General features: G+C 43.4%; 9 protein-coding genes across 25 annotated transcripts in view; 5 read left to right on the top strand and 4 right to left on the bottom strand.

Moving 5' to 3' along the window:
* Positions 1-16187, top strand: part of Syt7 (Synaptotagmin 7) — a 146840-nt gene extending 130653 nt beyond the window's left edge. For 4 of the 12 annotated variants that reach the window (XM_011149106.3, XM_011149109.3, XM_025298158.1 and 1 more), the window contains 8 exons: positions 823-834; positions 6722-6905; positions 7516-7656; positions 10704-10851; positions 12698-12807; positions 14832-15000; positions 15227-15439; positions 15980-16186. In XM_011149106.3, coding sequence (XP_011147408.1) covers positions 823-834; positions 6722-6905; positions 7516-7656; positions 10704-10851; positions 12698-12807; positions 14832-15000; positions 15227-15439; positions 15980-16080 — 1078 coding nt within the window. In that variant the 3' untranslated portion in view covers positions 16081-16186. Of the gene's footprint in view, positions 1-822; positions 835-6721; positions 6906-7515; positions 7657-10703; positions 10852-12697; positions 12808-14831; positions 15001-15226; positions 15440-15979 lie in introns of all 12 variants that reach the window. The other 8 variants (XM_011149102.3, XM_011149112.3, XM_025298157.1 and 5 more) reach the window with 5 other exon arrangements.
* Positions 16188-28158: 11971 nt separating this feature from the next.
* Positions 28159-34762, bottom strand: LOC105187951 (axonemal 84 kDa protein). Its single transcript, XM_025298162.1, has 14 exons — positions 33912-34762; positions 33522-33708; positions 33197-33337; positions 32918-32992; positions 32617-32816; positions 32308-32486; positions 31394-31657; positions 31081-31242; positions 30833-30986; positions 30419-30704; positions 29793-29888; positions 29335-29556; positions 29092-29199; positions 28159-28357 (listed from the first exon to the last, which is right to left on the bottom strand). Exons 1-14 carry the CDS (start codon positions 33989-33991, stop codon positions 28217-28219), a joined length of 2295 nt encoding a protein of 764 aa, XP_025153947.1. The 5' UTR covers positions 33992-34762; the 3' UTR covers positions 28159-28216.
* Positions 34763-38563: 3801 nt separating this feature from the next.
* On the top strand, positions 38564-41529 carry LOC105187952 (fatty acyl-CoA reductase 1). Of its 2 annotated transcripts, none has more exons than XM_025298161.1 (7): positions 38564-38921; positions 38999-39228; positions 39334-39582; positions 39794-39939; positions 40190-40299; positions 40912-41140; positions 41277-41333. In XM_025298161.1, exons 2-6 carry the CDS (start codon positions 39031-39033, stop codon positions 41136-41138), a joined length of 930 nt encoding a protein of 309 aa, XP_025153946.1. In that variant the 5' UTR covers positions 38564-38921; positions 38999-39030; the 3' UTR covers positions 41139-41140; positions 41277-41333. The 2 variants fall into 2 exon arrangements, with proteins under 2 accessions (XP_025153946.1, XP_025153945.1); XM_025298160.1 differs by having other exon boundaries at positions 38569-38921; positions 40912-41107; positions 41277-41529.
* Positions 41530-43431: 1902 nt separating this feature from the next.
* On the top strand, positions 43432-51955 carry LOC105187953 (fatty acyl-CoA reductase 1). 4 transcript variants are annotated; one of them, XM_011149120.3, is made up of 9 exons: positions 43432-43447; positions 44770-45005; positions 46970-47218; positions 47577-47722; positions 47789-48091; positions 48303-48551; positions 48647-48823; positions 48908-48982; positions 51578-51952. In XM_011149120.3, exons 2-9 carry the CDS (start codon positions 44808-44810, stop codon positions 51681-51683), a joined length of 1503 nt encoding a protein of 500 aa, XP_011147422.1. In that variant the 5' UTR covers positions 43432-43447; positions 44770-44807; the 3' UTR covers positions 51684-51952. The 4 variants fall into 4 exon arrangements, with proteins under 4 accessions (XP_011147422.1, XP_011147424.1, XP_011147423.1 ...); XM_011149121.3 differs by lacking the exon at positions 43432-43447 and having other exon boundaries at positions 44611-45005; positions 47789-47929; positions 51578-51955; XM_025298153.1 differs by lacking the exons at positions 43432-43447; positions 44770-45005 and adding an exon at positions 45673-45799.
* Positions 51956-59112: 7157 nt separating this feature from the next.
* LOC105187954 (uncharacterized) lies at positions 59113-76124 on the top strand. The gene is made up of 9 exons (XM_011149123.3): positions 59113-60920; positions 64112-65149; positions 65608-65895; positions 66805-67625; positions 69798-69965; positions 70240-70477; positions 71422-71548; positions 71664-71845; positions 73664-76124. The coding sequence occupies exons 2-9, from the start codon at positions 64187-64189 to the stop codon at positions 73907-73909; spliced, it is 3033 nt and encodes a 1010-aa protein (XP_011147425.1). The 5' UTR covers positions 59113-60920; positions 64112-64186; the 3' UTR covers positions 73910-76124.
* A 2049-nt stretch (positions 76125-78173) lies between these two features.
* On the top strand, positions 78174-82215 carry LOC105187955 (uncharacterized). 2 transcript variants are annotated; one of them, XM_011149124.3, is made up of 3 exons: positions 78174-79084; positions 80369-80547; positions 80787-82215. In XM_011149124.3, exons 2-3 carry the CDS (start codon positions 80425-80427, stop codon positions 81660-81662), a joined length of 999 nt encoding a protein of 332 aa, XP_011147426.1. In that variant the 5' UTR covers positions 78174-79084; positions 80369-80424; the 3' UTR covers positions 81663-82215. The 2 variants fall into 2 exon arrangements, with proteins under 2 accessions (XP_011147426.1, XP_025153952.1); XM_025298167.1 differs by having other exon boundaries at positions 80369-82215.
* A 1111-nt stretch (positions 82216-83326) lies between these two features.
* LOC105187956 (afadin- and alpha-actinin-binding protein) lies at positions 83327-85861 on the bottom strand. The gene is made up of 6 exons (XM_011149125.3): positions 85727-85861; positions 84577-84720; positions 84315-84509; positions 84033-84164; positions 83834-83945; positions 83327-83576 (listed from the first exon to the last, which is right to left on the bottom strand). Exons 2-6 carry the CDS (start codon positions 84712-84714, stop codon positions 83362-83364), a joined length of 792 nt encoding a protein of 263 aa, XP_011147427.1. The 5' UTR covers positions 84715-84720; positions 85727-85861; the 3' UTR covers positions 83327-83361.
* Positions 85862-87489: 1628 nt separating this feature from the next.
* Positions 87490-90603, bottom strand: LOC105187957 (maternal effect protein oskar). Its single transcript, XM_011149126.3, has 8 exons — positions 90330-90603; positions 89982-90184; positions 89733-89889; positions 89545-89624; positions 89351-89456; positions 88906-89036; positions 88364-88659; positions 87490-88162 (listed from the first exon to the last, which is right to left on the bottom strand). Exons 1-8 carry the CDS (start codon positions 90409-90411, stop codon positions 88024-88026), a joined length of 1194 nt encoding a protein of 397 aa, XP_011147428.1. The 5' UTR covers positions 90412-90603; the 3' UTR covers positions 87490-88023.
* A 7671-nt stretch (positions 90604-98274) lies between these two features.
* Positions 98275-138528, bottom strand: nau (myogenic-determination protein nautilus). Its single transcript, XM_011149128.2, has 5 exons — positions 136812-138528; positions 134669-134987; positions 133208-133378; positions 121263-121341; positions 98275-100242 (listed from the first exon to the last, which is right to left on the bottom strand). Exons 1-5 carry the CDS (start codon positions 137084-137086, stop codon positions 100112-100114), a joined length of 975 nt encoding a protein of 324 aa, XP_011147430.1. The 5' UTR covers positions 137087-138528; the 3' UTR covers positions 98275-100111.
* Positions 138529-142993: the final 4465 nt, after the last annotated feature.

Genomic DNA, 142993 nt, shown 5'->3' with positions numbered 1-142993 from the left:
CGTTATTATGTACAGACTGCCGATCCGACGACCAGGCGCTGCTCGCTCTCGTCGGGACGAGAGAGGAAGTTTTACATCTCGTAATTATGAGAATGAGAAACAAAGGTCGGGGGGAACAAACGGCGCGGACGTATCGCCGTTGGTGGGATTATCGCGAATTTTTCATCTTATTAATTAAATTTCCGCCTTAACGACCGACCCGGCAATTAACGCGGCGCGCGCCCCGAGTATTTAAACTTTGTCTCGTTTGGCTTAGCAAGTAATGGAAGATGTTATCACTTCGTTAACAGTAACATATACTATACTACGTAACGACCGCAGCGGTCGCTCCATTATGTTCTCTTGGCAGTCCTTCTTACCGTCGTATTATCTGTCTCTCTCGCTTTCTCTCTCTCTCTCTCTCTCTCTTCCTCTTTTTCTGTAATTAATCTGCAAGCTGTGTCAATTTTTCACGACGCACCCTCGAGCGCGCATATCTACTCTCTTAATCCTTCCGGTTTATGTGTCGATGCACGCATACTTTCTCTCCCTCTTTGTGACTCTCTTCACTCCTAATTGTTGCGACTGCAAATGACGTTCTTTGCGATAAATAAGGTTGCAGTGCTGTGTGTCGTGTTGAATCCTCGACACGGAGGTGAGTTGTTACATAATCGTTGTCTCCGCTGTGACGAAAGCCCGTGTCGTGTACCGTCGTTGCGCGGTGCGCAACCTGTGTGTTCCTTCTTTGCGCGTGCGTACGCGTGTAGGCTACATCTAATTAATTAATTACTGATCTTTTTTTCTGTTTCATGCCCCGTTTCACCGTAACTATCGGAACCACAGAGCGCAATTAGAGTAAGTATGAATGACCGATGCGAATTAAGGCGACACTTTTTTAATGAAAGAGATCCATTGTTCTATATGCTGCTTCATTTAACTTCTCTTCCTATCTTCTCTTCCAATTTCTCTTCCTAACGGATACTGTTCACTGTCCACCGATCGGCGCTACCTTGACTGCCCGTAAGTAATTCTACCTCGTCAAAATTTATCTATCAGTTTTCTGGCCTTGCCCGAGCATTGGTGATTAAACAACGCTCTCCTTCTATCTATCTCTCTCTGTCTCTCTCCCTTTCTCTCTTTCTCTACTTCTCTTTCTCTGTTGTCTCTGTAGTTCACGTTCGTTCGCAACGAATTCTATATCTTTCTCCAACTGTCGTCTGTGCCTGTCCTGCACTGTTGCGTATTGTCGAGTATCTTTCACGAGGTTCTACGAGAGTAGTGGGTAATGCTTTCTGCTGCTAGATTATTCAGACTTCAGAGTTCGGTGCGCCGGTTCTGCCTTATTCTTCAATTCTCGCGCCATACCCTCTGTTGTTGTAACGTAAATACATTAGCAGAGACGCGTTCCGTTTATCACGCGATATCCGAAACGGCTTTTACAGAAGCGCGCGTTGCTAACGATTCTACCCGAGTGCTTTTGCGCCATTCTGCGATAGTTTTGGCTCGTCGATATTCCCACACGTATACATCGCACATTCGTATTTCGTAACGAAACGAAAAGCAAAAAGGAGAAAGAAAAATGGAAGCGAAAAAATGAAAGAGGAAAGCGAGATCAATCTGTAAAGTATTTCGCTCGGAGAACCCGACTATTTGCATGTGTTTTAACTAGTATTCCACAATACGAAAGAAGCTTTCCTTTCTCTCTCTCCTCTCTCTCTCTCTCTCTCTCTCTCTCTCTCTCTCTCTCTCTCGGTGGGAAGAAACGGACCTCGCGCCGAGAGAGCTAAATCCCGCGGGATTCGAGATTCTCCTACCGAGAATTTGATTACCGTTGAAACGATTTCCCGAACGGTTTTACACGATATTTCCCACGACATTGTTCGCGCTTATATCCGAGCGAGCTTGCGGTGCAGCTTGCAAGCGCAGCGTTATGCGATTTGCACGCGACGCGCGCGCTGATAAATACGCGAGTACGGCCCGCCGCGCGCCGATGAAACTTCTGTCGACGTTAAGTTCGTCGCAGACTCGCAAAGCTTCCTCGTTAGTTTCGCGAGTTGAGCGTGGTTTCGCGGCCGCTCGGCGGCTAAGCACAATGGGAGAGTCTCCGGTCGATGTCGACGTCCGCCCCCCGTTGAATTCGCGTCGGACGCGCTGCGCGTATCCTCCTCGGAAGCATCCTTCGCGTCTGGAAACGGTGCCGCGCGGGCGACACATCCATTTCCGTGATCGATCCCGGCTTACGATTCGTGTCCATCCGTATCCTTAAATCTTTCTGAAGCAGACGCGCTTACACGCGCGACACTGTGCGACCGCCGTTCGCGGGCGCAACAACAGCGGCGCGTGTGAAATTGGCGCGTCGGTCGCGCTGCGTTTAACGAGACACGGCGCACAAACGCACAATTTTCTGTTGAAAATAGGCTAAATAGGCAAATAGTGCAAAATAGGTCGTATTTCTTAACCGATTTGCGTAATTCTTTGACAGAAATACTCAGAAATAAATTCTAAAGAGAACTGTGAGAACCGATTTTTGAATTTTTTTATTTATGCAAAAATATTTAAACAAATAAAGTGATAAATTAGCATTTTTCCACTAAATTATTTTTTATTTGGCTACAAACTAGATTTTGTGTTTTGTATTTGGTTTGTATTTATATGTGTGTGTTTTTATATGATATGTGTGGATATGTATGTGTGTGTGTGTGTGTGTGTGTAACGGAGATCAGGACTCTGAGGTTCGTCACTTCCCTAGTATTTTTTTGACTCCAACCCTCTCCGTTACACTTGTGTGTGTGTGTGTGTGTGCGTATTTTATAGATAATTTTATGACTCATTTCCACGAAAAGAAATATATTTTTTTAAATATTTCTATCTTATGTATTCAACAATATAAAATGAAAGCTGACTTGTATCAGTCAGTTTTTATTTGATATTGTTGAATACATAAGATAGAAATATTTAAAGAAACATTTCTTTCCGTGGAAATGAGTTATAAAATTATTTATAAAACACACACGCACACACACAAGTGTAACGGAGAGGGTTTGGAGTCAAAAAATACTGGGGAAATGACGAACCCCAGAGTCCTGATCTCCGTTACATACACATACACACACACACACATACACACACACATAAATACAAACCAAATACAAAACACAAAATCTGGTTTGTAGCCAGATAAAAAATAATTTTGTGGAAAAATGCTAATTTATCACTTTATTTATTTAAATATTTTTGCATAAACAAAGAAATTAAAAAATCGGTTCTCACAGTTCTCTTTAGAATTTATTTCTGAGTATTTCTGTCAAAGAATTATGCAAATCAGTTAAGAAATACGACCTATTTTGCACTATTTGCCTATTTAGCATATTTTCAACAGAAAATTGTGCGTTTGGACCATTGTGCGGCGTGATACTTCAGCTGCGAGTGACTCGACCAGCCACTGTTGATGATTGACTACTCCTCTTCCTGTTCGCGTCTTGCTGCCTACGTTTCTTCTGCGTAGGCCATGAGCCTTATTTATCGACGCGAGTCTCGTGGACGTCACTTTCCGCCCGGAGGCATCATTAAGCGAACGATGTTATTAACGCGATACTACTTGGTGCGAGATGCATTCGCGGAACGAATATCGCCGGTGAATATTCGCACGGCGCGTCGAATAGTCGTCGATGAGCACTTGATTAATTCGGCGGTACCGCGGAGATGAAGCCGAAGAAATGAAAAGCGACAAGTCTCGTTGTTCCTCCTCGCAATACTCATCCTCTTCCATTCCTGCTTATGTGTTCAGATTTCGTCTCATTACATCCAAACGACGGATTCTGCGGCGATCTACAGAAGCGACTATTTTCTATTTTCCTTCGATGAAACCGCCGGCGGAAAATCATTGTTCGCTGCGGCTGATCCTACGGCGGCTGCTCGCGGATTCTTTGATATCTTTTCTGTAAAATCGAGAATGATATCTGCGAAATTTAATTACGGAATTAATCTATCGCTCACCGTAGGTCGCACGATACCGCGAATATGTCGGTCGGAATTGTTTCCACGGAATTGTTTCCGCGGTGTTGATGTAAACGCAGCCACGTAAACACGTAATTCACACATAGTGTTTGCTAATAAAGGAAACAAGAAAAAAAGAAGAAGAGAGAAATAGAAAAAAAGGTTGGGTCCGACTGTTCCGTGCGATTTTTCAGAGAAAATTGCTTGTCGCGAAAATACACGTGTCGTTCACTAGAAACAATGCTATACATTGGAAGTGTACTTCGTGTACTGCGTGTGTACACGCAGGTGCACTAATCGTCGTAGCAGTTGATTAACATTAACAACGCGCAGTACGGAGCAGTTGAATCGTCGCGCATTCTGTTTGTCGATATCTCGGCGGGTTTCTGTTGCTCGTTCAAATGCGCAAGTCGGTACGCCGTCACCGACGAGTCGTCGTGTAAAGTGTGCCGTTTACGTTTACGGGCAACGACGTTCAAGCTCAAGCAAATGCGAAACCAACGTATCCGTCCTTCGCAAAGCGGCGTCTTCATAATGAATCGTTTTTGTACGCTACGTGACGAGAGACGGTCGTCTAAATTTATGCAGGTCGCTGGGCGCGCGTATCCTGTGGCTCTCGTACTTTTCTCTTCGAAAGTGGCGAAGATCTCCGCATATGCGCGGGTTCACTCCTAGTCTTATTTATGAGCGATGAATAGCGGATCGTTTGGGTAAATAAATAAAAGTGAGATCGCGATTCGGCCGTACGCCCGGCGTGATGTCCTCTTTCAATCGGTCGTGAATGAATTCGTGTATAAAGTGATTGTTGTAATACACTGAGACCCGTAACTGACTCTGGATATTTTTATCATCTTGGTCGTTAAATATGAATATTTAAACTTTTAACAGAATATACACATGTATATATATACACACATATATTTAATACATGCATTTACATTTTTTGTTGGAAGCTTAGATACTTGAATTTAAAGATTAGAACGATAAAAATGTCTAATGTTAGGTACGTGTTTCGACACTTGTATTTTTAACTTACTCCTCTGCAAAACGGTTTTTACACTTGGTTTTTTATGAAAAAGGAGCGGGAATAAATGGTCACAGTTGCAAACTACTGTTTACGGATTTGCGTGATAAAATCGGATACGATAGGAATTAATGTGACAAGTCATGACGTAAATATTTTGGCTCTTTATTATACTCTTATCTAATACAGGTAAAAATAAAATGAAGATAATTATGTTCCTCTTGAATCCTCCGTTGAAGCCCCTGACGTCGAGAGTCTCAACTCATATTGTCATTTCGACTCCTGCCATGACCGATTATTACGCTTCTATCTCCGTCGGAAAAAAACGTGAGAAACAGTTGGGCGAACTTTGGCTCACCTTCGCGCGCGAATTATTCGTCTACGAGGTCGCCCGCATGTTCGCCTGCGGTGTCTCCGCGAGATATGGATGCGAGTCTCGAGCGTGTGGAATTCTCCTGGAGATTTTCGCGGACGTATACAACACCGAGTACCATGAGATTTCGCGCGTCACTTCTGCCGGCAACGAAGTGAAGCCACTGATTACGCAGATACACATGTCCGCAAGTCGCAGTTCGCCGGCGAACAAACTACAAAAACGTGTGACTGGCAGAAACATTCAGACATGCAGACACAAAATAACGCGGTCAGTAAATGCGTCGCGCCGCGTCGCGTCGCGTTAAACCGTCGATCGAACAGGTCGCATTCGCAGGGCTGAGAGTGTTCAGTTTAACGCAAGTCGCAAGTACCAAACGCATCTTCCCTCAGCTCGCATGCTCCGTATCGATTTCGCTTTGAGTCGCGCGCGTACGTACGTAATTACACGTACGTACATACATGCGTTTGTTTTTCTCTCGCCGTCGCGTCGTGGCCGTGGCTGCCAGCCGTTTCTGTGCAATTATGCACGCTCCGCACAGTCGCGACAGTCGCGCGTCTCCGTCGCTGATAAACAGCAACTATTAATAAGCCGTTGACGCGACAGAGGCGTATCGGTTTGCGTGCCCGGCTGAACATTGTCTCGATTAGCGGGCGCAGCACGTGGCGTGATGCGACACGATAAATCGCGCGATAAGATTTACCTGGATCTCTCGCGGCTGCTAGTGTCTCTAACACGCGTTACAGAAGTGTATCACGCCGGAATCAGCACGTCGCCGTCGTTGATAAGCCGGTGCATAAATGCGCGGGGACGAGTTGGCGGCTCCGGCGAGTCTCTCAATCGGCCAACGCGAATCGCGCTCCGCCGTGATCAGGCGAAACGCTGAATCTCGGCAGCGCCGGAAGAGACAAGGGAACAGAGTAGACTGAGCTTCTCACCGGCGTTACGATCGTTTCTCTTCGACGGGGAAACTTGACAACAGACATCATGAAGCAAAATTACCGTCGAGAAAGCTTGGCCCTTCCGACGTAGAGAAAAATCGTACGCCAAGGACTGCTTACTTGGGGCTACGAGCCTCGTTTACGACGGTGATCATTAGAGTTGAAATGGTAATAGAATGAGGAAACTTAGTTGAGCACGCACTGTACCTTAGCATTCCCCCCCCCCCCCCATTAGCGTCTTAAGCGCCGTTACAGCACGCGTAGCGTTGCCTTCCTCGACACGAGGAAGAGGACAAAGGGTAACAAAGACGGACAAGCGAGCTTTCATCAGGGAGGAGGACGGAGGGCGGGCGGGGGCGTGAAAAGCGGAAGGGACGTAACGCGACGAATTCTACATCTATTTTTCAGGACGACCGGCAGTCCGGCCAGCAAGTCCCCGGCAAGTAGCAGCGGCGGTCCTGCGAGCGGCGGAGCAGGTGCGACCGCGGCCCCGGGTGGCGGTGCCAGCAATGCCGGAAGCGCGGAGCCCCGTACGCCCACCGCCGGACCGCAAAATAAACAATTGCAGAACGTCAAAGGTGAACATCCCTCGGTAAGTCTCTCTCGACGAGCCCTCGTGCGGATTTATTAACGCGGCCCGGTCGAGCGGGAGAATCACGAGGAAATCGCGACGTGAATCGCGGATTTCGCACCGTCGGCGTCGTCGCGGGGCGTTTCGTCGGGGAATTAATTCTTCGAGGATTAACGTCGCAACTTCGAATCGGACAGCAGTCGCAACGGCGCGAAGCACCAAGGACGACGGTATAAAGTCCTCTCGACAAAGCGTCATAATTAACGACATCACGTTATCATCAGCGACGTTAATTGTTCATTGTAGAGCTCCGGGAGATGTAACGGAGCGTTGCTTCCTCTTTTTACCGTCCCACTTCACTTTTCCGTCTTTTTCGTCAATTTGGAAGAGCATCGGGAATAATGGCGTTAAGAGGCGAAGTTGAGACGCGCGCTCGCGTAACAACGCGCGCGAATAACGGATACCGCTTGTAATGCGATTTTGAGGGGATCCTTTTAGACCGGACTCCCTAATCGCATTTCCTTCCGGAGTGTAACGTCCCGGGAAGCGAGAGGAAGATGGATCGCTCTCTCCGGAACAAGGAGAGACGATTGTAACGATCGCGTCGCCGACGCGTGTGTGTATGTTGCAGAAAGCGTTTCTACAAAGTAGGTCCATCTCCCTGGTCGACATGTATATCGATAATTCGGAGCCGAGCGAGAACGTCGGCCAGATCCACTTCAGCCTCGAGTACGACTTCCAGAACAGCACGCTCATTCTGCGCATCATACAGGTCAGTCTGGGAATTTCCGGGAGTGCGCGTCGCGCCCGTTGAAGACAAAGAGAGAGAGAGGGAGAGAGAGAGACTTGGTCTTTGCGAAACTTGCAATTGTCGGACACACTCGCGGACGTCGACATCGCGCGGTTATTTGTGCACGGCAATGCAGCACATCGATCGCAATACCGACGTGCATATTCCCGTGCGACGAGGTCGGGGATCATAATAATAACGCGGGACACACATTATACACATACGCGATACCGAATTGCGTTTGAATTGTGTCCGATGTGTACGCGGGTGTAGCAATGCTTAATTGAATGATAAATGAAATCGAAATTGGATCGCCGTTGTCATAATAAAAAAAGGAGATTCGGGACCGACGACGGTTACGCATTAATTAATTGACGATTGCGCGCCGTTGGGTGGACGGAGGAGGAAAATGAGATTTATTTTTACGATTCCCCTGATCCGACGCGCGTTACTTTGGCGTTACGCCGCGGGCCATTTAGCGCGAAGTGTCGCGAATAACGACAGATATCTTGTAGATCTATAGCGTTAGATGTTTTCTTTTTAACAGAAAATTCGACTGAACGACACTTTTTCTCCCCCCCTCTCTCTCTCTCTCTCTCTCTCTCTCTCTATTTTTCTCGCGGTTGTTAAATATATATTCCTCGTGTCATATTTATCTCTCTATGCACAAAGTAAAGAGAAAAGGGGAGAAGAGAGATATGGGTGAGAATCTATGCGGACCTATTAGTAGATTTCTTATCTCATCGACGCGCGAACGATAAGAGGCGCCATAAATCGCCGACGAGACGCACGTTGCACCCCGCAGAAAACTGGGACGTCATACATTACTCCTCGGTTACATCGGCGTCTCCCTCGGAACTCTCATAGCGCGACCGTCCTGCAGAAAAATAAAACCCGTTTCCGTCGGGCGGAGACTTTTGTTGTAAACAAACGCATAAATTCTCGAACGTTGGATTCCGCCGCACACAATTTAATTCGACGTTAAGTGAAACGCGGTGGTAACATTCACTGTGCTCTTTGCGCGACGAAGATTACCGCGTGCCAAGAGTCACGTAGCAGTTGGGCGACGTTTAAGTACACCACTTACATAACTGTCAGAATAGAAATACGCATGCGTGTGCGTGATTGTATGTACGCGCAGCAGCTAAAATTACGTCATATTATTCGACGTCTCGATGTTTATGATCTTGCGTAATTATAGAAAAAAAAAAAGAAAATGTTTGACTTGTACGTGCAATCATATAATTACTATACTATATTACATACTCTTTCGTATTATTAACTTCCTATTATTAACTTGTTTTTTTCTTTTTAACTCGTCTTCCTTTTCTGTACGTCAGATTGGAAATTGTGTGTTATGCTACAAAGAGAGATGATATTTTCCCGTAAATATGTAAACAAACGAAAATAAATCAGTATTATTTTGAACGGAAAATTATATCGGAGAAAGAGAGAGAGAGAGAGAGAGAGAAATTGATAAGATATTTAAAAATATTTTGTTATTCAACTCGAAAGAGAGAAGTATGCCGATAAAAATTTAATTTCTCACTCACAGTGAAGGAGAATATTTAATCGGTTCATTGTGTTGAATTTCTTAGTGGAGAATTTCGATGAGTCGAGAATTTGTAGAGAAAAGAAAAAGTCTTCCCTTTCTACTTAGTTCGCAGTGAACTCGAGGTGCATGCGAAATATCCGCGTCCGCGGATAAAGTCCAAATTTTACATGGCAAAGAATCACGGAACACAAAATAAAAGAGAGATTAATTACGTTTCTGCTTTGTGTTGCGTTTTCAGTACGATAGATCGGACCCTGTAAAAATACGCGGAGCGCAACATGTTCCCGCCTATCTCGTTATCCTGTTGATTTTCGTGAAATTTCATAATACGCGCATTACACCAACTACCTCTGCAAAGCGTATCACCGTTGCTCAGGAAATACAGTTAATTTTTATACGCGAAATATGGATGTGTTTTCCGCAGTTAGCGTGTATTCTAAATGGCCCGGAATGTATCTCTCGACGAGAGCGGAACTGCGCTCTCAACCTAAAAATTCCTGCTTTTATGAATTCCCATCGCGCGTCTTTTGTGGCGCGAAAATTTGTTGGCGTTTCGAAACGTTCAACTGAGCATCACGAAAGATATCGCGTTTGTTCCATTTCTATTCGATATTTTTATAACTGAAATTGGGAAGTGGGAATAACTGAAGTTTGAAATTGCCCGCGTACAGAAAGCGCGCTTGCCGCAAAATTTTGCGGAATTATACGCGCAATTTATGTCCCCGCGAGCTTTACTTGAGGACATTTCAACTATGTAATTTGTATTTATGGAAATTTCCTTTTACTTCCTTACTCCATAAGAAGATGAAAATCTTTTGAATTCTCACACAGCAATTTCAAAGTACATCCGCCGAGCCCTCGCGATATTCCATTTATAAATAACGACGCGCACACATGTACACAAAGTAATTTCCCCCGAAGAACTTAAGTGGGCAAAGTGACATTATGAAGTTCGCAGAAACGGCACGACAGGCCAATGAAAAATGATCGTCCAACGTCGAGCGTAAACGCCTTCACGGCCACGCTGTGCAATTTTTTAACCGGTCAGGCGGTTATAGAAAGTTACGGACCGTGGCGAACTCCGGAGCAGACTTATTTTGCCAAATACGAGAGGCCATCAAGGCCGTTACGAGCAGTTATCGATTTCGTTTGTCGTCCACGAAACTTCCATTAACGACATCGAGTGCGCTCTTGGCCACAAAGGGCGCGCTTATACGCTCGAAATCTGTTTAACGTAACGAAGGCGCTAGCTACATCAGCCAGAGGCTGTTGCACGTCGTACGCTCACCGAATTGTCTTATCTATGTATCCGAAAGGCCACGGCACTCTCGCGAGATGTACCGCACAATGGGCAACACGCGAAGAGCCCTCTCTCTGATGAACAACTACAACGTCCCGCGCGCTACTTACAGATAACGAGAGCTTAAGAAATTCCCATGCGACTCCTCACGTGACATACGACGATTTATTTCAGGGTAAAGACCTGCCGGCGAAGGACCTGTCGGGCACCTCCGATCCGTACGTACGCGTCACGCTACTCCCGGACAAGAAGCACCGGCTTGAGACGAAAATCAAAAGGCGCACGTTGAATCCGCGATGGAACGAGACGTTTTACTTCGAAGGTGAGTGTTCCCGACCGACTCTTTTGCATCTTTCGTCCCGGCGTTCACCCCACCGTTGTGAGTGTTTATTAAATTAAATTAAATTAAATTAATTCCCCATTCAAAGAGTTAAGGTTAGTTTGATCAAGGGGTTATTGTATTTTGAGAGAAAAGAAAAAGTACATTTTTCTCGCTTTCGCTTTCTGAGAGATAGATCTCCGAGAAAGAATAAAAGTCACGAAACAAATCTTTGCAAGTAGTTAAGACCAAGCGCGAGAGAAGGAAGCTCAAAGAGTAAAATGACTTGAAGTAAAACTCGATGATATGTCGAAGGTTGATGGGGAGTTTAATATAAACGTGAATTAATATAAATGTTCAAACGTTCTTCCGAGCCGATCAACGGGAGATAAATGTAAAGTAATTTTTGCGGCAACACAATTAATAAAAGTCTTCGTATTTGAATGGATCAACCCTTCACACTTTGGAACTGAACTTTCTCCCTTTCTGCGAGCTTATGATAGCGATCGCTGTGCGGAAAAGGAATATTTCTCAGCCTGCTTTCTTAAAGTGTACTAGTAAATGTGTTTCTGATTTAATGAATAAAAAAGGTATTTCGATAAACAGCGTGTGTTCGAAAGTTTTCACTGATATTCAGTGAACACAGCCTCCCGACTTATCGCTCCGTCATATATCTTATTGGTTTTGACCAGTGGGAGCAAAATTTCATTACGGAATCTATAATGCAAATTAGCAAGTCTCGCTTTGCAGCGATGGAATTGACGGCTTCTCTCTGTGCGCCGTGCGATAACACCGTCTACGATTGCAAACATTGCATTGATAATTGGGACAGCCGTTGTTGTTAATTTATCCTTTCAGTGAGACTTTACTGATTATGTAAAGCTGTACTTATAATTGCATACCATCAGTTGTAAGTATAGAATTTCAGTAAAGTATACACTGATACTTTAGAGAGTACCGTAATGTACATCAAGATACAATCAATACAGGAAAGTTTCAATTCTATACTTTGATGAATTTCGGAAGGCATACCTAAATACCTAATAAGAAAATTTATCTTTCGAGTATCCCGCTTCCCTTGAAGAAAAACAACTTTTTCTGTTGCAAATCAGATGATATTTCGGAATAACAATCGATATAATAATAATAATAATAATCAATAACAACGAGTCGATGATAATGATTAATTAAAGTGCAAAAAAATGTGGGACAAGCGCTCATCACTTATCGTTTCTTATGTCCTGTGTGTTAGAAGTGTTATTATTGTTGGGCAAATTTTACAATCATGCATAATAGTTCCAAAAATATATCTAAAAGAACTAAATAAATAACCGAATAAGAAAGATAAAAAAAATTCGTGCGTTGAAATGAAGGTCATCACGGACGCACAGACGAATTTCAAAAGCAGATGCTCTTATGCTTATGCTTTAAGAACGTCTCTATAGCAATATAAAATTCTTCGCACTTAACATTTTGACTCAGAATGGTCACTTTCGAAAAAATCACCTCCATTTTGCCTTGAAAGTATAAATATGTTGCGACCTTGACCGGTTTCCTCCCACTGATCGTACCGATCGGTGTGTAATCAGATCGCCACGCTTCGATCTCTCACTTAAGCCGAAGCAGATCGAATGTTTTCGCTTTCTTCAAGCTCGCATCCGTCGAGCGCGTATACGCCATTATTAGAGGAATTAAATCAATCGAGATGGCGTGGGACACGTGGGGAGAGGAGGAGGGGGGGGGGGGCGACAGCGTTGTTCGGAAAGGACGGTGCGTCGGGACGAAATTTCCTTCGCAGGATTGTGCGATAATTTAATAAAATGTACGTGTGTTTATATGAATCACTCAGGTTTCCCCATACAGAAGCTGCAGAGCAGGGTGTTACATCTGCATGTCTTCGACTACGATCGATTCTCGCGGGATGACTCCATAGGGGAAATGTTTCTGCCGCTTTGCCAGGTAATTTGACGGGATGTGTTTGCCCGTAATTTGTGCGGTTCAATTATTACGTGCAGTAGACGCGGATTAAGGGATTCGTGCGAGGGCGCACGATAACGGTGGGGATTCACGGGGCGGATAAGTGGAAACTGACGTGCCGTGTATCTCGGCATTTCGCGCCTTACGTTTGTTCCGCATAGGTTTCCGCACAGCTTCTCCGTCGCCTAATTATTTACTGCCGTCGTGGCATCGCGGTCTGAAGGGCGAGCTGTTTAATTAGTCAATCCACCGCGTCGCGAGAACGTCGGGAAGCGTCGGGAAGTCACGCTCGTTGTAAAAATCGCTTTAGTTCGGAATAGAAAGAATGACAGGTCATAATTCATATCGTAAATACCTGCAGCGAGCTTATAATTCACTGTTGGATCGGTGATATTATCGATATGACCTTAATTCCAGGACTTTTCCATGTCGAAACGTCTCGCCTCGTTCACTTGCATGTGGAAATAATTTCTCTCCAATATAATAATATATGTATACATTTAAAAAAAGTACCATATTAATTTGTCCGATTAAGATACACTAATATTATTTAAAATATTCAAAAGGGTAATATGGGAAATTATTTTGCGTAGAACAAATATTGTAAAGTTAACAAGATCCGAGCAATAAAATATTCGAGCTATCAACTATTAGTTAATTGTTGTAACGTATAAGTTTGTGTACTTCGGTATGAATATTATATTCTCGTGTATTTCCAAGTTTATCTTTCTGCTCTTTTTTTCACGTGCATCAAAGAGTACTAAGTCTGTAAATAAATAAATGAGAAAAAAATATCCTAATTACGCGCGATATAATGTGATTATATTATTCGATAAGAATGTGTGCATTCGCGCGCGTTTAAACGGGACAAGCTTAGAAAGCTTGGACTTTACCGTTGCGCGTTACCTCGGAGAATCGATTGAATTTTCGTCACTTCTTACGTACGCGTGGTGATACGGTAATGGCGAGAGGACGGTGGCAAGTTTTAATTTGTTAATCGTGTCACGAGGCCGCTTAATGAGCCAGCTGTCCGCTCTCCAATATTACCGAACGACTAGTTAATCCACGTGCATAATAACATCGAGATACATGGTTATTATAATTCTGAGCTATGTACAAATTCATTTCCCACGAGCAATTCGTAATACGCGCCGACATTGCGAGTCGGACATTCCCGGCGTCTCTCGTGCGTCTTCTTGTCGTTGCTTATAGGCGGCTTTGGAACGGAAATGTTCTTTATCAATATCATGTCGATTTTGCGTATAAACCGAGCGTATATTAGAATATTAGAATAATACGAATCAAATGCCTACGGCGAGTCGGACGGAATAATCCGTTTCCTTTCGGTCTGAAGAGAGATCGACATAATTACTTGAAATCGGATTGCGCACGAATAATTCGTGTCGTACGGTTTAACTGCTCGATTCCACAGCGTGTTTACCCTGCATATTCCGCGTTCCTAATTCGCAATATACGTAATCAATTAACTATTTCGTCTGGATATGATCGCCTCGGATGGAATACATAATTGGATCGCGTACGCTGCATTTCTCAATAAGAGGCAAACGTGACGGAGGTAATAACGATAACGTGCGGCGAACGTTTCCCGAGAGGCCGTCTAATTTTTGGTGAGGCGTGCAAATACGCTCGTGCACGCACGCACGCACGCACGCACGCACGCACGCACGCATGCACGTATGCACGTAGCTATCTGACAGCTTCTCCGTTTCAGCTTAATTACGTTATTTCTCCAGCGTGTTATCTCTTTCTCGCGACAATTACCCGTTTAATTAACCGAATTACGCCGTTTAATTCAACAAAGTGACGGCCCATAGGAATTAATTAAAACTTTCCTAGCTAACGAAGACGCGAATCGAAAGTACGCCCTTTTTTCTCTCTCTCCTGCGAAAAGTTCCGTCTCCCGAAATTCGATTCATTAATTGTACCGACGGGATATCAATTACGCACGGTGCAGCAATCGGTGATACCTCGCGGACTTGTCGCAGGTTGATCTGTCGGAGAAACCGTCGTTTTGGAAAGCCCTGAAGCCGCCAGCTAAAGACAAATGTGGGGAACTCCTGTGCTCACTGTGCTACCACCCGAGCAACTCTATACTGACGTTGACTCTGCTAAAGGCGAGGAATCTCAAGGCTAAGGATATCAACGGAAAATCAGGTGTGTAGTCTCGATGATCAGTCTGAAGGGATTTATCCTTTCGATCGCGTTGCAAGCTGTTGCAAGAATTATGCCTGCCGAAATACGAGGCACTCTACTTAAGTATGTATATATACAATAGTGTGTTCCACGTTACTTTCGTTTGTTTGTATCATCCTCGAACGACATCCTCTGGTATGGAAAACTCGTCTGGTGATCGTTCGTAATGAAATACTTGCAATTTCAGATCCGTATGTGAAAGTGTGGCTGCAGTTTGGCGATAAGAGGATCGAGAAGCGCAAAACTCCCATTTTCAAATGCACTTTGAATCCGATATTCAACGAGGTATTCTCCTTCAACGTACCCTGGGAGAAAATCAGAGAATGCTCCCTGGACGTGATGGTGATGGACTTTGACAATATCGGACGGAACGAATTGATCGGCCGGATTCAGCTCGCAGGTATTTCGAGAACTTTACGATAAACGTACCCCTCCATTGCGAAATCTCGGAATTGCCCTTTTCTCTCACACTATTATTGTTTCGTCGAAAAGGCATAGAGGCTCCAGCCTCGATACCCAATTTCTCTCGAAGTTGATGGAGTTATATTCTCGATCGGAGACACATAGTTCGCGAAAGTTTCCGAGACTGCTTTCAGTCTCCTCTGAAGAAAATTAATCAATTCGATCGTGTTGAGTGATTAATCCTGTATACTTACGGTTAGGCTGATCGTCACGCGTTCGGGATTAGCTCGACTACCTGACCCGGCATATCCCCAACCGACAGATATTCGATATCTCAGCCGCCCGTGATTGCAAAACAATCGGGAGATCGGAAATTCCCTCGAAATCGGCGCGCGGTAGCTAACATCTCGTTTGTTTCGGCACTCAGCTGAGCGCGCGGCAGCGAGTAGAAAATCTGGCAAATCGAGTCACAAGCAACAAGACGCGGCAAGAAATTGCAGGTACGGTGGTGTGCAGTGTACGCGTAAATTCCTTTCAGGAAAGAATGGCAGTGGCGCGAGCGAAACGAAGCATTGGCAGGACATGATCACAAAGCCAAGGCAGACCATTGTGCAGTGGCATCGCTTGAAGCCCGAGTAAAAAGGACACGCTTTTCTCTTGATCCATGATAAACGATATTCTGTGGAGCGAGTTCCCCTGGAGTCCCCGTTACCATCGTTATCGTCGTTGTCGTCGTCGTCGTCGTCGTCGTCGTCGTCGTCGTCGTTGACGTCGTCGTCGTCGTAGTCGTCGTTGTCGTCGTCGTCGTCGTCGTCGTCGTCGTCGTCGTCGTCGTCGTCGTCGTCGTCGTCGTCGTCGTCGTCGTCGTCGTCGTCGTCGTCGTCGTCGTCGTCGTCGTCGTCGTCGTCGTCGTCGTTGTCGTCGTCGTCATCGTCGTCGTCGTCGTCGTCGTCGTCGTCGTCGGTCGTCCGTCGTCGTCGTCGTCGTCGCGTCGTCGTCGTCGTCGTCGTCGTCGTCGTCGTCGTCGTCGTCGTCGTCGTCGTCGTCGTCGTCGTCGTCGTCATCGTCATTCTCGTCGTCGTCATTGTCATCGTCGTTTTCGATTTTACTTTGACGAGGAAACCCGTTTTTTTTGCTCGATGTCTTCGACAATTGATCTCCGCGCTTCTGACGATTGTATGATATTTCTCCCACAGCCCTATACCACGTAACAGAACACTTCGAACGACGCTGGTCGTCGCGGAGCCATTACCGATTGTTATCGATCTCTCTTGTCGATCGCCCATCGTCGCGCATTAGCGCTCTGTAACGAGTGATAACAATCGAATTAATCGTCTCACTTCCGCGTTACCAAGCGTATAGGTTGGCCCGAGGAAGAAAGAGAAAGAGAGAGAGAGACACGTAATGATGCGCGTCCGAATCGTAAGCGTTTGATACCCCCGAGGTCGATTACGAAAGTTGGTAGCAACGAGAAACTGGAGAAAATATAGCCGGAAACGACTACGCCGCTTCGAAGGCGGCGTTTTTTCGCATCGCGAGAGAGAGAGAGAGAGAGAGAGAGAGAGAGAGAGAGAGAGAGAGAGAGAAATAGAGAGAGGCGGAGAGACAGAGGAAAAAAAGAAAGAGGAAGCAGTCACGGACGAAACTCCTCGGTTTCCAGCCACACAGCGAGATATCGAGAACTCGTTGGCGCCTCGTCGGGTACATCGAAAACGCTACTTTCTGTTTACCTCAGCCTCATTTCTTCTCCATTCTCCCGTGCAGTCATCTCGCAGCCGTCCGGCAGACGCGGCGTTTAGCGATACGGAGACTGCGAAATAATACCGTAGCTAATCAACTCGTTCGCTCAGGACGACACGAGCATCCGTAGTGAGTTTTGAGCTGTCACGGACGTCGCGCGATGACGTCACTTGGAGCTTTCACGGAGCTCTCGTGTCGTTTGAGTTTATGGGCGCTTGTGCAGCGAGATTACGTCGGAATATTGTCACGAGACTCTAAACTTCCAAAAGGGCAGGCGAATGAAGGAGATACGCTCTATTCTTTACGAGAGCGACGTTACTTTTGTGGGTAAATTAGCGTTACAGCACGTGTAATATCAACTTAGCGATGCGATAGTTCTTAGCGAGGTCCGTATTTGCGCCGGGAGATGTGATATGGGTCTACGTAATAGAATATTAAATTTCGCTACTGTGATCATTAACTCGAGATTAAAAGGCGTGACAAAGAGGCGATAATTGTGTAATAATGTATCGCGTTTCTTCACCTGCCCCTTTGATCATGCGATCGGCGAGACGAGACTTTGCAGATCAAAGCCGACGAAATTTGTTGGAGCCACAAGCGTGCTACTTCAGCATGATGTATAACGACGATTTTACACAACTCGTAATATTTATATTTACAATAAATATTATTACAGTTGCGTATCTCTCAAAATTACACGGTATTATATCTTTTAAACATTACGTCGCTCTTTCGCCCTGACGCATTTTATATTTTTATAGTTTTTAAAGTACCGAGACGCAGAACATTTTGAAACTGGAAGTGACAATATCTTTTGATTGTTTACGGTATAATTAAACAAATATCTCATTTTTGACCGACAAATTGTGTGGTTTGACGTTTCGTAATGTTCAACCGTCCGCCACGCGGACGTACATACGTGCGGATGTACGCAACTTTTCCAATTTTTCCCGACAAACGCGAGGAGATCCGAGGAAGATCTCGCGCGGTCATATCCTCGGAGATCGTCGCTTGTTATTATATTCATCTCTCGCGATTTTGCGAATGTATGTAATACGAGTCATTCTCTTCGGTCGCGTTTAAAAACGGTATACATATATCGAAGAGTAGGCGAAGTAACCTTCGCAATTGCATCGAGATTTACATTCAACGTGGCTTTCAGAACTACTCTGCTAACAAAGTTTCGAAACCTGCGCGACCTCATCGGCAACCTTACTTACGGGCTGCAGTTATTTACAGGCGATTTCTCCGTGTACCACTTTTCGGGGTAATCCGGTTTAGAGTGGACTTTAGAAGTTAACTTTGCTCCAAGGTATTTCGGCTTTACATGCAATTTTCTTCGCGTTTTCCGGCGGGAGTACATGTTACTATTAATTTCGACGCAAGCGAAACATGTATACCGACGCGGTCGTTAAGAGATAGCGTTAAGTTTCATAGAAAAAAAGAAAAAATATGTCGGACGTTCGCAGATGTAAAGGATTATTACAAGTAGTAGTTTCCAACGTTGATCTTTGTGATGTAGGACGCTTCGAGACTGCGAGGAAAAAAAGAACAAAACACAACGGGCGAGATAATAAGTAAATAATGTAAAACTGTTATATACACTACCAGAGCGAGTCCTTCCTACGGGCGAACATTTTGGGATAGCCTGTAGGAGACAAGCGACATCCTTGTAGGGATGGGCAATCACGTGAATTATCGGATTTAATTATTGAAGAGAGAGATAAGAAGGAAGAAATATATATGTGAGTAGAGAGAAGTATCGAGGAATCATGTAGACTGGACTGGTAACTAGATTAAACTTGCATGAATTCAAAGCCAGGGCGAGCCAAACATGGCGGCGAATAACCGGAGAAAGCTCTTTCTAATACGTAACGTAAGAGGGGTGTAAAGGCGGTGTAAAATTTACGGACGGTAACGTTCTGGCTAACGTAGGGACTATCTTCGGTCTTACGTCATACTGAAGAGATCTTCCTGATTACACCGGGTTGTTTGCTCGTTTCGTTCTTCGGTAGAGGGATCATACAAGTTTGATTTAGGGGAGAAACAATTAATCGCAGTGAATCGGAATAACTGATACGCGAGATTTCAAGCATATCGCTGAAAAGGCGATAATCATTTGAGCAGTGCAAACTTTTCAGAACTATTTACAAGATAAAGAGATGTAAACAACGAGTATATAATAAAGAAACGGATGGAAATAGATGTTTTCAAAATTTTTATACTTTCATTCGATAGAAACAGTAGTTGCAAGTAATGATCGAATGTAATCGACGTTGTCAAGTTCAACGAGGCGAGTTTGTTTGTTACACCGAGACAGAAAATATCTGAAAAAATATTAAAAACTTATTCAGTAGATGCTAATAACACATAAATTTGAATTTTTTCATTTAACTATAATAAATAATTGTTTTCATGAGAAGATACAATTTTAAGGAAATATATATTTTCTTACTTGAAAAACATGTCTTTTCAATGTAAAAGTATATATGTGTATATTAGTACAAGTAAATATGTTATTAGTACCCATCGAACAAATATTCTTTATCTTTTATATATTCTTTCTTTCAGTGTATTGCGAAATTACTTCTCTCGATATTGTCGATTTACTTTTGCACGATCGGTAGCGATTTAATATCGATGCGTGACCGCGATTATTCGACAAAGAAGAAAAGGACAAAGAGAAGCAGAAAAAGAGACTTAATCTGTCAATGACTGGCTGTTTTTTTAATTAAAACCGACGAATTCATTGTTAAACGGTCGAGTCGCCCATCCCTACTTCTTTGTTAGTTGCGCTTGGCTAGCGTTGATCGTGATTATCGAAGTAACTTACACGAATCCCCTTTGGCGTGATTTTTAATTATTACTAAAAGCCCGATAAAAGGAAAGAAACAGGAAGAATAAAAAAGAAGAAAGAAAAGGAGAGGGAGAGAAAGAGAAGGAACAAAAGAGAGAAAGAGAGAGAGAGAGGGGGGGGGAAGAGAGAGAGAGAGAGAGAGAGAGAGAGAGAGAGAGAGAGAGAGAGAGAGAGAGAGCGAAATTTTTGACAGCATTTTTGTATCGACAAAGTCGGGGCAACTTTTTTGGGATTATTCACACGCTAAAGTACGATTGGTGTACGCTCTTTATATACCGTAAAGAATACGAAGTGGCAGAGGAAAAAGAAAATAATGTTACGTTATACCTGATAGTCTGCTGTTGTTAACAATAATATAGAAACTCGAGTCAAATTCACGCGCGAATTTGCTCGGTACACTCGGAGAGTGTACGCCGTTGATGGAAAATAAAAGGACAAACGATTCATGTTATATCTAAACCAAGTTTAGCGTTAAGCGTCGCTCGCGTCCGGGAAGATTGCTGGCGCAGAAGCGTCTAACGTTAATCTGGCGAACTTCTGGCGGGATAATCAAGGAGACGAATGAAATCGGCCGCTTGCCGAGCTGCGGTGTAGCACGATTTAATGAGGTTCTCGCTGTATGTTTGTTTCTTGAGGAACGTACAAGCTCAAAGAGCGACAAAGCAACATCGCATTCTCACTGACACATATTCCGGGCTCGTATTTGCTCATCGATGGATGAGCAACTACAAAACTCGGAAATTTCGCGCGATTTATCGCGTTTTACGTAAGATTAAAAGTAAGAGCAAGCTTCCCCGGCTGAGATGAGATCCAGGCAGGCGAGATTCACGCGACAAAGAATTCTTCTACTCCGCAATATTCGCTGTGTATTGGGTGTACTCGTATTTTCATTTCTTACTTTGAAACACACATACACACACACACATACGCGCACAGACATACACATATAATGTATATCGATCCAATTTTGCATTGTTACCGTAGCAATAAAGGCAACGGCGGTGCGTGCAAAGGAATGAGCTCTCCCTCGTAGTCGTGGAGTTTACCGTGTAAACTTACAAACGCTTACGTTGTATCGATGACATGGCAATTTCACTGGCGCGACAGACGCTTTCTCCCAGTGAACTTTCCAGACGCAAGTGCGATGCTTTAGTGACATTCCCTCGCGTACAAAACGAGTCACCGGGATATCGCGAGATATTACACAGCCAAGAGCTGACAGGACGTTTCTTTCTTATATGTTCGTTCGGCGTGATGAAAGAGTGAAAGAGAGAGAGAGAGAGAGAGAGAGAGAGAGAGAGAGAGTGAGAGAGAGAGAGAAAAATAGAGAATAGAAATATCTCGTTATTAAACGGTTCACTTACACTTTTCCCGTCTCAACCTCGCTCCCTTTTCCCACACCCCACCCATTTCCCATACGTTTCCTTTTACAATCGCGCGATAAACATATCCCGGAAATATTTTTACATTTAAGCGTTACATTTGGGTCAAAGGTGTTATCGATTTTTCGTAATTACAGCAGCCTTCCGCCGCGTGTACGCGGAAGAGAGATGATACCATAGAGATTAGCGGAAACACGAAAAGAAAGCGAGTAAAAGAATAGTCTATTATATATATATACACATATACATACAACGTGTGAGTAAATGATTATACTGGTATATATATTATACGGAAGTATCGAGTAGCACAAGGATTAGATTAATATTTGTATGTCGTAGCATGTATACATTGTATATATATAAGATACAGAGTGTTTCCCGGTTTACGTATCACGTTAAAATGATGGTATAAACACGAGTACTTCGAAGTTCGTTACCGTGAGAACAGGAAGAAGAAGAAGAAGGGGAAAAAAGAGAGAGAAACTTAGCGAGACCTTTACCGTTAAAGTAGGATCATTCCGCGTGTTATACAGGGTGTTAAAGAAAAAAAGTAAATAAAAAAACATGACCCTCCCTCTCTTAGTCACCTCAGTTCGGTATATGCACTTCGAAGTTATCTTCCCCGTCAGTCCCCCCGCCAATCGTAATTGAGTTACGATCTGGTGGGTTTTACGACGAAACAGATATCTCGATTTGAAAAATCAGTTAGTAGTTTGTTGTAATCATATCTTTTCGTTCTCCTCCCTCCCTACCCCGTCTCCTTCCCCCCCCCCTCTCTCTCTCTCTCTCTCTCTCTCTCCCCCTCCTATTTCTGTATTTTTCTTTTTCTCTTTTTATTTAAATTCGGTTAAGTCTATTCAACCTTCCTATTTCGTCGAGAGCATATATATCGACACGTTTGACGAAAGTGCTTTCGTATCGAAGCGATTCCCCTAGCCGCTTCTCGTACGATCATAACGCGAAAACAATAAGGTGCCAAAAGAATTTAGAAACCGTAAGATCACCCTTCGTTCGCCCGTTCACGTCATGCGAGTCGCGTTATATACGTGCCGATAGCGGTAGAGGAATGAATATGCGCGATGGGAGTTATGGTTGAAAGAATTGAATGTGCTTGCGCGTTTCAGTCTTTTTTTACATGATTCGTGCGTCCGATGTCGTGGATCAGAGGCATCGAGCGTAGGTGAAAATTGTCTTCGCATCGCCGAGATATACGAAAGCGTACGAGCGAATCGAGGACAACGTACGCACGGTGTCTCTACTCTACAGCTCCGCTTTGCCGTTCGGAATTGAAACGTGCAGGTTTACCTTTCCGCTTCGAATTGTTACGTGTAATCACATTGTGCTCTTGATCTCTTCTTTCCGCTCTATCCGTGTGAATCGTGACACGTGTATCATACTCAAAGCGCGAACTCGGCTTTCACATCGATAAATCGCACCCTTGTGTAAAGAAGCCAAGTACAGTGCCGGCAAATTAATCATTGTTTCGAATAAAACTCCGGTTTTTTTTTTCAAGAATGATCCGACTAATGAAAGTTCGTTGGACTGGTGAGAGAGAAACGAGTCAGTTGAACATCTCCGAACATTTATCATCGCAAACCACCCCTCCTCCACACTTCCTGATTGTTTCGACTCGTCCCTCTTCGCGCATTACCTCCCGCAATTACCTCCCGCAACGAGAATTACTCATGCACTCTTCATCTTCCCACTCTATATAGCTCCGATGATGAGTCTCTCGTTTCTTCCCTCAATATCAGTCATACCTCTTTCCTTCATCGATTCTGATCTTTCGATTACCATGGTTTTAACGTTTGTTATAGACTGGGTTGAACGTGTATAACGTTTAAGTACTTAGTGTAATGCGAAATGTCGTGTGTGTTAGGCATACTAATCTGTATCGTGATACATATATGTCGAAGCGTAATCATAGTGTTAACCTAGTTGAGGATAAATCGAGAGAACGAGCAAACGGTGAAGCGATTGCGGCGGCGAGAATGCCACAGAAACGTTCGATGTTCGATGTTCGACTTTATGTTGCGCAGGCTTGCAAAATATATTAATTCTAAATACTTATATAAGGGTGAATGAGGGGAGCGTAGGATGAAGTAACGAGAGAGAGAAGTATCATTTAGCGAGTAGAGCGAGCATGCGATAGTCTGATGCGGAAAGTGACGTGGGCCTTATATCATGGATTACCTCAATTGTAAGCAGCTTAAAGATGCAGTTTCGTGCACGTGACGATGTCAAAACTGATGATTTCAAACGAAAGAAGAAGGAACAAAAAAAAAGATACAGTAGAAAAAGAGGAGCAGGGGAAAGAGGAGGAAGAAGATGATGATGATGTACCGCGATTCGTACTAGATATTAATAAAGGAGCCATCTTAACTTTCGATAGTGGTTTGCTGTTGCACGACGTTTCTTCCGAGATGTAAATATGCATATTTTGCCATGTCGAGTCCGGAAATCTTTGCACTCGGCGAGCTGTTCTTCATCTTCCAATTTAGCGATCCCTTCGCGAAAGGAGCAGATCGGATATGTCAAGTACGTAGAATCAACGCGAAACGGTGCGAGGTGGATTTCTTTTCTTCAGCAAAGAAATGAAAAGCGGTCTTGACACGCCGCGGTTTCTCGATTTTCCACGTTGCACGTTCTCCAAAGCAAATCTCCATGCATAATTTCACCTTGACGTTAAATTATCGAAGCGAAATTAACCGAGAGATGCGATTTTGTTGTTCGTTCGTTTCGTGAAAATTCAGTCCGTCAAATTGGAGACATCCAGTTAAACATTTGAGTTGTCCGAATGACTCGCCGAGTGCCAAGCGTCGAACGCCGCTTAATGGCAGCTCTCGAAAGATTCTTGAAAGATTGTAACACGCCTAAGCGAAATAGTTGTGTCAACCTACAGTGATTCCGGAAGAAAGTGCTCGTTCACATTGATTATACTTTGACGAGCTCGGAGCTCGTTTCTTTTGCATTTCGTTCGAGTTGACTTCCGAATCCTTTCATAGATTCAATTGAAAGTTGAGTTGAAACGTTGATACTGTGCAATCCCCTGTGTCGAACGAGTCGCTCGTCACATTTTGTGTTAATAATCGTAAGCGCAGAGGTGACGGCGCATTCATGTTACTTTGAACGAAAGAACAAAGACAGACACGTGTGGATCAGCACTAACTATTTGTGGCTCCTTTTATTTCTCGTTACACGGTGCATTCTGCGACAGTGAACCAGCAACATATCCCTGCATACATGTACATATTATATATCATAAGTGTTAAGTCGAGATGCACACAGTTATGTAGACACGCCAGCGTGCGTCGAGAAATGGTGCAGCAATCGATTTTCCGGATCAGCAAAAATACGTTGTGAAGCGCGCTAAGCAGCGGAGTCGACACGAAGAGACTCGATATATTGTATTTTAATAGCTTACATGATCCGTCTGTGTTGCTTCAAAAGCGCGCGATGCGAACGAGTCAACGCTGTTTAACGATGCGAAGCAGAGAGAGAGAGAGAGAGAGAGAGAGAGAGAGAGAGAGAGAGAGTGAGAGAAAGTGTGTGTGAGAGAGAGAGAGAAAGAGAGAGAGAGAGAGAGAGAGAGAGAGAGAGAGCAAGAAGAAAAAGAACAGATATAAAGATTCTATTCTTGAAATCCGAGTCGCGTTTTGTGTACATCCTCCTGAGACCTGATCGCTACGCTTTTTAGTGATATGCATGTCGCAGCCGAGTTTAGCGGCCCGAGTAGTAGCGATTGATTTAGCGCGATTACAAGTTAGACATAATTGATTTGTTTTATCGTAGCGAATAGTCGTTATTCCTTTCTTACAACGATTACACGCACGCACGCACACACACACACACACATATATACACACGAGATGCATGTGCCAGTTTAAGATGCATTACGCACAATAGTGACACTATATGATAATATGAATAGACATATTTGAACAACAAGTGTAAAACGAGTTGTTTATAAATTATTGTATATTTTGTACGTTTTTAAAAATATACTTCGTTGCTCGTGTCTTCTTACTCGTGAAAATTCGGTGAGGCCGACATTTTTACGATCATGTCAATACCTTACGATGTATACTTTACGATCATGTCAATCGCAAAGTTGGTTTCTTAAATCTTACCATAAATAAATTATAAGAAAGGCTGTATGATGTGCAATCGAATAATTTATTAAGAATGGGTTTATAAAAGTCGAACGTTAGTTGCATATTTATGCAATAATTGACCTTAATAAGATAAGTGTCACGATTAGACACGATAAAATTATAGTATAATTACAATATAATGAATAATATAACTTTATAATGGCTAATTTATTGTCTTAGTAAGATTAATTATTACATGAGTGTATAACAGACGCACTTGTAATTTGCGCTCGGCTCTTGTGGACCTATCGTTAGTAGCTTACCGTAAACTTTCCTCTTCGCTATTCGCCGCCATCGTCGAAAAGAATAAGGAAATGATTGTTTCGTGACGTGAGTTATGAAACGTTTCGCGAACGTTTTGGGACGAGCGAGTATCTTCCGATTATTACACAATTACATGCATCACGTGTGTATGAAAATAAGTTGCTCCGTGTGCAAGGTCATAAACAAAATGTCCTGTGTTGCCCAAAATACGCAGAGTCTCGGGAGGATCTGTTAGGCTCGCGTGCAGAATTCGCGCGATCGTCGAATTTTTCGCCTGACGGCTGTTGGACACGTAAATCACTTTAGCTACTTTTTTATTGAGCGCGCGTTAATCGAACATTTAGCGTTGCATGTATGCATATTATTGTACGCTGCTTTTCGCGAGGCTGGCTCCTTATGGATGTTGTTTTTGTGAACGCATTGAAGGCCATTACGAGAGATTCTTTGTTATGTTGCGTTTCTCATTGAATTTTATCATATCGGAGAGGAATAAAAAGTTGCCTCACAGACGGAGGGTGAAAATTACGTTCGTAAAGTACTTACAAATTCGAATCATCATCTGGTCGTATAGAAACCCTATAGGAAACCTGCTCTACGAAAGAAAAAAGAGAAGAAGAAGGAAAACAATACGACAAAACGATCTTACTCTACGCTTTCAACGATCTGACTCTAAAAATCGATTGCAGATACATTCCTTACGTGTTTTTATTGTGCAATTATTTATTATAATAATCCGATTGTCAGGTATATCTCTCTCTCAGATGGAAAATAGATGTCTAAAAGCGAATGAAAGTTCACGACGAGAGTGATTATTTTTCTTGACGATCTGTTTCTATACACGTACGAACAATTATATTTTTGATTAAAGTAAGATTCTAGGGAGAAAAAGCAGATATAGAAAGACGATTGAATCAACGCAACGGTATTTATATTCGACAGATAATTTTATTACACGATCACAATATTTTTGCATCTGATTTATATATACAGACTGTATAGTAGAGCGAGGAAAGGAGGCAATGTGATATACAGGGTGTCCCAAAACTGGTGGATTTTTTGTTAAGGGGTGAAAGGGGGTGTAATTTGGAACCGAAAGTTTCTCTACCACTTTTGGATCAGATCATTTTATGAGTTATTAACTAATGAATCTGACCAGTTAAATTATTCGGCAGGCGCGCATACAGTGGAGTAGGATTCAAGTTTTAACCTTAATCTATCAAACTGAAAATTTTCAAATTTAGAGAGGGGGAAAGAGAAAAGGGAAGAGATAGGCCTGGAGGGGGCGGGGGCGGCAGGAAGAGGAGGGGAGAAAGAGAGGTGGCGACGTAAGTGTAAGATCTATTGAAACACAGAAAGCAAAAAACTGTTTTCCACTTAATTATAATTAATAAGTTTTACACTTATGCCGTCCCCTCTCCTTCTTCTCCTCCTGCCTCCTCCTCGCCTTCCTCCGCGCCTATCTCTTCCCCTTTCTCTTTCCTCTCCTCTGAATTTGAAAATTTTCAGTTTGATAGACTAATATTAAGACTTGAATCCTCCTCCACTGTGTGCCGGCCCGCCAAATAATCTGATTGGTCAGATTCATTAGTTAATAAATCATAAACTAATGTTCTGATCTTCTCCAGGAGTGATAAAGGAACTTTCGGTTCCGAATTGCACCCCCTTTCACCCTCTAAGAGGAAATCCGACAGTTCTGGGACACTCTATATATCGTTACTTCGAAATACCCAGCGGCATTACAACATGCGATACTTACATACCTCTCCCAGATAGACGATAGTAGCCCCGGAACAAAGAAAAAAGCGAAACGTAGTTCGACGCGACGGTGTGGATCGAGAAGACGTTATTTTTGCTGCATAAGTGAATTGTTCGCGATGACGATGTGACGATAAAAGGAAAGAAATTAGAAAAAAAGAGAGAAAGAAGAGAGAATTTCACGACCGTATCTCATAAATATATAAACGAAGACTTACGGTGTGTATACATTACATTACCATTTTGATAAACGGTATTGTATCATGTACCATTTAATTATATGTTTGGCCGCGATTGCCCGAATACAGAGTTAAGTCGATTGAGTGACCAGTGACCCAAAAACATGTTAATTCACTGAGGGGTTAATAATAAACGCGATTATGATTACGCAACGATGTTTTCGCGGTGTTTCTTGCGTTTCAGAAGCAAGCAAGCTGTCAATGAAAAATACATTTTGTGATGCAACTATCGGTAGTGATACCGTTTCTTCGTTCACTATTCGATTAACAATTTAGTTTCACCAGAGAGCTAGTTGACAGTCAACCGTAGAGTGATCCCGCGTCGACAGCATCGTGGTAAGACGACGAATTTAGGCTAAGTCTCTTGCTTTTTGATTTAATTTCTCAGGATGACATGTTGATCACGTTAGTGCGGCCGAGAAGTTCGACGACGGTGCTGACCAGCTTGAAGGAGATGTTTTTGATCAAAAGCCGAGTCTTCACGCCGGCGTTTTGTAGCGCCAAGTTGTACAAATCGGCGTAAAACTGTCACAAAAACATTTTTTTAATCTCTCTCTCTCTCTCTCTCTCTCTCTCTCTCTCTCTCTCTCTCTCTCTCTTTCTTTTTCTTTTTCTTTCAGTTAGTTTTTGGTATTTGGATAGTATTGTTTAAAAGACACGAATTTTTTTTCGCACTTTCCTCTAATTAAGTTATGGTACATCATTTTATTCCAATATAAATAATTCTAATATATATATATTTTTTTTTTAATTTTTTAATTTTTTAATTTAAACGTATCAACAGCTCGCATTATTTCAGATGACAAGGTAAGTATGATTAAATTAAACGTTCTAGTCGATTGGTAACTTTTACATTAGAGATTTGCAAAAGTTCGGATCGTCGGGTATTACACTGGTTGTGAGGAAAAGATGAGTCATTTTACAAATATAGAATGGAACAATTATCTCTGGAAGGTGATAAAAAATATTGCATAAAACAATGGCAGAGGTTTCGATATCACATGTGATGTTACGTATTTTGATACTTTAGCTGTGTGAAAATGACGTATTCAGACATACGCCCATCTAATATTTCTATAAATATTACGAGACATGATATTTAATAAATATAATAGCGCAACCGATGACTCATTTGGCATAGGTGACAAATCGTGAAAAATTATCCGCTACTGAAAATGTTAAAAAAAAATTTTAAAAAAAATCCGACGAACTGTTGCAGAACTTCGAATATTTCTCGGCATCAGACAGATGAGATTTACCTTCGAATTTTCACCATCCACGGGCACGTCGGAGAACTCGGAGCTCACTTCAGTGCAAGCTACTACCATTGTTCGCGAGGGGGTCACCAAGAGGGTCGCGTTCGTTTGCTGCAAGAAAGCGAGACGTGTGAGGTATCATAAGAGATACTTCTCACGACGGAATTTTGAAAAAAAAAGAAAAGAAAAGAAAACACATTTATTTGTCGACCGTGAATATTATCCCCGCTGCGAATACAGCAGTACCTCTTTCGCGAGGCATCCGTGGAGCTCCTTGAATTGCACGACGATCTCGCGGCAATTGCGATTGGCGCTCCATCGCGACCAGGAGAACGTGTACGCTGTGCAGAGCAGCGCCATGCATTCCCGCAGGTGCTTCTCCGTCACCGGATGTTTCACCGGAAGAGACTTCACGTAGCTGAAGGCGTCCCGCTCCGGAAATAGATCGCACCCGGCGTCGCGCATCTTCTACGACAGGCAAAACACGTGTCGACTTAGTTAAGCTCGATTGTTACTTTTTCTCTCCTCGGCTCTGTCTCTGAGTCCTGGAAGCGACGACCGCGTTATGTGCGTATGAAATTTAATTCCCACGAACGCAAAAATTCGGGAAGAAAATTTGTCTTCTCGAGAGAGGGTAAAGCTATCTTTATACGTCGCACTTTTCGCGTTATCGCGAGCACTTGCGAAATGTTGAAAGTTTTTACCTCAACCAGGAAGTACAGTTTCATATATTCCCCGAGAATTTCCTTTATTGCCGTCGACATACCACCAGCCAGTGAATTTAAGCACACTAAGTCCTCCTACGAGAACAAGCAACATGATCAAGTTCGCGTCTACGGAAGCTCGTATTTTTCCTTATGTCTTAAGAAGGAAAAGAGGAAACAAGACGACAATACATATGTGTATTTAGAAATACAAGTACTCTCGCGTGGAAAGACGTTGAATAGTTGTGCAGCGTGCAACTTGTATATCGAGTGATCTAATAGTTCGCATCCTTCACGTTTGCATAAAACTCATGTTTTCTGTGTAGAATAAAAGTAATATTGTTCGATATATTCGAAGCTTCAAAACTTCTATATAATTCGACGTCTGAGATTGAGGCTCGAAGTTTCGGATAATTCAACTTCGAAGCTCCTAACAGAACTAACTCTGGGGTTGCGATAAAATTCTGTGCAATTAGTACCGGTCGAATATCTACATTTCGAAATCTTGTTATTCGAGTATAACGCCTAGAAGTTCGAAGCTTCAAATCAATGAAATTTATAGCCCTAATATGGCGTACTCGAGCAATCGATCGTAGGCTGATATTGGAATCAAAATGATCGAATACCCGGACTATGAATTCCGCTTGGACGATTGCGGCAGACACATTGAGCACAACGCCGCCGCGCGCGTTTCTGCCCATTTCGGGCTTAAGTTCCCAGGTTTGGAAGGGAATGTTGATGAACTTGAAAGCAGCGAGCCCGTGAACACCTAGCCTGCCGGTTCTGAAAGTGATGGTCTGCTTTTCCTCGTTGTACTTGATGTCGTGCACGTCCTGCGTGGACCACATATTTTTTTCGGGAATCCAATGTGCCACCAACGGTGGCTCGAACCAGATGATCGAACTGGGAAGTCTGTGAAGGTTGCATTGAATGCGATAAGGATGACTTCCAAATTTTGCTTAAAAATCGGATCGGACACTTTTGGTTTAACTCAATGTATGAATTGTTTAAAAATACGCTCTATTCTTTTTGGGATATACTTCAAAGTTATTAGCGCCAGAGCCTCCATCGCGGTTTCCAGAGCTTTCATTTCCGCCTCGATCACTTCCGGGGTCCTTTCAGAATCAGGTGCTGGAGGCGGCGCCTTGTACGGCTTCGAGAATGGCACAAATTTTAGTTCTTTGGGGATTTGCACTGCAAAAAGATGATTCAGTACACTTGACGAGGAAGCGTGCAACAGATCTTTGTGCGATTAATTGAAAACGATTATTTGTGGGTAGACACTTACAGGTGGTAAGCAAAACGTCTCTCCCCATGTCTTTGGGCTGCGGAGGCTGATAAATTAAATCGATATGTATTACTCCGCCGAGTATCTTGTATTTTCGCAGATTGATCTCCGTCTTCTCGCATCGCATGAACAGCAGCTTTCTAATCTCTTTTTTGGTTTCCTCTAGGATATAATGATTGTGATTAATGTGTTATAATAATAATAATAATATAGTTTATGACGTATTTTCTTTTTTTCTTATCTTTGGCTTATCTTAATAGCACAAATTTATAACTTTGAGAGATACGCCGATCGCGCTTGTCAGAAAACGCACCATCTCTCTGTAGAATGATCTCGTCAGGTACAGGCAGATACGGTAAACGTTCCGGTTCCTGTATCGGTTCTGGTTTCGTCTGCACACCAAGCTTCTTTTGTTGCTTCCCTTTTCTATCGGATTTTGTAGGTTCCGGTTCCGGCGGATGTTCCATTTTCTCGAGTATAGCTTTTTTCTCCTCCAAGCGCAGGCGACGTCCTTCAGCCTGTTCCTCACGTATCTTCAACTTCGAGTCATATTCGCTCTGACAATAGGCGAGAAAGTCTGAAAAATGTACAGGAAAAAGATCCATATCGCATCTCTCTGCGAGATTACAGAGCGAAATTAGAATCTTTTTCTGGGGATGTTTTTGCAAGGCCTACTTGCTGTCCTTACTTTTAGAAGTTTCCATCGATAAATGTTTAATTTTTTTACAAAGTTTTGCATGTTATTATACAAAATCGGTGTTTGAGACACAGAAACTAATTCAAAAAGTGACTCTTTCAAAAACAATGAGTTCGCAGTTCTCGAAGAAAGAATCTCAGCTCGTATAACTGAATGAGGATCACAGGAGAATTCGCTGACAAGAAATGGTACCTCTATTAGCTACAAACAGATTGTCGGCTGATTAAGAACCTCCTACAAAGATCTTTCTATAATCTAATTTTCCAATCGATCTTTATTCTTTCCAGTCAACGGAAAATCTAGTCACATTAACAGAATTGTTTTTTCTATGCAATGTCTAAAGAGACAATGACTAAGCTTGTACTTGATTCAGTTTCTGGATGTTTTAAGTTGTTCCTACTCCTGAAAAAAGAAGTAAACTAGAATGTTCGCAAAACGTTGGAAAAAAATTCACAATAGACGCAGTACCAATCTGGAAACTTGGAAAAGTATTTTTTTGCACTGTGGAAGTCTAAAACATCAAATCTCACTCATAATATGGCCACTTTCATATTCGCGCGGCAACTCCGGCATGACGTAGGAAGTCGCGCGATCCGAATAATGATCATACTTCACCCACAATGCTCGTATTGCCATGCAATAACAATCGATGTCTGTGGGCATTTTAACGGTCAGTTCCATTTCCTCGAAGTGAACCTCGATCGGTATTCTGCCGAGACAACGACAATATTGGCGTTATAAATCGGTATTGTGACGAACCGAGAGATGTATCCACGGTGTACGCCGCGATATTTCTTCGTTACGCATATGTGTGCATGTTTCGTTGAAACGATACGTGCCGATCTTTGTCAGAGGGCTGCTTCAGTTTAATCGGCCATTTTATCAGAGCCCAGATGCAACAACTGACATGTCTCGAGACGTTGCTGTACCTCGTCGTTTTTATGTCTTCACGTACCATGTCCCGTTCTATTTGCCGCAGCAGAGCGTAGCACGCCATGTCTATCCATTTTTGAAGCTTGTCTCGGAATCGTTGGCGGATCTGTTAAACATGACCGTTTCATGAACCTCGAGAATAACATCGATCCCTTTACACTTTTGAGAGAATCATGCTCAACTGTTTAATCGCACGCGATTACTCACCGTTTTGCACTCGAACAGGTAGTCAGGCGGTCTCATCAAAGAAAATCGCACTATCTCGTCGAGTTTTGTTATTAGCTGTGAAGAGAAATCCGATGATAAGAGTTATCCTCATACCACTGACGAGAAGAGTATTTTTCTATTGTATTCCTCTACGCACTAGTGACAGTAATTATTAAAATCGGATATGTATAATCGTTTATTAAGCACACTTTCACAACAATGCTCATGAGAAACGTTAATATCAGCGAGATCAGCACAATTATATAAAGATTTACGCACGTAGATAATAGTGTCGTATTTCTTAGTGAAGTTGCTCATATTAACTTCCTTGTCTTCCATAGACCACAAAAACAAGAAGGTGTTCATGTCCGATAAGCTGCCGGGATTCGGCAATCCATCGCATGTCATGTATCTAGACCACTGAAAATAAATAGCCCGCTACATATATTCCATTCGTCGAATCTCAACATTGTACGTTACACACGGAGGAGCTTGTTTAGTTTACGAGTAGATGTGATAGTTTGCGAAGTTAAAGTCCCACATAAACGCGTTCCTCGAAAGTAAATTCTCGAGAGAAGGAGAGCCAACGGCGATATGTTTTTACATTTTTCTCTTTTTCGGCGTCAGCTACGTACTCCATGAAGGCGCTTTCATGATCCTGAAGCGCGTGCCAAGTCTTCTCCAATTGAACCTTTCGCATTGCAGTCTCTTTTTCATCGAGCAGCACTTGCCTCTCTGCATTATACTTCTCCTGTCGAATCTCCTCGTGCATGTCTTTGATTATTCGCGCCCTTCGAACGAATGTTTAATTAATATGCTGATAAGTGACGTGAGACTTTGAGTTAACACATGCGATTGTAAATGCTTTCGCCAACATCAATTCCTTACGTCATCTACTTGCGTGCTTTAGTGTTTTATTGTATTGTACAATATAATCTCAACACAACTAATATTCTCAGTTTTTTATCTTTTATCGTCATATCTTTTATTTTACCTGATCTCTTCAGCTTCGGCAGCTGCGGCCGCGGATGCCGCTTGCTCCCTCTCCACAGCTTTACGCGATTTCTTCGTCATATTTCTGACTTCCGGAGACTTTGTCTAAATCGAACGAAGTGTAATCGAACGAGGTAGTGATCTTTCACTTTAATGAAATCGTCATGTGAGAAGTATGCTACGACTTGTACCTGCAAAGTATCGAAAATATTCGAAGATAATCGAAGGAGCTTATAGTCGCGACGCGCTATGTCAATATAATAAACATTAGAACAGAACAATATCATCTTTCTTGTGTATTCTCTCGATGGCTTTCTTTTGCAGCGACAAAGTATAATAATAGGACGCAATAATATTTTTAACGTTGAACATTGAAAATATGTCCTAATGTGTGATATTAAGTTATTGAAATAGATTATTAAACTAATAGATTTCGAAGAATAGCGCTAACATATACACTTGTTTTCAATGTATATAATCTGATATATAATATGTATATAATCACTTTTTTTTCGATGTAATTATAGACAACAAGAGAATTTATAACTTCGATAATTTAAAAATAAATTTTCTTATTGGACATCGGCTGTGTTCGAACTACATCAAACAAAAAATCTCGAAGCTTTGAAACCACGTTCATGATATGTAATAACGTAAAGCTAGAAGAGACGTTTGCATAGTAGCGTTGAAAAATATATAACGATGCAAAAATAAAATTACCTGCATCGCAATCCATTCGTGCATCTGAAACAAACCAATACATTACGGTGAGAATGAAATTCTTATTTCACTTATAAAAGATATAATAGTAATAATATCAATATACATAATTGTCGTAACCAAACCTATTGTAATTACTAGACATAATTATATATATATAATTATATATATATATATATATATATATATATATATATATATAATGAACAAGTATAAGAAAGACTTATTAATAAAAGACGTACTAATAACAAGATACGTGACGGCTTTGTTGCTTCCGAAATTCGTAAGTCTTTATCTTCCTCGTATTCATCGTATTCAGTTTCAGGTACAAAAGGAGAGAATGGAGGTCCATCTTCGAAAAACGCCACTTTTGTTGTTCCTTTGATTGCCTCTTCTTTTTCGGCTTCTGTTTCAATTTCTGCCTTAATAGTTACATCTTTCACCACTTCAACATTATTCCAAGCAGAATCTCTAAAAATGAAAAAATTTTGATGTCAGAAGGAGATAGAAAGTATTAAGATAACTTAAACAGGTTAACGGAAGCAGTTAGATCTCTTAAACAAGATGTAATTAAATTTATTGAATTAATAAATTTATTATTTTTAATGGCTGTTATCTAGTGATTATTATCTTTAATAATGACAGTTATTATACGTTTTCATCTTGTATTTCACATCGCGGGTGTCGTTGTTGGAACTTTTGACTTTTTCCGTGGCTTGCATTACATTCACCGTGTGTAGGAATAATGTCTTTTATTTGCGTTTAATTATTAAAAATAACCAATAAAAAAGTTCTAATGAATATCTTGTTGCTGTAAGTGATTTGCTCTTATCAGTAAATAATACAAAATATTTCTGTCAGTTTCAACTGCACTGTTGATGGCTAATTAATTCTATAAGCGAGGTTAAGTAGAAACATGTCAGATCTCGAGTAATCATGAATGTCACAACACTTAAGAATCGATAATCATTAATAAGAAATATAAAAAAAATACGTATGTATACATATATCGATGTGCCGAAGTTTGTGTGAATTATAAGAAATTTTGTATAGGTACAAAACCTTTTGTATAGGTATACATTTTGTATAGATGTAACATGTATGTACATCTGTATGTGTAACATGTGTACAATTTGTATAGATGTAAAACCTTTTGTATAGGTTTTGTATAGGCATTTGTATATGCAAAACATTTCCTGTTTCTAAAATCACTACATTAGGAACTAAATTTTAATAATATAAGAATGACATTTCTTGGACATTCACATTTTACCATCCTCGAAGTCGCGTTGCGGCTAGCTTCGTGTCGTTTGCGGCTGTCATCGCGTGGAATGATAGCTCAATGACAGTTTTTGTATCAGGGGATTTCTTTTAAAAAAGGTGCGTGAGACTTCGATCTCGAATATATTGAAGCGGGTGAAGAGAGATAAGGAAAGAGGAGAGAGGGGCAAGGGAGAGAGGGAGAGGAAGAGAGATAAGGAAAGAGGAGAGAGGGGCAAGGGAGGGAGGAGTGAGGAGGAGGGAGGGAGGAGTCAGCTTCTATATTCTGGACCGTCTTGAATTCATCTTCAAATGTTTTTTAGCCAATAGAACGATGCATATAGCATCTGAAGATGAACTTAAGATGGTTTGAAATAGAAATGTTAAACGTCGAAATTCATTGGTTATACATTACGCGTTACGCGTTAGTATGTATAAAGTATATTATGGAATTTCAAACGCCTAAATCATTGTATATTGGAGTCGGATATTATTAAACTTATATTACACTACAAATATTATTCTTATGATTTATAATATTTATTCTAAACTTTAATATGAATAAGCTAAAATGGCGCGCGCTTGTAGTGTTCTAGTAAGTACATAAAAGTGCATAAAAGAAGATTCGAAGTTTTAAATTTTAACTACAAACGCCGGAGCTTCGAATGTATCGAATAATGCCTATAATATTTATCATTAGTGACTAACATATTAAATTTATATACATATACATAATTTATATACATATTAAAATTAACGAACGTAGAATTTCATGATATTGAAACAATCAAAAGGTTACATTTTGAAATATATATCACATCGTGTTGTATTAAGTTGTGGTTGCAAAAGTTATCTTTTTTTATACAGTGTAATATAATTTTGTATATAATCTTGCGACTCGTTAAATTACGATATCTGGGTTTAGATATCTCGTTAAATTGCGATATCTGATTTCTAAAATTGGTTTAAACAACCAATCGTTACATCAAAATAACTAACTACGAAGTTAATATGTAAGTCAGTTCGTATTGCCTTGTGGATTATGCGATTGCCAGTCATGCCAGTCATGCTTACATTGCATATAACAGCGACAGTGAGAACTGAAACAATAGTCACGATCATTTTAATAGCATGTAAATCGATTACGAATATTTAAACTTCAACTCCGAACGTCTAATTATTAAATTCACCTACGTGTGATTATTAATGAATGTATGTCTAGTGTTGAGCGAGGTTATTCCGATTAATATTAATATAATAATTAATATTACAGCACGAATTTTTTCGGTTAAAACAACGGAAATTGTTACTATTATTGGTACAATTTTTTTCCTTTAAGAGGATGTTTAGGCATAAAAGATGAAAGTAGAAAAAGCAGGTAGATGCAAAGTTCTGCTACATGTCTCTCTCTCTCTCTCTCTCTCTCTTTCTCAGTTCGACTTGTACTCTGATTAACAAATGCATTATTAACAAGATTCTACACTATACGGAAGCGCAGTTGAAGGCGACCAAGTCGACAGCAGTCTAAGGCTATCGACAATGAAGTGTATAATATTACTCGAAGCATTATGTGTATTGTCGCAAGCATTATCAAAGTATACTCGCGACTATTTGCAGGATACATAGAAGCAGGATACATGAAACACATGCATCTTCAAAGCTAGCAGCGATAGCAGCAGGTAATAAACAATTATTCCGAATTATTATTACACTTTTCCGCAGCTCTCGATAGATGATCATATTGTCGTGAGTCGATTTGCTCAGCAATATAGTGCACATTGTATCGACACATTCGGTTGTATGAGTGCCGTTTAATTCCTCGAAAAGCGGGGATTTCTTCGCAATGCGCAGACGTGTCGTTTTTTATTAGCGTTTAATTATTAAAATTCATTTATAAAAGATGTATTTATCATTTTTTTGTAAATTAAGCCCATGGTTATTAAATCAGATGCATAATATGCTGCATTATAAGCAGGCTGAGAAATCGCTGCATATTAATAAATAATAATGCAAAATTATGTAGTTTTCAACCGTCAACAATAATCGTGTCAATAGTTTGTGTCAACTATCACGCAAGCATTTAAGAATTGATAATTAACAATAAGCAACGTGAAATAGATATATGAGTGTGTGAGTGCATAGGATATCCTAAAATCCGTGTGATACCAAGTAAGGAACGCACCTTGTATTAGTATTCTACGAAATAATTTGGTTATCCATATTTAGCGAAATCAAAAAATACTTTTTATTTAACGTTTCTATTACTCTTCCTCTCCTACCCTCCCTCCTGAGAGATGATGTATGCATGTAAAAAGAGTTAATGTCGCAAAATTGTTATTAAAATAGGCTATATATATATATATAAACCGATGCTTTCACGATATCCGATGAATTGAACGAATCAATACAATTGTATTTATCTCGCAGGATAAATAAGATTGCATTAAAGTTAAATAAAATATGTATATGCTTTTTATATGAGCATAATATATTAATATATTAATAAATTAATATATTTCATTAAAATTTTAAACTGTATATACATAGACACACAAATACATGTGCACACAAATTACATGCTAAATATTTCTATCATATTTCTGTATTTTTTATAATGTTTATGATGACGTTGAGTAATATATTTTTTGTAAAACTGCAACTCTACAGAGATCAAACTGTTGTAAAAGTAATGTCATAACAATTCTTGCAATATTTGCATTGAAAAGAATAAATATATAATAACATCGCGAACGGTCTGGAATTAGTCTCAGGAGGAAATTATTATTATAAGGTGAGTGAGAGTAACAATGTAAATTTATGCGAAATGAGCGAAAATTAAAAGTGACCCGCAAATTAACCGATGACCCGCAAGTTGAAACACTGTTTACAAATTTATAAGCTATGTAGGTGTGCGCAAATAAGGTTACAAATAAGAAGTGTTATTATGATCTTGTGATCTATTGGCTCTCGAACTTCGTGCCTGGTCAGTGGCAGTCGTGCTGTGTCTGTGATTTCGCATACGTTTATACGCGTATGATTATCAAGTGATAAAATTTACGTGCTTTTCGCAATCAACGTTAATAAATGATCTCTAATCATCTTTTACAGTTATCGACGTAATTCTAGAAGGTAACAACTCAATGGATCCGGCTTTCTCGATACCGTCGTTTTACAAAGGAAGGAGTGTTTTTGTTACTGGTGCCTCGGGATTCTTGGGGAAAGCGTTAATAGAAAAACTGCTGCGATCATGCCCCGGTATAAGAGAGATATTTCTATTAATGCGCCCAAAGAATCACGCAAGCATAGACGAGAGACTTCGGCAGCTGCTGACGAACTCGGTAATTACCGTAGATATTACTGTAGATAGATTAGATTCGGATTATGTGATCGGCGATCTCTGCCGCGAAATGCCATTTTAATCACGTACACATTCTTTGCTTCAGTTGTTTGACACACTGCGGCACAAGCAACCCCGTTGTTTCGACAAATTGATTCCCGTGGAAGGTGACATTGGCATTGAGGGTTTGGGTTTGTCAGTCGCCGATAGAGACATCCTAATCGAGAAGACATCTGTAATATTTCATGTAGCGGCGAACGTGAGATTCGACGATGCTTTGAGAGACGCTGTGCTCATAAACGTGAGATCCACGAGGGATATTTGCGTTCTAAGTAGCATGATGAAAAATCTGGTGGTAAGTAGTCCGGAATATTTAACACTGCGCTAGTATGTGTACACGTGTATGAGAAATGAAAAAAAAAAAAAGAGAGAGAAAATTGTAATTTCGAGTCTTTTTATCGGAAATTCCTCGCGACGATTTCGACTAGAGAAGAGTATCAGCTGTCAAATTAATAGATATATTATTAATAGATAGATTATGTTGTATTTAACTTTGTCCCTTCAAGGTTCTGGTGCATGTCAGCACGGTTTATTCCCAAGTCGACAAATTGGTTATCGATGAAACTGTGTATCCGACGAAAGTCGATTGGAGAAAAATGATTCAGGTCGTCGAGTCTTTGGATGAAGACATATTGAAGGTGTTTCAGTCAAAGTTAGCATCGAATCTTATCCACGTTATATGCACGTTATGTATCAGATCGAGTCCGTACCTGTTAAAATAATTTATTATGATATGCTCCATCGTTGAAAGAACGGTTTTATAAATATCGCGTGATTTTCACATCGATGCACAAATTAACTTATCGAAGATGAGACTTTTCGTTTCAGCGATCGCCTGTAATTCATTTAAAATATATTTCCGAGGACATATCGACGACACTTCCATGTGGAATTATTTGCAGGTATACAGGCACACTGCCGAATACCTACGCTTTTACCAAAAGACTCGCGGAACAGGTGATAGCCGATTACTCTGGATCGTTGCCGTGTATAATTTGCAGACCATCCATAGGTACATTATTATGAACAAAGATACTGTAATTATACAATATCGTTACAATTACGGCACGAAGAAAAAAAATCTCTATTAACATGGCAGCGAACGAATCAAATAGATTTTTCTTCAAGAAAACAAAATGATCTGTAAATCAAATTCGGCTCTAAGGACCAAAAATTTTGTTTCCTTTAATTAAAACGCGTCCCGGTTAGTCTTTTTTCTTCGTGTGCGGCATGTGTTATCATCATTCTCTAGGCGTTCTCTTTTATCTAAATCTTTAACTCCCACAAAATATAGGTTACTTTTGGTTCTTCATAACGATCGTTTTCCAATGAGAAACAGCAGTTAGGCACGTTACATTCTTATGTATTACAGCAACGGTGTTCGTTTAGAATAAAAGCAAATTTTTTTTAGAAAAGTGAATCATTTTAGAACAAAAGTAAATTAGAAAATTATCAGGTTCCAGTACATACACACGCAGCTCTTAGGACTTCTTCTTAAACGGCATGTTCTCATGAGACATCGGTATTTTTGAAAATTGACTCGTTTTAGCACTCTTAGTCTTCAGTTGTATTAACACATGTTTGTTGTTAAAAATGCTTCTTAAAAAAATTAACATTTTTCTAGTCACAGGAACGCTTAAGGAGCCTGTGAAGGGGTGGCTTGATAATTTCAATGGACCAATAGCACTATTCATCGGACTTGGAAAAGGGGTGACGAGATTGATATATACGAACTCAATCGCGCGCGATAATTATGTGCCGACCGATATCGTCATCAAGGCTCTGATCGTCGCAGCATGGAAGCATGGATCAAGGACTACGTATGATCTTTCATATTCGATTAAACTATAATTGTGTGTACCGTCGTAAGAATCGCTAAGAATGTCAAAATAATGAAATATCAAATAATGAAGTACAATGAGGAGTTTTTATGACGTATTTTTCATCAATCGAGTAACAAATTAACGAGCTATTCCGAATTTTCGTTAGCGTTATGCAAAGTAAGTTCCCACTCGTATATAACTGCACGGATTATCACTCAAAGAGTCCGAGACACAGAATGATGACGAAGATTGGTGAAGTTGCTTTGGAGAAGTATTCCTACGAAGGAATGATCTGGGCCCCCTACATGATTATAATAAATAGTCCGTTCTTTTATAAACTGCTGCTAATACTGCTGCACGTAATGCCAGCTTTGTTTATCGATGGATTGCTACTTCTAGCGGGTAAACGACCAAGGTAAAATTAAAATTCTTACATCTCCGTCGATATTCATCGGTTGACCGATCGACCTCTCACAAGTGGTTCCAAATTGTATTCGTTAATACATTTTGAACCAGGTAGGAAGTAAGGTCTCGTGAATATATAGAAGAGATCAGGTCAAGGTTGACCTGAATTATTCTAATTATGCTTTTTGTTTATCTATTTATTATAAGGGAAATAAATCGCGAAACATTCTTTCTAGAACATACCTTCTGCTCAAAACGCCCGGAATTACTCGTTTGAGTAACGCGTGTTTATATTTCAAAATCCTTTTATGGTTAAGTTAGAACCACTGTACTTAATTTCCATACAGAATTAAAGCATTATCCTCCAATTAGTTTGTTCGTGGCAGCTTCGTGTTTATATCAGTCGACTTCAGGTACCATCTGCGATTTTTTCGCTGTCGAATACTGTGGAGCAAAGAGTTTGCTTTAAATTTTATGTTTTCAACGAAATCTTTTGTGCCGACACATTGAAAATGCTACAAAAAGCATATGGGAATAACTGAATTAAAAAAAAAAACAGGCATATAAGTAGTATAAATTGTTCAAAGAACAATACAGCCGTCAAAGATTTGTCTCGTTTTGGTCGCCCATCTACGTCAAATACCGATGAAAACGTTAAAAGAGTGAAGAAATTAGTGTTTGAAAATTGCTATATGAGTGAAAGAAAGATTGCTGCCGAGCTTAATATATTAAATGGCTCTGTCCACCATTTTGACCGAAAACAACTGATGGATTTTGCATCACAATAATGCACCATCGCATACACCACTTCTTGTACTATTACTCTCGTGACTATTTGGCCAAATACTCGTCTAACATTATTCCGCAGGCACCATATTCGCCAGATGGATATGGCACCCTGTGACTTTTTTCTCTTCGCAAAACTACAATTACCACTTTGTGGTAAGCGTTTTAAGACGACTGAGACAGTAAAAGAGAATTCGCTGAAGAAACTCAAGGCTATACCAAAATCGGCTTATGAAAAGTGCTTTGAAGATTGAATTAAGCGTTGGCATATATGTGTTGCACAGAATGGGAACTATTTTGAAGGCGACAGAATAAATTTATCAAATAAATTTATAAATTTATAAAATGAATAAACCTGAATATTTGAATATTTTGTATTTTATTCCGGGTACTTTTTGAGCAGAAAGTATGAAAAGCAACTATGTTGTAAAAGGAACATTTTATGATTTCTTTGTCACTACTCTTTTCTTTCTTGTAATAAATGTAAGGCAGACTGGAATCAAATTGGCTCAAGAGGCCATGTTATATTATAGTTATGTTATAGTTATATTAATTCATATATTTATTGTAATATATTGTGAAGGAAATAATGGAGAAAGAATCGTAAAATGATATTTTTAAAACGTAAAAAGTGAGAGGATCATTTTATGATTTTCTTTTCAACTATTTCTCTCATAATAAATACATAAACGAAACGTAAAGTTAGTATAATCTTTGGATCAATTTGATCTGGTTTTATCTATTTTTCAGCTTGCTGAAACTGCAGAGGAATATTTTTATAGGCAATCAAGCTCTCGCATACTTCATAATGCACGACTGGGAATTGCGAAATCAAAAAATGTTAAGTTTGTCAGACGAAGTGCCAGCTGATGACCAAGAAACATTTGGATTTGCAAAGGATTTAGCTTATAACTATGACAAATATAAATATTTCGAGTAAGTAAGAAGCTTTCGATGTTTTTCAATTAAAAAATGAGATAGGTGTTAAATCGAGGTCAGATGAAGTCATCTTTCTCATTGCTTATATATATATATATGTGTGTATATATATTATATATATTATAGAAATTGCATAATTGGAAGTAAAATCTATCTTCTAAACGAAAGTATGGATCGACTAGAAGCAACAAAAGCGCATTACAACAGGTGAGATCTAGCAATACATTCAATTTTTGGTTACAAAATATTCTAAATCTCTTATCTTAATGTGTTGAATTTTTTTTTCATTGATTGTTCTCTTACGAGCCAATTTTTTGATAATAATAAAATGACATTTTAACAATTATTAACTGAGAGATATGTAAAAGATGATGTTTATTCAGATGATGATTTTACTTGGTTAGCGATTTAAGGTTATATGATTTTCGATTAGATAAGTACCGACATAATTATTTTCTTTTCCGATGATTTTAGAATGATTTGGGTCGACAGAATCGCGAAAATACTGATCGGTATTTTCTTTATATGGATGATTTACGGATGATTGTAACTATGTAAATTGACTTTCATCGGCGTTTATGGCTCATCTATAATTATATGGTATTCAATATTGGCAATTAATACCAAATTATACAAATTTATTGATTATTGAAATACAGTACTTTACATTAGCATAGAAATTCATGGCGTTAAAAATCAAAAAGGATACATTTTGAAGCATGTATCAATTTTCATTGTTTTATGTTGCAATTATTTAATAAATTGATTCTTATTTAATCAACGAATTGCAAAGATCTTTTTTCTTCCTATATTCAAAATCTTTTTATGTCTATATTGCGTATAATTAAAGAAAACAGTAAAAAATGAAGTTCCTTCACGGTAAAGTTATTTTAACGATATACAAATGTATTTTACATATATTTTGAATAATTATTAATTAGTATCTATAATATATTATTCATATTTATATCCTCAACTTTCAGTACGAATTTGTTCAATTAAAATACCGAAATCTGTTATTGGCGTATTGTGAATGATAATAAATTTATGTTCTATAATGGGATTTAAAAAATAGCCCTTTTGTACGGTGATATGTCATGATTTTATAATATTTACCAAAATATGTTAATAAATCCTTAATACAACACATAAATTAAGTAACGCAAAATTCTTTTGCAATCCTTTACTATTAATATGCATAACAGAAATCCCAACTTATAACTATACTGGTTAACTATAATCTTGTGTACTATATTCTTGTATGTAAATTTCACTTTGATAATAATGTAATATGGTAAGATATGATAATGAATATATTAATATGGAGGAGCTATGCTCTTTGAACCTTATTTGAATTAATTTTAGAATAAATTATCATGTTCAATGTCTGTAACAGAACGAATTCAATCACACACCTTCGTACATCGTTGAGAAAGCAGCAACCTTTGGTTTCCTTCTCGACTTCTGTTCACTGTTTATTTTTATTTGTCGACTCGTGCATCAGTACAATTGTTTATTTCTTTATTGAGGTCTATTCATTACTATTGTTGGTTCGAACCTGAAGACAATGGAATCGTCTATACACATACAGGCTTTCTTCGCTGGTCGTAGTATATTTATAACGGGTGCAACGGGTTTTATGGGAAAAGTGCTTATTGAAAAATTGTTACGATCCTGCCCCGACATTGCCAAATTGTACCTGTTGATGCGGCCGAAGAAAGGAAATGGAATTAACGATAGGCTAAAAAAATTGTTGAATAATGCGGTAAGTTCGGAACAAATCATGTACAGAGAAAAATATCAGCTCACTTCGCTAAGAAAAGTGATTATTTAGTTTATTTTCTTCCTTTTAAATTATGGTTAACTTCGACAAACAATATTTTATTTGATTATAGTTCCAAAATATTTTATCATAAATTCTAGAAAAACTCATTATCATGTACCCAAAAGAAAAATTTATTTTTTGTTCTTTTTTCAATGTCATTGTATAAAACTTATATTTTGCAATGGCAGGAAACCGAATTTTGTTTTTATATTAATGTTAACTTGATATTCTTCTTTTGACTTAAAACTCTTGATTAAAGGTTGGCAACAGTCAGGTTGGCAACAGTCATGTCGTTTTTCACGGATAGATGGTTTTATTTATCATTAAACGCAATCAACTTCACTTCAAATCTTATAATCTTTATATCATTTGACAGCTGACACCTCAAGCTTTTTTTTTTTTAAAAGTACGTCATTCGGTGAAGAATTGTTTGTTTGGCCTTGAGTTAAAAATAAAAAATCAAAATGAGCATTTCCGCCATATTTTTACTTTTTTACTTCCAAAAAGGAAAGAACGCTGTGCAAGCCCGTCAAAAATTATGTGCTGTGTATGGCGAGGAATCCTCAACGGAACACTAGTGTCAGCGTTGGTTTGTTCGTTCTTGTTCAGGAGATTTTTCTGTGAAAGATGCACCACAGTCAGACCGGCCAATTGAGGTCGATGACGACAAAATAAAAGCATTACTTGAATCCAACCGCCATTATACGACACGGGAGATCGCTGAGATGCTAAATGTACGTATCACATACGGGCATTGAAAACCATTTAAGACAACTTGGATATATTAACAAATTCGATATTTGAGTTCCACACGAATTCAAAGAAATTCATCTCATCAAACGCATCAATATCAGCGATTATTTCCGGAAACGTGAACGAAACGATTCATTTTTGGGACGAATGTTAACTGGCTATGAAAAATGGATTGTTTACGACAATGTGGAACGAAAAAGATCGTGGAGCAAACGTGATGAGCAGCCACGAAGCACTTTTGAAGCAGACATTTACCAAAGAAAAATTTTGCTATCTGTTTCGTGGGATTATAAGGGTATTGTGTTTTTTGAACTGCTTAAACGTAATCAAACGATTAATTCGGAATTGTACCGTCATCAATTGAACAAATTATATGAAGCAATCAAGCAGAAGCGCCCAGAACTTGTGAATCGTAAAGATGTTGTCTTTCACCATGACAACGCTAGACTACATATATCGTTGGTCACTCGACAAAAATTGTTGCATCTTAGGTGGGATATGTTATCATACCCACCATTCGCCTGACACCTTGCATCATCAGATTACCATTTATTTCGTTCCTTGTATAATTCTTTAAAGAGAAAAAAATTTGATTCTGATGAGGCTATCAAACAGTACTTGGATCAGTTTTTCGTCGATAAGGACCAGAAGTTTTATAAGGCTGGAATCATGAAACAACCAAACAGATGGCAAAATATCATTGAATTAAATGGACAATGTATGGACAGAATAAAGTTTTTGCTTTGAATAAAAAAATCGCTCTTCATTTACATAGAAAAGAAAACGACATGACTTTCTTGCCAGCCTGGTATTAAACTTATTAGAATTTAGAATGTATCCTGGATAAATTTTATACTTATGATAAGCTTGTGATAAATCGGCAAATTTATATGTTTATATTATAATATTTGAAGCGAATAACATTTATTTGTATGAAATATCAATTTATTTCTATGCATGTAAAAAAAAATCAGAAAACGTTTTACGAATGCGTATGCGTTTGTTTGCGGTAGATTCGCTCAATCTCTCAGGATTTCCAACTTATGATTCTTTTTTTCACTCGAAATTCGGAACTTACCGAAAGAACAACGAGTAATTGCAACAAATAATGAAAAATAATGCCTCTTAATAATTGTTAGTTTCTGTTACAGCTGTTCGATAAACTAAGAACCGAGCGACCATCTACTTTTGACAAACTTGTTCCCGTGATGGGCGACGCAACTTCTGTCGGTTTAGGCTTACTGCCCGCAGATAGACAAATGCTAATCGACAAAGTGTCCGTGATATTCCACATTGCGGCGAGCGTAAGATTCGATGACAGCTTGAAAGACGCGATTTTTGCCAACACCAGGTCAACGAGGGACGTTTGCATCTTGGCTTGCAGTATGAAGAAATTAGCGGTAAGTTCTCGCTTGACGAAATCGAATTTACCGCAGTGTCACAAATTATGCGAGTAATCGTATGCATTAAACATAACTGCTCTACGGTATAAGAAAGTTTTCCGCGCTAGACAAAGAACGATATCATATTCAATTGGCTCGTATTTGAATGTTTGAACGGAAGTGCGTAGCTGCCTATCAGAATAAATCACGTAATTGTGCGTCTGTTTTTCTGTCGAAGGAGATTATACACTTATATAAACTTGGCCACCATTTGCGTCCTTATTAGAGAAGATCTTGAGATACAAAATAGAAAGAAAAATAGAAAAATAAGAACAAATGCGGAGCAACAAGCGCGCTGATTGCTCGAACGTTTAAGGTGCTGCTGCACGTCAGCTCGACGTATGCTCATATCGACAAACCCGTCATCGATGAGGTTCTGTATCCCGCGGAGGTGGATTGGAGGCGAGTGATCGAGATTGCCGAGACTATCGATGAGCATGTCCTGAAAATGCTGACGGCGAAGTAAGTTCCGAGCGCGTTACGTACTCATCGCGCGCGCATCGTCAACACGTCTGGGACTATTTGTAGATACATAGGAGCGATGCCAAACACCTACATCTTCACGAAAAGGCTGGCGGAGCAAGTGATAAGCGATTATGCCGAGTCATTGCCTTGCGTTATCCTGCGGCCTTCAATAGTCATATCGACAGTAGAAGAACCAATAAAAGGGTGGCTAGACAATTTTAATGGCCCTTTTGGGATGTTAATAGGTGCTGCTAAGGGTATCTTGCGTGTGACTTACGCCAATCCTGTCATCAAAAATGACTTCATACCAGTCGATCTAGCCATCAAGATAATGATAATAGCGTCTTGGGTCCGCGGGCTTAAAACGTACGATGAACAAGTGACAAGCGAGTCTGTAGCATACATTTCGTAATTCCGACGATTGACGATGAAATATTAGAAATAATATCACCTCGATTTCTTCTCCCACAAGCTTGATATTTGTCAATCAGAATAACGCAAACACGTAATTTTTACACGACATCGCGATACTTAGCACAAGTATTCATGTACTCATAACATGTGTCTTCTGATTTAGCATCTCCGAGGATAAGACAGTTCATGTTTACAACTGCTCGGCGGACCAAACGAAGGCAATAACTATCATGCAAATGCAGCAAATGGGTCTCGATATTCTGAAAGATATTCCAATGGAGAATACTTTTTGGATTCCAAATACGATGTTAACTAAGAACCGTTTGGTATATTACATTCTGATGCTACTGCTGCATATCTTCCCTGCTATATGCATAGACACTATTATCAAATTGTACGGAGCACGTCCGATGTAAGATTTATTTAGAAAAGTAGCAAACATTACTTTGACCGTTTCGGGAGTGAAGTGTTAAGAGAGATATTCAATGGATTACTCGATTTTTCCAGGCTACTAAGATTGCAAAGGACAGTATACGTGTCGAATAGTGCCCTGTCGCATTTTCTGTTGAATGAATGGTCCTTCAAAAATGATAAATGTCGTGACTTAATCGATAATCTTAACACCGAGAACAAAAAATATTTCGGATATAATTATATGGATATTAACATACGAGAATATTTAAGGTAATAAAATTTATAACGCTAACATATTAATTATGACACTGTAAAATCTAATTTGTCTGCAACGCTTTCGTTTAATATTTTTAGGAATGGACTTATCGGAACGAAACTTTATTTACTACATGAAAATAATCTGGAAGCGGCTAAGTTACATCGAAAGAGGTGAGTAGAAGAGTAGAAGAGTATTCCTGTGGAATAAACAATTGCTTTCTGATACAAAATACTTCTTGACTTACTCAGCTTTCTTGATGAATTATATTTACGATTTTTCTTTTTTTCGGCAAAGCATCGATGTATTGATAGTCTTTGAGTTAAAAGTAAAAGCCTTTTATCATAGCAAGACTCAAGTGAAATGGGTTAATGGGTTAATTTTATTGTCTGAAAAATCGATGTGATATTAGACACACACACACACACACACACATGTCGCACGTGACATGAAAACATTATCCACATTATCCACAGTAAGATTGAGAAAATCAACAACCAAGTAGAACAATCCAGGATAGCACTCTAACGAAAACGTTTTGCGTGGCGTTGCGAGACTACGTGCACTGTTTGATCGATGGTGACACCGTTAGTGAAAAATTAGGTCGTAACGTGGAAACACACTGGCAACTGGTGAAAATTTCGCGCAAATTGTAATGTCGGCCAAACTATTTTCAGCAACTTGTTAATTTTAGCTTTACCCAGAAAAACATACCAGATGTTCTTTGATTTTCTTTCTTGCTACTTAGCGAATACAGCAACGTTATCAGAAATAGTGGATATTTTCTTTAAATTTTCAAATTTTTCCTTTTTCTTCCTAGTTTCTCTTCTAAGTTTTCTCCTCTGCTTTTTTTTATAACTTCATGTTAACGTGTAATAATCGATATAAACGATCGCGTGTGCAAAGCGAAGCATATGTATCTGTAGTTGCTGGTTTTTATATATGAGATTTAATATCACGAACATAAGATTTCAAAGCAAAATTTTTTTCACGAATTTAATTGGTCGATTAATTGCCAAAGTCGTGTATAAATCATCTTAGAGCAAGTCATCTAAAAACGTATGCATAATTTGAAAGCAAAGTGTTGCAACAGATACTTTGCAATAATAAATAAAAGACATAGTTGAAAAAAAAGAAAAGGAATCATATACTACAATAATCACTTCACAATAATAATAAAGAGAAATAAAAAGATATTCAAATTATTATAACAGTTAATATATGAGATAATTAAAGATAATTAAAGTAAAAAACCGAAGTTTCTAAATATCATCTGTTGCGAACTTTTCTCCTTTGCACGCGTATATGACGCATTTACACTTGCTAATTTGCCTATCCTTTTACATATTTTCTGAAAGTAAATTACTTCACTGCAGGTGCGTACGTCATTGCGATGGCATATTTGCATTTTTTGCGTTTACGTAACTTAGATATTTATACGCACACGTGCAAGTTCGTTACGTGAGAGATTCGCACTCTTCTGTTCCGTATTTATAAGCGATCATATAACAGACAATAATATCAGGAATATCAGGAAATTTTACTCGCTTACTGATAAAAGAGACAAAACTTGTGTCACTTGCAAAAGCAGAATTAAAGAATCTATTTTAAGCGGAAATAACTTTCGGGAAATCCAAGCCTAGAGCAAATCGCGCATAACGACATAAACACGGCACTCCTTATCACTGCGTTGGTGAGATCTATCTATTCACTATGCATGACGTTGATTCACTCATTATTATCTTCGTTAATTTTCCTTATAAAATACGGCAGAAATCCACGTCAACTAATTGTAATTGTCGTAAACGTCAACTAATTGTAATTGTCATAAACGTCAACTAATTGTAAGTGTCGTAATCAGTACTCCCTGTTTCGTGCAAATCATCCGTCTAGACTTTTCCTTCGCTTCGGATTTCCGAGTTCAACAAATTCGAGTCAGTATTTTTCACGGAAACGTGATTCTCGTGATTCTCGATACTAGACTAGATGCAATTATATAATGTATGACTATGATCCTGGAGTCTCTTGGAACTTCCAATACATCGTGAAATTTATCCTGATTATATTGAAATTAGTAATCTATACCTGATAGATTAATTTTAAAAACGTATACAAGATAGATTGCGTAACGAGTACGATTATTTTCGATATAACATGTTGAAGTGGAAAATCCACTTGTCTTTTTATGTACTCTACAAAAGTCAATTATTTTACTGCAGTTGCATACGTTTATTGTGATGATGTGTTTACATTTTTTGTGTTTACATAACTTAGAGTTTATTTATATACACACGTGCAAGTTTGTCACGAAAATCTCGGCTGAAAAGTTTTATCGAAAAAGTTTCTAGACCAAATTCTACGTAACTTATTAATTAAACAATCTCTAATTAATTACAAATCCACCCTTAATTCACAAATGTAAAAGTCAGTGTTTTACTCTTTCCTTTTATCGTAATATACAACAATTCTATTTTCTCTTCTTTTTTTATTTTTTCTTTATTTGTATAAAAGGTATAACTCTAATGTCAAACGTGTATCAATGAATATCAGAAAGTACAATTATTTGTCTATTCTTAAAGTTGTATTCTTAAAATTGTAGAACACACTAACAATGACTGTTAAGTTAACAAAGACTTTTCATTTACTACTTAACATTCGATTCTACTGTCCGTCCCAAAAATACAAAACGGGAATTGCTCGCGAAACTTGCGGCATATAGAAAAGAGCACTGGACGATGTTTAATATAACGATATTTTTAATGTTTCAGGATGGTATGGCTTCAAAGAATAATCATGATAATGTTCACAATATTTATTTTGTGGATACTTCAACGTAAAAATATACTGGCCCACATTTTAAACGTATATGTATAATAAATATTTGATATGTTCTAAACTACTCCGAGATTATTCGCAATTATCGATAAACTACAGAATACTTTAAGAATCAAAAATTGATATTCTAACGATAAATACTTAGCCGCTCAAATATGATCATTTTTCCTGTGTCGTTATTGACTATTCATTTCCGATCATAGGTACACAAAAACTTGCGTTTGTTTCAGAACTTTGACCGTTTACATCGCTTACTTATGTTGTCTGTCGAGAACATATTTAATATTTCGTTCTTTGTAACTTGATGAATAAAATTCCGAAAGCTGTAACAGAAATTTATGAAATAAATCGCATTGCGTATTGTATTGATTAGTCACCAGTTTTACTGATATCGCTCCGCTTTCCTACCGAGAAATGATTGTTTAAAGTTGCGCGTGCAGACACCAATTTGATGATTATACTCGAACATATTCTATCATCATAGTCGATCATTATAGTCGATTGATAATCACATTTTATCATCGTGAAAAGGAAAAATGGGAGCAGCATTGAACGCATCAAAGTTCTTAATTGTTTTATCACCGATGTCCACAATCTGCTGTTGCACCGTAAACTTTTATCGGGATACACGTCACGCGTGTTTCCGAGAGCTTTAGCATTATGTCATAATATAAAAATAATAGATTGGAGTACGTGTGTTTCTTTGTTTGCACTTGTGCGACATTGTAACAACGCGCCTCTACGTGTACGCCACTATTTTCGTAGAAAATTACCATCGTTTCAGGTATCAAGAAAATCCGTTTCGCAATGCAGGGAAAAACGCGACCCAGTCTGTTCGGATCGTCGTGGAACTGGTACCTGAATGTGCAACTTCATGCCAACAATTATTTCTCGGTAAAACGGCGGATTACGCGCGTTATCGAATCCATATGATCCTCTCACCGTCTCTTTCACCTCGCACGAATACATGCCGAGCAAAGGTGAATGCTATCAATATATTGTCAGCATCGAAGCACCAAGCCTTTGCGTCGAAAATCAGTAAGTACTGATTTTCAGAGAAGACGTGCTCACTTTGCATGTCTTATATATTTCACTCATCTTCATCCTTGGGAATAAGATTTTGTTGCAAAATCTGTATTATGATATATATCCAAAAATAAAAAAAAATCATTCGGTGGGTACAAATAATATATTTATTTAAATTTCGCGACGTTTAATTAAAATATGCATTATTTTGTTTTACGATGTAAAGTAGTGTCCAGACGACTACACACATTATTATTGTACTATTATATTGTACAATGTTATTGACGCCCTCTGTAGCCAATTCAATATAACTGTCAGTTAAATTATTCGATAACATTCTATAATGTAGATGGCGACTTGTAAATTTCAATACATTGAAGAATAAGTGCCCTTTCCTCAGTTTTATTAGACACTCTCCTCTTGGCCTGCATTTAAATTTTGCATTGAACTGGAACGATTGGCTTTTTTGAAGAATTAGTGTACATTTTTAGAACTTGGGAAGAAAGAGGTGTAGTTGAGACTTGATGAAAAAGAAAGGAAAAGGAAATTAGTGTATATTAATGCAGAAAATTTTTAGAAAAATAAATTTAATATTGCAGAATAATATCAACAAATGAATGTTTCATTAATTGCGCGATATATTTCAAAGATTTGATTAAATATAATTTTGATTAAATATAATAAATTATTTAAACTTCAAAGCTTCAATTTACATATAATCTACATACGATCAATAATATTAAAAAAAATATATATATATATATATATTTATATATATTTAAAAAATTTATTATATTCAATTAAAAGTTCTTTGAAATATATCGTGCAATTAATGGAAGCAAGGTAATGTAAGCAAGGAATGATTTCATGCGATTTTCCACCTGCGCGTTTTTAAGCGTCTTAAAGAAGAAAAAGCGGACTGTTATGTGACTGTTTACGGGCGATTTTCGGTGAAAATTCAACCAACGTGTTATCAAGCCTTTGAAACAAAGAAATATCATCGATGGAACGAGCTTATCAAGGAATGCGTCAGTGATAAAATTACGACAGACATAATTCAGGAAGCAGTTTTCGTGGTGAGGTGCGCCCGAGTGAACGAGGAAATCAGGATACTTTGCGTAACCTGTAAAGTATTATCCGCGTAGTCGACTTTAAAGCCGCGGTCGCTGATTAAATTCGAGTACGTAGTGACGCACATGCATCTGCGTACGAACCTGCTGGTGCTTCGAATCGGGGTTAAACACAACTACGTCATGAAAACTGGTAGTGAACGAGCGTTTCGCAAGGAAACTTTAATGGCAGGTTATCGGCGACCGAGCGCGTCGTAGCTCGGATCTTGCTTATTATTCCGCGCGTGCGACTAAACGTCTTCGCTAAGCGGTTTCTGCGATTCCCAGTAAGTAATATATTGACGTCACACGCACAATGCACCTTTCCCTTGCAAGAATAAGATCATTGTGCAAACTGGCGTTTTTTTTTTAGAATGTAATAAGGCATTTGCGCGCTCGTGGCCACCGCGAGAATCTGCGATTTCGATCGCGAGCTCGTCGAGTAGTCGTCTTCACCGGTCGGACACCGTTTCAGCTCTCGATGACACGCAAGGTATTATGAGAAGCGTCGCAGTGGATTGTACCTTGCATCGTTATTCGAGTCGCGAAAGTATGAAGCTTTCGCAGTTGGATTGGAATGGCTCTCCGATTGAAGAGTCTCTCGGGATATGGAGAGACCTCTCGGAGGGAACTCTCGGGACCTCGAATTTGATTGGAAATCGCGCTCATATGCGTGCATGTGCGTGAGGAACGACCCGCTAATGATGCACGTACGGACTCCGGGCCGTACCATCTCAATCCTTGATTGGGAATTCGACTGATCGGCGCAAACCCGAGCACGTTTCGGTTTGGAGACGTGACCTCGCGAGAACCGCATCGAACACGCTGTAGCGCTCGAATCGTCGCATGAAGACGAAGTCACCGTCTGATTTGCATGCATGTCTCTCCTCCCGTCTCTCTCTCTCTCTCTCTCTCTCTCTCTCTCTCTCTCTCTCTCTCTCTCTCTCCAGTGAATTCCACGCGTGAATGCACCGCTCGGTAGCCTCGTTTATTTGCAATCAGACGATACCCTTATCGCCCGTGTGCCTCGCGCGCAACATGCGTCTGCATGTGCAAATTAAATGCCGCATAAAAAGCCGTCCCTCTGCCCTCCCTCTTCTCTTTCTCTCTGTCTCTTTTTTTCTTATCTCACTCTTCCCCTACTCATTGCTGTTTATCACTCCTCTTTGTCACGCGCGCTCCAGCTTTGTCAATCGCACTTTACGCGCGCGACTTTTGTTTCACGCCGGATTCCGGTAAAAGTCATCGTATTAATAGCCGGGCCTGCTTCCTCTCCTGCGGTTTTCCCAGCGTCACAGTGCGGAATGTCATTAAACTTCATACACAGTACTGCGCATCGCGTACTACACGCGAGTATCTCCCGGTCGTTGCGCGATCGATCGTTGTCGAGCCGTTGTTGGCCCTGAGATATAATAGACGACAATTAACGCGCTGTTTCGCTCCTCGCCATCGTTCTTCCGATCTTCGCTCGGCAGCTGCTACAATCCGGCCCCGAGGTGTTGGCCATTGAGAACTCGCCACGAGCAACGATCTCTTATTCGCGCAAAAATATAATACACCTCGGAAAGCGGTTGTCTCTTTCTGTTGGTCAGTTGGACTCGATTCGCTTGGTCATCGCTTTATCTTCGGCACAAAAGAGAAGGCTCTCCTTATCGAGAAGCACTTTTGCTTTGCAATATTGTATCGCAGCTGGCTATCGGAAATCTGAAATTAAATTCACGTCGAAGTCTACCTTGAATTTAATCTTAGAAACCTGATCTACGCCGTGCGAGGTGGAGTTTCTTGCGTGCATTTCGCGCTCGTGCACGCGACGACTTTACTGTCTGATCGGATCAATACACCGTGTGTGTTTTTAATAATTGATATCACATATTGCGCGTGCGTGTGATTATTTTGCGAATCTCGCGCGGAAGAAATTCGCCGTTCATTATCGCGGGTCACAGCAGTCGGTGACTCCTTAATCTCTAAGTGCACGCTATCTGTTTACATTTATTCAAGCTGATAACAATCGGTTAACCAGCCGACCGACAGACTCGTGACTAATTTAACTTGCGGACATCGTAATCGATTCGATCTCTCAACGCACTTGGAACCGGTCGGCCTTCCTTCGGAAGTGGTTCCGCGGCGATGCGACTCATTCTCATAGCCGCGAGAAACGGAGGAAGCAGGAGACGAAAGGGGGAGAAGAAACGAGGGAACTGTGAAGAGAGGAGAGGAGAGGATGTTTATTTATACACGTGAATTCCGCATACGCGCGTGTCGGGCTTCAACGATCTCGGTGAGTTCGCGAAAGAATAGAACGCTGAAACTATGATAAAAAAGTATAAGAGTCTAGAAGTTATAAAGCGACGCGCCGGACTGCGACATGTCGACTTGCCGGGCGGATTGAATGCTCGGCAGAAATAAACCATTCCTCGGTAAATCAGAGATGCCCCGACATTCGCTCCGGACCCTTTGCGATCTTTATTGCGGAACAGATGCAACACGCCCGGTGCCAATTTCTCGCGGCGGCGAATTGGTTAACGCACCTAACGCACCTAACTCGCTTTCTCGAGCGGCCTTATTATTCGCCTTATTACAAAGCCTGCTCGTGGAAACAAACGTGGGCAAACCTGAGCCGCGTTCGCGCGTAAAATCCTCAAATCGCGATCGTGCAATATTTACCGGTGGTACGAAGTAATGAGCAAACCAAGTCAAATGGCTGATAGCGCGCGCGATAGTCGATATAAATTGTTCGCAAAGCTCTTCGTTTCGAAATATTGCGCTGATAGGAGAAACGAAAACGGTTAATCTCACTGAAATTAGACAGTTTTCAGTGACAAAAATATTCTGTATTCTATTTTTCTTCTGTTAATATATTTTTATTAGTATATTTTTCTCTTGTTCCGACAGAAAGACAACGGCAGCGACACGTGTATAAAATTATTTTTTGCGAACAATATTTGCTGCAAAAATTGTTTTCGCGTGTATAATTATTTCGTTAAGTAATTATAATTATAAATACCGAATATTTATATATATATATATATAATATTTTCGATATATGTATATGGAGTTATAGTTTTATAATTATAAAGTTATGTATAGGATTATATATACCGAATAGTTTTCGCGATTGCTGTGTCAATATTTGCTTTAGCTAGTTGATTCTTACTATTTTATGTGCGTCGATATATTTTTAATATTAATATTGTTTAACGGACTGCATCGTGGGGCGCAACTACAGCCGCGTCTCGTTTCGGAAGAAGCCGATGAAAATAAGTCCTTCGCGATGCTACTAGAGTTTTCAATCCCGGATACAATTTAGGATCCCCAGGATTTCGGGATTTTTTGGATTCCATCTCGAGATCCCGGGACTAGTCCCGGGATTATATATATGTAAAGAAAGAAACAAGGAATATTTACAAATAATAGAATTATTTTATTTATAGAACGTCCATAGACTTTTATGAACATTATGACAAACAAAAAATAAAATTTCAGTAAAAATGAAAACAACTTACATTAATGATTGCACAAAAACCGTTACAATTAAAAATTAAAGTTTTTGTAATAAAAATAAAAATAATTATTTCTTCTTTTTCACATTTGAAAAAGCGACTTTAAAAATAATAAAACATAAATTTTGTTAAGAAATATCTGATCGAGGATCCCGGATTCGAGTCTGTGTTGCGCCAGTTTATCCGCGAAATTTAAATTAGAAAACTCCCTTAATATTTAAAATAAATAAAAATAATACATGGAATTAAATTTAAAATATAAATACACACTTCTCTAGCAAATGCTCTAAAACATCAGTAATAAGTAATAATTATTAAAGTAAAATTTTTATAAAATGTAAATATTATATAGACACTAAGCATTAAATTTTGAAATCCCGAAATCCCGGGATTTGTGATGTTGAATCCCGAGTATTTTCAGGACCAAAAATTTGGCCGGGATCCCGGGATCCGGGATTCCGGGATTGGGAACTCTAGATGCTACACAAGTGCATCCTAATTTGCTTCTCAAAGTATAGAATAACATCGCGACTACGCATGATTGCAAAATCGCGCGAACGAGAGCGTTTTTGATCGCGATTGCGTATACGTATATATGCGCCAGTCGACATTTTTCCTACGATATCTGTGTAAACATTTGCATTATCTGTAAAGTACTGGTACCATTGATATCTTTCGACAGTCTCAACGCGTGTTCTGCACAATTCACGCTTCGCATGCAAATAGGATACTTCTTATGTGCACGGACATGTAGGAGAGAATTTTAGATTCTCATTTAAAGACACATCGGATGTACACACACACACACACACATACACACTTACACACTCTTTCTCTCTCTCTCTCTCTCTCTCTCTCTCTCTCTCTCTCTCTCTCTCTCTCTTTTGTTTTCTGTATTCTTTCGAGTTCTTACATGTTCTTTCGAATTTCAATGCAAACAACTCGGATATTTGCACTGCGAGAGATATCGCGTCTCATTCCCTAGTCGGGATTTATTCGTTGCGCATTTCTCGCAAAGCCTCGAACTCATATTTGACGTCCCGCGGCCGTCGTTCTGTGCGTGTACGAAAAGAAACAAAAAAGGAAAGAAAGAAAACGTTCGTCGATTTCACAGCGGGGCCGAATCATATGCATCCTCAGCACGTGATCTCTTTACAGAGGATGTGGATTGTTCGGCGCGAGGCCGCGGTAAACAATTCGTAAAATGTTGTATGCGCAAGCAAGGTGCAATTGTTAAAACAGAACACGCATTGAGTACACCTCGTTACCTACGCAGAAATCCAACGTAAGGCTAAAAATAAAAACAAGAACCGACGGACACCGGAGATAAGGTGCAGTCATAATAATGTCTTCGAATTAATGCACACTATTGCATAGTATGTTCGTCACCGTTCCACCGACGCGATGTTAGCCGCGTGGATACACGGCGGCTCTGAATGTGTTCGGAGACGACGCAAATGACGATGACATCATTGACGACGCATGCGCATTAATGGCAGTTCCAATCCATGGCCGTAGCGCGCGACGGCTCATGAGATTTTCAGTGAAATTCCAAATTTCGGCAGAGTTTCACTCATAATTTTCAACAAATCCTTTCGACCCGCTCGCCGTCCCTTCTTCTGCGCTTTTCGCATGTCGGCGAAGCCGACTGACGAGAAAATTCATCCTGTTTTTTGTTTTCTGTTCGAACAGATGGCATAAAACCGCTTGGCATAAAATTACGAAATCGTTAGCGCTTAACGCGCCCCGACTACTCGCCTGCGCGCGAGAAGCGGTTGGCCGCCATTTTCAAGAGTTTGATGAAAGCTTAAATCTCTAAACGTAAATCTCGGTGTTACGTAACAGCCGAAAGTATGGTAAGAAGAACTGCACAAGCGCGATAACGCGAGAATTGTTGACGATGCAGCTGTCGTTATGCTGCAACGAACGATGATCTCGGCGACGATATTCCGTCGATCGTGTTCGCTCTAGCACCGGCGAGGTAGCCGAGACACAATCGACGTGGTCACTTCGGGAGCGGGCGCTGGGGTTCTAATCGACTAGTTACGCTACTGGGCCGCGCAGGTGATTATGACGTACCGCGAGACGGCGTCGCGCTGCATCGCGTCGCCGGCACGCGTACAAGTCGTACCAGTCGCGGTTGTGTATCGCTCGAGATCGGCACGTAATTGTCGCGTATTCGCGAGACGACACTCAAACACGCGAAAAGCACGAGATAACAATCCGCGAGTCAACCGCGACGGCCTTCGCTCGTCTCTTCGTCGTCCCTCTTCCTCCCGCAGCCGGCGACGGCGACGGCGGTGGCGGCGGCGGCGGTGCGAGCGAGCGAGCGAGCGAGCGAGCGCGCGCGCGCGCGCGCGCGCAGCATTGCGCAGTGGGTACCAGGCGCTCATTGGGCAGAGGCACGCCGGGAAATACGCGAGGGCGCGCGATTAAAAGAAGCGGAGAGAGGAGAAACGGGCGCGGAAATTCCAGAAAACGGGACGGGCAGTTTCCTCGGGTGCGAAAGCGGCGCAGCGGAGAGACGAGAGGAGAGCAAGAGAGCAAGAAAAACGAGAGAAGGAAAGCGAGCGAGCGTGCAAAGACAGCGCAAAAGATAGCCGATGGTAGGCGGTGGTGTCGCGTCGCCGGCTCGGCAAAAATCGCGACTTGAGATAAGGACCTGGCGATATTGAAAGTACGCGTGCACACAGTGCGCGGTTTCTCTCCGCTTCGCCAGAATCCGACTCCGTTCCGATCGCGAGTGTTCCCCGGCCGCGAGGTGTTTGCGTCGGCTGCGTGCGAATGTGCACCGTGTGCGTGTGAAGAGGCCCCGATCGTTCGCCGAATTGCGCAAACAAGTCTGTCTGCCTGACATCTTGGAGAAATCGCCGTTCTGTCGCGCGAGAGCAATTTTCGAACAACTCGAGTCGCTCGGCTGCCAGAAGAGGGAGACTCGCCAAAATTGATTTCACTCGCGTACTTGGCACGTACTTTCGTAGCCAGAGGAGAGGGAGAAGGAGGGAGAAGGAGAGGGGAGATTCAGTGAGAGAGAGAGAGAGAGAGAGAGAGAGAGAGAGAGAGAGAGAGAGAGAGAGAGAGAGTCGCCGACGAGAACATCCGACTCATATCTGCTCAAAACAAGATAGAGGCGGAGACTGACGAGATACTGAGCGAAATACATATTGGCTGAGGGGCAAACTTACGGACCCGTTAGCGTCCTAGGATAAGAGAGTTCAAGCGAGACGCGTAGAAGACGAAGGTGCAAACGATACAGACAGTCCGCGCTCGTGCAAGTGCCGAAAAACTCGCGAGTCGTTGGAGATGGAGATATGGAAACTACGTGAAACGTGGAGTGTCTCTGCAATGCGATAAGAATCGCGAGAATCGTCGAAGCGAGAGACCGACGCAAAAAACGCTCGAGTGTGCAACGTTGAGCACGGACGATTGCGGCGATTCCCGAGGCTCTCTTTCGGCGGTTTTCCGGAGCACTTTCATGAATGAAGGGCCGCGTGAGGCGCACCGTCTGATGCGCATCCCTACGATACGATTATTCACAATCGCGTGACGAATTCGTGAACGAATGCGTGTGGGAGACTTGGTGAGAACGTACCGTCGCGACTGCGCCATCATCTTCTCGACGTACGAAGGAAACGCCCGAGGTAATTAATTCGCTATTCTTACCCGCCGGACCGACCGGAGAAACGCGGGCCGATCTGGCGCGGTCGGTTCATTCAGCCTCTCCTCAGTCCATTTAACCCACTGGGACCGTATTTATTTCCCGAACATTGAGACTAAAGCTCTCGAAAGAATATTTTTGAAGATGTGTATACAGAGAAGATAGAGAAGTAGAGGAAATTATTTTAAAGTCATATTTCTTCTTACAATATTTTTACAGAGTTGGACTATGGCGATATTGTGTTATGAATGAATTACCATGGAAGTAGTAATTAACGTAAAAGAAAACAAAGCAACAAAACAAACATGCAAGTAATTACAATATTGTATAATAAAAAGGCAAACGTGCAAAAAGGCAACACATTTAAATAATTATATTCTCACGTATTTATATTCTTACATGGTTGAAGATTACAAAAGTTTTGCAATTTTTATTACGATATTTTCCTACGATACCAATAGATAAGATCATAGGTTGATACAACTTTCAATGTGCAAATAGAGAAATATTTTTAAAATCTTGTATTCATAGCGAAATGTCATAACGAGTCTGTCTTGTTCTCATATCTAGACAGAAGTGTACGTCATGAGTCAGACACATTATGCCGTCTCAATGGGTCAACATCTTGGAATGGATATATCGACTTTTGTAAATTAGCCTGAAATAGCCCGAGCTCGTATTTCGGTTTTGCCAAAACTACGAATAACAATAAAAAAATGAATAATTATTAAAGAAAGAAAAGTGCATTTGATTCTTTCTCCGTTTGTGATTTCTTTATGAATGCAGAAAGGGATATGGAGAGAGGGAGAAAGATAAATGAGTCTTTCCCTGCAATGTTTTCCCGCCGTGTATGTAAACCAAGCGGTAGAATCATTCAACTCGTTTAATCTGCCTTGACTAATAGCAATTAAGACACACACCGCAGAAGGACGATCGATAATTTCCAAACATAAACGATGATTAGGTATTCACCAATTTCCATACTCTACTCCCAATAAAATCCTTGAACTGACGGAACTTTCGGCAAGACTCGATCGGTTTGCTTTGCGGCAGCTAAAGTATTCTCATCGGTGTGATACCGTATATTAGTTTCATAGGCAGTCATATAAAACAGCGTGTCTCGAGCGGCAAATTAGATCTGCTCGTTTACCTTGTCGAGTCGTTCCCTTCCCGGAAAATCTGTTGTCATCGATCGTTCAGTCAGTGAAAAGCTGAATGTTGATAACGAGAAAACATTATACATCGCATTATGCCGATTACATTAGATTGCAGATATTATCGGAAATCGGCGTTGAATTTCCCGCGAAAGACACCGCGGAAGACCGCGTTCGCCGATATTTCTCCGGTAGAGATCTTGTCACGCGACGGAATATTATATAGTCGTGGTGCGTCTGTCGTGCGAGTTGGACGCTTGATGCACACGTGTAGCACGTGTAGCACACGGGTAACAGTCATTTGATTGATAAGCGTGTGTTACGAGGCGAGAATAGCACGAACGATTACCAAAGGAGCTCGTTGGTATATTAAATTAATGAATACTCGGAAACAAGGTAATTTTCTCACAAACGCGAGCGCGCCTACTTTCCGCAACGTATACAAAGCCTCTTGAGACTCTGTGCGTGCGTGTATGCGTGCGTGCGTATCCGCGCTACATCTTTTGTCAACTACAGAAAGATGATGGAAAGGAATCGTAAAAAATACTTTGTTGAGGAAATTCGACGTTCACAGTTTCGACGCGAGGACAGAGAACGACTGGTGTTTAATCAAATGATTGTTACTTAGTTTTCTAATCAACTGTCGAAATTATTATCGACTTGGAATTATATATCGAAACAATTGAGGATTTTCATTAAAATTTCTCTCTCTCTCTCTCTCTCTCTCTCTCTCTCTCTCTCTCACTCTCTCAATATATGGAATGCGGAATAACGAATTTCTTGCTTAACCGTTACATTTAATTTAAATTACATTTCAAAGAAATTTCTCGCTTTAGGACGAAATTAACATGAAAATTAGAGACACCGTGAGAGAAACAGAGTGAAGGGACAGAGATATGAAAATGATCTCGGCTGTACACAAAATTTGCATTTATTGGGAGAATTAACAAGACGAGGACAACGTTTCGTCCGCATGACAAAGTCGCTCTTATTTCGCCAGTTTTTCTTTCCGCGGATCATTGATCGCTCGCATTTCTTTGTCCATTGTCCACTTCCGAGTGCGGTGATACTACGCTTTACTTTAGTCGGATCTTTTCGACGCGGCGTTAAGCTTTATCGGGGAAATCTGTTAACCAAATATTCGAGGTCCGAGCGAAATCGCTCGGCCGACCTTCGACCTCAAAATTTTCGCAGCAAGTCAAGGCGAACGTCGAATAGATCGACTTATCGGCCGAAGATTGCGAGCGGTGTAATAAGTCGAAAGTGGTTCAACGGATTTCCTCTTGTTGAAAGTTCATCAATTTTCTTTACTGTGACAGTCGGATAGTAATTTTCGCAGTTGCGCCCGCACTCGGTGCTCCCGTAATATGCGACGCTGATTTATTATTAATCCCGTTCTATCGTTTGCTTCCTCATTGTCAACTTTTCGTGACCTATTTTTCGACTTAACTGTGAATGCAAACGTATGGACGATATGGATTTTTCTGCCGGACAATGAGCACGTCAAACAACGGCATTATCGCGAATGATAGCACCTTCAATGGAAAAGTTCGCGATAAATCAACGCAAATTACAACGTGCGTCTCGTATCTTACAGTTGGTAGCGCATTTAGTAATACGCAGTAATACGCCGCGTATTTTGCGAATAGCGACGTGATCACGAAAAGGAGACTAATCGAGAAGGGGAAAGGTCGAAATTAATACAATTCTGTTTGTAACGTCACGAGTGACTTAAGATGTACAAGTTCGCTTAAAGATGGAAAGTTAATTTCGAAGGAAGTTTGCAAACGCATAACGTCATTTCCAACGCACCGAGTTATTCAGCAAGAAACATTTTTCTCGTCAATCGAATTCATATCAATTATCCAGAAAGATAAATCGCGAGTTAGACTTTGACCAACGTTTGGCTCCCACAATTGTAATAATTTATACAATGTAGTAGAAAAGTGGGCGCGGATCTATGCGTCATAGTAGATACGCAAAAAGAAAGCAATTAATTCTTGCCATTCATGTTTCGCAGATTCACCGAGACGATTCTTCCTAAGCATTTTGCCATTTATTATACGGAGTTAGGGGAAACCCAGAAACAGGAAACATGGCTAATCCTAGTCGAGTTTCGCCGATACGGATCGAGACGCGAGCGCTACAATGCGTCTCGATTCCGGACTATTCGTCAGTGAGCTCGCTGGAGGAGGACTACGGATCAACCGAGTCCGAGGACATGTCCACCAGCCCGGACACATCTTATCGCTCGAGCGCTGATGCGGACAAGAACTTCGATCCCGAAGAGGACTTTCGCAAGGAGCTGGTGAAGCTTGACGACATCATCGAGAAGATCGAGAATCTGCGGTTTGTGCGCGTCGACCACGACGACGACGACGACGACGACGACAACGACGACGACGACGACGACGTCGACTCCGATCAGCACTCCAACTTCGATGAGGACTCCAACGTGTACGTCGGCAAGACATCGCATCGCGTCACCAGTGAGAACGTAGACAACGTGGAATATCGGAACACCTGCGAGCTGCCGAGGAATCGTCAACACACCGACAACGAGGACATAAACAATAACGAAGATAACGGAACAGTCGAGAAGAACGAGGCTGCCTGTCAGTCGTTGAACATACACGACGAGGTCGATGACGAAGAGCGACGCTATTCGCAGGAGGATCAAGACTCCGTGGACGAGGAGGCCGAGCAGGAGCATGAAGATTCTGACGACTCCGACCTGATCGAGCGTGGCCCGATCAAGCCCGACATTCAAACTCCTTTCCGAGGAGGCCACCCGTACTCCATCCGTTGGCAGTCGATCGACAATACGGACGCTATCCAGGCGGACGCCAGCCACACGCTGGACTACGACAAGACCGCCGAACAAATCATGAGGAACAAGTATTACAGCGAGAAATTGAATCCCTGCTTGGACGAGCTGTCCAAATCCAGCCGGAACCAAATGTCGATGGGGACGATAATCGGTAGCCTGACGATGAACTCCGGCTGGGTCGACAAGACCGGCGACGGCAGCGTCTTCCGCAACGAATCCGTCAGTGACGTGAGTGTTTTATATTTTATTTTCTTTTTGTTTCAATCGCCGATAATTCATGGAAAAGCGCACAATTGGCCGATACGTTCGCATAACGTGTTTATAATGTCTGATAGCCGATAGTGATATATATATATATATATTATAAAAGAATTAAAAGATCATTAAAAGAATATTATTAAAAGACTATTATGAGAAGAACATATTTCTTACAAAATCATGTGGAAGTCTAGCGTGAAGCGATTCAGTGCTTTACTGCCGCGACGAAAACAAAGAAACATCATTGAGGATAAAAGACAACTTCTTTCCTTCTTCGTATTCAATTCATCCTAAAAGTCCTTACGCAATTACGTAATTATTGCGAGTCGCGATAAGAAAACGTAGATCGCGCGTGTGACGAGGCGACGATACGGCGTAGGAAGCACTCGCCGGGTTTCCGATACAAAGGAGGATTTATCTCATTTCAGACCGCGGCACTTCCCTCCATAGTCGTCAACCCAACCGAGGAGTCCTTGATGGACATCCTGTCACAGAACATTTTACAGCCCGCGGTGTTGTCGGACGCCGGTAGTCACTCTATTCCGTCGCCGGGAGCGAAAACTTGGTCGAATTCACCGGCGAGCAGCTACAACTACGTCGTCTCGAGGTCGAACAGTCGCGCGTCGAGTCGCGCGCAATCACCTGGTTCCGCCACGAATCTGGAGTCGCCGCAGATGCACGTCAACGTGATCGACAGTCCGCTCGGTTCACCGCAGGTAAGCCCGCGGTATCTGCATAAATGCATGAGCTTACGCGCGCATAAGCACTTCGGCGAATCCGCGCGCGCGCGCGCGCGCGCAACCGGCGAAGCGGAGGGTACACCGTCGCGGCAAGAAAGTTGCTCGCTTTCCCAGCAATGAGCAACTGAGTGTGACATTAGGTAGGTGACCGGTGGAAGGACGATTTCTTCCCGCTGGGCGAGATCGCGAACTGCGAAAAAAGCAGCATGAAGGGAAAGGGTTGAAGTAACGCGACACTGCGACCTATCGTGTCACGTTTGCTTCTTATTTTCGACCTGAACCGTCTAGCATCCATAGATTCTAGAAGAGCGATTTAATTGTAGGAACGAAAGTCCAAATTAGCATCTCCAAATAGCAGAAGACGCCACTAATTTGCCACTTGTGATTCCTTAAGAGGTCTTCTTGGCAAAGCTGCAGGTTAGATAGGATCCACGTAAGGCTGAGGAGTAGAACTGAGAGAGTATCAAATTAGCGTGAACTAGAACATTGAGGAGGTTGAAAGTGGGACGAAATTTTCGAGCCTTGCGGATTTTATTCCTCAGGAAAATTTCACTCACGCGTGGCTTTCTTACGAGTTGATGAACGAGAGAATGAAATGCTGCTTACCTGGCGTGTATTTCACGGTTCAGCATCGTTCTTACAATAAGAATAAAACGAATCCACATAAAAAATCGGCTTCAGCAGGATGATACGACGTCGCGTCGCTTCAAGTGTCCGCCACGAGACATCTTTTTATCACAATTTGACGAGTCTCGCGAAATAGTCTCGAGCAGCGGCGTAATTGACGTCATGACTGTCACTCATCGCTTCGCGTTGCCCCGACGTACAGATGCAGAACGAATTCACGGCCAGATGTTTGCATTAATCGCTCGGCTCCTTCGGCAGGTCGCGTCGACTTATCGAGTGCCGCAGGCGTTGTCCTCCTCGTCCTCGTCCAATCAGTCCTACGGCGACGCGTCGAGTCCGTGCAACTACCAGGTACCCTTGAGTTATCAGGCCGAGGAGCAGCTCGACGACTGTTTCGACGCTTTGTCCGGTTGGAAGGAGTCCTACGACTCTTCGGGAACGATCGCCAACAGCAGCGAAACCATCGACTGCGATACCAACGACTTGCTGCAGATGGTGGAGCAGATGATTGAACAGGACAAGCAGCAGGAAGTGCTGAAGGAACCGCAGATCGCCTCGAACGCGCCTTATTTCCCGTCCACGTACGCAACCCAATGCGTGCCTGCGCGCACCTCGCACACCAACCCTAATCCCACGGAGTGTACCTCGAACGAGCTCGGGCGGGCCAGCAAACCGGAGAACTCCGGCCTCGGCATGTCCAACGCGAACCCCATGGTCCACAGCCTGATAGACGGCAGTCTCGTGTCGGTCTATACGATGAAGGAGGGCACCGGCGGTTATACTTTCGTGAATCGCGCGGTCGACGGTCACGCGATCGGCTCGGAGCAGAGGTACTATGAGCCGGTTGTGAAAGCCGCCCAGTACGACAACGGTCTGTGCAGCATCGCTGGCTTGAACACGCCCGACAGCTCCACCAAGAACCGTGGAAGCCCGGGGTTATGCACGTCACAGAAGTACGCGCTGCCACACGTCACCGACGGGGACGAGAGATACAACCATTCGTCGACGATGTACATGCCCAGCGACTATCAAATACCGACGATGGTCTCCTCGTTCGTATCAGCGAGCCGTCCGCAAAGGTAAGAACGTTTCTCTGCAATCTCGTATCTTGAAAACGCGAGGCCGTGTCTTACGTACGGGACACGAAAAGTAGTTGAATGATGTAGAGAGGGGCAGGGAGAGGAGAAAGACGATGGCATTTCGTCCAGTAACGACGATGAGAGGAGAGAAAAAGATATTTCTCCGAGTCCCAGGCACAGAGACAGGCTTGTTGGACAAAACGCATTTCTGTAAAAAAAAAGCAAAGGAAAAAGAAAAAATGAAGACATCTCTTTCCCGGAAAAACGTGACATAAAATATGCTATTTGAGTTGCAACATAGTCGTGAAGTACGAAGATAATCGCGCGCGTTATAGTTGCGCAATGAAAATTAATGACGGATATTGCAAAAGACGACAGCGAGATGTAACAGATTGATTGTCAAATGACGCGTTCGTACCTCTGATGCTGTCTGATATATATAACTGATGTGAATTATGAATTTGAAATGAATTTGAACGTAGAAAAGAATAACACATGAGAGAGCCTTCTTACCGGAGATGCAAATGCGCAACAATCGTACGTTGCGCTTAACAATTGGTCACGTAAGAAAATAAATATACGGGACAAAGTTTCGATCGGCAATCTCTGCAATGGTTGAATAGGCATTAGCGATTCAAAATGGTAGCAAGGCTGGAAAAACGTAGATTCTGTGTTGCAAATAAGAGTTCGCACGCGCGCGTGATTTCCATCAAACACGTTTCACGCAGATGATAAATCTTAGTCGTTTATTTGTCCAATTAACTTATCAGTTTATTGTTCGAGAGATGATGCAACGTCGCTTCAAGGAGATCTCGTATCACACTAAACAATTAGTATCACGAAGTGAACTGTTGATCGATTATATTGTTCTATTGATGCAACGTCTAGGATATTATAACTTGCTAAAACTCACATACTTTGTATGTATATATACAAAACAGATTGTTTACATAAACATCGCTTTTTCTCTTGCCACGCGTTGCACGTGTTTTGCATATGCAATGTGTCTGCCGGTGGAATATAAATGTTATCATATTGTGTGTGTGTGTGTGTGTGTGTGTGTCGGCAGAAAATACTTTCTCCGCGCTTTAGAATTTAACGCGCTGTTTCAACGATCTTTTTGTAGCCAATCTCCCGTCAATGAGTTCCCGCTATATTTCCTGACCATGTATCTCTGCGAATTGTGATGGCTCGTGCTTTGTGTGATGGCTGCCCCTCCATTAAATAACTGAAATCTATCAATCATTATAATCTGACAGATTATCGTTAAAATAACTATAGGAGCGAGGAATGCGTATGCATGTTTAGTTATGTGATGCCACGATTTCCAATTGCTATCGGCGAGATAGACAGAGTTGCCGCCGAAAGTGACAAACAAAGACGAACAAAGATCGGGATTTGTTTCTGGAATAAGTGCGTCTGCAGGACGAGTGCGAGGCAACAGTTAGTAAGTGACAGCCAGTCGACGAGAGTGCGTCGGCAACGGCGAGTCAAGAAGCGAGATAGATGAAAATTCCCCATTGTCACAGCCATCTTTTTCTACTTTTCCTTCGTTTAAATATATTGATTGATTCACGTATATCAGTGGCACACTTCTGATCCTCGTATGCTATAGCAATAAACCATTTATCGGTCTAAAAAATCTGTTTGTGAATCTTCACTTCGTAGTTCGTGTAACCAGTTTATCGCTCGAGTACAAAGTTCGATGGAGACTGTGCACCGTACTTAAGCCCGATCATGTACTTATCAAAAAATTGATGTTTGTTCATTCGGTGTGGTCTAGTCAATTGTTCGTTGCAATACATGACGCAAATGAAGAAAATACGAGTTACAATTTAATAATCACTACTAACACGTTACGTACAAATATAAAGATGCTTTTTCATAATCATCTTTATTAATCATTTCTCTTGAAGAAATTTAATTTTTATTGATGAAACTATCTGTCTTCTTTGTGTTATTAGTCATACCGTATAAAATTTCGCAAGGTCTGAAAGTTTCTTTACACAGTTGTCATTAATTAACAATTATTGTCACCGGTTGTGTCGCGAAGCTCTGGAAATTACGACTTTTCAGTCAGCGATTTTTACTCGCGTTAAAGAATATTATAATTGCCGTCGCTCGATAAAATGATAAAAAGTGTGGTTTAACGACCCGACTGTTTTGTCGCAGGAAGCCGTATCAGAGCATAAAGCCATGGCCAATGCTAAATTTACCGTCCGTGAGGGCGAGCGAGAGATTGAAGGAAGTATTACATCCTAAGGAAGTGGAAAGAGCCATGAATAATCTGCTGAAGAAGCCTATAGAGGAACTGGCGTCCGCGGACGAGGATGGCGATACGTAAGTGATTCATTCCGCTTGAAACACGAACGCACGAATACAATGTGCATAGAGAGCAGGTTCAGAACGCAACATCATGTTGCGTACATCGACTGATAATGTACCAAGGCAGCGCGCTGCGCTTTTCCGACTATTTAAAATCACCGCCGGCTGTCAGATTGCGGACGGCGCGCGTCGAGCTTCCGCGTCAACAGTATCGAGCTCGCGTGCTTTTTGCATTTTCTCGAATAATAGTTACTCGCTCGCTGTAATCGGTAATGTTCGCGCGTGACAGGTCGCTAATGATCCTGATGGGCAATCCGAACGAGCTGAAGAAGAAGATGGCGCATCTGGTGCCCTTGGTCGAAAGATTGAGTAGTGTACGAGGTGCGCTGGCAATGGTGAACAATCGCGGCGAGGACGCTCTGTACTTGGCAGCGATGAATTGCCCGGAAATGTCGTACGTCACCGGATACTTGGCCGCAGCAATGATGCAGAAGCAGATCGATATGAACCGATTATATCACATGCGCGTGAGTTTCTTTGAGGTTCCTCAAGATTCCTTAAGAATGAAACAGTGCGACGGTGATGCGTTCGTCATTAATTCAGCCGTCGCATGCACGGTATTATTACGTACATTATCACTTGAACACTACCGAGCGATCCGAAATTACCTGTTTATAATATCTTCTTCAGACGCGTTTTACATTCATTCGATATTACGAGCGTTCAATAAATCTAAAACAGATAAACGAATATTCTTGAGGGGCTCACTTCTTGTGAGACTTATTACCAACATACCATTCGGATGATACGAAGTCCGATGAGAGATCGATCGATCATCTGTTTATTCCAACATCGATGCCTGTTTATTGGCTGCACATAATTAATTCTTTTTAGCGCAATATATAACGAACTCCTGTACAAACTGAGAAAAAGTACAAATTAATAATTACCATTGATAAATTACGTTCACAGATAAAGGTGCTTCTCGAGAATCATCCTCTAACGCTAAAAGAGCTATGATTCTCATACGTTTTCTCATATGTTTCTCTCTGAAATTATTTTCCCACAAACCACTGTCGCGCATTCCGACCGGTTCGGTAAAAGTGAGTCGGCGCTTATGCATAATCGTCGACAGTTGCAGCGTTAATCAAAGTATCAATGTGTAACGTTCGCGACAGTCAAACAAATGACCGGACAAATGACAAACCGGTTGCTCGCGAAAGGAGATTCCTATCGGCGCGGTAATTGCGCGGATAACGCCATTTTGTTAATAAGCAACACGCGCGAGTGCCTAATTATCGCGCGAGATTATCGGACAATCGCGTGGACGTGAACGATACGATAATTAACGCGCGGGAAAGGCGAGGCGAGTTAGTGCGATTACACGGAGGGCCGGGGACCATTTCGAGGGCGAACGCGCAATTTTGCGATTATCATCGTCGTCGTTCACTCGGTTTCCTTTCCGCTTCAGGGCGACACGCTGATACACTCGGTGGCGGCACGTGGCGATTCTCACGGGGAGGTGCTGGCGGAGCTGTTGGCACTGAAGAAGCCGGATGGGAAGTCCGCCTTCGATCTATCCAGGTGCAATTACAACGGTTAGTTGAGCGGAGATGGCGATGGCCCGCGGTCGATACTGAAATCAATTGAAATCCGCGCTGCGAACATCCGTGCCTGGCTTGATCAGAGGAGAATAAAAGAGATGGGTTTCAGGTAAGACTGCGCTTCACGTAGCCATCGAATCGCACAGCTCCATCGGACGGGACGTCAAGTGCCTGGCGACGACGCGTCTGCTCCTGGAGAACGGTGCGAGCGCCAGGGACAAGGAGAGTAGGTGCGGTGACACAGCCTTACACATGGCCGTCTCGTTGAGCTGCGACCCTGCGCTCGTCAAGGTAATCTCACCCAGGGGACTTCCCAGATTCACGTGCGTCACTTACCCGCGAGATCGAAATTGTCGTTATCGTGCGTCGTTGATCGCCGTGTAATTGAGTTTTGAGGTAAAATTAGACGCCTCGTAGAATCTGTTTGCGCGGCTGGAAAGAAACGTCTTTACCGCCACCACAAAATCGAAGGATCTCCCCGGAGTTGATCTCGACGGCGTGACTGCGGATATGTTCCTCGGTGAAGTTCGAACGAATCTTATCTTAATTGGAACATAATCCGAAGTTCAAGCGTAATTAAAGTGTCAAACTGTTGTAACGCGGACAACACGAGCGAGAGAGAGAGAGAGAGAGAGAGAGAGAGAGAGAGAGAGAATATACGGCCGTGACGCTGTCCGATTCTCCGAAGGAAGATTTCATTCGCGCGACTTCTCCCGTAAACATCCCGTATGACTTGGCCGCGAAGTTGATCCCATTGACTTGAGAATATCTGAAGGGAATACTCTACGAGAGAAAGGTCTAATTAGCGATAAGGGGAATAGCCAGGGCGCTTCGATTATTTCCGTGACTTCTTCGCGTATATTCGGCTCTGCGTCGGCTCGTAACGAACTGAAGTATCATTTTTGAGAAAAAAATTTGCTACGTTAATTTGTCGTAAGTCGACGTGTCGCAAGATGTACAGAAACGAAGCGCGTACAGACGAGCTGAATGGTAAATAACCTGCAGTGCCGTGAGAAAACTTGTCCTTACATTCTTCCTCTTACTTGAATTAATGATGCAATTTTTGGACTTGAACACTGGATCCCTGGATGCAATTCGCAACGCGGTGGATGTCCAACGAGAGAACTTGATTTCTCGAGATTATTCAGAAACAAATTTTCCCCGCCGGGACCACCGGCTATTGTCGCGTGAGTTTCAGAATGCATCTGTCTTGTTCAACGGAGAAATTCCGCCATTGAAAGAAATAGATGTATCTTATACATTTCCCGTTCAGATATTTTTTCGTCGACGAGTTTCGTCGGAGCTCATAGACCGAAGTGAACGAAGTTACAATCTTCATCGGTCGCTTCCCTCTATACCCGAGCGGCCGGATAACTCGCGATAAAAGAAAATATTCATTAATCAAAAATGGCCGATAGGAAACAAGAGGGAGCAAGTTGCTCGTTCACCCGGAACACCGCGCGATAATTCTTGGTAAACGGCGATACCATTATCGGGATTGACTAAAGATCGCAGAACAACTTCGTTACATGTAATAAAAATCAATTTAACACTCTGATACGTCGCGTTCTCCGCTCGCGCTTTACGTAACACACAGTGCGCGCGATAACTGTCGCTTCTCCGAAGGACCACCCCGGTAGACCGAAGCGATATATTTCATCTGACACATCGGAAGCCTTCACGTTTGAACGCGATTGAACGCGTCTGCCCGCGTGACGCAAATGCGGGCAGCAGCATACGGGTGTGAAGACACTAGCATAACCCCATTGCTAAATCGGTCTTCTGAGAAAGTTAATAACCACCGAGCAAACGTATCGGAAAGAGCATTAACGAGAGACGAACGGTAGGAATATTATCGAGAGAACACTCCGACTTTGTCGAAACGGACGTTGCGAGAGAGCGGAGAAAAAGAAGAAGAAATGATGAAAGAGAAAGAGGAGGGAGAGGGGAGGTGAATAACATCCCCAACGCGAATCGCGTTCGACGCAACGCATCTCCATAGCTTAGCTCTCCTCGCGCCATATCTCTGTTCCCGATTTCGCCGACGCGATGATGCCTCCTCGTCTCCCCAACGCGAATCACGCTCAACGTTTTCCTCACGTTCAACAGGTATTGCTGTGCCACGCCACTCCGGACGTCGTGAACGAGACCAACTACATGTACAACACGCCGTTGCACATGGCCGCGGCGGTTTCGAATGCTGTGAGCCTGGAGAAGCAGAAGGAGGTCTGTCTGCTCTTGATACAGGCCGGAGGTCAGACCAACATACAGAACCGGCAGGGTAGGACACCCCTGGCGCTCGTGTCGGCCGACAGGAAGGAAGTCATCAAGAAAGTGTTCTATAAGAAATCATGATGACTGCGGCAAAAGCGCGGGAACGAGCCCGACGGTGGTTGTCGCACGTAAGACTGATCTCCACGAGTTTATGTAACTTTAGCAGTGCCGGAAACAGTGCAATCACGGCGAGAGTGTTCGGAAGCACACACCGGGCGCAATGGATCCTCGTCGCTCCGCCTCGCGAGGCGTATACGGGCGACGTGCGTTGATCGAGCGAACGAGCGAGCCTCCGAAAGTGCGAGACGCAAGCCGAGATGCGACACGCCACGAATCGCGCAAAAATAGAATTGGCAGCGGAATTGTCATTGTCGGCGATATGCTGTCGTGTACCGCTCGACTTAAGAACCGAAGATTTATACGCACAGGCTGAGCGCTCCACAAGAGCCTGCGAAGACTTCATCTGGAAAAGATGAAGTCTGTGCCACAGGCATTCGATCTCTGTTTACCTCGAATTCTATTCCTAAGAATAGCATGTCTATGAGCGAAAAGCTGCAGTGAAGAGGGTATGTAGCTACCTACCTTCACATCTTGTCCTTAAACCTCTTACAAGAAGTCGCAGTCTTCGTGTACAAGGTTATATTGTGAACCGGTGAGGAAAATCGTGTACTTTTAAGGCTCATGTTGATGTAGAAGCTTGAAACAAAGTCTCACCTGAGATGTTCATTTACAAATACAGAGCGTCACGTTTGTCATGCGATTCGACCGAGTGGCTCAGACTTGACTCCGAATTCAGATGTCAAATCGCCTCACGGTCATGAGGTAATTTCGTATTTTCAACGTCCGCGAGACACGACCATGTAGCTTCAAGGGTCAACGATCGGCGCTCTATTGCGACTTGAGACTTGAGAAAGGAGTGAAAAACATGTCACGCATGACAGTTGAGCGACCCAACGTTTCGTCTACTTCAGGCCGAAGTTTCGTCGTTCTACCTGCGATTTAGCGAGATCGTCGAGGTCGAATTACGATCACTTTCGGCGCTGAGTATACAACGTTTCGAGGTGTCACGGTATCGATATATCTCTATATGTGTGTGCGTGTTGAATTTTGTATAGTTAAGTTATGAAAAATACTGTTATTATCTTTAACCTGTCATAATCGCATAATATAACGATCGCTACCTGCGTACTTTAATGTTTGAACTTTCCGCGGCCAAGTAGGATCTAATTTCTAATAATATCCCGCGCCGAGAGAGGGAGTGCTTTTTAAGATATGTATGTTTGGTTGTGCTCGATACGTCCACTCGACTCTCGGCGAGATTTTCTCTTACAAGCTCTTGTAAGATTTTCTCTTACAAGCTCTTATAAGATTTTCTCTTATAAGCGATAACGTGGATCGGAAACGTGGATTATATTAACTCGTAACTCCGTTAGATGTAGCTCGAGGTTGTTATTTAACGCAAAAAGGCGCGGTAGGCTCGAATCGTAACACTTAGTAAGACGGGGCAGTTCTATTCTAACATATCTAGCACTACTCTGGCAATGTCTTTCTCCAATTAACGTGTACATACACTTTCCGTTGATATTTTTTACAAGGTGGTTTAACGTTCAAATGTATATCAATTTTAACGCACCGGGCACTCACGTATGTGTAATGCGAATCGCCCGTACGGCCCGTTCGGCGAAACGACCGCGCGGGTCTTTCCGAAATACTCGTTCGGCGAAATTTAACAACGAAGGACGAATCGAGATGCGCGCGTTCAAGGATTCATACGTCGCGCCTCCAATTGCGCTTCCTCTCTTTCCTTTCTCTACAGTTTCTCATTATTCGCGATTTAACGATTACTCGGAAACGCGCGGAACGATGTAGAAGCAGAGCGTAAAACGCGCGCGATCGCAGGTTCGTTTCGCGGAACGTGAACCGGTTATTAATATTGTTACGGCACGAGGGAATAAATTGGCAAGCGCCAGGCCTTGTGTCACATGTGAACACATATGCACCTGGCTGCTTCCGCGAACTGAAAGGCCAGGCGCCATAAGTCACGCCGCGTGTGATAACGATATGGACAACGGGCATGGGAAGCTCGACGTGTCACGAAGAACATGCGTGCGTGCGTGCGTGCGTGCGTGCGTGCGTGCGTGCGTGCGTGCGTGCGTGCGTGCGTGCGTGCGTGGGTGCGTGCGTGCGTACGTGCGTGAGTGAGCAAGTTCGCGCCATGGGCGTGTCACAAGCGCGCTCGGCAGCGTGCCGCATTAACATATATGTAAATCCAAAAATACATTTTTATACACGACAATCTGCCACCTGGTATTCCCACCTGTCCCTTACCGCGGCCTATGTGACTCCCCGTTCTCATCGAGATGCATTGCGATGCGCGCGCCTTGTCACTCGTCTCTCGCGACTGATTTAGCGCCAGTCGACGGACGGTGGATAGAAAATCGTTTTCCGCGGACTTATTGCGACAATGGCGATAATTTGGAGGCCTGCTTGCGTCCACGAGTATCCGTGGATACCGTGGTTTATCTTCGCGAATTGTGTAACGAGTTAGTACAGTAACTCGCTCGAGGACGATTATGCATTAAGCAGCCGGTAAGTTCCCTAAATTTTGTTGTGTTTCTCGAGAAAACAAGAGGAAAATTGATCTAACCCGCTTGTCTGGTTTCTCTACCTTTGTCTACGTGTGATTACGTAAAACGCATAAAATTCCCATCAGGCGGCGGATATTAATAGCAAGAAGTAGAATAACAAATTGCGTATTTAAATAGCGAATACAACGTTCAGTTGTGACAGCGGCTGAGAGATAACCAGAGTTGGGAATAACGTCCAGATTAGGAAGGAGATAAACAAGAAGGGTTATCACTGTGAAAATTACTATAATTTATCATAGTCATGCTGCTCACATCTGACGCGGAGCCGAGGACGATGCAGACTCTGAAATCTATTTCACTTATCCAGCATTATCCAGCGATATCCAGCACTTTTTATCAAGTTCTCTATAAACATTGATTTACTCATGACGAATGATATCTCTTAAAGGCTCTTTCGAAGAGGGTAGGAGGAAACTTTTATGCAAAGCAGGCACTTATCCAGCCTGAGTCTTCATCCGTCACTATGTGGTAACGTGCATAATGCGAACTGTCCCAACGATATTATAATTGAGATACACGTGTACACAGAATGATGGAATTATTTAAATTATGCGTAGACGGTGATTAATCGAGATCTCACATCTTGATTCTCGACACGTTTCTCCATTTCCTCGTAATCATATTCGTATATTCATAACGACACGATACGGAGAATCATAGTGAGATTGCAAACTAGTACAAACTAACTAATTTGTAATTTAATTTGTTTTTGCACATGTTACGCTTCTTTATGAACATCTATGGGCAGGTAAACTGCGAGCAAATACTTATTACGATTCGAAGGATTACATTCTCGAGTTGCGTGAATCATCAAATTGCAATCTCCTGTTAACTAATCAGAGAGTTATAGAAGAAGTAAGAAAAATTCAAAGAAGAATCAAAGAAATAAGAAAAATTCAAAGCTACTAGGAATGCGATTTCTGCCCCTTTTTTCCTTGTTTGATGATAAGCTACGAAAAATGACGTAATGTAAATATTTATATACGCTATTCTATATGCACAGAAAAACAATTGCGCATTAGTGTAAGTGAAATTCCCACAGACTGGAGAAAGTAGGCTAGGAAAAATAGACCAGCTGAAAAATTCGGTCGCGTAGAAATATTCCTGTTGGGAAATTCTTAATTAGTCGATTGTTTTCGGTTATCTCGACCGGTTATCTCAATCCCAATGTGAGATTTAGCGCAGCAGAATGTTCAAACGATTATTTTCGGTTACGGTAACAGAGAATGCACGCCATATGAGTGAATATTACTTCCCGTCATCGAATTTTTTCTTTATTCAGTTGCACGAATCAAAATTTTTCCTATACAGAAGTGTGTTAATCGACAATCACGTTTAATTTTTAGCGAATGATTTCGTTTGCGAATTCTCGGCGATATGTGGTCCCTTGGAAGGACGTTGTAAAATAATTTTAAGTAATTTTACGTAATTCAACTACGGTATTAATTTTCACCATCTTGCATCCCTGCAAGATTCCTTTCTTTTGAAATCAGTGCCATTATATTTTTGATGGGATTTCTATCAAGTACTTTCCAAGCTCGTTGAAGTGAAATCTCACTCAAGGCGAGTGAAGATTCACTTAGGAAGCGACAGTAAAAATATTGCCACTCAAAACCGTAAGAAAGTAAATGTTCCACTCGAGCTTCGAGTAGTTTCTAACTCTGTACAAGCGAGTGTTTCGATCGATCAAAGTAAATTTGTTCCTGTGACAGTGGAGTACTCCGGATTCAATTCTGAGAAAATATCCAAAGAAAATATTCACCCGACGATTCAGAGCGGAGAATGCACTTCGTACGAGTGAAAAGTCACTTGAACTTTAGCGACTCGGTCGTCACGTTACTTTTCGAGCGAAACTGGAGAAATTTCGAGAGTGAGGAATACATTTTATCGTCGCACAGAAAAAAAGAAAAAGGTGTGCCCGACCGGGATTTCAGAGAAACATTAAAAAATCGTTGCAATTTTGCGGAGACTGTCGCGCGCGTTAATTGATGATTAAAGTTAATAGCAGAACATATACATTATAAATTTATTATCACGAATTCTCAGATAGTGTCGCCTTGACCACATCTTTCCGGTTCGCTTCATCGCCGGCGTGTCGGTATCGCCGGACTACCGGAGAGTAACGTGACGCAAACGCACCGAAACTATCACCGTGCTCCACACCGGAGCCACATATTTACCGAACGGTACGGTTACGGGCCCGTCAGTCACCATAAAAAGGCGGCATGAAAGAGCTGTCCATCTTAATCGCGCGTTCGACCGTGGATTCATCCGTCGAACGAATGTGATCGCCAAAAGTGCACCGTATCAGAGCCCGCTCTCTCGTCGCGCAGTGTTCTCAACGTCGACGCGCGGTATTCGTCGAAATTGTTCCGACGTGTTTTTCTTGAAACAAGAAAAAGTGACGTGCGACGGGAAGGAAACGCCGTAGTAAGTTGCTGAAAGCTCGAATCCGCCGGAACAGTGCCGAGTATGTCCTAGAAAGGATTTTCGGCGAAGGAACGCGAGCGAGTGAGTGAACGAGCGAGCGAGTGAACCGCGGAGTCCTTCGGGAGACGAAGACGCGACGGAGAAAACCCACAGTTTTACCACGAAGCACTGCAAAATGGTGAGAGAGAGAGAGAGCTTTTCTTTTTTTGTTTTCCATATTTCTTCCTTTCTTCTTGGGTTTCAAGCGAAGATTGAAACTGGCATATTCGTATTGCAGTGAGTGAGTGTGAGAGAGAGAGAGAGAGAGAGAGGAGGGAGAGGGAGGGAAACAGAGAACGCGGGTTTACACAGAAAGTAAATCCATCTCAAAGTTTTTCATTGTTCGAGTTTTCCAGTTTTTACTAATATTTTACTTTCACTTAACCCCTTGCGCTATAATTTAAGTCGCGACAGCGCGTGCCAAAGTTGGTGATAAAATTGTATATCTATAATGCCCAGTCTACATAAATCGCAAGTCGCAAAATGCAAATCGCAGATGAAGAATATTGATCAAAACACGTAAAGATTGAACCACGAGTTTCACTTGTGTTTCTTATGTTTGGCCCGCAAAGCATATCATATGTCTCACACGATATTGCAGGTGAAATAGGCTGTGATTTAAACAATTTTGATTCATGATAATAAGCCAACTGGCGGAAAAGAGAGGCATGGCGTTACGTAGTTTTCCTTACGCGGATCTTTTCTCTGTCGCGCGATTCGGAAATAATGATAATTGAAGAATCAGAATAAAAATCGTCTCTTATCAGCTGAAGAAAAAGAGTGTGATATAAAAAAATATGTAAATATTTCATCATATTAAACCAATCTGTGAAAAAAAAAAACATAAAAATTTTCTCGTAGACCGCCGTACGATTTGATCGGTCCGGAAATCATGTCAATGCAGGAAGAATTATGTCCTCCCTTATACCTAGCAAAAATTAGTACGCGGCAATTTTCACTAAATATAAAGGAGGAAGTGATTCTCTTCCTGCGTTTATGTTATTTCCGGACTGTTGAAATCGCGCGGTGGCCCGCGAAAAATTCTGATAACGCTGTGTCTCTTTTTCCGCCAATTAGTTATGACGAAATAATTTCCTTCACGTTCCACTCTCTTGCCGCAACCGGCAGCGATTTTTATTAAATATCGTATCGAGAATCGAGCTCACCGCAATTATACTCGAGCGAATGATCATTAATATTCCGATTATTCGTCAACTCACGCCCTCATAACGATTAAGAAATGAAAGGAGGAGGCCTCTGAAGAAAAAGAAACTACCACGGCTCTGCGAAGGAGCAGTTTCCGAAAGACCTAATTGCTCGCTTATTGTTGAAGGGAGACTCATTAGTTATGGATATAAAACCGCGCGGTACGTCGCGCGTGCTTTTATCACTGCGGAATAAACACTTCCCTTTCTAATTTCAGCGCGAGCAGCGCCGTCGTCAGTGAGAGCTCTCTCTGTGCAAGTATAAACGCCGAATATGGGGGCAGGCCTACTCGTTGTAATACTCACGGCAGCATTGTCCGCGTCCGCGAATAATATCAACGGACAATGCCGAATTCACAATGGGACGAAGATTACGTGCAGTTGCATCGGAAACGAGGTACCGGCCACCTTTGCGCGCCGGCGATCGCGATAAACTCGTCGCGCTCACCGCGCTCCCGTTTCCGCGTGAACAAAAATTTCCATACGACGCGATCCCGAGATAGAACAGCCACTGTTCCCTCCGATCGATCCGGATCGTCGGTCGATCTCGAGGACGGGCGCCCAGCCGAGCGAAGCAATCAGAGACTGCGCCTTCCGGTATCGCGTATACTTCCCACATTTTCCTCTTTCTTTCAGGAACTTTTCCTGCCGGACGACTACAATTACACGAACATTGTCAGCGTAACCGTCGCAGGATGCGACTCGGTGAACCTCCATTATTCCAGTCTGACGGAAGCGAGCGATCTCGAAGAGATGATAGTCCAGAATATCAGCGGTCGTCTCGACTTCGATGTCTACATCACGTCGAGCCGGTTAAAGATGCTGAGACTGTCGGACATCGGCCGGATACCGTCGATCGTGGCTCACACATTCGTCAGCCTGGCGAACATCGACACGCTGATGATCGAGAACACGCGCATCGACGAATTCAAGGAGGACTTCAGTTACGTCAACGTGTCGAGCTTTTTCATGAGAAACGTGACGGTCGAGCGGATTGACCAGCTGAATCTGTCGGAGAATGGCAAGACGTTGTGCATAATGAACAGCGAGCTGCGGAATATCGCGACGTCTTTGACATTCAACATCCGCACGATCGAGATCATCGGCTCCAAGTTCCGTCTGCAGAGGCCGGGTATGGTGTCCGTTCTAGGCGACATCGTCATCATCAAGGACAGCGTCTTCCTGAACGCGAGTATGAGTCTGGACGCGGCCGCCGCCACAGTACACGGCATCTGCGCGGACGGCAAGAGCGCTCTCAGGTTGTCGTCCAAGCACATCGACAGCACCGACAACCGGCTGCCCAACGAGATTGTCTATCTCACGCGGAACAATCAGACTGTTAAGTCGGACATGTTCGTGAACAAGAATAATATGGTTTGCAAAGCGGGTAACTGCAAGTGTCCGAAGATCAGCGGACAGGCGCCGTGCTCTGCGGTCTACATCTCGCTTGTTCTTGTTCTCGGGTGCTTCTTGATGTCGCTGTCCCGAGGATTCGGTCTCTTATCATTGTAACGTTACATCTCGTCGCGATGTTGCGGACTATGAAGAAGGAAACGATTCTCACGACCTAATGAATCTTGGTTGAACAATACTGCTTTCGTAAGAACCGCGCGGCCGACTCGTTCATCGATCCGACTGATCATCACGGATTGATTGATCACGGTAAATATTATACAGTCAGGCTGTATTCATTGAGGCTACGCGAAATATCTGGACCGCTACATAAGCGTGTATCCTACACAGATCTAGCTCTACCTCTTCTTTTTCGTGTTTCAAATTGCGCGACGCGTTCTCTAAATGATCATTAAGTCTGTTCTCTCTCGCTTGTGCGTCGTGCAACGCCTGTTCCTTCTTTTGCAAGTCTCCCTTCAGATGCGTTATTTCAGTCCGAGAGAGTAAGGTCGTCTACTAATTGATAGACTTTCAATTGCTCTTGCAACTGTTGGTTAATTTGGCAAAATTCTCTTCGTTCACTGATAGAAGATATATAGTTGAATTAACTATAATCTCACTATATTTTACAGTTAATTTTGGCGTCAACCATATTTTTATAGTTCGTGGAAACCTGCAAAATATAGTAGAATAAACACAAATATATAGTCTTCAATGATTGTCTTAAATAATTGTTCAGTTACTTTTACCGCATATATGGTAATTTCTCATTCACAAATATAGTGAGATTTAATATTCATATAGTTACATCTGTCATCATTTAGCAAATATTCTGGTAATATTGACTATATAAAAGAGTTACTTTTACCTACCATTTTATATTTGCATCTATACAATAATTTTAGTTTAACTTACTATAATTCTTAGTAAAAATATCATATGGTTGGTTATACTATGCCTATATCGTATTTTACCGATTATTACCGATATTATGGTAATACTTACTATAAATATGATATTTCGGATTATAATTTAGTTACTATATCATTATAGTTCCAAATATCATATACTTTTCTTTCAGTGTTTCATGTTTATACTGAACGTTTTTGGATTGAGTTTGTTTCCTCAGTTTTCCTGCCAACGAGTGCCAAACAATTTATATTCGAGCTACGTGAATTATGTGAACCATTATATAAATGCACATCCTACACAATCTACCTCTTCTTTTTCGCGTTTCAGATCGCGTGACGTGTTCTCTAAATGCTATTTAATACTTTGATGGCCTTTGGTGGCTCCTTGACTGTCATTTGACGCCGGTATATCTCGCGTAAGTCCTACCTTCTAACGCCGGCACTTTTTGCTTAATTTTTCTCAGTATTTTATGAAAAAAAAACTGAATATATCTTTATAATTTAAATTTTACCATTTAATAATACCAACCAAGCAAGTGACAGAGCGAAATCACGTGAGCGTGATAACGGCTGATAACCGATGGGCTTACGAAATCACATATGCGTGACAGACAGCGGCCATCAAAGTGTTAAGCTTGATTCTGTCGAGAGACGTTTGTAGTTTTATCGTCGATGAAATTTTGCTGAATTCGTTGTTATTATTATAATTACGAATCTGTAGGATATAAAAATATATTTGAAATAATCGCGCGTGCTTTCTTCTTTTATCCATATAAGATATTTTATTATAAGATATTTTGTTATTATATTAAAATTATATTGTAAATTATATTATATAAGATATTTTGTTATTACATTAAAATTATATTATTATTAATATTTTGAAAACCAATTAAGAGCTTAATATATTATTTCTCCACATCGATCCACGCTCCAGACGCCTCTATCTGCAAATCGATTGCGCCCTTGTGTAGTGCCAGAGCCTCTTTCAGATCATTGATTTCTTCCAACATCTGCCTGTTGTTCTCTTCCAAACGACTGACGGTTCTTTTGTACGAAGCTAACTCTTTCTCCTGATCTGTCTGTATTTTTTGCAAGGCTTTATCCCGAGGTATAAAGGTACCTACGCGAATCGAAGGAATGATTATAACATGTTCTCTGAATTTCACACGTTGTATGATATAATTATAATTGCAATCAAAATGTACTACATGTTATTGCGCACAATATTTCCGGTCGCCCTTTCAGATAACGATACAAAGCACTATCTGTCTTATCTTGATGTGCCAATTGTGTAAATAAAAGATAAACATCGAACGATCACGGCTTATACGAAGAGACTGTGACTTTCAGTCCGAGAGAGTAAGGTCGTTTACTAACCGATAGACTTTCGCAATTGCTCTTGCAACTTTTGGTTGATTTGCAAAATTCTCTTCATTTCATGTTCATGCTGAATGTTTTTGGATTGAACTTGTTTTCCTAGTTTTCGTGCCTACAAGTGTCAAACAATTTACATTCGGGCTACGCGAATTATCTAGACCACTATATAAGCGCGTATCCTACGTAAATCTAACTCTACCTCTTCCTTTTCGCGTTTCAGATCGCGCGACGCGTTATCTAAATGATATTTCAGCTTGTTTTCTCTCGTTTGTGCGTCGTGCAACGCCTGTTCCTTTTTCTCCAAGTCTTCCTGTAGACGCGTTACTTGATTCTGTCGAGACGTTTGTGATTTTATCGTTGATGAAATTTTGCTTAAGCGGTACTTTACCTTTGCAAGCTTACCAAGTATGTTTCTGTGCAGCTTGAAATAACAATTCGTCTCTCAAAAGTATAATCAATCATTGAGACGACGGACACTTACCTTGAAATGGATATTATTATTATAAGTTTTGTGATTTAGAAGGACCGTCTTGTCATATAACCGCATAAACGATCTATGTTTATGTACCAAATCCCAAGTAGAATTTATGATTTGTATAAAAGGCTGTTTCTCTGCGCTTTGTAAATCGTCATCGTTATCTAGAGTTATTGGTGTGATACCGAGTGACGAAAGTTCCTACAGATTTACGTACTAATTAATATCTGCGTACATTTGGACAAAATTATCCATCACGCTTTATTACCTCTGACAATTCGCACAAAGATTCTTTTAAATTGTCTTCTGTACAGAATATGTCTTCATTGTTCTCATCATCAAATTGCGTAGTTGAGATAAAAGTCTCGTCCCCGTTTGGGTGAGAAAATTTGCGAAATATACTCATATTGACCTACACATATCCTTGAGTCATTATTTTGAAAGTGATACGAGCAAAATTTAAAAACCGTTTGCTCAAATTTAGAAAAAAATGTTTGGATTTATTTATATAATTATTTCATTTAAATTTCTCATTAAATTTACGAATATAGTTTTAAGCTTTGTCACTTCATTTTCAAAGTATGGCTAAAACATATTTATTCTATATTTTATATGATACAGTAATATTATAAAACAAATTTATATAATATCTTGTTACGACAAAAGAAGGAATAAAAAATAAAATTGGTAAATTACAAGTATTCTAACAATAAATAATATGTGAAAAAACAAATTTTTTTTCACACAATTTCTCATTCTCTCATTTTTCTTATATCCTGAAAACTTTAAGTTAAATATATCTTAGTGTTACTCATATTTATTTAACATATACAATGTACATGATTCACGAGGAAGATTGTGCTTAGTGAAACGCGCACTAATCAACAGAATACTTGAGCGTATAATTATACGTATTTTATAACTGTAAATGTTCGTTTCTGGAACATTTAACATAAAATTATCACAAAATTATCATGATTTCTACGTTGATATGTCTTCTCCTCTTCTTTAAATAATCAATATTATCAATAATCAATAATCAAATAATCAATTAGTGCCGATTATTTCGTTTGTACATATAAATAATACGAAGACCTTGAGAATGAGCTGATAAACGCAACACCGTACGTAACGTGTCAAGCTTTCGACCCGTTATATTTCCTAACCTCTAACAATGAGGTAACAGAAATAATAAATGAAAAGATGAAGCGATGGAGAAACTTATATTAAATATTTAAATATTTAAATATTAAATTATATATATTGCAAACAGATGAAGATACTTTACTGTTCAAAAAGTATGTATATTTATATTTTCTAACCTCACAGAACTTGATTTGAATACCAGGCTTCTCTGTCGCTGATATTATATGAGATTAATTCAAGTTTTATAATTACTGCTTTCATCTTATTCTTACCTTTTGTAACAATCTTCCTTGTAAATAATCACACAAGTGTAGCTTCGCTACTTTCTTCACCCATCTTAGCTTGTCTTACTTGGTATATAGTCAATCCCTACTACTAACCCAAACCCTACTACACCCTGCTGAATCCCCTGCTCCTCAAATTAATGTGTGCGTGTACGTATTTGTGCTATTGTCCATGTTCGATTGGCTGAGTTAGGCGGAACAAAGTGCTTTGAGAGCGATTAGTGATTATTGACTATGATTGTACGCGGAAAGTATATTTTTGGATGTATGATGGATATGGAAGGCTATTTCAGTAATAACGAGCGCGAGTATATTACGTTTCACATATTTCGATGAAATATTGTTATTTTAAAAAGAATAAAATTGGACAAATTATGTGTATTGATGATTTATTGATCACAATACATGCATTCCAAATATATAATTTTTACAATCTCATACTTGCTTCTCTATTGATTTTTTTACGATGTCAATTACAAAATATAGTTATGATTTTCTCTGTCGAATGCGTATGATGAATGTTTCCAATGTTTTTCATACCAATTATAATTACAACTTATCGTACATTTGGTTTTAATACGACGTGACACTTTCTTCTCGATGTAGTTTAGAACGCAAATGGTTCAATAAGAGAACTTGTTTTTGATTAATTCCCAGAAGTTAAGTTCTCTCATTGTGTGCCGCCCATCTCAGCTGCGTTTCAAACTACATTTAGAAAAAAGTATTCAAATTGTATTTGAACCAATTATATGTCTCTATAAAATTGAATGCAAACACTTTTTCTCTATTGTAAAGGCCTACCTCTTTTCCCGAAAGTTATTTAAGGTATTGATGTAAAAAAATGCAGTATTCCCTATTCTTGATTTGTAAATTCTGAATTTTAAGCTTCGTCTCCTGAATTACAAAGGCTATTCTTCTTAAGCCTTAATCAGAAAATTGACTTTAAAAAAATCAATAAATTTGCTCATTCAATTTTTCATAATTGAAATTTAACATCTTATAACTAAAATTAAACAATTTAACAATGTTTAAAATAATTTAGTTATTAAACGATGTGCTATCATTTAATTGTATTATGTACAATTAATTGCTTTAAATATTATATATCTGTGTAGTATAATTAAATAACTTATATAAGTTATAATTACACATTATATTACATATGCTTATACACATGACATATTTGATGTGCATGTCGTATATCGCTGAAACATTTACTTTCAACTTTATATATCTCATCTCTCCTCAAAAATTTATGTTACACGATTGTAACCATTAAATTTCACTTACTCACATTTCATGAAATAATTATTAATCAACAAAAATTGAGAATTGATAACTTCATATCAACTGTGATAAGTTAAATATTTAGGAAAATGTAAATTTCTCCTCAAAGATCGTATTATTTAAGTTAAGTATCTAGGAAAATGTAAATTTCTCCTCAAAGATCGTATTATTTAAGCTAAGTATCTAGGAAAATGTAAATTTCTCCTCAAAGATCGTACTAATTGACTACTATTTCGTGTTAAATCGCAAAGCTTTAAAAACTTATTTGCATTTGTGTTTAATAAATTACGTTCACGCAAATGAATCTGGTAAGATTTATTTCCCAAAGAAATTAATCTTAACACACGCGCGGCAACGATAATGATTAAAGCATGTTCCTGCTCGCACGTTCCTGCTGTTGGGAAAAATTCACATTTCCAGAAGAGCACACGTGCCATTTTTAAATCACCCGCAATATTGATTGTAAAAATGTACCGTACTTTTCTGATATTATACTTAGGCACGAGTGTTGTGATCCCTCCCTTAATCTTTCTCGATGCTATGAAATGTTGCGCGGTTGTAATTATAAACATAGCGGTGGCGATCCAGAGGATGTCTAAATCTTTCGGTAAACTCAAGATTATAATCCCAATTTCTCTTTTCTGCCAGTATATATTATGTGATTACGTGCTATTATATGTTTAATGTTATTCTGCTATCATATACGTTTGTCTCTTTTGAAACGTGAGCAAATGAAATTCTAATGCCTCAATGCGCGAAGATAAAATTTTTTAAATTATATAGACAATATACACGAACACATGGTTAACACAAAGGAATAAGTTCGTTTTTCTGCATACATTTGTAGAAGGAAACAGAGCAGTACACTTCGGAACATCCTCAATACAGCATTCTCCGCCACTTGGACGAATAAGGCCCTCCGTGGTATACCATTCCCTTTCTCTTTCTATCCCCGTTCGCAATCTGCCGTGTATATTATACAGAAAATCCTCGATAGCTTATGGCGTCGGCAATAAGTCGGGATTTTCGGAAGGTTCCATATTTTTTTCTCCGCAGATGAGGTTCATAGCTAGCTTCCGCCCTTTATTGTTCCACAGGACATAGGAATGTTTGGTCCCCGATACTCTACGTGCTTGACTGAAAACGGTTAGAAACGCTAGAACGTTTACTCAGCACATTGAATAAAGTCTATACATTTTACACTCATTTTCACCCGCAACGAGCTTAAATCCCAAAAAGTCGAATTTCATTCTTATTAAATTCACAAAAGCTCCATGTAATATGTACATGTACATAATTCTTTCGTTAAATTATTGTTAGATTATTGAATGTACTTACGTTTGAAACCAGTCAAACTCCGTAGCATACATTTCGTTGCTACAATTTTCGAACAAATCTAGTATGCGGTATCCTTTGGAAAACGAATCTCTTCTGGACATATCATCAACCAGAGATCTGATCCAATTGTTGAAGCAAAACAACGCCAGGCTTTTGTACTTATAGGCGTGGATGGCGATGTTGGCCAAAGGCGGAATAGTGCAGATAGTAATAGCCGAGTTGGAGAGATGAAATTTGGACTGGAGAACTTGCAAGAGCTCAGACATATCGTCTATCATTTCGTCGCAAGTGGCACCCTAACGGTAATTTAACAGAATATTTAATTGAAGCTTCATTAGAAAAAATTGTGTAACTCTCTTTGGAAAGAAGCAAGGAAGTGTGGAATTTTAGCAAGTTGAATTTCTCTCTCGGGTGTCCTTTATTTCTCGTCTGTTAAATTGATGTTTCTTTTCTTCTTTCATCTTGGATAATATAAGCTATTCTGAATATCACGTGCGCTGGTTGCGAAATGTCAGGGAAGAAATAAAGAAAAATTTGCTTACGTTATAAATATCGACCGATCCGAGTAAAATTATGACGCGATTGGAGATGGTGCTAATGTTCCTTAATGCGCGAGTGCAATCACTGATTGTTTGTCCGGAGACGCATAAACCACAGTGCAATGATAAGCTGTCTGAAAAGTGTAAGATCAAAACTGATACAAAATCCATAATTGCATCTCAATCTGAGATACGTTTCTCTGTTTCGTTTCGGTAACTTTTATCATAACTTTAGTCTTCCTATTTAATTCGCGTATTGATTGTCTCGTCTTTAGCAAAGCAATAATGATTTATAAAAAGAAACAATAAATATATTTTTTCCGAAATAAATAGAAATTTATATAGAATAATAAAAAAAGTGTATTACAGCGAGCGACAATTATATGTGTGTATATATATATATATATATATATATGAAAAGATTTTGCAAATGGAAAATCTTTCTCACCTTTGTAGCGCCAAATCGGAAGATGAAGATTACGTATAGCGAGTTGCAGAAAGAAGTCATCGCCGATCAATTGTTGGCCATTTGCGACGGGCTCGTAAATGTTGGTCTGGAATATCAAATCGTTCGTAACGCCAAAGAAACTCATCTCGGGTGAAGCAATAATAAAATTCATTAGTTTCACTATAAACACTTACAATAGTCTTAAGCTCGTTCGTTTCTATTACTACCGGATGATGATTCTCTTCTTCCTCATCGAACGAGATGTTTCTGTCGCCTGAAATACATTGACACGCATGCGTTTGTAACTTTCGAAATATTACGCGCATAAGCAAACGATGGAAAATTTACTAAACGGACACAGAAACGCAAAACAATATATTACCGCTATTGAAGTAGGTTGGGTCGCGATGATTGAAACTCAACATTCTTTTATTTACGCGGTTGTTGCTGTTGCTGTACACCTTCTTGATTTTATATTTGCGCTCATCGTCGTGATCAAAACTGCTCTTCTGCCGTGTAAATTGCTTGTAGTACTTATTCTGAAATAAAAAGGCTCAATTAGCTCTCCCGTGCAATCTTCGCGACGAGTCGTTGAAAATTTCTACAAAATACGAATCATTCGACGTCTTACCTTTGTCTTTGAGTAATCTCTCTTTTGCTTGCATATTAGTTTTTCGATGTGTGAAATCTTCGAGTCGTTTATTCTTAGTGTTTGCTCACCAAATTTATTCCAAGTTGTTTCCAAACCGTCTATAGTGCGTAAGAATGTGCGGAGATTCGAAAATCCCAATCTACGATACGGAATCGACTCTCCGACGAGATTTTGAAATTCATCTGTGCGTAAAAGCAATATTCTCTCGTACTTCAACTTGTAGCCTCGAACGCGACAGAGTGTCTTTCTTTTATAACGCGAGATATTTAAGCGAATATGCACACGAGAATCTAGTTGAATATAATATCGGACTACGGTAGTACTTGCCATTTAAATCCTCGATTGGTATGCCTCCTTTCTTCGAAATGATACACGATTTAATTAATGCCACTGTCTCGTCCATTTTCATGTTATAATTGATTATTAAAAATAACTATATACAATATATTATGCCGATAGCTCCATTTAAAACTCTATTACTCGCTGTAAAATTTCTGCAGTTCTACGCTGCTGTTGCCTCACGAATGTTTCACCGAAATGTTCGGTAGCGGTTGTTCGTGTCCGTGCTGTCGAACGGTAGGCCAAGCAATGAGGGTCATTTCGTCGCACGACGATACGATCTGCCCATTCGCATGTACCAGAAGAATTCTAGAAGATTCCGTCGATTCGTAAACACGATTCGTCTGAGTAATACGGTCTGTGTAGAAAAAATACTAACACGAGAGAGAATGTGTACGACGTGTTTGAATAGAGGCAGCGACGAACTGCTTAACGACAATAATACCATCGACTCGATTGTGCCTCGAGAATTTCGAATGTTTCATACGATAACTTTAGTACAACTAAATTTCATTGTTGCGAGCTGATCCTTGATTCTATGATGATGTTCTGTGTTAGAGATTGTAGGAGCGATTATACGCAAATAATATAATATAAATAATTTCGCAATTGCAAAAATTATTATGATATTTTATATACACGTATATAAGGGAATTGAAAATTTCTTTAAACTTTAGAAATCTTTAAAACAGGATGTAACATTATTTATTAAATAATAAGGCACACGTTGTGCTAACGGTAGCGATAACGATTCCACGAATGATTGATGGTGGGTAAATTAATTTAAGAAGAGATAATATGTGAAATTTTTGTATACGTGTGAGGGAAATTATATAATTTTAGCTACATTTGAAAGCGTAGATGTATGTAAAATTAATTAATTAAACATTCACGGATATCTGACGTTTGTACGTCGTAATATAAATAACTTTTACGTGCGCAGCTTTGCGTGATGTTAATAACACGTTTCCCAAGTAATATTCTAAGACCCAACTATGTCTGCCATTCAATAACGCTTAATATCATCTTCAGCGGAATATCTTAAATTTGCTTAGAGTTTGGAGCTTCAGCCACGAGATGGCCACAGTTGATTCAAAAGCGCGAGATAGAGAAGGAAATCGATTATATTTTTACATACAATTCTATCCAGGTCCGATACATATAACACGTAATAACGTAATATCGCGTAATAATTAGGTTTATAAACGAAATGTGAATGTAAAATTATAGCTTTTCATCGTTCAACTGTTTAGTAGCGCTCAAGCTGTTTAGTAGTCTCTTTGTGTATTCGGGTAAAATTATTGGAAAGGAGAAGAATAAAGATTGCGAGTCGTGGGATTAAAGAATGCTGAAACGACACGAACACGTCGCGCCGGGCGCTAGAATTAGAGTCTACTTTACGTGAGATCGTGCGAGATGCCGATATTTACAAAGACCACAGCACGCTCGACGAAGATCCAGAGGAGTTTTGACGGGTCAGTAACTCCGAAAATATTTATGTCGTCCCAAACTATTCTTACACCCGCGACATGGGTATTTTTGGCTAATGTTGGGTAACTCCCGTATACGTTTTATTGCCCTCCCCCCTAATTACGGCTATTCGTTGAGCTCTAAAAATATCGCCTCGAAAATCGCAAAAACTAACATCACCGACGTTGTTTCCGCGAATCTCTGGACGTTCAACGATCGCCTCTCCAGACTCTCTCTCTCTCTCTCTCTCTCTCTCTCTCTCTCTCTCTCTCTCTCTCTAAATTGATCGGATGTACCGAAACTGCTCTCGCTCATACACGAACCTACACAATTGTTTCATTTCATTCCATTTCAAAGCATTGTAACGTCGTTTGCTGATTATTCACTCGCTTACATTCGATGTATCCGTCGCTCCAACTAATTTCATCTTCTATTTCACTCTTACCCTGCTTCTTAGCTCTATATTTTCAAAGACTCCTCGAATCGACAATTTTCGTGCAAAAGAAACGTATGAAATAATTTGAGGGCAAGAGCAAAACAGGGAAGGAAGGTTCTAAATATGTCATCTGCATCTTCCGTACTTTAATAACACACGAGAATCCGAATCTGTAACATTATACAGTACAGGCGTTTATATTTCACGTTGCTCTCTCGCCGGCTCGATCTTCCACTTCCTCGAGCCGATACGTTCTCCAGTTCTTCGCGCTTGGAGGAAAGACTTCCGATACATGGCGTCACGTCAGATCATCTTCTGCGGCGATGCTGAAGTGCGCACTTGTTACCGAAGACGGCAAACGAAGGGACCCTCGAGATATCGGAGTTCCTGAGGAGGAGTCTAAAGGGCCGCGCGTTGCAGGGGTTCAACAGATGTTGTTACGACGAAGTTGAACGAGAACCTCGCGTGTCGTCGGAGACACGATATACGTACGTTAGCCCGACTATCTGCATACTCATATACAACGGTACAACGCGACGTGCATTATGTGCGATATCGGGCGACTCTGCTTCACCAAGTCGAACATATCGTATTATTTGCAAACGGTATATAACGGCGGCATATTAATCCTTCCGTTATCGTGATCACCGATGAATTGTATGGTCTCGGCAGAGCGCGTTTTCGCTCGAGTTATTGTGCGGTGTACTTGGGAAAGGAAGATCAGCTTCAATCACGCTTCATTTGCGGGAGCGAGAATGATGGTCCCAGAATTTTTCACGCTCCTATGCCTTTGTGTTCTCGATGAGTTAACGTTATCTAACGATATCTAGCGATACAGCAAAGTATTCACACTCTCAGCAGCCGAAAATTCTTCTACGAAGATTCTGTGAGAGAATCCGAAATTTATGGTCTCGCAGAGTAGATCTCTCCACGAGTTCTTCGAGTTCTTACCAAACGACTTCGCTGTGTATGCCTCACCGAAAAATATGTTTGAAAATATTTTTTAATCCCTTCTATTTCCGATTTATTCGTGTCATTTAATGATTTACATATCATCCAAAGTTCCTCCTCAAAAGTTTCGAGAATTCAACGTTCACAATTTCGTGAAATGGATTCCCGAGGATTTTTCAAACTCATAGAATTTTTCGCAATGTTTTAGTGCCGAGAGACAGCCTCGCTTAAAAATATGCAAAATTTTTTCACGTTCTCTTGTTCTTTTGTATTTTCATTAAACGTTATTTAACGATATGACGATATGATGTCACAATGCATTCACACATCTCCAAAGTTCTTTCTCAGAAATCACGAGAATTCCACATTCATAATTTCGCGAAATGGATTCTTACAAACTTTTCGAACTTATCAAATCCCTCGCCACGTTTCAGTGCCGAGAGTGCTCTCGCTTAAAAATGTATAACGCGTTGGAAAATTTCTCCCATTGAATGATATAAGTTATTAACGATATGACGATATGTAACAACAACAACAGTATTCATATACGAGTACTGTGCCGTGCTAAAACCGTTGTACTAAAACTCACCCTCAAGGATCCCGGGAATTCGAAATGCATACTTTCACGAAATGGATTTCCACAAGTTTCTTGAACTTATCAAATTCTTCACGGGGTTTCAGCGCCGAGAGTGCTGGGAAAGAGGCGGCAATAATAAGAGAAAGAGCCGAGGTCGCGCAAGCTGCACGGTCAGGATTTGCTGCAAAGGCGCAGAGGAACGCAGAGCGATGCTATTTCGCGGGATTAAATACGTAATTACGCGTTGACGCTGTTGTGCATTGTACGGGAAGCTGGCAATGGCGATTTACAACGAGCGGGACTCGGAGCTGAACACAAACCCGTTTTATCCGCGTGCGGGAGACAAGTCGGCCGCGCGCGACGGGTAAACACGTCGCTCGCGTTTCAATGCTTTACGAGGGAGAGCATCTGGAAAACGCTTTCTGACGTATTAAACGCACGGTAAAAGCTTCCGCGCGCGATTACTTGACCGGAGGGAAGACAGAGCGAGAGGAAGCGCTTTGAAATTCGACGCGGATCCGCCTCGGAAAATATATGCGCGTGGCAGGAACAGCCGTGCGAACAAACAGTCACAACCGGCCGGCCGAATCTGGACGTTGTACCGCTTGACAAGTGATCGAAGAGCTCCGGAGGAGGATGATTCCCAATTTGCTGGACCTCCGCTGCGCGACCGGCTGAACAAGAAGAGCGCAGCGGCGCCTCTGGGCACCTACGCGCGATTACAGGTGTTGGTGTGCGAGTCAAGCCGGTCGATTGGAAAAGCACGCGAGGAAAAAAGGAAAGGAGAGAAGGAATTGCTGAAATCTCTTTCGAGAGAGGATAAAGACGCACTGTAACACCTCGAGAAGTGCTTCCTACTTTTTCCTCTTGGTCTCTCTTTCGAGTCGGGCGACTCGAGTCGACTTCGGCAACCGCGTCTTCCGATGAGGAGCCGCGAAACTTCGAAGCTTCGCACTAATGATACTCACAAAGGCTTTCAAGTGAAGGGGCTGCGCGCCTGTGAGCTTAATCCTCGGGGAGGACACGGCGTTTAGGATGTTTTAGGAGCGTTGAGCGACGTCGACGGGCATCGGGTGACGATCCGACGCCGACAAAACACCGGCGATATATATATGGTATATATATATATATATATGAGGGCACTTACAGGATATGGGAAAAGCAGGGCGCGGAGAGGAATGAATCCCCATAAGAAGCTCGGATTCTAAATTTGCCGTTAATAGCGCGGCGTGACGGATGGGCGCAGATGCATTCGACGTGCCTCGAGGGACGTGCCCTGTTTTCGAAACGTGCCGATATTCCGGCGGAGTCGTGCGACGACACTGACAAGCTTTCGGATTTACTAGCCGGAGTATGTCCGGTCGATCCCTCTCCGCTCCAATTTCCCGTGCCGCTTTCACGGCTAGCCAGCGACGACGAGGTCCTTGGAGCGTCTCTCATAAATCGCCGGCAATTTCGGCTGTCTTTGGCGACACGGCCGACGGCGACCCGGTCAAAACAGCGTGTTAAACGATGAAAGGGTCGCAGGAGAATAACGACGACGCAAATGATCCCCAGCGGCAGATAGTAGCGAGGGTGTGACTCGTTTAAAAATGCGAATCTGGAGGTTTCTCACGCTCTCGTTCTTCTCTTTGTATTCCCAGGTGATTCCCAGGTGATAACATCGTTCAACGATATGACGAGATATATCGTAAATCGCATTCGCTTCTCAGGATATTTTTCGTCCTCAGAGACTCAAAAAAGTTCATCATTTCGCAAAATGGATTTCCTCCAGTTTGTCTGGCTTAAATTTTTTGCTCTGTTTCATTAGCGAGAGAGCCTCGCTTAGAAGCTCGCTCAGCGCGTCGAAAAATTTCCCACGCTCTTTTACTTTGTTGTACATTCAGGAAATTAACGTCATTTAACGATATTGCGAAATGTTGCTGAAGTATTCATTCTCCGAGACTCTTGGCCCAAGATCCGAAGAATTCGAAATTTATCAATTTTGTATGAGAGTTTTTCCACGAATTTTTCTCGAAGATGGTCCATCTGATTTTTGCGGTGTTTTAGTGCTGCGAAGGGTTGCCGAAAAGGACACAACGATAGATGTAAGTCCCGAGGAAGGGCTGAGGTCGCAAGTTGCGCGGCCTGCGCGGGGCTTCATCCTACGGCTCATGCGATTGATCCTTACGTTATTACGAATCACTCGCTTTTTATCGCTCGTAGCGCTCGCTCGTGAACGTTACCGGAGTTGTGATCGAGGAGACGGGAAGGATCGCGATTTCGTTCACGTGTAATATTCGTTCGCGCGAGCAAACGTAGCGCCTCGGGCTCGTAATGTCTCGTGCGATCGAGAATCTGGTCGCTGTAACGATCTAATACGATTTACGGTAAATCGCCGTCGTGACTCGCACGGCACATTGTGTACATTGGCTAAGAGACTGGGTTTTTACGACACCCGAGGCACTCGAGATTTCCGTTTAAGGGAGTTTTCCGGTGTGACCGTTGAAAAAAATCGACTTCTTTTTCATATTCTTATAGTTTGAGATCTTGAAAATATGTCCATAAAATATTAAGATAAAATTTCTGAAATTGACTGAGTTATAAAGGTTTAAAAGACACAGCGCGTCGCCCGGGATTAAAGTGCGGCGGACGATGAGGTGTCAAATGTCGTCAGACCGATTTATAAAGAATTAACAGCAGACGATTTATCGAAGTGATGCCTTGGATTTTTCACCAACAAAATAACAACGAAAGTACAAATTCAATAATCTGGACAATTTGTCTGAAATATTTGCACTGTGGCAAAAAGACTATAGGCATTGCAACATTCTTGGCCATTTGCATTTTTAAAGGAGGGTTTTACAGAGAGAGAATTATGGATGTGATGGAACTAAAAATCGGTCACAATGCAAACATCTACGCAGATACTAGAGACAACGAGCGCATCAAACGTTCTGAAGAGCGGGCGTCTTACGAACCCAAAGAGGCAAGGATTGCCAGAAGAGAAGAAGCAGCTGCTCAACATAACTTTTCCAAAGTTGAGGAAGACATTCTTTACGGTTATGGTAGGAGTAAGTTACTGAAATTACTCATTATCCACCTCGAAACTGTATGAGAAACTTTAAACGCATTTTTCTCGAAACGATATTTTTCAATATGGGCGTGTATTTTTCTCACAGACTACTGGACCGATCGACTTACTTATTTTGCACACATATAGTGTACATATGAGGCTATCGTTCGAACCTCCAACTTTGTGATCCGTTTAAAATTACTATTTCTCCGGACCGCGATAAGTGAAAATTTTTTAGTAAAGATCAGAGTACTCTCTTTCAAGCGGCGCCATTTTGTCATTTTTTCTTCCTATTATTTATTGGAAGTTCAAACGATATATATATATATAACTACATTCGTAAAGAATAAAATGAAACAAGTTTCGTTTATTTCAGATGACGAGGACGGCGCGCGGCAATCACCACGCCCGATGGGAGAGAAATTTTGTGACATGGCCTGTGCGTCATCCTATATCTTGCACAGTTTGCATTAAAAAGCTTTTAAAAAATTTGATATATTATATCAAATATAAATAAATACGAATACGAAACCTTAGATCTGTAGGTTTAACCAGTTTTGTAAATTTAATTCCCAAAAATCACCTTGAAAACGGGTATTCACACCGGAAAACCTCCTTAAGTAGGAATTCAGAGGAAGTGACACTTGGAGTGGAAACGCAACGACGCGGCAGCTGACACTTTTACGTCCATTTTCCTCGGATGGCAGAGTCGAAGTGGTATCGCGTCATAAAAATGTAGGCACAGCGGTATCGACGATCTCTCCGCGGCGCCTCTCAAAACGTATCTTCACCGTTACGCGTGTGCGCAAATTCGGCTGTATGTAAATCTCGTGACACAGCGTTATAAAAATATAAAAATTTATATATAAAAATTAGCGCTGTAAAAAATCGCCGTCTCCGGCGCAGACTTGTGATGTCGAGCCCGGGAATATAAAACGACGATGGTCGATTGAATTCATTGAGAAAAAGCTGCATGTACGTGGTACAAAAGTTGTTCCGGGCGAATAAAAATTTCGAGCGCTCTCCACGATATGTTCGCATGTGCAGATTGTGGCTCTTTCATGCATCTTCTCTTCTCCTCTTCGTAACCGGAGAGCCGCAAAAATTTGACAGATGGAGGTGACCGAGGAATCAGCGTTTAGATGTTCGGACACGCGTTAAATGCTCGCGAACGCGCCGATACGTCATCAATCATGTACGATGAGTACGTAACCGCTAAGACGTAGCGTTAAAATATGTGGTCCTTAATAGCGCGGTGACGGTTAGCCGGCTGATTAATTATCCGCTGTCTGATAAATGACTCTCGGCCGCTATCTGACGGGCGCTTGTTAAAGGGAATGCGAAGAAGCGCTCGCCGAAGATTCGCCGCGAGACCGACGAATACGAAGACCTCGGAAACGAAGGAACCGAAAGGGACGTGGACGTGCACACGGAGTGCTCACTCTTCTGTTACTCCTCACTTTATTGTTTCATCATTCCACATATTTACATCATCGCGGTGTCAACAAAGCTCGCTGACACACTAATGTGGCCGCTCGCTCGCTCACTCGCTCGCTCGCTCACTCGTAGGCGCATAAAAAGTCTGGCGATTTGTTCTTGTGGGAGTCGTTAAGCGAGAGACGCAGACGTCTCTCGTAAAACTTTTGAAAGGCAATCATTCGCCACGTCGAAAACTGGACTCGTGATTTCGGGCTTGGAAATGCAAAACGATGTAAACGTGGCGCGACGGTGGCCTCGAATAATTAAGAAAAAGTTCTATACAAAAGAGAGAGAGAAAAAGAGAGAGAGAGAGAGTGTGTGTTTGTGTGTGTGTGTGTGTGTGTGTGTGTGTGTGCGTGCGCGTTGCAATTACAATGGTGAAAATACTGAAAGAAAGGAATACGCGCTATATCACACTGAAAATAAATTAAAGATTAAAGCGTGACCGATGATACTTTTGGCGCTTGCGTCGTTTCGCATGTCGCATTTACCACGATTGACTATTGACAAAAGCAGAAGTATAAAGATTAATCTTCCTTAGAAATCCACATCAAATAGATGAATACCTTCGAACATTGCGGTTTATTTAAATACATAATTTTTCAATGACGATAGAATCACGAGGTTTCTAGTTATACTCGAGAGAAAAGATGGAAACATTCTCCTGATGGTGTCTCGATCTTAATAATAATTGATAATAATTCCTGATTAATAATTAAAAAATTTTCATTACCTTCTAATGCAAAAATTTCATTCAAAAGCGATTTAACTTCTTGGACTTGGACACTTAAAAAGCGATAATTGTAGAATCGCTGACGGATAATAACTTCCTGCCAAACTTTTACAACGGCGAAATCGATTTTTGAAATTTGTTTAAAAATACAATCTCCTGCCGCGGATTTTCACGTTCCCTCACCTGCTCCGCGTGGTACCTACTTATATCTTAAGTGCTCAATATCTGTGCTCCGCTCGCACAGGTTAAAATTATCTCTAAAAATATTCTCCTTTGGTATAGATAAAATATTTCACTATTTTATGGCGCTTCCAATATCTCGCATAGATCTGTCGACAACGATCGGACAAACTTATCTGCATAACTCCGTCGAATATTCCGCGCTTGTTAATCCTCGCGACATCCGTAATCCTCGCTTCGATGAAAATTTGCGCGAATATGTCCGGCATACCGGCCGGTGAGAATATACACGGAGTTTCAGAAAGGAAGAGAGAGAGAGAGAGAGAGAGAGAGAGAGAGAGAGAGAGAGAGAGAGAGAGAGAGAGGTAGTATGCGTCTCTTTTCAGACTAGAAGCTCTTCAGATTCACAGTCGACTTTTCCTCATTTTCTTGAAAACAATCGTCGTTTGTCGCCATAAAAATAAATCAAACTGGAGGAAAATCTTTGTCGGAGAAGAAATACCTCGGTGTAGAGACTAATAAGAAAACGATGTTCCGTTTCGAAATCGATTTTTACTCACCCTCCTGAGACTCGATTCGCCCTAAGGCTTTGAATCATAAATTTCAGACATAATATTCGCGTAATTATCGACTTAGCGACTTCGAATGGCGGTCGTTTACCCCGAGAGTCGCGGATCGATAAAAGTACACTTTCGACAATTCCTGAAGCGCTCTGTGTGTAACGCGGCGGGGCTATTCTGCGCGAGAATAGCCGAGTCTTTGGCTGTATTTATGCATTCACTCGAGAGATGCACCGTGAGCGTCGCGTCGTGAGTCGCCGTCGTGAGAATCAAAGGGGAACAGAAGAGGCCGTCCCGACAGAGAATTAAATATCGGTACCGTGCAGACTTCAATGATGCGTGGAGTAATGAGCGTCAGGGGGCGGTTGGAGGGGCCCGTTGATGCTCTGCACGATCATGTTGAGACAATCCAAGCTGCTGCCGTTGCTTTGCGCGGACAACGTCTCGGCCTGCTCGAAACCTGAAACACCGAGAATACAAGCGTGAGAGATGAGCGGAGAGGAGGGGGAGCAAGCGAGCAGCGGCAACAAAATATCGCGAGTCGCCGGAATCAGATTTCATGTTCGCAATGCGGCTTAACGCAGCGAGATCGGCACGATTCCAGAGCAAACTGCGAGCACGAGGGCGAAGCGCGAAGTACAAACTGCGTTTAAACGTACTTTAGACGCTCTTTCGTCCGTCGCCTTCGCCGTCGCCGTGTGTATCCAGATACGGATGAATTGCGAGCCCGACTCCCAAACGGGAGGAGAGAGCCGGCGCTTTCTCTCTCTCTCTCTCTCTCCCTTCCCCCCTCTCTCTCTCTCTCTCTCTCTCCCCCCTCCATCCTCTCCCTTCCCCCCTCTCTCTCTCTCTCTTCTTTTTCTCCGTTTTTCCTTGTCCTTCGCTCGCGGAGAAAGCATTTGCATAAGTTATGTACTGCGACTTAAGGGCTTTGAAGCCGTTATTCTTGGCACCGACCGAACACGCGCGTCTCCGTCTTTCCGTCTTAAACTCGACTCCGAGTATTTTTCGCCCACCTTCGTGGAAGCTACGCACCGTCCCTCGTGAAAGCCGATGTTACGCTTTCGGATAATCGGATAATTATATACGTGTATCTGGAGGGAAGTACCCTCCGCCTCTTACAAAGAAAAAGAAACAAAAAGAATCTCTGAAAGAAACAACAACGCGCCCCCAGCGATTGTTTGCACTCGTCCGCGTGAGAAAAGAAAGGAGGTACCGTCGCGAGACAACATCGCGATACGTCCATCGACTTGCCATTAAGCTCTTTCTCATTTTCGCGCGCACAATGACAATATATACTTGTAGTATGCAGTATATAATGTACAATAGTATTACACAAGTACAGTGGTGCACTTACATTATGGTACACAGAACGAATAAATCGCGAAGGAGGTTTCGACAGTGCAGTTTCTTTGCGCGATGAAACCTGCTGGTTATCGTTGATAGGAAATAATGCAAATCAAGTGTGTAAAAAGTTGCGCGCGATAAGTACCGGTCTCGTTAATGTGATTGAATTTTTTGTTGCTCGCAAAAAGAATAAGGAGACTGAATGGAAAATTCGATTTTAGAGGCAGATTCGTGTAGGAGATTTCTAGTCAGTCAATTATTACTGTCATCACGATCGGTCTGTAATATGGTCTGTAATACGAATGTTCAAACGATTCTTCTCAATCGCTGTAACAGAGATACAGAAAACCTCAATAACGCCCTCCCCACTTCGGCCGGAGCGTGTCATATTTACACATTTCTGTATCATCGATATTTCGGCCCTATTTTCGATCTGACCTATCTAGCATCTATATAGCTAGCTGATGGATCAATGGAAATTTAATTTATGTATAGAATTATATATAATTTAATTCATCTAGAAGCTACCCTCTCAGCTCGGCGTCTCTAAATGGCGGAAAGGCACAGTTTGCCATTTGCAAGGTTCTTAAAAGAGCTTCTCGCAAAGCCGTAGATTAATTACAATCAAAAGAAGCTGCGAAGTATTGAATTTACGTTAAATGGAGCATTGAAGTCGAAAGTAAGATTAAAATTTCAATTCAAGTCGCTTTTGAAAAGAATCGCTTACTCAGTCACATTATCGTTACATTTCACATGATTGAGTCGCCGATTCTTCTCATAAGCAATCATCATGGTGCAAAAAGATGAAAATACCCCAACGAGCAGTGAGAAAGGCATTATTGGAGTCCTCTCGGTATCATTCTTCATCATTGAATTCTCGCCTGGTGCCTATTCGGTTACACGTGCTCGCGACCTGAGATCTTTTTTTCCGTATATATATCCGGACGCAATATATTTAACGGTGCTCCGACGTAACGACTCGAGTGTAGCGAGTCGACGTGGGATCTCGCGGCGAATTATCGGGCGCGTCGATGACTAATTAGCCACCCACATCCACCAGGGTCTACGGACGTGTCGCTGGCACGAAAATACGGATGAAGATATACCCGCGGCGCGCGTAATCGAGAGAGCGAGCGGTACGAAACTAATAATATTAGTTGGAACGACGAATGCCGCCGACACGCGCCGATGAACGCGAAACGAAAACAGGTAAGTCCGACCCACTCCCCCTTTCTCTCTCTCTCTCTCTCTCTCTCTCTCTCTCTCTCTCTCTCTCTCTTAGCACTTCTCGCTCGTCCTTTATACGAAGCAGCGTCCTTTTGAACGAGCGCAGAACCATCGCGGTTGTGAAAACTGCGAAGTTCTAGCGCCACAGTCGACAGGTTTGTTTAACGAAACTCCTGAGATCGATAATCTCCGTAAGTAACAAACGATCAGGAACAGCGACGGCGGCCTCTCAGACCGAGACAATCGTTTCCGCGAGGAAAATCGGCAACGAAACTTTCTCATTTCTCTCTCGTATTTCAAGTGGATATCGTTTTAACAATATTTTAATTGGAATTTCATTGGAAGCTTAGTTACTAAGACACCGAACATCAGGAATTATATATAGACTTATGAGAACGGCCGGAATCTTTAATCAGACTCCGGCTAAAGAGAAAAACCAATTCCGCAAGAACCAGGCGTGAATAAAGTTTCGAGAAGCCGCTCGCTCGCTTCTCGCGCGTATGATCCGCGCGATAAATTATGCACAGATGCACGGCTGATTCTTCATAAATGACGTAAAAATCGCCATTATTACATTATTTAATTATATACAACATGTACAAATGTAGCTACATATACAACAGCTACAAATGTAGGTAATATTTATTTTTATTACATTGTAATAAAGATATGTTATCTCCTGGTTGTGCTTATTTTTTGCGCTTATTGTCGCTTAATCGAACGATTTCAACGGATGACTCTTATCGCGGAGGTTTTGCGTTTCGATGGCAAGAGGAGATTAAATACTATAAAATATATAACGTCAATATTTGTTCCGAGTTGATTGATACACAAAAACATGTTACACTCTTTGCACACGTTAAGTCAGCGTGATCGTCGTAAGTTAAATCATCGTAAAGCTGAATCATTGTTAAATCGCCGTAAGGATCGTCTTGAGTGATGAAAGCAACCTCGAGGCTCGAGAATAACCGATACTTTTTACTTCTTTTGCTTAAAAAAAAAAAAATATGCAGCTTGAATTTTTGTATTCGTGATACATCGAGCTCTGTCGATACGACCAACCAGAAAACTCGCTGGTTTTTAACTGGTTTTTAAACTTTTGGATCTAACGAAGTTTGTAACTACATTGTGGTTCCCGGGAGATGCAATTTCGACGGATGCGGATGCTGCGCCGGAGGATTCGATTTGAGCTCGACTCGAAGGTAAGTTTACAGATTTTGTCATTTCGACCGTTTCGATCGAAGACTAGAACACGATAATCGAAGTAAAAATCGTTAAGTTACGACGATTGCGAAAGGTCAACGTGTTTGTGTCCACGAGCATTCTTCTCGTTATTAAGACGAAAACATTGTATTTCACTCTATATATATATATTTGGTAATATACATTATATGTTTTACTTCAGATTGTGTAAACACTGCAAAACGTAACCGATTTTGACTTCTTGGTTTTCGGAGAGTTCGAAACAACGATAAGATTGTTATCGATAACATAATTATGGTAGTACTTATCACAAAAATATCACGATTGCTAATTTTCCAAATTTTCCAAATTTTCCATTCACGATACATTATAATGTTGTTAATTTGGCTGAAATGAGAATTAGAAATTGTAGGATCGGAACTTGGAATTCTCGCGAAACAAGTCTTTTCTTTTGACAGAGCATACAAATCCGCGAAAGGATATGAGCCTTTTTCTCCTAGTCGAAAGCATGATGTTCGATTGTTTACACATGATTCACGACTCACGGCTATATTCTCAAAGCACCGGAGTCATACACTTTCCGTGAAATCGCCAAGGGTGAACTTGAAACGATCACTGTCGCAAGCGTAGTGCAGTGCGTAGTGAGGTGCGATCGATGCGGGACGACGGATAAAACATTACTGGATGTGTGAGGGCTTGGACGAAGAGAGCTGGATGTCGCTGAAAATCAGCGCAAAATAGTGAACGTACGATATCACGAGGCTCACGGAGCGTCGTATTACGTAGTGCTTGCAGAGCGTTCAGACGTAAATCACATTGATAGCCGACGAGTTAAAAATTACCGTGCGGGTAGGTGTTTCCGTGGCACAAGATTGCTTATAAAAAGACTGGAGGATCAATGTAGCGCGCTGGTGCGCCCGCGTTTGTAGTGTCTAGTAAAATTAAAAGGAGCGAAGCGGCCATAAATATTCATAGCTGCTAAGATGTTGAGATAATGAAAATGCTAAGAGGATTTTACGTAGGCCGCGCTTAGTGCCTGATGATATGGAAATAGTGAAAATCGTCAAGCAACACAACGATTATATAGCGGCGGTGAAATCTCGCTGATGAAGCAAATCCGGCCGATGGAAGTTAACGTGATTAGCGTGAGCTAGGCAAGAGGAACGGAGGAAGAGCCAAGGGGAATTTACTTTTCAACTGTGAGTTGTCGCTAGATCGCGCATGTTCGCTAGACAGCGAACGAGGGCGAAAGAAAAGGCTGCTGTCGCAATTCGGCGGGCCAGACGAGAGTTTCGCTTTTATGCGCGGAAATAAGCGCGCGCGAGTAACCGCAGACAGCATCGATCACGATCGAAGCGATTGTTTGGCAAGAGCCGGCTATTTATTTATAAATCACCCCCCGCGGGACGCGGGTATGATATACCCCGCGTCCCGCGGATCATACTTCCGCGGATGATATACCGCCGAGGTTGCTTGCCAGATGCGTTCGGTGTACCGCGCAATCACGACATCGAATAGTTTTCGACGGTGGCGTAAATTATTTATACAGAGCCGAGCCGACGAGCCGCGCCACACCGCGGTGTAATTCTCGGCACGTGTGCACGCGTCCGCCGGATGGACACTCTCCTTCCGGTATTTATTAACATTCGCTAATAAGGGATGCAACGTGTTGTAATCGCCGAGAGCGGACGTCAGTCGAGCATTCTGAAAAATTGCTCGCAGGTTGCGGCGCGTCCTGCGCGGACTGTCTGATACTGAATATTGCGGTGAGTGATGACAAAGCGCGGGCGGTTATCTCCTCTCCGAGACAAGCAGCTTGTCAAATTCAATTTCAGACATCAGATTGTTGTGCTCGGTTTGGATCGTACAGAGGTCTCGGGTCGTTTCTTCCCGCGAGGAAGTGCGCTGGAACTGTGAAACTTGGATTTAAGAAATCATTGGATTTGGAATCGAACTGATTTTTATTAGCGACAGATTGAAATCGCTTTCGTTGCAGTTGGACGCAGTTTCGAAACCGAGGACGTAAGTAGTACGTCGCGAGAGGCGAATCGTCGACGAACAAGTTCGTGAGAAACACGCGCGCGACAATCGACAATCAAGTTAGCCTTCTTCCAACGGGATAGGAGAAATTGGATCGACGGTAGGCAGGCGATATTTCTCAATTATTCCGACGTTGATACATCCCAGACACTCACTCCATAACCGTGTCGAGGCGCGCTAATTGACTCGATAAATCGGCGGATTAAGTCGTAATGCCTTGTAACGTTAGGTAAGAGCGACGAAAATAACTGGTCAACTTACGGCCGACCGGACGAGACGCGCGAGGGACGTGTATCTGAAAACGAAAATGTGTTTATAAGTTGACACGCACCGACGGCCAAGCGCGCATATAAGTGCGCGTGTCGAGCCGCCAGGACTTGCGCCGAGGGAGCGACGCACGTTATATCGTTGTTGTTACGCTATATAGGAAGGAAATAAATGTCGAGAGCGTTCTTCGCAGCCTCTGCACGTGAGATTGCGACACGTGTGTGCATCGTTATCTCCGAGCAGCAGCGATTGGACCGTCCGAAGATGTAACATCGTGTAAAGCGAGAGCGGAAGAAACGAAGTTTCTCGCCATGTTGGCTCGCGACACAGAAAGAGAGGGGAGAGAGAGAGAGAGAGAGAGAGAGAGAGAGATGTTATTATTATTAGACAAATTTCACAAGCACACATTCGCAGTAGTTTATCCAAATATATATATATATATATATATATATATGATAAAGCAAAGAATGTTATTATTAGCACTGAAAAAAGACTCGAAGAGAAAAGTCGTACGGGTAAGCTTCGAAAGTAGATTTACACTCGAAGAAAACGCCTCTGCATCAACGAATTCGCTGCACGTGACATTTCCATCCGGAAATCCATCCGGAATCCGGTCACTTCCGTGAATTTTCGCGTTTCGCCTCAATTATCCTCGAAAGAGAGGAAGAGATGAAGATATCAATCGCGGTTTTTGCCTCGCTGTATCTCCAAGCGAAGAGGAAGCAAGGATGTCGCGTAGATATAGACACGTAGACAATCGCGAGCTCATGCGACTCTAACGACCTCTTCGTTTCTTCTTCCTTTTTTCCGACATCGACCCCGCGGCTGCGAGGACGCTTCGTTCTAATTGATCCTATTTCGGCCGGCTGGTCGCTGTGTATATCGTCGAAATGGGTTGCTCTTCGCCCACGTGGAATAATTTCGGGTGCGAAGGCTAAACGCCGCTGCCGGTCGACTTTCTTTTGGGAAAAATGTCCGGCCGGGCTAACGCTCTTCTCTGCGGCGAGCTTAGAGCGCCTCTTGTCCCGGCAAGAGTTCGCAGCCACCGATGCGTTTCTCGCTAATGAGCGGGAATCAAAGGTTCGTTGTATCGTCGGAGGAGGTCCGCGCTCGCGCTCGCGCGCGGATTCGGCAAATCGTCTAGGACACGTCTTTGAAGATGGAAATGCAATTAAGTCGTCTCAATTTACTCGCTGTTCCGCGAGCATCCGGCGTTCTAAATGAGGGATCGTTCGACGGAACCCGGGGGACCCGGTGCGCAAGATCGGCTCGCGTATCGATCACGTGCGGTCGTCGAAAAGACGACGTCGACGTCCGCGTTTCAATTAGTTTCAATTAGACGGCTGCTTCTTTCTCTCGTGCGTTGCGCGTGAACTGCATCGCGTATCGACGCGCATGACCATTAACGCCGAAGCTCCGCCAAGCGGTCGACCAGCTGATCGATTTTCAAAGTTCGCAAGTGAGAATTGCTTGAACTTGCGCGACAATGCACGCAATTTTGTACTTTTTCGACAGACGTCGGATGAAAGTAACAAAGAAACGAATAAACATTTCTGCCCTCGCGTCCTTCCAACGCGTGCTTCTTCTCACGGACCCTCAAAGAACCCGTGATTCTCGGTTATTCCGGTAGAAATAGGCCGCGTTAATCGTCGGTAGTCCTGGTGTTAATCTGCGTGCGTGCGTGCGTGCGTGCGAAAAGATCGAGCGGCGCGCGAAGGGGAGACAGAAAAGGCTCGTCGTCGATTCCTTTATTCCTTTAGTGACGGTGCGAGCGAGCGAGCGAGCGAGCACGCGGGGGAATAACGTTTTCCGGATACATTAGCGGATTCCTGGTGCAACGGAGTATGTACCTTGGCTGCGTTTTCGTCCGCGCTTAAATTCGCGTTCCACCGCGCCGAGGACTCCGGCGACGATGCGTCATACTAATGTACCGTGGCAATATATGGCACTCCGGCGGCGGCGGCTTGAATTTTCTTATCCTCCCGACGAAAGCGCGAGTATTTTTCGAGGTAACTTGTCGCGCGAGCGCGAACGTGAGCGCGAATATTTATTCGTCGCACGATGCCTTGCGGAGAATTCCGCGTAAGTCAAGTCGAGTGATTCGAGTTGTCCGCTGATTTATGCGACCTGATTTTTTAAATGATTTATCAAATTGGATTTAATAAGACCGCTTGTGAGACAGCCCGTGGCGTCTCGTCCTGCCCCTCCCCCCCCCTCCCCCTCCCTCTGCTTCTTCTCACTCCGTCTTATCCCGCGACGAGAATTCGCGCCGGTGGGTGTCTTTCGGAATTAACATTGCAGAAAAGCTCGATAAGTTCCGGGATGAGAAACTAATGACGCGAGGATCCGTTGCAAAACGAATGAAAATGAAAAGAAATTCAGATCGTGGAAGATTGGATGAGAGCAAGAGGCAGGAGTATATACGATGGAGATATTTCTAAGGTGAAAAAGATAATGGCCTGTAAGAGTCAGGTCGCAAGATGAATGACTTTGGACACAAGCCGGAGGACGGACGATAATAATGCGTCAACGTGTGTAAATATTGCGTAAAAACATGCGTGACAATATTACTACGTGAAGCGATATATCGATATATAAGCGGTACTTCGCAGCAGGTCGATTGTCTCTCAGGATCGAAAACGCGCAATATTCGCCCGACGTTGTAAACGCGTATGAAGTTGGCGTCCCATCAGCGAGAAACAATCACTTGTATTGCCTTAAGAGCGATGTAATTTACGAGGGCACGTAAATACTCGACGTGCGTGCCTTTGAGCGTCTCAACAAGTCGTTTGATCGTCAAGCACAGCAAACTTCTGCCCTACACCTCGCATACCGCACATCCAAATCGGGCGACGCGCGCGCAAAGGAAGCACATTAAAGACGAGGCCGTCATCGTCTCTCAGCGCCTCATATCGCGGCGTTACTCGAATCACATCGCGAGGGTACGTTCTCGCTGTGATCGCGATGATCAAAAGAGCAATCACTGAGTCGCGATGGAAACAAACAACTTGCAAATTATTCGCATCGAGAAGCGCATCCATTTCCCTACGACGTAAACGTGCGTTAAATCTCGCCTTTCGATATCCAACCGAGCAAACAAAGTCGACAAGTCAGAGCAACTAACACGCTGCCTGCCACAGGATTAACGCTAAGGAAAGTTGCGTGTTCCCGACGCCATTTAAAAAAGGTGTGACATCTTAATGCGAAAGAGGAAGATACGTCGGGAGGAATATTCTCCGTATAAAATAATAAATTAAAGAAATGATGAAGCCAAATATTATCGTTCATGTCTTGATCTTTTACAAAATGAATGACATCGGATAATTATGTTGGAGAATCTTCCGGCGCTATTTAAAAAAGAAACGAATTAATTAATTATATTTATTATTATTCAGAGTTTATATATATTTATAGAATTCGTTGATATATTGAGAATCAAAGTTCTCGAAGTATAAATCCGTTTCTGAATTTTGTTCGTACGTTACAAAATGACTCTCATTCAATGCAACTTCTTTTATAATGCTAACAGCGAAATTCTTTACATTGTTTTACCTATCTAGATCAACTGTTGCGGATGATTGTAAAATTTGTCCGAACGGTCACATTTTCAACGCCCACGGGGGGCGACAAGTCACAAAATATGGTAAATCCCCAACACGAGACGCGCGTTAACGCCGATGACTGAAAATCCGAGCAAGTTCGAAATTGCCACAAATTCCTGCCGACTTCTAATATTTCCGCACGCTGCCATCGCCGAGCGCGACCCAACAACCGAACAACAACAATACCCGCGGGTCGCACCTGCATTTCGCCCGTAATCACGCCCGTTCATCCCGCCCACGACCATCGGAAAAGACACCCGATCATCCCTCCGATCTCTCCGCAGGTCCCGAACCGCGACGGGCTTCTTCGCATTTCGCGAGGGCGCGTTCGCGAACGCGCGCACGTTCGCTTCGACGACGACGACGACGACGACGACGACGACGACTGTTTTCGAATAACGGCAATTAAATGGGACGTAACGGCGGTGCATCAATTAAAATAATCAGGCTCCACCGCGCTGGCTAGTGGGACACGCTTCGCTAAGTCGCTTGGCAGCCGGTATAGTCGCGGCTGGTATAGATAGGCTTCACGCGTGTTCTAGCGCAATCATAAATTACGCGGCAGGCCGCGGTCGCGACGTAACGAGGGGATCGGCTGGATATCAAGCTTTTACCGCTTTATCCCCAGCCGATCCAGCACGAGTCGCTCCCGCGCGTGTCCGGCCCGGCGCGGCAGCTCGCGCCCGCGCGATTTATCGGTACCGCACGGCGACGCAGGTGCGCCCCGGGTCGAAGGTCTCGTCCCGACGCGGGGTGTCGGCGTATTCCCGAGCCGACTCTCGGATCCCAATCGAGTCGGACGCGCGCGACGGCACGGTCGGATAAAGCGCGGGTGCGAACTCATTCGCGCGAAAATGCATTTGTCTTGATCACAGCGTGGATTAGCGGGCCCGCTTCTGTTTACGTAATCGAGCGTTCGCGCTTTACGCTCGCTCGACCGGCACGCCGAAGCCGTGACTGGCGCGTAATCGCTTTGAGACGAGGTCCTCCCTAATTGACGATTTTGTTTTATGGAACGTTGGATTTAATAAAGCCGATGGAAATAGTACGGGCGCGCGGCCTAAGTCGCGCCCGCCGTTCGGCTTCGCGTTCGCGTTCGTCGCCGTGATTCATGGGATAGAATGTGTAAGGAGAGAGAAATGACCGTGCGCGGGACATTACTCACACACGCGCGCGCTCGGCCTCATATTCGTACACTGCAACGTTGGGCGCGATGGACTGATTATGCCGCGATTACATTGTATATGCAATTTTAATCGAATGTGTCAGCTTTCCTGCGGAAGAGAACGACGATTTCAGCTGTCGCTTACGAAGGAATTCTGGAAGGGAAATGTTTCATCTTTTTCTTTGAACATATTTAACAAATGTTATTTCCCAAAAGATTCTATTGATTGAAATGATTTAAATGACATAATTTAAAGAAGGGAGGAGAATTCATTAGAAGAGAATCTGAGAAACAAATTAAATTTATATAAGAAATGGAAAAATGTTGCATTTCTTTATATCCAGAATATCTAGAATTGATGCAATTAGTGAAAAATAAAAAAGATGGGCCTAGATACATGAGAAATGAAAAATGATAGAAAGTAATACAAAAGGAACATACAAGAGAGCGACAGAAGAAGATTCAGCGTCGGGGAAAGATATTTTTTCTCTGTCGCATATAGTATCGCTGATATCGCTGACTTCGTCATGAAACATATATGGTCATGACGCTCGAAATGCGACTGTCAAATTGGTGACCGATACGAATTCTCTTAAGAGGGAAACGAACGCTCGGCTCTCGCGGAGGATTGCGCGAGTAAATGCGGAACAGACGATAAAGTAACGCGCGCGAGACGACCGGCGAAGTATGCGCCACGCTTGCCAATAGCCAGGTATTCATTAACGCTAATTAATCCCGAGTTATTTTAATAGACGGTGCCGCGTCGCGACGGTCGCGGCACTGGCTTTAAACACACGGCATTGTTATCGGGCTCGTTTTGCGGACGTTGCGCGGCAATGAGCGCCGCGCGCCGAGATTTCGTCCCGTGATTCATCAAGTGGACGTACGAGAACGATCACGGTCGTGTCTCTCGTGCATCTCCTTGCGAAAACTTCGGTATCCGATACTAATTATCACGTCGGCAACCTCACTCTTGCTTTTGCATCCCGTCCTGCGGCGAGAAGAAGCCTGCAGCCGTGTTCATTCGCACGTCGCATAATTGTACGTATTACGGAAGCTGATCGCGTATATCTCCTCGCTTTTCCTCACATAAAAAAATATTATCCTCCTATTAAAAAAGAAAAAGAAAAAATAAACTCGATCATTCGGTTTACGTTTCTTCATTTAGATAATGTGTGATTTTATCCTTGCCGAAAATTATTTTCTTGATAATAATATCTGAAAAGACCATACAAGTTTCAAAAAAGTTCATTATAATATCGAGAAAGAGCAATTTATTTTCCTTTTCAAGAATATATTATCAAACTTATATAAGAAGTAAACCTAATTTTTATTTTAATCTATATTTATAATATTCTTGCTTCAATTTAATGTTTTTTTAATTTAAGCGTCAAATTTACTGGAGTACAGAACATTTTTGAGTAAATTTATTGTCGAGGGCAGGCACGAAGCAATAAATGAGAAATCCGTGTTTCCGCATCTCGGTAAAAATAAATCGATGCGTTATTACCTTCCGCATTCCAATTCAGGAAATTGCAACAAATCTACATTTTTCCTTCGATATTTTATTCGCGCATAACTTTACTCCCATTCGCCGTTTTAATCTCAGCGAAATATTAACAGATGTTTCCGGTCTGATTTAAATAATTCTATTGTCCAAACAAAATGTTTGTATACCATGAAAAATGAAAAAATTCGATGTCCTACCTTTTAATTAAATGAAACTATACTAGTCTCACATCAACTACTCATAGTAGTTCAATCAACTGCGAATTAATTATACACAGAGAGAACGATTTAGTTGAATTTAACAAATGCTTATTTAGAATAGTTCAAATAAATTTTTGGATTGATCGAACGAAGTTTTGTTTGACGCAACAAAAATATTTTGTTGCAGCTTAGTTCCAACGAAATGTTTCTGTTGCGTCAAACAAAATTTTGTTCGACCAATCAAAAAATTTATTTCGACTATTCCAAATAAGCATTCGTTAGATTCAACTAAATCGTTCTCTCTATGCAGAGTCTATGAAAGCTGCGCAACAATGTTGATAAAGAATAATTTCTTTTAGGTAGTACATTTCGCAACGTTACGCACAAAATAAAATATTAGTTTGTGTGCAACGTTGCGACACATTAAATTGAGAAATGGGGAGAGAAGGAATTTAAAATATAACACGTAAGGGATATAAGATCGATTTGCTAATGGAGAGGTGGCTACCGCTCTGTACGTTTAACATAGAAAATGTCATAGGCGCTGTAATCAGTTCGCAGTCCCTCCTTTTCTTTCCACGCAAGATATTCTCGCGTACATACCGCAGAATACTGCATTTGAGTAAATGTTATTGTTTCAAGTATTTCATGGATTCATGTATTCGCAAATCTGTTATAAGTTTATTCTAGTCTCAAGTTTGCTCAAAATACATTCTGAATCCTAGTAGATTCGGCACTTCAATCGAGAACGTTAAATTAAAAATAGAAATTCGCTTCGTTTTTTTTTCTACACGGAGTATAAATTTATAATACTCGTTAAGAAAGGGATGATAAGTCCTTTATTTTTGAGTACATGATATTACGAGCTTTCCTTCAATTTGCGCGAGTGCATTTTTAAAGATTATTGTCGAGGAAATATACTTCGTCGAAGATAAGCATTGCTCAAGGTGCGAAGAAAGTAAACTGAGGGAGAGCAAACTGATCTGACTTTTCTCAGCAGTGGAATAATATTGTTCTCGGTGTATCGAAACTTACACCGTCTCGAAAATAATTCCCAGAATAATTCAGGGCAAGAGAGCGCGAGCGTCGCCGCAGATGCTCCCTTCGCTCCGACCTCTCCTTATCCCGAATGATCGCTCTTATCGAACGATCTCAGCCGCCCGAGCATTAGGTGGACGTTCCGCGCGATGTCGAGTACGGACTTGGCCGGGATCCACGAGCTATATTATCGGTGCGCCGCGGAGAGAGAGAGAGAGAGAGAGAGGGAGAGAGTCGCGTTAATCCGCGTATATTCCTCCCTGTATCCGCCCTTCCGTGTATCGGGCTCTCGCGAACGAACGCGGGTCTACCGCTTCGCGCACGTCGCGTCATCGGCGTCGTGACATCGCGCGAGCGCAGTCCGAGTGCTACCGCGCGCAAATGAAGCTTGCTTTGGAACCGATCCACGATACTTGTACGTGCGTACACTTGCTCGCGTTCTTGGCAGCGGACTCTGCACGCTCTCTTCGCCGAGAATTCAAAAAGTCCCGCGGGCCTAAGGCGGCGTGCACATCAGCGAACGATAAGCGCGAAAGGCTCGAGAGCGGCGGATGAGCCGCGAGCAACAAGGTACTATAGATGAGCTGTGAGCCGCGAACAGCGCGAAACGCGCGAGCTGTGAAGTACGAGGCGCCGAAGCGAATGAGGTGTGGGCTGTATGAGCTCGCGGCTCGTTAAATCACCCCCGCGACGGTGACTTATGGCCCCTCCCCGCCCCCCCTCCCGTTCATTGAACACGCTCAATTTTATCACGAGCGCGTTAACATTCCTTTGACACTACCGAGCGTGGGAACTGCTGCGCTTTATCGTAGCAAAAAGGAGTCCGTTGTCAAGAAATATTGGAGAAACCCCGGCATTGTGTGCGTCATTCGCGCACGGAAGAAAGGACTGGTTGAATTAACGTGACAATGAGTGGACCAAATGCGCTTGGATCGACGGAAACAGAATTTCGGGCGCTTAACAACTAAATCCGGTTCTGAGGGGGGAGCAGAAGATTCGCTCCCTTCGTTCGATTTGATTCGTCTGTTGTCGCGTTCATTCGCGTTCATTCTTTCGTCTGTTATTGCGTTATTGCGGATCGTTGATAACCCTCGATCTCTCCTTGCGCGTTAACGCCGTGAATTAATGAATCCGATGAACGAGACACTTCGGAAATGTGAATAACGCAACGGCCGATCCTAAAGCAAAGTTTCTCCGTCTTGATACGAACGTTACCTACGCGTCCAACGCGGCGCAGACCGAGGAACTTGATCGAGTCGGAATGTATCTTCTCGCAAGCTATTAACAGGAAAGACACGTATGCGGCGCGTGTGACGTAAGTTGGCGCGTCCACGCCTTTCACATGTTCGAAGTAACCGTATCGTGACAACTTGCCGACGATGATATCGTTCCACCATTATCCAGTCAGGATATTGGAATAATCGAAGGTACTCCCGAGTACCTTTTTGCCGTTATAAATTAGCGACGAATTAATTACGAGACAGGTGCCCTCTACTCTGACATTTTGGCTCATAGAGAAGAGAACGAATCCTCCTTCTCTCCCCTCTCTTTCAAAAGAATCGACACGACCGATTACGAGCCACCGTCACGTCGATATCAGTCGACGTGACTGTCAAACGATTCGAAATCTGAAGTCTCATTAACCATTTGCAATTAGTCAGATCTGCGACCGACAGTGTGCACGCGTTTGCTCGGCGAAGACATTACGTCCTGGGAGAGGTGATCTCGACCCGCAATCTCGATTCGCGAGAAGAAGAGAAGTGCAATCGGCCGATCGCGATCGCGATTCCCGAAGAGAGCGTCGCTCTCTTTGAGGCTCGTTCGAGTCCCGCGCGCGCGCGCGCGCGCGCGCACACGCACGCGCGCACCGCAGCGCTCATCTATTTTCAGAATGTAGGCCAATTAATCCCGCCGCATTTTCGGCGCGCACGGCGGAAAAACGAAAACATTACAAGTGTCTCACGGAAATAGCCCGCGGGGATAAATGTCCAAGTACCGGTCGCCCCGCTCCGTTCTCGCTCTGCGTCTCTCTCCCCTCCTCCTCCCGCCCCCTTCCCCCTTTCGATCTCTCCCTCCCTCTCTTCCTCCTGTGCGGCCGCGTGAGTGCGTTACGGCAGTCGCATAAACGCAATAATTTAATAGGGAACATATGTAACTCCGCTAGTTGCTTCGACGCGCGGCCACCCTCCGCGAGCCGTCACGCAACGCGCGGATGCCCGAGCAGAAGCTCAGGCGCTCGAATTCTCATGCTCGACGGCTCCGTCGCGTCTCTCGACGAATGGTCTGTCCGCGATGTCTTTTAACGAATCGAGCGCGCACGCTTCACCGGCAAGTCTTTCGTCGAACCGCTAACGATCGGCCGCGCGAACGATGAAACATCGAATCGCGACATTGACGCGGTTTATTCACATTAGCCGTTCCACCGCGACGGCGGAACGTTATTTCGCTTCTCGAGCTTGTCCTCCTCCGGTCGGGCCATCGGTGTTATCAACAGCAGCCGGACCCGCGTCTTCAGCCGCGGACGCTTTCGCGGCTGCCGCGAGTCGTCGAGCGTGCGCGGCCACGCAGAGTGCACCGAGAGTCTCTTGATCTCGATGACGATGGCCTTAATGACGTTTACACGAGGAACATTCGGCGTTTACGAGCGGATAAACGACGCGCGTAGAAATGAGAGATCGTGCTCGCGCTCCTCGGGGAAGAGGGGGGCGTCGAGAGTAGCGGCGCCGTAACGCGATGAGAAATAAATTTGTTAGCGCTTGATGGCGCGTATAAATAGCGCGTATCGTTACCGCGCGTTACCGGCGGATCGTAATCCGACGTGGTGAGCAGGGCGCGAGCGAGAAGCAGGGAGTGAGGAATTAATCGGGGGATATAACCTTCGCATTAGACGATTTAAAGGCGGAATTGAGCGAGCGACGATAAATCAGCGCGACCACGACGAACGCAAAGTAAATGAAGAAAAGCGAGCGGCGTCAGAGGGGATGCGATAATCATCAACTTCCTTGACCAGCCGCCTCGGACACAATAGCGCGTTTAGCGCGCGAACGGACGGCGGTTCAGTGTCCTTCGTTTGTCGCGACGACTTGACGAGCGACAAGCATCGACGAGGCGGAAAGCGTCCCTCGCGGCGGGCGTGTTTCGCGTGCGATTCTTCAAGCGCGACGACGCGACTCTTCGGGGGCGATCAGTCGCGAGAAAGATCGACGTTGCGGATCGGAGATGAGCGGCCATCAAGAGAGACGACGCTCTCTTGGCGTGCGAACGATCGAAATTGCGCAGGCGGTCGACCGGAAAATAGGGCCGCTCCCTCTCGAACGCGCGCGCGCGACTGCTGCCTGTCGAATAATTTATATCCTGAAGAGCGCGACGCGACGCGCCGTTTCGCTTTTCGTCTTCGCGCGTCGTCTCCGGGATATCTTCACGAGAGCGAGCGAGGAGAGCGAAACGAATGGCGCGTAATACGCCTGCATGTGCGCGCCAGAGACTTGATCCGTTGGGCGATCGACCGTCGAAGAACCGAGCGACCGCGAGCTATTGACAGCGGGATTAATTCGAGCTCCATATTGCAGGGTGCGCGCGATCGAGAAACGTCGGCGGATAAACCGCTGGACGAATGACGGATAAATGTCGGACGAGCGCATAAATATGCGATCGGCCAAAAATCCGTCGGACCGTCGATCGATCTTCCGGCAGCGCGATCGGCAACGTCGAAGCGTCGAGCTCGTTCTCCATTTTGAGCCGATTTGCATCTCGTGAATGCGCGCAACTTGATCGATATTAATTTATTCGCCGAATAATCGCTCTTTCGCGGGAGTATCGATAAAATTATACCAAAATTGTTCGCACGCATATTTCATCGTGCCTGAACAATGATATTTCGGCGGCAAGGGAGGGGAGAGGAAGCGAACGGGGTGGAGCCCATTGGAAACGCACACCAGGAAGCTAAGAGGGTGGATGTTCGATATTCGATATCGGACATACTTGCGCGCGCGCGCACACAAACACACACACACACACACACACAGCGCTAGAGTAAGTACGTGTTTGCGTTTATTTGAAAAAGCAAACCAAACAGCTAGATATAACGGCACATACTGAATTTATTGCCTCTATTGTCTTCGCGTATCGGATATCAAACATCCGCGCAATATAGCCGAATCCATTATTCGAGTGCTCTGTCGAGCCTTTAAATGCGTCTACGTTCCGGCTATCCGAAGGCTCTTTACAATCATTTCCCAGGGATAAAGGCGAATTAATATCCGTTTTTCTTCCCTTCTGTTCCCGTTTGTTCGTTCGCATTAGATGTTAACGAGACCGTAACCGGCAAATATTCCCGTTTTCCTCCGCCCCCTTTCATAAAGTGTCTCTCCGCGAGCCCTCGAACGACGTTTCCCTGTATATCCGGCCGAACGCGGGGCGGGGGGGGGGGGAGGGGGGCAATTGGCCGCGTAGTATCAGACGCTCGCTCGCGGCATACGTTTTACCGGCGACACGGAAAGGGCGGGCGAGCACCAGATGCGACAAAGCATTTTTAACCCTTTCCCCTTTTTTCGGGGGCGTTGTGCAAAGTTTTAATAGAGCTGAAAACGCGCGAAAGGATGCAGCCGGGATGAAGTTTTTGGAAACCGTGCGGCACACGCCAAGTTTATATAACTTACGGGAGTAGTCGAAATGAATGACCGTGAGCTGGGCTTGGCTCACGAAACCTGAGGACGGGGGGAGGGAGGAAGGTTGTTTAGATCGCGAGAGAAAGAGAAGAGAGAGAGAGAGAGAGAGAGAGGGAGGGAGGGCAAGATGCCCTCCCTCTCGGTACCGGTAGAGGCTGAATCGCCGGGCGCACCGGAATCTCATGAATATCAAAATTGGAATCGGCGGCGAATCGCGCTTCCGCGCTAAATTTTCCCGCGGTCTTTATCCGCTGACTGCGCGAACTCGGGGCAACCTGATTCTAATCTCGCTCTAATGAATTTGCCCGACACAGTCGCAAATTTGCTCGGCAATTTGCGAGCTGTTTTCATCGATCGTATACTCGGCTCGGCCCCGGGCGCGGAGGAGCTCGTCAGCTCGATCGGCTAAATTTGCCGAAATAACACTCTCCGTTTCTCCCTCGTTTTTTCACCGACTCGCCGAGCGCGTGAGCGCTCTTTAACCCTGAGAACCGCACACGCGAGACGCGCGATTGGGTTCCCCGGAAAAGGAAGGAAAAGAAAAGTGGCAGAAGAGGAGACAATTCACGAATCATTTTCACGACGCTTTCCGAGCGGATGAGCGCGAGAGCGCGCGTATCCTGTATATTTCGTCATGCTCCAGTCTGTTTTATTTAACACGCTTCTCTCCGCTTGTATCTGGTGTCGCCGGGATATGACATTCGGTCCGATTATCCAGATTCTGCGCGCCAACTCGCGCACTCGCTGTCGCCTCAGCTGTTTTATTAGCACGACTGCGTCGTGGCCGCTCTCGCTCGAGTGTCGCGCGATCTCGTCGGTTTCCACGTACGTACGAAGATTTCCGTAGGTACGATATATCGTCTTTACGCGCGAGCGAACGCTCTCCCCGGCGGGGGGGGGGGGAGGGAAATGTCGCAGGAGAGCGCAGAGCGCGCGGAGGCGCGCACGGGTGGGCTATCTATAGCGGCGAGTGTAACCGAATGGAGTCCCCGGGTGTCACTCAAGGGTGACAAAACTCATTAATACCGATCTGCTTAATGCTCCGTCTCGTGTCCGACATTAATCTACTTTAAAAATACCTGTAGCGCGCGATGACCCGCCATTTTAGATCATCCATGTCGACTTACTTTGTACGAGAGGTACACCCGAACGCTCGGAGAGTCGTTGGGGATGTACGAGAAACAGACACACACACACACATACACACATACACACATGCACCACGCCCGCTTATCCTGCCGTTATAACACTCTCTCACTGACATCGCGACACACGTGTCCTCTCTTTTCCTCTCTGGAGAAACTTCTCGAGGGTACCCGCTGCCGAGGAAGCCGAGCCGACGATCGTGTAGCCCGGAAAGGAAAGGAAAACGGAAGCCTCGACGGAAGTTTCGAGCCGAACTCTCTCTCCCCCCCCCCCGCCCCGGGCCTTATCGCCTCTCTTTGGCCGCCATTTAAACTATTTCGGACGAGCCTGCGCGACCAATCTTGTGACTCACACGGACGGTGTGAGATATTATTTTTGTATCCTGACCTTATAACCGCCACGACAACATCTCCGATACCGACGACGTCGTCGTCGTCGTCGACGCCGCATACAGGATTATCATCGGGAACGGGTCCTGTCTACCCTAGATGAGCGTGTTTGTCGCTTTCGCGACTGGCTCATGATGATTCCGTATTGGGGCTAGGGTGTGTTTGCAACGCGTTGACGATACGCGGCGACTCTCTCCGATTGATAGCAACGAAGTTTTCGTCGCCTCGCGCGTGCACGAGAGAGCGAAAATAGAAGATTTTACGATAGCCGTATTTCTTTTACGCAAACACAGACACACACACACACACACACACACGCACATACAGTGTATCGGGCAAGCAGCGGACGCGCTTTTAATAACCTCGACTTTGTAACGAAACTGTCGCTTTTCCATCGATTGTAATTTCACTCGATACTTTGATGGGAATTTGAAATTTAATCGACGAGTCGGAGAGGAGATGCAGGGAAACAGTGACTATCAATGTCCCCTTTTCAGTCAGACTTTTGCTCGCGCAAAGTGGCAACTTTGTCGCAGAATCAGTCGTTAAAAACACATCCGGTGGTCGCGCGTATACGCTGTACACGCGCGTAGAAACAAAAACGCACGTATAGGCACGCACACTAGCAACTACCGTAAGTATCTTCTATTTTTGCTCGGCGCGCGCGTGAGACAACGAGAGCGAATTTAATGTTATGGTCCCTTGAATCCCGTGGCCGTGTAACGACCGTGACTGGCTACTGCCGCGATGCGGCCTTATGCGATGCAGATGGCGATGATTTTTTGCGCGACAGGGCGAGTCATGCGAGCGGCGAGAATTCGCGGGGCTGCACGCGGTGCGCTAATCATTCGGCGTTTCTTCTGCGGCAGGATACGCGCCGGCATGCACCAGACGTGCTCTTTCTTCTAACGACTTTTCCGCGCCACGTGCACACCGCACCGCGATCACCGCACTCGGTAATCGCGCTTGACACGCATATTTCCAAGTTGTAATTTGATTCAAGTCCCGCGCGAAAAGCCGAGCGGGGTCGCCTGGCGCGCCGGAAATTGAAGCCTCAGCCGACCTTGCGATTTGTCGCGCGTTTCTCGTTGATCTTCAACGATCGACAACTTCTTCAGCAATCGATTTCAACGTTGGTCTTGAGTGTCACTTTAATTAAATCGCAAAAGTTACATTGTGCTCCAGCGTGAAAGAGGAAACTTATCATTCTTATCCATCGCTCGCTTGTCAAAGTTTCGCTCTTTCGATTGGCTCAAATTTATGTGCACAATCTCATATCTCTATTTTAATTTGAGAGACAAGTTTCCTTCCCCTCCCCCATCTTCCCTCTTAGTGCAGTCCGTTCCCCACACTGGGCCGGTGTAACTGCCGTTTGGGGAAAATTCACTTATCAATACCGACGATAGATGTACCGACAATTGCCAAATCCGAACTGACACGTACGCGATCGTTTTTACTTTCCGTTAGCACGACATCGTCGAAGCGATTAGTCGTAGCTGACGTCTCGCGATGGCCGGCGTTTGGTGTCGTCTTCATTATGTAACCCGACTCTGGTTACGGTCTCTGGAAGATTCCTCACGGAGCAAGGGGGCGGGTCTCGGCGTTAAGTACTTTACCCCGAGAGCCTAAATTTGTAAGTAACCGCGCACGCAGGGTGGAACGCGAGTAATACCACTCACCGTTAATTGGTTGAAACCTTGCCAAAGGATCCGAAAATTGCCGAAGTCTGTCCGTCACGTACTGCGGTGACTCTCCATTCTGTAAATAAGAGAAACGAATGTAGCCGCGCGCTCAATGTAGCTGTTCCGTGTGTCGGTCGTGCTCTCTCTTTCTCTCTCTCTCCCTCTCTCTCTCTCTCTCTCTCTCACACACACACACACACACGCACACAATCACACCTTCTCGCTCTCCTTCTCTTTCTCCGTCTCTCTCACTCTCCCGGCGACGCAAATAAAACACGGCACGTCACGAGTGCATCATTTGCGAGGTCGTAGAAGCGTGCCTCGGAATAATAGATTCTCAATAGATGGAGTTACGGCAGAGACGACGGTTCCGAATTAAATCGACCAACTATCTCGCGCAAATACCTTCCGATTGGAAGGCATCGATCGCGCGCCCGTTACTTCGCTTCGCTCTCCGCCAACCTCCGAGTCCGTTCGTTTTGCACTTGCACTTTCTTCCGCGTGTCTCCCGACTCCCTTTCCTTTCTCTGCAAGTTTTCCTCGTAAGTTCGAGCGTATCCTTATTTCACTTCTCCCTCCTCCTCTCTCTCTCTCTCTATTTTCCCTCCCTGCAGCGGTTAAGACGTTAGAAACGTTCCAGTGGTAGGAATGATGGAAATGCAAAACGCTACTTGCATCATGCGTGCATAAAAATGCACGAGATGTATCATGGTCGTTTTTGCAGAAAGTATTCCGTGCGCAACCTACGTCAGGATTTATATTTTTCCCAAAGTAGGGGAGGGGAGGCAAAGCGGAGCGGTAATAAAGAAAAATCTCGGGGGCGGCGGCAAAAATATGCTGCGCAACTTTCATCGCGCTAATAATACCCGTTTGCCTCAATGGGACTAATTTCGGAGCAAGACCGGCCGGGGCGTCCAGTGAATTATCGAAAGAAAGTGCACTTCTCTTTTCATTCGTCGCGTTTGGCGTTTGAGCGATAAAATTGTCCTCGCCCAGCCTCTGATGACGCTGTTGTTTAATGAGACAACACATGGCTCACCGGCGCCGGCGGCCATCTAATGATGCATCCGAATATGCACTTCCTTCGAAACGGCCGTGAAGAAACTCGCTTGCTGCTTGCCCGCAAACATTCGTCGAGGGATGCACAGGGCGAAATGCGCGTTGGATTAAGGGGTAATATCCGAGTGAACGCCTGAAAACACAGAGTAAGTTTGGGAATTTTTTGTAGTTAGATAATAAAATAGATGGAAAATTGGTTCAAAGGCCTCTAACATGCATACCTTACACTACACAAAACAATTTTTTTGTTATTATTTTGCCTCAAGATGGCGGCGCTGGAGCTCTCCAAGTAAAACCATATTTTTCTCATGGGTCTCCGCGGCTTGCAGCAGAAGTGCCGTACACTTTCACTAAGGACAAAAGGCAAAATTTTTTGCTAATCTACATTAAATTTGCTAGAGAAGTACACACGTATATGTTGAAATATTGATTTTTGTAGAAATGCTGAACATTAGGAAAAAAGTTTCAGTTTTATCCAAGAAATTCAGCGAAAAAATATTTATAATAACAAAAGTTTTGAATCGATCGTAAAAATCATGTGTACTTCCGTAGAGAATTTAGTTTAGCAGCTACTGCAAAAATTTCCAGTGGATCCGATGAAATTTATTAAAGTTATGCTGTAAGCCAATTTGAAAAACCTGGTTTCTCTCGGAGAACTCCAGCGCCGCCATCTCGAGGCAAAATAATAACAAAAAAATTGTTTTGTGTAGTTTAAGGTATGCATGGTTAGAGGTCTTCAAACCAATTTTCCATCTATTTTATTATCTAACTACAAAAAATTCCCAAACTTACTCTGCGTTTTCAGGCGTTCACTCAGATGTTACCCCTTAAAGCAGCACGGAGAATATATACGTGTGTGCGTGTGTGTATGTGTAAGAAACGACATTATTGTCGCTCTCGGATCTCTAGATTTTCATTCGCATAAATTGCACGCAGCGACGTTATATTTATTGCCGTCGTTATCTCTCTACCGTGGAGAATTCACCTTGCCGTATAAAAACGCACACGTCGTGTACTGCGAAATATGTGAGATTTATATTGAAAAGTATTTTTCTCCGTCGTAATCATCCTCCCTCTAGCGTGTGATACGGAAGACGCATCGGCCGGCGAAAGCCACGTCGGAATTCGCTATATTGCGCTTAACTCCGCCACATAGGACACACACACACACATACATACGTCAACTTGCGATCAAGTTATTAAACGTAACCTCGCCGGAAGTTGAGAACGTTATTAACCGTATCTTCGTCTCGAGCTGGGGGCGTTAACTGACTGAAAATACGCGTTCGATAAACTGGGAATGATCAAGGACGAGGAAACGCAAGTGAAGAATATAGAGTCAGGGAGAAGGGGGAGAGGTGAGATATATTTTCGCGAAGATATAGACATCGCGATATCGATCAATGTCTTTGTATCTTTTTTTCGGACTGCTGGGAGCATTCGGCGAGAAGCGTATATATTCGAATAGCTCGGCTTCGTGACGTAGCGAATTAATCTCCGCCAAGTTATAGCGGCCACGAAACTCCGGTTGTATGTTCGAGTGAACCATTAACCCGGTCGAGCTTCAGTTTATCCTGTGGCCGAGGATCATCTTGAAGGTATTCGCGAGTGGAGCGTGACGGCGATAGGTGGGAAGCAGCGATGGGAGGAATCGCTGGAATTATCGTTACCCAATTTGCTTTCTCGACGCGCGCCACGCGACCCGAACACGAAGTTGCGCGAAATTGGGTCACTGCTGGCACATATCGGAGGGTAGAAAGCGCAAATTGAAAACTGAATGCGCTGTGCACTTGTTCGTTCTTCCCCCCGCTGCTCTCGTGTACGTGTGTGTGTGTGTGTGTGTGTGTGTGTGTGTGTGTGTGTGTGTGTGCGTGTATGTGTATGTATGTAAGAAACGATATTACTGTTGCCCTCGGATCTCTGGATTTTCACTCGCATAAATTGCACGCAGCGATATTTATATTTATTGCCGTCGTCATCTCTCTACCGTGGAGAATTCATCTCGCCGTGTAAAAGCACACACATCGTGTACTGCGAAATATGTGAGGTTTATATTGAAAAGTATTTTTCTCCGTCGTAATTATGCTCCCTCTAGCGTGTGATACAGAAGAGTGTAGCGTTTCTCTTTTCTTTTGTACGCAACTCACGTGTGTTCTCGTTCTCAGGTCGAAAGCGTCCGAGAGAGGAAAATTACAGGAACCGCAAGGAACAATTTCGCAGTTAATCACGATCGTTAATAATCATTAATTTTCGCGAATCGCCCTGTTTATGTCGGAATTCATGTCTGCAGAAATCTCTTTAGTGTGCCTCGAAAATACTCCTATTTCATTAGAAATACTCTCATTTTTTACGTGAGAAAATCAAGAGATGTACGAAATGATTCATTTTACTCAAATTAAAATAATTAGTCGACGACCGTCCGCGTTTGATATTTTCGTTTTTTTCGCTTTTACCGTCACTTCTCGTTTATATTATTCTGTCTTTATTACAGCACCGAGATATTTTTCTCCCTCCCCCTCACCCGGTCTCGCCGCTTTTATTTCAACGACAGGCTAACCGAAAGGCACTCGGATGAATTTGCATTCATTTCATTTTCGGCGACTACCGCCGTAGCATTCCGCAAAATGGTGAATGCTCCATTGCGTTCCGTTAATGCAACCACCACTTTCGGAGTCCTTCAGAACAGCTCGCGCAATATACATTATCGCGCACCATGGCGTCATAATCCAAACCCGCGTAATCATTCCTACGACATAATTGTGGTAACGCGCTTGGCTGTGAGCGATGCGCGGATTTGGCGATCTAATTAGACGATAAAATCGTGGCAGCGTAAGTCACACAATGGAACAACATCGTCAAAGAAATAGATGAGAATAACGAGAGGAGAACAATGGCAAAGAGACAGAAGACAGAGAAAACAGTGTGAGTCGCACCTCGGCATGCAGAAAGTAACGCCTTCAATCCCTTTCCAATTCCTTTTCTTTTTTCTTAACCAGAAGAAACCAGACGGAAGAAACTCGGAAGAATCAAAAATAAATATAAGCGACATATATTCTATGTATAGAAATATAGAAAAAATAGGGGCAAATTGACTTTGCTTAAGATTCAAATGCGATAAAAAGTCAATTCCCGATAAGTGTGATCGCACACAGGTGTAGCAACAATTATCTTGAAAAAGCGAGGAAACATACTTTCATTCGGGCGATTTTCATCGTCAGTTCGCGGATTTCTCGCGTTGCGACAAAATTTCGAAAAATAATCACAAGTCCGGCAGCCTTGGCGAGGCTTCGCAATCATTTTTCCGATTGCACCGACATAAATACGTGAAAACCAATCATGCTGGACCGCACGCCGCTCACTCGCGCATGACCCTCTTTCCCGATTGTCAAAACACTCAGCCGCGTGTTCGAGGGCGCGAGGGTGTAAAACAAGCGGGGGTATAAAAGAAACTTGCTGGTCTCGCGGGCGGCTAATGAATATTTATACGGCGGTATGGTATAGTTTTTTCCCCCCCGAACCGACTTATGCCGGCGAGCGTCGTAAACTCCGCAGGATACGTCGGCTCCTACGTGCCGTCCTCTCGCCTCGATTTAGGACGGTGTGCCGCGCCGAGAACGTTTACCGAAACAAAATGTCCCCGGGCTCGAAACATCGGCCGTTACTTACCAATCGTAGATCCTGCCGGTAATATACGTAAGCGTCGCCGCGCTCCGGGAATATATAAGCGCGCTAATGTAGCCGCCAGCCGCGATAATGCACCGCAGATCGCGACGACTGTGTAAATCGCGCGGCCTAAAGTGCGAAGATATTCTCCAGTCGGGCGCAGAGAGTGCCGAGTCGGTCGCATTCACCGGAAATCTCGGGGCATAATTTCATAACGTACGAGCGAAAAGAATCTCGCGCGGGAGAGCGCACTTTGGCGCTGTGTAAATCTCTTGCGTATCCACCACTGACAGCACGTTGCGGTGTACATCCATGGACAGCAATTCGTTCCACACTTGATGATTAGAAGGGTAAGTCTAAAAGATGTCCACCTCATTACAATTATAAAAATATTTGCTTAAGTGTCATATGCCGAGTATCGTAAAAGTAATATTACACAAGTATTACAAAGAACGATCCAGTACTTAATAATATTCATTTATATATGATGCTTAAATATTTTATATATTAGTACGATATGGTATAATAAAAAATATGTACGAGCATGCGCGCGCATATATGTGTGTGTGTGTGCAAGAGGCGTATTAGAGAGGATTAAAAGTTTTCTAATAGTGAGGTAAACATAAGGGAAGCTGCGGTTTTATCCTTGGATGAATTATCACATGAGCGCACAATTTGTGAGCTGTAGCGCTTAATTGGAGAAATTATTTCAACTCGCAAGAATTCAACTCGCGAAGTATCTCGGTTAATATTAAAGTACTCAAAAACTATAAAGAATTTTTCGTTGTTCGATTCAGTTTTTTACGTAGAATATGAAATCATCTTTAGGACATATCTATATCTATATATATATATATATATATATATAAAATGTGTGTTTAATAAAAATAATTACAAAATAATAAAGGAATTGTGTCTTTATCATGATTATGTGACATAGAAAAAAGATTGATTTATTATATAATATATTATTATTATTATATAAATATAGTTTTTTATAACTATACCTAGATTGCACAGAGGACGTGCTGGAATTATTTAGATATGTTTAATATGTTCTGAAAAATGTTCCAGGATATTAAAATGCCTGCGTTTTACGATACCCGGAATATGACTTGTACATGTATGTTTCTACCAGAGATGAAACAGGGTATCCTATGGACTTGACCCTTTACATCAAATGTAGGGCGAATTGTTGTTCATTGGTGCATAACCGCCGGGATGCTTGATGTGCGCGATCAATCGATCGTGCAATGTGACAATGAACAGCGTCCGCTAGTTACACGTTGCGAGTTGCCCGAGAGCAATTTTGTCTCGAAGAGAGTCCGGTCGAACGAGATTTTTCCTCTTTTCTCCTGCGCTGTTTTGTCAATGAAGTGAGGAAATTATACCTAAAATATTTCTCTTTCTTCCTCTCCGCTTCAGCATTCTCGCGAAATTCACGTGACGTGTAAGCAGCAAAAAGCATATACAACGATGTGTTGACTTGAAAATGCAAGTTTTCCAGGGGAAAAGCGGGGCGGAAGAGCGGGCGGTTTTTCGTGAGTTTTTCCATCGATTATCCTCCGGTAGCATCTGGCATGTCGCCAGACGGATCGTCGTCCCGCGTCGTGTTTAATCTTTTATTTGCGCCAAAATAACTCGATGATTTCCGAAGCGAAGTCCAGACGGGAAAGCAGCAATTATTACGCGCGATCCATAAAAACGACGTGTCGATGAGTCCTGCCGGGCAACATTCCAGATAAACGTCCACGCGCTGTAAATTTGCGCGTGGATGTCGAGAAAGAATCTCGAGATTTTCCGCGTTCTCCCGCCGCCTTTATCGCTAAAATCATTTTTGTAGCGTCCAATTTCTGACGGCGAGCCTCTTCATCACGCGGGAGCTTGACCTGATTGCGGTGAAGCTAGCGATATATTAGACGGACCTGAAATATCGCTCTCATCGTACACCCGAAAAATTGAGTAACCGCGTCGACGAAGCTTCGTTACTTTGACGATCCATCCTCCGCCCGTGAAATGTCGAGCGAGACAGAAGACGCGAACACGCGACGAGCTGGTCGCGGAATTATGTGTTTGATCAGCTGATTTATCGCCGATAAAACTCTTACAGAGGATATACCCTCGTGCTGAGGCTCGCGAGTCGTGCCTCCGGTCTTCCGAGCGCTTGAATATTTCCGATTAAATGCAACTAAACTCTGCATGCGCGCGCACACGCTGAGATATTTATTACACTTTTATAGCGACGTTACATTATACACTTTAAATTCTGACCTAGTTGCAGCGAACGGGAGAGGGAGGAGAAGACGGGGCGCGTTGGTACCCCGGCGCTTTGGCTTCGCGCGCTTACACGCGTGTGCACACACGCTGATATAAACATTCCATTCTACGTTCTAACACTTAAATTAACATGCTCCCGAGCGTTTTCCGCGGGATAACGCATTGCGCGCGGGCAACGCGAAAACGAATGAAATATCACACATCACTCCCCGCGCGCACGGGGATTCGATTGAAATCATAGTCGGAGGGTTGGGGGACTATTTTTGGAAATCATTGAAAAACGCGAAGCAGCCGCGCAGCAGGCGGCTGCTGGAAAGAGCGGAGAGCCGGAGCAACGAGGAGCAGCCGGAAATCAAAGTTTAACAAGAAGACGCTCGTTTCGACCGATATTGAAAGCTCGTTTTCCCCGTCAGTGGCTACCATCGAAGCATGCTCGGCGAGTGCGCATCGCTGCATTCCGGGGGTTGCAAGGGGCGCGGAATGAAGACCCGTGAGAGATCGGGGAGTCGCTCCTCGGTCTCTGCGAAAAACGGCGGTTGCTCTCCCTCACTCTCGCTTCCCTTCTGTCACTCCCTAACCTAACCCTCTTTCCTTTCCCTCTCATATCGACCAGCACGGCGCGTCGGAATGCCGATCGTCCTGCGAGTTCGCATCTTTTCTTTTCCTCATTCAGCCGCGCGCGCTTCACACACCCGGGGAACAGCACCCGCTAAACATCCCGCGCGCATTTTATTCGGCCCCATATCATCTATTTGTCCTCGGCGCATCTATATGCGGCCTCGCGGCGGACTATTCTCGGAGTGAAAGCCGCTCCTCTCGTCGCACCGTTCACTCGCCACCGCCGCCGCGTGTTTCGAGAAACGCTCCAACGTATCCAACGACGATACGCTGCCGTGACAGTGATACGCGGCTCTACGGGGATCATTAGGGTGCCTGCGACATTATCTGGCTGGCTGCGATCGACGAGGCGGCGCGGCGCGGCGCGGCGGCCGCCGCGGAGGACGCTGGGTCGGCGCCGGCGGTAACAGCCAATTAATTCGCGCTCGGAAATTTCGTGGCGGAGTGAATCGGAAAACGATCCACTCGGGAAACAGGATATCTCGTGCTTCTGCACATTCCGCCAGTCTTTTCTGTTAATTTTAATTAAGCGACAGAGGGAGTGAGAGGAGGAGAAAGGGAGAGGAATTATCGCACTGACGATTTCAATCAGCCACCCAACCCTCTCTCTCTCTCTCTCTCTCTCTCTCAAAGTGCTCGGAATTCTTTCGCAAATCCCGACCGACGGGATTGATCGTTGCGCGCACTGTACGTCGTTCCGGTGAACTTAGCGCGGACATCAATGCCGATTACGATACGTGTGTACCTCCGAGTCGCGAACACGCGGTTGCCCGCGATTATTAATAACGAACGAAAATCCCTCGGCGGTTCGCGCGTCTCCGAGGCGCGTTACCCACGTCGTCGCGCTTAGGGTCAACCAAGACCGCCGTCGTGGTAGCGCGAGAGGGTCGACGAAAGCGCGAGACAAATTGAGCGCCCGGGCTTTGTAAGACGCGACCTAGCCGTGGAGCGTAAGCCCGCGACGTAGAGATGAGATGGAAAGAGAGAGCGAGAGAGAATGAGGAGAGAGAGAGAGAGAGAGAGAGAGAGAGAGAGAGAGAGAGAGAGAGGAGCGCGTCGAGAGAACGCGCGGAAAAGAGATTCCTGAGCGAGCGCAGGAATTTCGCAGCGATCTCGCCGCCGCACGACGCGCCGCCATCCGCGGAGATTCTTCCCGAGAGGATTACACAATGAAATATATTTCTCCGCTCTTTCGCGCTCGCGCTCTCTCGCCCGCGCTCGAGCGCGCTCTCGTCGGCGGCGCACCCTCGCTAAATATAAGCGCGCCGCTTCGCACCGGCGAGAAACCCCCACAAATCACAATGCCGAAAAAACAAGACGAACGAAGAATTCTCTTTCTCTGTTTCTCCCTCTCTCTCTCTCTCTCTCTCTCTCTCTTTTGCGCGCGCGGCGGATCCATTAAGTCACCCCTCTTCCCCTTACCACCCGCTGCTCGCCCGACGTGAGCTTCCTCACCTTGCTTGCGGAGTGTATTACGGTAAACGATCGCGGGATCACTCGATAATGCCACTACTTAGTGGCTCTTTAAATGGCGAACGGATAAGCGAGAGACACCGTTGGACTGCGCCCCGTGGAAAATAAGTTCGTCGAAGTTCAATTCCCCTCGCCTAGTCGCCCTTTCCGATCGCGCGATCCCATTTTTGTCCTGTCGCGTGGCCTGTAATTTCCGCGAACCGGCGGATATGATCGTTTAATCCGTTCCACGAACCGAACCGGACTGTAGCGATGGTTGTATTGAATAACGGGAGATGTATCGACTCGCTTTACTGCGCTTCACCTTGTCGTCGAAGATTCTGAGAAGACCGAGAGTTCTAGAAAACAGCGGACCACCACGGCGAGTCGCGCTGATAACATTATAAAATTCTCTGCCCCCCCGCCCCCTCTCAAAATTCTCATCTCCTCCCTCATAATTCTACCCATTTCTTCGTGAAATCTTTCTGCTTAGTGATGGGCAAATATCGATCGATGAAACAAGCATCGATTCTTATTTTCTTGAAAAATCGATTAGATCAGACCGATATTTTTGGGGCCGATTATTCCCTAGATCGATTATTTCTTTCGTCGATTATATTATTAGATCTGTTACTAAATTTTTATCACTAGGGAATTTGTTTACTACTATTAAGGACCGTCTACAATAGCTGCAAAAATAAAGTTGTAACAGTGAACAGTAAAAAATAAGCTAACAACAGTCGACTATTATAAGAAACGACTTTAATTGGTTTATTTCTTGTAGCTTACGCTTGCAGCCTTATTCTTATTTAAGCTTATGCTTGCAGCCATTGTAAAAGGGTCTTTAAGGTTTTAATAATATATTAAGTTATATATTAAGTTGCAACATATAACTCTTCACATTAATCTAAAATAAACTAGGAAAACATCGATTATTATCGATATTTTTAAGAAAATATCGATTATGCAAAAACGATTTTTTTCGATAATCGATTAAATCGAAGACGATGCTATTTTTTGTTTACGAAGCCCATCCCTACTTTCCGCGATTGTGTGTTCTTGTTTTTCTCTCTACCTCTTCTATTTCATTTTACTCTCGACGGCGCAGAGATTTCGGAAGATAATAAAATCCGCGGTTAAACGGACGCTGGGCATACGTATAATTGTATGTGTATCGATGGATATCGATGGGTCTGTAACAACGAATGGAGGAACTTGGAACGAATGGGGCCGGGCGAATGAAATCCACGACGCGTGGATGAAACGAGTTCGATGAAAGAGAAACACGATTACTTTCCAATTAACGTCCGAAATCGGGATGGCTCCGAGACGTCGATATTCGCGATATATCACCGGCTGTCGCTCGGTGCGAAATTTAACGAACCCGGCGGGCTGAAAGCGCCTCGCGATTCGTAACTTCATCGTCGATACGGGCTCGCGCGAGCTTTTGTGCGCGAGCTCCAAAGTGACGCGGAAGGTAAAGTTGCAATGTCATGTGTTGCACGTTACGAAACCGTAGCTCTTTTACGACTACGTCACTGACAAGTTACGGAATTACATTTCGAGTGCGCATGTATATATGTGTGTGTGTGTGTGTGTGTGTGTGTGTGTGCGGCCGGACCAAAGTCGGTGGATGCGTGGGGTACAAAGAATTAATGTTCCGGAGACGCCCAAAGAGCAAACTGAATCCGTAATTTGTAAAATCCACTTTAGATACTGTGCCCTGTGAGAGGGAGATAGATCTGTCGTCTGCTCTCTCCCTCCCCCTCCCTCCTTGTGTCTCACGCGCGCACACTGAACGCTTCATTTATCGCCGCGTTGCACATCGGCATATTTCCGTTACGGTAATTATCATAAACGATGCGGCGCGCGCCCTCCCTGTGAGAGCTAGAAACTCGAGCACAATCCTTTTTCCGTCCACCGGGAAGAAAAAAACGATGATATGAGCTTAATGGTGTCGCGGGTCAAAAACCATTAGAGCCGGTTGGTCGGTGCACGATGCACGTGTCGGACATGTGTGTATCACTACGTGGACTATGTCAACTGTGCGAGTCTTGGACGCATCTCGTGGTAAAAAAGCATGACGTTCTATTCTATTCTTCCATGAGAAGCTCCTTCTTTCGCTCCGTCGAGCAAAAACGCGAGGGGCATTAGACGCGAGGCGTAATCCGAGACGCAAGAAACTTCAGTTACGAAATAATATCGGAAACCGTCCGATGATGCGTCAGGTTTTATGTCGAATTAGAGATATATCTAGTCAGTCAGATAAGTTGCATCGCGAGAAACGTTTCTAATATTGGGAATCTCAGGAAATATTATCACAGGACCATCTTCATCGAATGACCATTCAGAACCCGATCGATCCCGAATCGAAATTTTGATCCTATTTTCGGTCTCAACCGTCCAGCAATTACAGATTTTTACGAACTGATGGAGAGATTTAATCTATATAAACTAAAGTCTTACTCACACACACACACACACACACACATACACACATACACACACAGCGCTTCTCTGAATGGTGGAAGATGCACAATTTACCATTCGTACATTCTTAAGAGGATAAAAATGGGTTAATGAAATCAGAATAGATTGATATAGGCTTCGTTTAGCGTTAAATGGAATGTTAGAGTCAAAAAATCGTAATAGAATCGTAATAGGATCGTCGAAAATTTCGACTTGGGATTCTATTCGTCGAATCAAATATTTAATAGGAATTATATTCGTGATGGAGCCGCGAAATTCGCCGCTAGGAGAGAGAGAGAGAGAGAGAGAGAGAGAGAGAGAGAGAGAGAGACGAAACCGACCGACGTTAATTATTAATTGCAGTTATCGCGCACGCGATGTGTATGTGTATTATATATACGTGCCATATTTTCGGTGGAAGGATGATCCTGATGTCCGGAGGGTCGGTTACCTTGCAGCAATGCCTCGAGGCTCTCAATGTACTCGATAGCGTTGCGCAGTATCTCCACTTTCGGTAAACGCTGGTTAGGATTGTTGCTGGTTCTCCGCTTGAGCACCTCAAACGCCTCGTTAACCTGTCGCAGAAATGTATAGTTGCATAATTAATCAGCCGCGTCTCCAGTCGCGAGCGGAACTTATAACATTAGAATGTGGAACTGAAGCGTCCGATGTATCTCTCTTTTCCTATCTGCAATCCTATCTGCAACTGAAAGGAAAATGCTTGCGCAACAATAGTAACTTAACAAAGAGGTTTCCGAGAATGCGGGAGTTCCTCTAAAGCTGTAGGTTAACACACTCCTCTCACAAGACCCGTGCAAAAGCAATGCTGTGGAGAGTTACTGCGTAACTGAACAGTCATTGTCGAAATAGGAAAGAAAGGCTTAAAGCGAGACAAGTTTCCTGTTTCTCTCCCCGCCGCGGTGTATACATAAAGAGTCACAGGGCCTTTTTCTTAAGCACAATATCTCTCTTTGCTGAACTCTTGTCTGTGTTACACGAGCGACAGGGACGACCGAGTGACTCTCGGCATAAGATTTAATCCTTAGGTCTACACTCAAAACGCTATCCGTCATCCGAATCATCTGAAGCGTCGCTTCGGCCGCGATCACTTTGTGTAGAAATGTGTTTTCTTTCTGTCAGCGCGCTTCCTTTGAGGTTGTTTGCTGCGAAAACACAGCTCGCATGTGGCATGCGCTTTAAGTAATTATCAAGTCGGGCTAGCCAAAACAAAGCTCGTGGTTTACGCCGAGCATTCGGTTGTTACGTTGAGCATTTCAGTTCGATAAACAGGAGAAACATGATACAGGTGTGCGACATCGGTGCTCGCACACATACGGTACTCGTCCGATGTCGAAGCGCAAATTAATTGATGACACCGCGATCTCCGATTTCAGATGAAAAATCGCAAAGAGAGAGCAATTAGTCCCGCAAGTGCGAAGGCAGCGAAATATCGAGGAAACAGAGCGCCAGGGTTCGCGTGTTGTCTGAGAGATAAATCCCACGTGAGACACGCGGTGTGTTTTGGAGAAAACCCCGGCATTGTGCTGAGAGATTCAGCCGCAGCCGCTCGACGCTGAAGCACGAGCCGAGTGCGCTTTATTCGGCGCTTCAACGCTAGAACCACGGAAGAAGTGACTCTCCCTCGTAATTTCTTATAAAAGTTAAGTATAACCCAAATCTTCTCACACAATGGTGCATGTTACATTCGCAATTGACGTCGGACAAAACACGAAGAGCGAAAAGATAAACATTCTCCCTCGCGTTACGTCCTTCCTTTCCGAGTAGCTGTCACTTTGACAGCTCTCTTCAGATTAGAAGAACAGTCGTTAATCGGCGGTAGTTGTTGCTAAACGGACAAAGCTGACCTTTCTCAAGCGGCGTCTCTCCCGTAAGGTTGCCGCTTTCCTTCGATCGACAGTGACCGTTTTCTTCTTGCAGGCCTTGCAGGCCCACAGGAGACATCTGCGCGGGCCGTGCGGCGAGCCGGCGTCTAAAACGTGCGGATGCGGCACGTGCTCGATCGACTCGCCGTCGTTCGCCTCGCTCGTCTCGTTGGTCTCGCCGGTCTCGTTGGTCTCGTTGGTCTCGTCGGCGTCTGCGGAGCCGGACTCGAGGTCAGCCGAGGCGTCTGCCGATATCACCGACGAGGCGTCGTCCGAGTCGAGGGTGTAGCGGGACTGCGACCTGTCAACGTCGCGAGCTGTCTCTTTGCACTCGTCGAGATTGCACGCGGCGAGAGGGAGCGTTTAACGTGAACTTACGTCTTCGAGATCGACGTCTACGATACTACCGCAGCCGTCTCTCCGCTTGGGACGACGTTCTAACAGCGATCGAATGACTGCGTTTGGCAGAGGTAGCTGCTCCGCGACCGTCCTCAAGTTTGTGAGTCTGATTAGCGCGGCTGATACGCGCGCCAAGGCCACATTAATAATTCGCTTTCCTGTTCGGGATCATCTTGGGGCTCCGTCTTCAGATGCGAAACGATTTGTGCGGCATCTGAAGATGAAACTTGAGACGATGATAAATATGATAACGGACTGTGAATATGAGTGGCCGAGATTCGCTCTTAGATTCGCTCGAGATTATTCTGATACGATCTGTACGATGTTCTGATTAGATCCACAAATTTCACGACAGTCGCGAAACAGCTTCCTCCGCCGGACGCAGCCAATGAGGCGCGACCACCCCCTGGTGTCCGCGCGGCGAGTACAGTCGCAGAGTTCGCCGCAGATTCTTAGTCTCAATCGTCTCTTTAGTTAGCGTCACCGGACAGCGGTTAGTAGCGAACACGGTAGACGCGTAGGTCCGTCAGGAGGCGGTTTCCGCGCTTGGACACGTTCCAGGTGGTCCGCGAGCACGCGAGAGTATTTTCTCTCGGGCCGCGGAGAGACGGCCTCCTATGTCCCGGCGGGTGGAACGGGCTATCGCGAAACGCGATGAACGAAGTGAAAATGGTTTAATGCGTCGGTAAAACCGTCGTCGGCTTTTCATCGCGGCCAGCGACTCGCGGCGATTCGATTCGGCGCGCGGCCACGATAAACGCGAAAGCGTGAGTCGCGCAAGGGGAAAGCCGAAGAAAGAACGAAGAAGAACAAGAGTGGAGAAAGAGAGAGAGAGAGAGAGAGAGAGAGAGAGAGAGAGAGAGAGAGAGAGAGAGAGAGAGAGCAAGGGTTCTTTTTCTTTCGAGGGATCAGTGCGAGCCGCGATGTGTAAAACGCAAGCTCGCACGATGTGATCGTCGCGTGATCGCGCGAATAATTTCACCGCGAGTGATTTTCCACGACAAAAGCTTCCCCGCTGCGATGATTTCATATTTCGAGCATAAAAGGATGCTTGACACGCAATTGAAACACGATAATGTATAATGTGGAATTCCTTAGGCCTTCATTATGAGAGTCCTCGGAGAGGATTAGAATAAACTTCTTATTATATGTCGTATTTTCGGCACGTCGCGCATTATGCTCCCGACAAAACGTGTTTTTGCGGCCTCGTGAGCCGCACTGTACGCGTGTCGCGAAGAAAACGACAGATAGCAGATAGCGACACAATAGCAGGCTGAGCGGGAACGACGCGACGCGAGTCCAATCCACGCGTATCCTTGTAACGCGCTGCGGAGGAAAAGGCCGCGAGGTGAAAGAAGCGTGACGAGGCTGGGAGGGAAAAAAGGGAAAAGGCGGATCGGGGGATCTCACGGAGACGATCAATCTTGTCGCGCCGTACGTATGAGGAACAATTAGTTCTATTTCTATGAAGTATCCATCGGTTGGACGAAGCTTTTAGGCGCTAATTCATCAAATGCCGCGGCTCTCCCATGAAAATTTCATATTCCGAGCCCAAGATAAATGCGTGTGCGTGTAACTTTCTCTCTCTCTCTCTCTCTCTCTCTCTCTCTCTCTCCTTCCCTCACCCTTCCGTTCTTTCCTCCTCCTCCCAGAATACTGAGCGTGCGTCGATCTAGCTCCAGAAGCGCGATGTAATCAAAACCGCGCGGTTACATCCGCAGCTCACCTGATGCGATCGCTGCGATCGCGATAGTTCAACGGACTGGCGACCGCCGCGGTCAACGCGTTGTTACCGCCGACGATTCTTGCGCGATCGTCCGTGTCCCTCCTGGAGACGTAACTCTGCAGGTACTCGGGCTCCGTCGGCGTGTAGACGCGCCGGTACCGATGATGGTGGTGGTGGTGGTGGTGGTGCAGATGATGATGACGGTAACCGTCGTAAGGCGGCCTCGTCACCGTCTCGTAACCGTAAGGCACCGCGTCTGTCACGAGGGTCATCATTTCACGCGATTTGTCGGAGGAGATCTTTCGCTCCGCTCCACTGTTGCTCTGACTTCACCTCGATCGCCGTGAGACAGTTCCCGAAGCGCTCGGAACATCCGCGCGGTCACCCTCGCGAGAGCTCATCACGAGCGAAGCTGTCGACCGGCGGTCTTGCGGACTCGCGATCGCTTCGTGCGGAATGGTCGCTGGATCCGAGGTGTCCTCAAGGCGGCATCATCCGCGAGTGCTGGTCGCCCGACTTCTCGTCGACATTCGCGCGATCGATACACGGCTTTCCTCGGGTTTCTCGTCTCTCAACTCTGTCTGAGCCGGAGCTAGCCGGAAGATACGAATCCCTCGAGAGATCGTCAGACGGCCGTTTGCGAGTGTAAAGATGAGGAAGTTAGATTCCGCTCAGAAGCGGAATCAAGCGACGATGACCCGCCGCCGACGGCGTGTTTGCTCTCCACTCCACTCGCCGCAATAACGGACTTACTTTTCCCTCTCTTTGTCCCTCCTCGCTGGAATAATGAATCAGCGGTGTCGCGACGAAGACAGGGACGCGTTTGATAGTGTCGGCGTTAACTCCTTCTTAAATTCTTCGTGTCGTCTCCGGGTCGCCGCGTCAATTCCGTCCGGGGCGCGCTGCGAAATCTTCTGCTCCGATTCGCTGAAACCGTAAAGGACCCACCCCCGCTCTCACTCTCTTGCCACGTTCAAGTCACTCAGGACTTACTCCTTTACTTGTCCGTTGCCTTGTATTCCTGTTCCTTTTTCTCTCTTCACTTTGCACGATGAGCGGCGCACAACCCCGAGGGGGAGGGGGGGGGGACACCAGTCGTAAATCAAAATCGAGATCGATCTCACGGAGGGCTAACTGAAGAACAGAGTTTACCCGAACACACCACGCGAAGAATGCCCGGCCGCTAATCTTGTCTAGTCTTGACGATAACGGTCACACGCGTGACGACGTAGACGTCGTCGTCGTCGCGCATACATAAACCCGCGATTTCGCGCGAGCGTGCGAGCGCGCGCGCGCGCGCGCAAAAGAGAAAGGGAGATAAAGAGAGGCTGCGACGGCGCGCTCTCGTCTAGCGAGATCTACGGAGACTGCGCGGAGGATGAAGCGCGAAACAATAAGCCGCACTACTCTCTTCCACCATTGGGAGGGTACTCCAAGGAGAGCGCACTCCACGCGAAATGTCGCGGAAGGTCCAGCGCGCGCGGAAGAATCTCGGCGCGCGAGTTTTCACCCTTTCCGATTTCTCCCGGCGAGCTTCCGCGCGCGAGCCGCCGGACGTCGGACGTCGGACGTCGGGGACGTCGGGGACGTCGTGAGGAGGTGCGCGCGACAGATCCGGGAACCTTCAAGTCGCAGATCAGAGTGAAGACTTAGGCGTCCTCCCGCGGTATCGGTCCCTCCGCCACATGGCATCTTGTGACGCGCGCCCGAGTGCCGGGTCGTTTCGGCTGAGGGGGTACACGCGGGCGGACGCACACTCGCACGACGGCGAAACGACGCCGACGAATATTTTACGCGCTCGCGTGTGTCGCGTGGGTCACACCCAGGCTGACTATTTTTAAGAACACCCGGCCAATCGCGGCCGGCGAAAATCGCCTTCGGGCCCGCCGTCGCTCCGCCTCTCAGCTGTCATAGATGCACGAGTTTGGCAGGGGCTCATCACGGGGTGTGGTTTGATCATTAATAAGAGCTTAGATTCGTCGGACTAACGCTCGCGGCCGCGATGCGAGGGTGCGAACGAGCGCGAGAGCGCTCGGGGTTTTAAGCGGCGGCATTAGTTCTCTAGCGGTGGTCCGGAAGAGTAACGAGCCGAACGAGACGTTAATCGACTGAGTGTTGTTACCGTAAACATTAGCCCCCAGAGTGTAACCTGGCTTTAAATTGATTCGCCGCCGTACCTCTGCGCGATTCTCCGCGCAGAGGACGAGGGGGGGAGAGAGAGAGAGAGAGAGAGAGAGAGAGAGAAAGAAGGGGCGAGAAGTCACCGATCGTGTCGATGTTGACGGATGTTGACGAAAAGCTTCCTGTACGCACGCATGCAAGCGTGTTTTTCTATGTAGTTTTTCTATGTAGTTGATTCGAGTCGTTGCGACTACCTGAAATAGAAGTTCGGACCGCAAATGGTCGAAACATGTCGTGCCGAGAGCGACTATGAAAAAAAAATTGGTCGTTGCCAATAAAACTATTTTCCTTCTTTTTTTTTTAGTTCGCCATCTATGCACTTTTACGTCCCCCGATAGTCGGGGAATGAAACGGAAATTGCCAAGCAGATTGCAGGTCCTCTCGTGCAAAAAGCGAAGAGAAGATGGCGGGGGAAAAGGGAAAGGAAGCGATCTGTCTCCGAAAAGATTCCGAAGTTGTCTGCGAAAGCGCACCGTACGTTCTTCCATGTCGTCAATGGCGTCTTGACTTCTCGTCGATCGGGACGATAAATCCCAGGGGGCATTAATCCCTTACCGATTATCAATCGTGAAAGCTCCGCTTGATGAGATCATCTGCTTCACCGGATCGCTTCCACGCGCGCGCTTTTTGACTCAATGACAGCGATTCCGCGGTTTGTCGGTGCTTTTAAGTATTCCCATCTACTGAGACAAATCAGTTTACAAATCGGCAAAAAGAGATGTTCATTACAGTGGGTCGCGGTTTTTGACAGATATTCCAATACGCGCGTCCGATAGTCGATTCGATTTGCGGTCTGTCGGCGGAGCGGGACTGTAACCTGTGGGACTATATAGGACAGTTACATATATGTACAGACAGCCGCAGCTACCCTCGTCGTTGGTTACACAGATATGCAAACTTTATGTAAATCTAGCTGCCGTCTGTCACATTTTACGCTCCGCTTTCCATGGAATTAAAATAGACTATTGAGCGTCGAATAAAAGCTAAAATTACCCTGGCAGCAATCCAGACGAACGCAGATAGAAAACGGGCTAAAGGGTTTTAGCCTACCTTCGACAAATCTCGTCGAATGGCAGTCGCCATAATAAGTGCTCCCTCGCGCGACGACGGACGCGTGCACGGAAAAGCAAAAACGCCGGGACGATCTCGCTCTCGCGACGAGGCAACGATCGACGTGTCCTGTGCGAGCGCGACGTCGAGAATTTCGCAATGTTGAACCGCGGAAACGAGCAGCGACTGTGAATAAACGGTGCTCGGGGAAACTTGTCAAGCGGCACGAAGCATCGACATGAGGATATCTGCATGCTTCGGGGGGGGGGAGGGGCAGGGGGAGGACCTAATTAGCAATGGAGGGAAGATATTTCGAGTTTTTCCCGCCGCGGCTATATTCGACTTTATAGCAGCTCGCGTTGAGGCTGTGACGTTTGCGGCCGATTCAAGTAGTCCTCTCGAGAGGATTTACTATGTCAATTTATTGTAGCTTGTCAACATGTTGTAAAATGTACGCGAGCGAAGTAAGTATGTCTGAGCCGAATGATGACAAGCCGGACCCACACTTGTGTGCACAGAGCGAGCGCTCCACAAGAGGTTGCGAGAGGGCCATCTGAAGAAGATGACTCATACCAGAGACGTTCGATCTTTGTCTAGCTTCGGTCCTATTTTGGAGAAAGCTAGACGAAGATAGCGTGCCTGTATGGACAGCGGTAGGAGAATACAGCTGTCCTTTGCACATTGTCTTCAAATCTCTCACAAGAAGGCGCTGTCCATGGGTGCGTTTACGGAGACGCTATTAGTGCTATTTAGCGCTACAGGCTGTTCGCAGAGCTAGACGGTGGCGCTAATAACAGCTGTGACGTCATTAATGGTAGCGTTTACATTATAACTTCGCGCAATCAATGCTATTTCTTCCGAGGTAAAGTGTGAAGATAGCGTTTGCGTTGGTAGCGTTTGTAAGCTCCGTGAACACCCAGAACACGGTGATATGAATTATACAAAGTGCTGGTATTAATTATTTTTATTTTATATATGTTATGAATATATATATACATAATGCAGTACTTCCACCGACATTAAATCGTTCAGAAATTGGTCTCAAACATTAAGAAGTATATTTAGAACATTTAGAGATATATGAAACATATATCAAAGTTGTTTTCTACTTTCTAGTAACACGATCAGTATTAATATCGTTAAGCATATTCAACACAACTGTATGTTTAGCAAATGTTTTGTGTTTATTATTTAATATCGAAGAATCTGGAGTAGTTGGTCTCTACAATGTCGACAAACACTGTATATACATGAGGAAATCATTGGTGTTCCTGCTGTTTTTCTTTATAATTTAGACGCAATAATAGATAAAAGATACTCAAAAATTTCAGGAAACATCCTAAATCATATATTAATCGCTTATTATTTTAATTAGATAGTAGATTAGATAGTTAAAATTCTATTATTATAGACGCATTTCGATAGAAATATTAAAAAAAGACATTATTTACTTAGCTGAAATGAACCTCAAAATCTTGATTTGTTAAAGCTGGTACTATTATTTGTACATAATTAGGTATCCTCGACACTTTTCTTCTTTGATTTAATGTTTTCTGCAATACTGCGATTTCTTCGATTTTTAGCGTCACTTGATGAAGAGTTTACCAGCTTTTGTATTTCCAGAGCTAATAATGGTGTTAAATCTTTTCGATTTGTCTTCATTTCCAATGTCGTTCCAAATAGAAGCTAATAATTTCAAACACCCTCCAAAAGTCTGTTCTGCAGCAATGGCAACGCTATGCTGAAGCTGTTCACGGAGCTCGCTGTCGCAATCGCGCTATTGGCTCCATGAACGGCTTTGATAGCATTTCCGTTGGTAGCGTTAATAGTACCTCCTTGAACATACATCCTATATGTACAAGCCGAGCGACACGAAATACCGTAACTTTCTCTTTATCACAAATTGGTACAATTGTCGCGCCGTCGCCTATTATAGATTATAAATACACCCTCCAGTCGAGGTATCTCGATATCGATGGTCCGAAGGGAGAACATAACCAACAAATAATAACATCATTATCAGCTGAGTGGCATAGCCGGTGTTTCCGCGGTATTTCCCCAGGCCCGATTTTCTGGCCGTTGCGGCGAAAGTTACGCGAGTCGGCGGCTACGCCGCCGAAGTGCATTATCGTTCGTCAATACAACGACGAGATCGCGTCGTGAAGAAGGCTGATACTGACCAATATTCATCGCGCCAGACCACATTCGGCGACACAGAGCTTCTGATGAAAGTCTCATCCTCATAATTCCACGCTCCGTCTTAGTACCTGTCGCAAGAGACAAAGCCAATTACCTCTAAAAGCGGTCATTATCGGACGACGTTAGAAATTCCCGTAGCTGAGTGCCGCTTCCGCGCGCTGGCCCTGCGCTGCCGAACCGCCTCGAGCGCGACGAGCATATACCTACATCTCGAGGATAAAGACGCGCCCTTCGCGTCCCCCGACGGCCAGGGGTGAAAAGCGGCGGCACGGACTTCATTTTTCATTCGCTGTCGCAGTGTCCGCTGGTACATAGCCCAAGACCTACATGAGCTCGCGCATTCCCGCATGCTGCTGTACACGTAGACGCGCGCGTGCACACGTACGTGTTCGGCGTGTGTATGTGCGACGCGCGCACTCGCAGACACGGGGGGTAGTCCTCCCTTTCGCACTCCGTCGTGGAAGCTCGGCGCGGTTCGGATGCGCCCGTCCGCACCAGGGTCGAGCGGAGGAGGAGGAGGAGGAGGACGAGGAGGACCGCGAGGCGCAAAGAGTACAACCCTGAGGAGCGAGACGCAAAACAGGTCACTCTCGCCTCCTTTCAGGATTCGGCTGGCTGGGATACCTACATCTGCCAAAGTTCACGGGAGGGCAATGCCTCGCCCACTTTTACGGGAGCGCACCACCGCCAACGGGGTGCCGTGTCTTAATCCTTTGCACCCCCAGCGTCCCGGCGTTTTGCAACTTTCCTGT

This window comes from Harpegnathos saltator, unplaced genomic scaffold, assembly GCF_003227715.2.
Source record: "Harpegnathos saltator strain DR-91 unplaced genomic scaffold, Hsal_v8.6 scaffold208, whole genome shotgun sequence".
Taxonomy (NCBI): domain Eukaryota; kingdom Metazoa; phylum Arthropoda; class Insecta; order Hymenoptera; family Formicidae; genus Harpegnathos; species Harpegnathos saltator.
This window is presented reverse-complemented; position numbering and strand designations above follow the sequence as displayed.

What these genes read in the sequence shown, in the direction of transcription:
- LOC105187951 (XM_025298162.1), bottom strand. Translation starts at nt 33,991, where the DNA reads ATGACGAAGAAATCGCGTAAAGCTGTGGAGAGGGAGCAAGCGGCATCC. An exon ending in ACGCCGAAAAAGAGAAAAAT is followed by an intron (nt 33,338 to 33,521) that starts GTAAAAACATAT and finishes ATTTATTTTCAG; the next exon opens with TGGTCTAGATACATGACATG. An exon ending in GATCATTCTACAGAGAGATG is followed by an intron (nt 31,243 to 31,393) that starts GTGCGTTTTCTG and finishes ATTATATCCTAG; the next exon opens with AGGAAACCAAAAAAGAGATT.
- LOC105187952 (XM_025298160.1), top strand. Translation starts at nt 39,031, where the DNA reads ATGGATCCGGCTTTCTCGATACCGTCGTTTTACAAAGGAAGGAGTGTT. An exon ending in GCATGATGAAAAATCTGGTG is followed by an intron (nt 39,583 to 39,793) that starts GTAAGTAGTCCG and finishes TGTCCCTTCAAG; the next exon opens with GTTCTGGTGCATGTCAGCAC. An exon ending in TTGAAGGTGTTTCAGTCAAA is followed by an intron (nt 39,940 to 40,189) that starts GTTAGCATCGAA and finishes AATTATTTGCAG; the next exon opens with GTATACAGGCACACTGCCGA.
- LOC105187953 (XM_011149120.3), top strand. Translation starts at nt 44,808, where the DNA reads ATGGAATCGTCTATACACATACAGGCTTTCTTCGCTGGTCGTAGTATA. An exon ending in TTGTACGGAGCACGTCCGAT is followed by an intron (nt 48,552 to 48,646) that starts GTAAGATTTATT and finishes CGATTTTTCCAG; the next exon opens with GCTACTAAGATTGCAAAGGA. An exon ending in GCTAAGTTACATCGAAAGAG is followed by an intron (nt 48,983 to 51,577) that starts GTGAGTAGAAGA and finishes TTAATGTTTCAG; the next exon opens with GATGGTATGGCTTCAAAGAA.
- LOC105187954 (XM_011149123.3), top strand. Translation starts at nt 64,187, where the DNA reads ATGGCTAATCCTAGTCGAGTTTCGCCGATACGGATCGAGACGCGAGCG. An exon ending in TCAGCGAGCCGTCCGCAAAG is followed by an intron (nt 67,626 to 69,797) that starts GTAAGAACGTTT and finishes GTTTTGTCGCAG; the next exon opens with GAAGCCGTATCAGAGCATAA. An exon ending in GCGACCCTGCGCTCGTCAAG is followed by an intron (nt 71,846 to 73,663) that starts GTAATCTCACCC and finishes CACGTTCAACAG; the next exon opens with GTATTGCTGTGCCACGCCAC.
- LOC105187955 (XM_025298167.1), top strand. Translation starts at nt 80,496, where the DNA reads ATGCCGAATTCACAATGGGACGAAGATTACGTGCAGTTGCATCGGAAA.
- LOC105187956 (XM_011149125.3), bottom strand. Translation starts at nt 84,714, where the DNA reads ATGAGTATATTTCGCAAATTTTCTCACCCAAACGGGGACGAGACTTTT. An exon ending in CTTTGTGCGAATTGTCAGAG is followed by an intron (nt 84,510 to 84,576) that starts GTAATAAAGCGT and finishes GTAAATCTGTAG; the next exon opens with GAACTTTCGTCACTCGGTAT. An exon ending in TGAAACGCGAAAAGGAAGAG is followed by an intron (nt 83,946 to 84,032) that starts GTAGAGTTAGAT and finishes TGACACTTGTAG; the next exon opens with GCACGAAAACTAGGAAAACA.
- LOC105187957 (XM_011149126.3), bottom strand. Translation starts at nt 90,411, where the DNA reads ATGAAAATGGACGAGACAGTGGCATTAATTAAATCGTGTATCATTTCG. An exon ending in ACCAATCGAGGATTTAAATG is followed by an intron (nt 90,185 to 90,329) that starts GCAAGTACTACC and finishes TTTTACGCACAG; the next exon opens with ATGAATTTCAAAATCTCGTC. An exon ending in CCCAACCTACTTCAATAGCG is followed by an intron (nt 89,625 to 89,732) that starts GTAATATATTGT and finishes AATGTATTTCAG; the next exon opens with GCGACAGAAACATCTCGTTC.
- nau (XM_011149128.2), bottom strand. Translation starts at nt 137,086, where the DNA reads ATGATGACCCTCGTGACAGACGCGGTGCCTTACGGTTACGAGACGGTG. An exon ending in GATCGCAGCGATCGCATCAG is followed by an intron (nt 134,988 to 136,811) that starts GTGAGCTGCGGA and finishes CGACGTTGACAG; the next exon opens with GTCGCAGTCCCGCTACACCC. An exon ending in ATCCTTCCACCGAAAATATG is followed by an intron (nt 121,342 to 133,207) that starts GCACGTATATAT and finishes TCTTATTTACAG; the next exon opens with AATGGAGAGTCACCGCAGTA.